Source organism: Coturnix japonica, chromosome 1 (genome assembly GCF_001577835.2).
Source record: "Coturnix japonica isolate 7356 chromosome 1, Coturnix japonica 2.1, whole genome shotgun sequence".
In the NCBI taxonomy this organism is placed as follows: Eukaryota; Metazoa; Chordata; class Aves; order Galliformes; family Phasianidae; genus Coturnix; species Coturnix japonica.
Window position 1 is genome coordinate 88,651,745 of NC_029516.1, and position 121,896 is coordinate 88,773,640.

At 38.4% G+C, this 121,896-nt stretch overlaps 1 protein-coding gene across 5 annotated transcripts; it reads left to right on the forward strand.

The window, feature by feature from the left end:
- The first annotated feature begins 34,128 nt into the window (after nt 1-34,128).
- USP25 (ubiquitin specific peptidase 25) lies at nt 34,129-121,493 on the forward strand. 5 transcript variants are annotated; one of them, XM_015880498.2, is made up of 26 exons: nt 34,129-34,390; nt 52,740-52,817; nt 53,775-53,919; nt 62,602-62,725; nt 68,207-68,369; nt 81,194-81,280; nt 85,553-85,690; nt 86,204-86,280; nt 87,002-87,075; nt 88,581-88,729; nt 92,397-92,524; nt 93,324-93,419; nt 93,865-94,026; nt 95,793-96,001; nt 96,710-96,780; nt 100,854-101,082; nt 102,144-102,341; nt 102,730-102,869; nt 105,755-105,868; nt 107,713-107,808; nt 110,994-111,172; nt 111,984-112,062; nt 113,982-114,061; nt 118,641-118,764; nt 119,410-119,605; nt 120,038-121,493. In XM_015880498.2, the coding sequence occupies exons 1-26, from the start codon at nt 34,346-34,348 to the stop codon at nt 120,208-120,210; spliced, it is 3,354 nt and encodes a 1,117-aa protein (XP_015735984.1). In that variant the 5' UTR covers nt 34,129-34,345; the 3' UTR covers nt 120,211-121,493. The 5 variants fall into 5 exon arrangements, with proteins under 5 accessions (XP_015735984.1, XP_015735961.1, XP_015735977.1 ...); XM_015880475.2 differs by lacking the exon at nt 34,129-34,390 and adding an exon at nt 34,897-35,045; XM_032448505.1 differs by lacking the exon at nt 34,129-34,390 and adding an exon at nt 42,879-42,898.
- Nucleotides 121,494-121,896: the final 403 nt, after the last annotated feature.

Here is a 121,896-nt window from a genome sequence, read left to right on the forward strand (position 1 = left end):
CTTTCAAAATTATACCAATAATTGGCAATCTTATTCATTTGAGTTTGCATTTGGCTAAATGACAGAGACTTCTATTAACTGATGCATTTAAAAAAAAAAAAAAAAAAGAAACAAAAAAAAAAAGTTCATTTGCAAATAGCAGGGTTTACTATTGGTGAAAAGCCTGATTTTTTTCTATTAAAAAGATATATACTAGGGCACTTCTAACTGCATGGTTCCCATTCCCAGCACACAGCATGCATCACTACATTTAGGATGCGTCTTAGTAGCCTGCCTTGCTGCATGAGCAGCACTGTGAATGTTGATACCTCACAGACCTTTTGTAACCACCTTCTTCTCACATAGTTCCTGCCCATTTATGTCTCATGCCACTGTATTCTGCCTTCTCCCTGTGTGCTGGCTGCATTGCGAAGCTGCCCAGCAAACAGGTCAGGTTTGAAAAGAAAACCAACAAATCCTACCTGCTAAAAAAGATTAAAGAGAACAGAGCCATCATGGCACAGCAGATCAAACCCGGAAGCCTATGAACCATCCTGAGCATCACCTCCTTGTAGACAGAGCCAGTCTCACTGTAGGCTTGGTGATTGATGTCTGTAAGGGGATAATGTGTGCCTCTCCAGTTTTGCATGCCAGATATTCACCCTTCTCCACACCTCAGTAACTGCATCGCTTCCCATCCGCCCTAGCTATCCCATGACAGTTTGCCACAAATAGATTCAGAAATTGACTGTCAAGTTGTTCTTTATTACGTAGTTTATTGCCATACATGAAAGCTGCATTGACTTTCCTCCAAAAGAGGAGCAAAGAGCTGCATTGCACTTGATGTTACCTGTGGTGAATACGAAAATAAAGCCCACAGCAAAGGGAAGGATTGGCTATTACCTCGCCAAGCTCAGCTCAATGTCTTATGCTGGTCTGGAAAGGCTCAGGATAATGGATTTGGTCTGGGTTGAACAACACCTCAGAGGAACACTTTTGGATGTCAGAAACTTGGCTTCTTTTCCCTCTACTAGAAGAAGCTGCCACATAATTACCTTTGCCAGGTACTTTCTGCTGAGAAAAAAAATAAAATAGTAAAGCCTATTTTAGTCCTTCCACTCGTTGACACCTCATTGTTTTATACTTGTAATGATAAATGTGATAATGAGTAATGACATCTATTCATGGAATGTGTGAAAGCAGGTCTGAAATGTCAGGATTTTGCATGAGGAAAATGTGTCTCCAACAAGGTCAACTGCACTGACTTACTTTAAGCCATCCCTCATTAAAACACATGCTGAATTTCTCATAAGTTTGGTCAGAGTCTCTGTCCCTCTTTGCCTGCAGTTGTTGGTGTTTTTTTCAGATGGTGCTCACAGGACAAATTATGAGAATTTTCACCCTCTGTTCCCCATTAAAATTCTAATTCTGGCTGTGATTCTTATCGTTTAATCCCTTGAGTGCTTTAGGAAATGGAAGACAAAGTACACATTCTCTGAAAGAGCTCTCACCCTGTATGTTTCTCTGTCCCATTGTCAGCAGCAGGACAGAAGAAACAGAGCGGCTTGGCCAGTAGACAGGGCTCCTTAGCAAGGTGTGGAAAGCAAGTTGTACACAGGTTTGTCTCTGACATTACATGCGTTGTGCTCATTCTGTTCTCTCACACACAGACTTTTACAATGCCCTCATCACCATGGTGTCTGAGTGCTTTCTAATAGTGCATCATCCAAAACAGCTAACATCTGTCACACGTTTCTCCTTTCATCTTGTCCCAAGGGAGAAGAGTCTGCGTAGAGAGAAACCTTTGGTAGTGGGATATTTTATGAGAAAAAGATAGGGAATGAAGATTGCTTTGTAAGTGTTTATTAGTGTACATGTTGCTGTAAATCTATACCAAGAAAAGGTCAAAGGAATGCACTTGGAGCAGGTGATGAAGGGTGGTTCATAAACTCTGGGGAATGTCCTCCATGGTGCTGATGTGCCTTTCAGGACAGCTCTGCTCTGCTCTGCTCTGCTCACCATTGTGCCAGAGACTGGAAGCTGCCAACCTCAGTCCTGGTAAGCTGGATTATTACAAGGATGAACCAAGGCTTAGGATGGCTATCAGAGAGAAAGACTGAGATTCTGAATTTGACAACAGAATTCTAAGGGGCTGGCCTGCTGGCCAGCAGCGCCATGCTGACTATCTGTAGATGGCTAATGGTGGGTGACGTAGTTGATCTTTTCATTCTTCCCACTTTAACTTTTTTTGACCTTAAAGAGTCTAGATGCTGATTTTTTTTATTATTTATTTATTTATTTATTTATTTATTTTTTCCAAAGCAAACTGAAGATTTGAAAACAAGGATCCTTCCACTTACCATAATAAGGAAATAACTTCTTCTGCCACTTATGTGTGTGCCCCACAGAAACAAATATTTCTTTACCATGGAAAATAACAAGGGAAAAAAAAAAAAAAAGATACAAATTTTATAAAAACAGTCTCGGTTCTCTAACAAAAGGTGCATTTTCTCCTAAAATTCTCCCATCTTTTCAGATCAACTTACGTTATTTGTGTCTGTGCATAGTTTTTGAGATTCCTCCTAGATAACTGATGGTTCTTCCTGCTTCTGTGACTTTACTCATACCTTTATACTAGCTGAATTATTGTTTTTTATTCCATAACAAGAATATCATGAAAACCTGGCAAGCGCCTCCTTAGAAAATTCTGCACTGATGACTGTGTGATATCAAGCTAGTTTTAAAAAGTATTTTGACAATACTGAATGGCTTGTTATGTCTTCATATTAATTCATTCTGGCTCTTGTTACCTTAATTTAACACTCAGGAACTTTGGTTATTTCTACCAGCAGTCCAGCTAAAATTACCATCTTTTTCTTTTCCATAATTTTTCAGCATGAATCAAACAGACATTACCCACAGTTTCCATGGCTAGGTACAAAGCTTCAATACTAAATGTAGGACACCAAATGAAGAAATATTAATTACAGTTTCCCTTCACATGGGAAGAATTGATTCAGACATATTCTGCTGTGGGCCTGTGATTCCTTCTCTCCTTGAACTAACTATGCTCACCAACAAATGGAATTTTACAGCCCATATTTCCCCCTCTACTTTTCTTCCTTATGCATCAGACAAACAAGCAAACAGTCCGGCTCAAAGATTATGAGAGCTGTCCTGAGTACAGCTACCTTGCATGGGAACACAGACCACATCATAGTTTAGGTCTTTGATGTCTGTCTTGAAATTAGACTGTGAATTTTAAATGTAGGTAGCACAACTAACTATTCACGTGAAAATACACAGATAACAAAATGGTGTTTACTCATCTGTCATTCTCAGCTTTCAGCCTCAGAATCTTGCAATTGGATTGTGTTATTCTGTGACAACGTGCATTCTTTTATTCTCTGACTTCATATCTATGCAGGCACCCCTTTCTAAGATGTGGGCTGTTGCATATTTAATCCATATGTGTAATCCAATATTGAGTAGCTAACCCTAAAGTAAACAGTCTAGCTGTCTAACAGTGGAAGACGTCTTGTTCCAAAGTCCATCAAGAAGAAAAGCAAGATGTTAACTAGCAGAGTATGGTCTAGGTGCCAGTTTGCTGTGTCTGGGTGTAGTTCTGACTAGCGCAAGTGTGTTTCCTTTTTATTGGTAGGTTTCTAAAACAAATAAAATAAAGTGAAAAAGTCACATTTAGCAATAAATATTTTATTATGCTATTAAGGGTACAGACACCTATAAAGTACACTAACATATCAAACTCACTCAAAAGACAGAAAATAATAACAAAATATACATAATGCTAAACCATCAATGTGTTTGCTTGGTGGCTTTTTTTTAGTTGTTTTTTAATAATTGTAATTCCTCTCTTATTCATTTTTTTATACCAAAACTGTTAGACCAGGAAAGAATCGTATCACCAGACACATGAATTCTCAGGGAGAGAAGATCTGGCTTTTAACATACGTGTACCACGTACTTAAGAATCTGCTACAACTTGAATACATACCGTAACTGTTGTCCAAGTAAGTCTATTCTATTCAACAGCCACTGCAGATCTGTAGAGGCCATTTTTTATAAACTCATGGATTCACAATGTATTGTCTTCATTATTTTCAATGACTGCTTCTCTTGAGTAGTACAGTTTATAGTGTAACAGAGAACAGCCATGTGAGTGTAGTGTTGGGAGGGGGGAATAACAATAAAATAAAAAATAAATAAACCCAAGTTTACTTACACTTCTTTTATTGGTCTAATTCTCTCAGGCCACCTGTTTTGTAGCAGCTGTGAACTCAGTGAACTCCAGGAGATTACATGATTCTAACATTACAGATCAGAAGCCAGGATGTGACCTAACTTCAGTTTCAGAAACAAAACAAATAAAAACCAAAGTGGTGTTTGCATGACATTTTTAGTGGTCTGAAAATGTGTGATATCACATTGCAGCCAGCCTGGGGCAAAGGCAAAGTGCTGCTGCAGGAAAGTTCTGCTCCTGCCTTTCTCTCCCAGCTGTGTGCTTCCAGCTCCCGTGCAGAAGACCTACCTAGTGCTTTGACTCAAAATAGCCCAGTTTTGTTCTCTGTTGAGCCATCCAACTAATCCAGCTCACCTTACAACTGCGCAATCATTTCATGTCTGAAAGAGAAAAGGTAAAGGAAAGACGAAGCCAGCCAAATGAGTGGAAAAAGCCCTTTCATTGGCTTTTCCCCATTAAACCGGGGCTGGTCTGATGTGAAATGGACCCTAAGAAAAGTAACACACTAATTCCCTGATGCTTCAATAGCTTATATTCAGCACTAACATTCTATAAATTTTTTACTGTAAATGACAAAATGATGCAAAGATATTTTTGACATTTTGATGTGTATAAAATATCATGTATCAAAGCAGAGTGAGATTTTCCACTCACTTTGGTTCAATCTTGCAGCTTAGCTAATTGAACTGGATGCTGCTTTAAAAGTCTTTTTCCATTCCAAGCTAGAGATTGAACATCTGAGATTTCACACAAGTCCTTCAGCACTGACCTCATTCGTACGTTTTTATAAACTCAGAGATGTAGGACTAAAGGAGGTAGGTGTCACAGCTGAGAACTCGTAGTTCGCTTAGCTGAGCACTATCAAGTCATTTAAGAGAAGAGAGTGTCCTCTAGCGGAGAAATCTGAGACTTACTCCTAATACAACATTTTAAGGGATGCGCTGGTTTTTGTAACGCCAGAAACACCCAAGCCAACCCAAAACAAGCAATACCAAAAAGCAGCTCATAACCATGTATAGAAAGTACAGTCAGCACTGAAAATCCTCCAAATTCATGCTCATTGTTAGCTTTAAAACACAGGCTTGTTTGACTTCCTTTTTTCTTTCACTCTTTTAACCCACAGCTTTTTAAAATGTAGAAATGCTTGGGTAATCCTGTTCTTCCTCTTATTCTTCTGCTGTGGTCATCTGATCAAAAAAAGAGAAGGAAACACGTGTTTTATGTGACTGCCCTAACAACAAGAACAGTCAAAGGGAGCATCTGCAAGACATTCATACACTCCTGCAAGTAAGAAATGTGCTTCCCGGAATGAGAATAATTTCACAAATAATGCACCAGTAACAGAAAGTTAAATTAACAATGAATATCAGTTACAATTCTGAAGCACTCAACCAGCTCTTGATGTGACACAACTTGAAGGGACACAATGTACTTTCAAAGGGCACTGATGTAATAGGATGAGACATAGTGACCTTTGTATGGTTGCCTTATTTGCTACACAGACAGCAATCAAGCAACTTTAAACAGCCCTGTGATTTTGTTCCTGACCTCTTCTGAACATTTTTCATTTAATAACGTGTCAGTGCCTTTTACATTCTCTCTTCCTGTTTGGGTTGCATGGAAAGAGAGATCAAGATAGATAGCAAAACCCTGATCTGGTGGAGGAATGATCTCCCTCTATGAACCTCTTGTGAGTTATAGGGTTCAGGAGGCAGAACCCATGCTCTTGTCAGTAAGAAGAGTGAAATCAGTCCAGTTCATTCTCTCTTCATTTTTCTCCAGCATATTTCATCGCAGTCTGACATTCCTGTTACCAGCCTTCTATCCTACACCTCATAGGGGTTTTCCTGTGCCAGATGCCACCTTTATTGTGCCAGACTTACAGCTAACTCCTGAAACTCTGTGCCAAGCCTTACAATTTCTACTAGCATGTATGGAGAACAGCTGCTGGACCATAATATTTCAAAAGAATATCAGCTCTCATTTAAGAAAATAAATACAGAAGAAAGCTTGAACAAGACAACGTCACCAAATCTGAAATGTAAATGCAAAACCACAAAAATATATTACTTCAGATATGTGTCATATTTTTAAAGCCCAGTGGCAGTCTTCTGAGGTCTGAGATGTCATTTCCAAATGCCTTTGCCAGCGAAAATTTCTCATGTGGAGAGCTTATTCTCCACCACACAGCTCTGGCCACCTCTGAGTTACAGGGCACCAAGTGAATTTGGCAGAGAGTAAGATCTGTCTGTGTGCGTCAATCACGCTTACTAAAATGTCTCTCCTTATTCATTACATTCAAATGCTTTGTGAGTAAACTAAGACTGAACTGCAGCATGGAGGGCGTTTTAGTGGCTGGAGGGTACACTTCAGGTAGAAAAGTAGAATTGGAAGATGTAATCTTCACCATTCTCTCTTTTTCTTCTCAAATGCTGAAGTACATAATCTTCAACAGCATTTGTAAGTGTTTGCTTTCTAGCATTATGCCTCTGTTATCTCCTTTTCATTTCCTTCCAAGCTAGCTATTTGTAATTTCTCATCTGGGATGAAACGTCTGAAAACCTACAGATACAGAAACAAAAGCAACACATATCTTTTCTACTGAAGATTACAATGATTAAGTAACTTCTAAGATAAATCCAATGAGTTATAAGCACAGTCTTCACACAATTTTCTTTTAGCTATATTGCTAATACTTTGCATTCTTTTTTTTTCCACATATTCTAGCAGATGATGTTTCTGGGTGAATGTGCAGAGACATAGGACTGAGGCAGTAGTGAGGTAATGCATGTTTAGCCTAATTTGTTGTCATGAAAATTTTCATGAGGATTAAATTCATCCCATGAGAAAACAGGAGTCTACCTTGAATTACATGAGTATTCTCCAATTAATTTTAGTTGACGACAAAATACAGTCCTATCTCCATGAGTTCTCACTGGGTTTTCAACCCATAAGTTTTCTGCCATTCAGTCATTTCTAAAAATACTATCTTTACTCTAGCAGGCCTCATCTCCTCTTTCAAAGTATGAATAACAAGAATTTTTCTTTGGCCCATATTTGTTTGATATGCTAAGCTTATGCCCATCTTACTACTTCATTATGAATGGAAGGAGTATCTAACACAGGGAGGCAGAGAAGGAAAAAAAAAAAGCACACAACTGAGAATCTTTGAATAAATTACAGAAAATGCATGTTGAATTTTTTAAGCCTAGTGAAGAAAAAACGTGCTATTTTTCTAAGAGACTTTAAGCTTTTAAAGCAGACTCTCTGAAGATCTGACCACTAAAAAGATCCTAAATTAGATTAGAGCCTAAAGTGAAGTCTGCATGTGGTGCTTTAGTACAGCTTATTATATTATGCTAGAGGTCTAGACAAGAAGGAGCCAGCCATGATTCTAGCCTGCATTGTGAGAGAGAGCATTGGAAACAGAGAAAAGCATTATCCAGAGACAGCAAAGCTGATTTTGGGTCTCTTTTTCAGTACTTTAGGTAGGTTATCCCCAGATGAAAGGATGACCCATATCCTAGCTTTGACTGCTGATGGCTTAAGCACATAGACAGTGAGTTCAGGAACCATTGCTCTGCACCCTCACCATTCATTTCTTAGAATTACAGTTTTTCTACATACACTCCAAGACTCCAAAAAGCCCAGAAAGGGAAAAGCAATTTTCAGTACCATGGAGAAGTGGTTCTATAACAGAGCCTCCCAGGGATGCCTGTGTATTTGTCCTCTCAGCACTGCTGTTGCAGCCCAATTCCTCCTCAGAAATAGACCTATTTTATTTCAGGATTCCCAGTATTACTGTAGAAATGAGCAAACATTAAACTAAGGGAAGAGCAGCCCATGGTGGAGATGTCAGACCATGCAATCTGGTTTTCAGAGGAATTTGGATAAGGTCTTTCAAGAGACATAGTGGGTTACAAATCACCCATGTGGTATGTAGGACTGGAACGTCCTTCAGCTTGTAATCAGGTCCTAAAAAGCAAAGACAGTGCCTGCACACATGTATGATTTCATGACCATTCCATGAAAAATATAAGACATTCAAGTGAAATTCTCAGTGCACTAATAGAAGTGAAAAGTCTTGTGATTAGAACTGAAAAAGGATGGATTCTCTCATTCTCTTTGGAGCTTCATTAGTTACAAAAAATGGATAGAGCAAATGCTCACCCACAAAGCACTGTTTTTCAACATAATTACCATCTTTAACCACATCTTTTAGCCAGCGATGAACAAGAGTCTGTATGTTGCACTCTTATAAATCAGCCCCAGCAAATGTGACCCACTGTCAGTGTCACCACTGCTGAAACACACTGCCCTCAGCCTCAGCGGTGCTCAGAGCTACTGTTTGGTCTCCATTACATTCAGCAAACATTGAAGAATATCAATAGGTGCTATTTTTCTGCATAGAGGAATTCAATGACACACCTTTTCCTCACACACACTTCCATGTCAGCCACTACATTGTCAGACTGCCCCCGTGCTGCCATTTGTCACACAGCAACAAAATGCAATGGAATACTATCAGTAGGGTTCAGCATCTACTGCCATACCACCAACATCTGCCTCTGACATTACAAGCCAGAATAATAAAATATGAGCACTACTTTAAGAGCAGAACTTGTTTTATAGTTGCAAACATTTCATCCAATTATGTTTTTCTCTAAATATTGGGCCCTCAGCCCACTAGTACTGAAAATACCAGAAAGCCTGAAGAGGTTCTTGGAAATGGAGCAAGTACTCAGTCTTTAGAATACCACTGTAGTACCTTTCTAAGAAAGAAATAATCTGCATGAAGTTAACCTGTTCAGAACAGCATAGACTTTTTTTCTCTAGTCTCTCCCATTTTTCCTTTGCAGATCCTTTAAATATTGGATCTAGTATCCAAGATTTAATAAAACATTATTTACCCAAACAGATTTATGAACTAACAAAAAATGCATAAAGAACATAAAACATCACACATATAAATATATTATAAAGGCTATGCAGTGTTCTACATCACAACTTTTGCAAAAATGATGTAGTGCTAAAGGACAGTTTATTAGTAATACAGAAATCCAAAGTAACAAGCATCACCTCTTTTTTTTCTTCTTTTTTTTTTTCCAGACTGCCTCTTTGACCACGCTAAACACTGCCTTTCCTTGCAGTCTATAGTTATAACTACAGATAACTTGTTTTCTGTCAGCCATATATGATGTGTTGAGGTTTTCTTTTTTTTTTTTTTTTTTTTTTTAATGATGATGTTGCTTTGTTTTCAAATGTTTTCTAACAAGGCAGTTGTAGTTCAGTTGCTCAGAGTAAGTGTAAATAAAATGAATGGGTTGAATACGTGCTTTCATGCATTGTGTTGGGTGTACCCCATCCTGTCATTTATGCCCTCTCTAAAGCAGAGTTGGATTGTTCCAAGTGAACATAGGTAGAACTGGGAGAAATACAGAAGATCCTTGTATGATGGGTCTTGTGCTCCTGACTTGTAACCTCAAACACCAGTACGATTCATAAAAAATGCAAATACGAAGTGTATAAAATAAGACAGAAATATGCATCAGAAGAATCCGAGAGACCATCAGCTCCTAACATATACCAGCCATTTGCAACAAGTAAACAAAATACAACAATTGTGACCAGGATTCTGAAAATACTTTGTTGATAGTTTGATTATTTAATTATTTTGTAAAGAAAACAAGATCAGAATGTTCCAAGATGATTTGCAAGCAAACGAAGAAAACCTAAGGTTCAGTGCCTGTCAGCAAGTAATGAAATCTGTCCTGTCCTATCTGTCCATTTGTTCTCCTCCCAGTGACCTCAGTTGACGAAAGTAAAAATTCTGTAGTAGGTAAGATGAATATAGTCATCCTCTTTCCCATCTAGACAGTCTTATTTAGCCATATTGACATGTTAGGTATGCATGATCTGGGCAAAATATAAATGCTTTGCCTAAAACAAACAAACAAACAACAACAAAAACCACTAAGCATAGGTAAGGATTCTAGGCTTGTAAAGTGTCACTGCAAAATGTCATTGGTCTTGAAGTTAGAAACTACAGAGATGAGGGTTCTACAAAGCAAATAATCTCAGATGATCCCTTAAGTAGTGGTACAGGGACACTTTCTCAGATCAAAGATGGCTCAGTATTTTTGTACAAACAACTCATGTCATTTTCCAGCTAGCCAAGTGTTCCTGCTGCTGGACACTGGAGGAATCTCAGCAAAGGCACTGATTTTCAGAGCTGTGATAAGGTAACTGCAAATGATTTAAAGTCCATACTGTAAGAGAAGTTAATTTATTATATGAGAATGAATTCAGAAAATAAGTCACTTCTGGTAATGTAATATCTTCTTGCTAGAAACTTAGTGTAGTTTATTATTTTTTTTTCCATGTAGGTAGCAGTCTTTATTAATCTCTACCATTTGACTGGCACACATTTCAATTTTTAGATGATTTTTCTCCAGTGCTTGAAGAGTATATTAGCTAAAAAAATACACTCTGTAACGTTAGCATAAAGTATGCATACATTATGCAGTAACATCAAGGCAGAATTAGGCTGTACTTTGAGAAAAGATACAATATCTGTCACTTCTGTGAATCAGACTTGATTAAATTCCCTACAGAGACAAAGGTTCAAAAGTTCCTAGTTTAATAAAACATGGCAGAAAATGTGGGAAATAGCTGAGGATGTGAAGCTTTTGCACCGTGAATGGATCTATTGCTGAAATATATGCATTTTTTCTGTACACATCTATTCTCCATAAAAATACATTTTTTTTACTTAAATAAGTGTTTGCTCTGTTCACATAATGTGTGTGAAATACCTTACCCTGCCCCAAGCAGCTCTTCATAGTCTTTGAAACAGGAACAGAAGTTTCAATAAAACATGTTGCTAAATAGAAATTCAGAGGTCTTCCACTAATTAAAATATATATATATTTTTTCTTAAAGTCTGACCTGTCCTCTCTTAAATTTTTCACAGATAATCTTTGGGAAAAGATCCGAACAAATTACTGACAATTATCAGATTTCGGCCTACTTCTTTTGTGTGAGCATTTGATAGCGCTCATAGCAAATAAAAAGCAGTTGGTTCCGGCATGTATGAAAACCATGGAGGATGACATACTGCTCAGAGGCACTACTGGCAATTATTATGCTACAATAACTGGATGCATGAGCTGAAGAAAATGACAAGAAATCTGGGTTTTCAACTATTGTAACGGGAACTGCGGCCAGTTGTGGTGCATATTCTTGCACATTGCCTGATTTTCCCATACTGTAGGCTCAAATTGATTGATAACAACCTCTGGGAATAAGAAAAGTAATCTCAATGTAATTGTTTTGATGAAAAAAAAAAAAAAAAAGGTAGCAACGCAAGGTATGAGTGTGTATGCAGTTCTCAAGGACTGCTTTTCAGATGTGCTCATATATCAGAATTGAGAGTAAACTGATTGGGGGAGAAAAAAGTATTACTTCTCACCCTTGCCAAGAGATAAAGAAGAACAGAAGAAGGAGAAGATGAAAAAAACAACAAACAACAACCAGAAACAAGATCCTTCCACAGCTCATATAGAGATAAAATAACACCATATTAGGTGATCCTTATATATATACAATTTTTACAATTCTCTTTATCCTTCCCAGGAAAGTATGAGTGCAATTGTAATTTGAAATTAAAGACAGAAACAGCAGATGCATCTCCCATGGAAAAGAAAAGAAAAGAAAGCAACTGATCACCATGTCCACTCCTTGCCCTGGGTTATAAGCCTTAGCCCAGATCCTGCCCCAGGACCTCTGGTTCTCCTGCAGAGCTTCCCTGATGGGCCTCAAGTTTGTTTTGTCCTTTTGCCTCCAGCCTTCTCCTGTACCATCTCCTGCTGACTCTGGAGGAACCTGTCTTTGATTCACCACCTTGTCTGCAGACCCTGTTGCCAGCCCCTGGCCCTACTTACTTGCTGTGAGGCTGTTCCCTGGTTGATGAAGGCATCACCTATGCTGCAGTCACTCTAGGCTCATCCTGCCTTGGAGAACAGCCCTGTTATTGCTGTTTCCTGACAAACACAGCAAGCTTATGGAAACTGCAATAAGATCAATTTCAGTGAGCAATGAGGAAAGCTTCCCAAGTGTAACCTGTTCTTAAACTCCCTTCCAGCCTTAGTTTCCATCTTCCACCTGGAAGATGCCTGCAATAGACAATACACAAAGTTAAATTCAGTGATGTTAAAGCTACATAGATGAAGTTAAATTCAGTGATGCTAAAACTACAGTACTCTGCGGCTTGAGGGTGTGTTTGCATGGCTCTTCACAATCACAGCTGACACTTCCTCTTCAAAAACTGGTTAACTGCAGCTCTGTGACAGGCCTGTAATGTGATTCTCTAATAAAATTGCAGTTAGGTGTCAACTTTGGCACCCTTCCTCTAACCCAGCAGTTTCCATTCAGCTTTTCTCCTGCAGAAGGACAACTGGACCTACAGACAATCTACTTTTTATCTTAAGTGCTTCTTAGGATTTTTCTATCTGCCACTAAGGTATATGCTGACTGTCTTCAGAAACAAGAGATGAGATATGCCCATATGGGATTCTTAAAATATCCGTACCATTCCAGAGTAACAGATTTTGCTATTTTCTTAAATACCACTGCAAGTTTTCCTGAACAATTCATTTTGTGTGAGGCATGAATAAATTCTCCCGATACTGAGATGCCCAGCTGGGGTGTCTCAGGCCACAGCTTGCGTGCGTGACACTGTGCCATGGCATCAACATGACGGCTGCCTCCGGACAAACATGACAAATTAAAATAATCACGAGCACAAACTGGAAAATAAATGAGGTAGCTTTGTATTTGCAATGGAAATCAACTAGGGTACACACAGAGCTTTTGCTTTGATGTTCTAACATATTTGTATAATAGCTGTCCTGATGTTTGCCTGAGACATGCCTCTAGATCCATCCAGTCAAGTATTAGGAAGCTGAATGCAAGGTTTTAACAGCTTAATCTTTCTCCTCCCTCACTTGACTGTTAGTTTTTCATCATATTTTACCACATGGAAATTTGCCCCAAAAATATCACATTTCAATTAATGAAGTCGTGTACAAACGATGAGATGGAGTAGGAGACAAGGACTATGCGGATGGTCAGAAGGTCTATACGGGTTACAGACAAGTTAAAGTGATATTTTACTGACACCTTATCCACAGCACAGGCTCATGGCTGCTTGTTCCCAACTTTATCTGCTGCCTCTGACAGAGAATCCTGTGATTGGGTTTGGGTTGTAGTTGTTTTAATTTTGAATAGGTTTAACTATGTAGGTTCTAAATCAGTTCTGAGCAATGATAAACATGGAAAAAATCTTTGTAAAAAAATAAATAAATAAATGATTGTTTCAAGCTGACTTGATCTGTAGGCTAGAGGTTAATGAAGGGAAAAATAAATGAATATTACCAAGAGAAGAGATATCTACTGGACTTGTGATGTGGGTGGAGGAAGTGGACAAGCTAGAACAGCTGCCCATAGAAGCTGTGGTGCCCCATCCCTGGGGGCACTTAAGGCCAGATTGGATGGGGCCTTGGCAGCCTGAGCTGGTGGGAGCAGCCCTGCACACAGCAAGTGCTGAGACTCAATGTTCTTCAAGGTCCCTTCCAACCCAATGAGTTCTATGATTCTATGATACTGTGGTTATATGACTCTATGACATCTTGCCCTGGATCTGCTGCAAGCAACACAACTCATGTCACCATTCCAAATGGTAAAAATCATTAGCTGAAACACAGACATGTGAAGGAACTACTGAGAATTTGAAAGATCTTAATTTAGCCTTTCTGCTGTGTAGTGAAGCACTTCTATACTTGTCAAGAAAAGTCTCATTTTTAAAAAAAAGAGTTTGAAGAACTAACCCATCTCTGTCAATTAGAGAGCTATGCCTGTGTTGAATGCCCTATTTGATCTGTTATGTGGCACTCATAAATAATTGAATCTGTTGATGATGTTTCTTTAAGTACGATAAGACCTTACAAGAAAGTAGTATAGGTTCTTTTCCAGAGGATTTATAAAATTGTTCCAGTTCCTGAAGATGAATGCACCCTACAATGGATTTTTCACTACAGTTACCCTTTATTTTATTTTTTTATTTATTTTATTTATTTATTTATTTTAACTTGTTTGTCTTCCTTTTGGTGTTTTGGTTATCATTAAACTCAGACCAGATCATTCCTGCATATAAGCAAGACAATGCTTGGATTCTCTGCCGCATTTTCATTTTGTATTTTGGCAGCTGTAGAAATATAAAGTGCTGGAAGATCTTCTTGCTAAATTTTGCCGCTAAACTGAAATGAAGAAAGAGGTGATCTGCCCATTTTCCTGCCAAAACAGAAAATACACCCCTTCAGTTCATGACTCTGGCCTTTGTAAAAGTTGCCATAATTCTATTAGAAGCTTATCAAAGAGAATACCTTCTTACCATCCGTCAGCTGCTGCATACTAACATGCATACATAGAGACTTACTTCCCTTTCCAACAGGTGAATACGCTGCAATTCCCCATTAGCTTTGCTATTTTTGTTGTTTGGATTGTGCGGCAAAGGGTTAAGCAGCTATTGAAGAAGGGCAGGCGCACCAGCAAGCAATCCATAATACGGTAAGTTAGGGACACACATCTGAACTCAGGTGAAGGGCGGTACAAACACGACCCCGTGAGGAAAAGGACGCCGGCTTTCCACAAATAAGGGTTGAGAAGAACGGTGCCCAGCAGGTGGCGACGCCGGGCCGCAGCCGCCTGCGGTGTATGGCTGCCCCAGGGGCGGTGGTGCTGCGCTGCCGGGCGGGTCCCGCAGCTCAAACCTTGCTGCTGGGGCTGTCTGCAGGCCGGGACCGCGGGCTGGGAAGTGACTGTGGGCAAAACTAGGTCCGAGTCACGGAGTTTCTGACGTGGTGGGGAAGCAGAGTAAAAGTTCAGCAAGTGCAGTGGGACGTAGGGAGGAATAAAGGGGAGGCAGACGGGTCCAAGAGCAAATTACGTGAGGAGCAGCTGTTTGCTTCCTTTTAGGAAGAAGTGGTGATGTTTCCTCAGTGATTTGCTTTTAGTCAGATAAACACAGCTGGGGGTAAGAGATTCATCAGGCTGGGCAGAGCTATACATCTGCCCCAAAGAGCTAAAGTTGCCAGATTTAGCTCAACCACTTCACTGCAGAAAGGTTGAGGTTAGGAGCACTTTCACACCCTGCGGAAAGAGAACCAGCTTTATTTTGAGCTGCTAGGAAAAGAACTGGAGTGAGAATCTGACCCTAAGAAAAAAAGAGAAATGGGCTTCCTGGCACCTGGATAGTCAGAGTACATAACAGAGCACTCTTCTGGCCAGATCATAGTTTGTTATCTTCTAGATATGTAAGTTTTAGAAATTATAATGAGCAATATTTAGGTGGAGACTTTTGTTTCAGGTTAAGCTTTATTCGGATGGTATTTAACCTGCTTTGAAAAAGTCAGAAGTTTTAATGTGTTTTGTGAGGCTGTGCTAGCACCATGTGGACTTTAATTGTAATGCCATTAGAATACCCTGTGAGAGGTGAATTTAGAGAGCTGGATTATGTAAGTACTTCTCTGTGCTTTATTTAGTTGGAATATGTTCTTTAAACAATCCTCCTCTGCTTTTAATTTTTCATTAAGGCACTGAGTAGTACTAGTGAAATTTGGGAAACTGAACATTTATCATAGAAACAACGTCTTTATTGAATCAGGGGCAGCTCAATCCAGCCTTTTCGGACCATTTGCTCTTCTGAATGTGGGTAGAGAATATCTTTACATATTTGACCTTGCTTAGGTATTCTCATTGTGGCTACAACTACTCAGCATGGTTGGTCAGCCTGTCAATACACATGAATAAAATCCAAAAGCTTCCACCAGGACAGGCAGTTCTCCTCCAGCTTAATCTTTGGCACCTGTTGGCTTCAGCCAAGTTCTGCTCAGTATAACTGGGGGTCTTAAAGGAATGGAAATATTATTAATTTATCATTATTCTGTTATTGTTAGGAAGGCAAGTGCTTTACAGATGAAAACAAGCCATAGTGCTCATCTCAAGGATTTTATAATCTCAAGCATCAGCATCAAAATACACTGAAGATAAATTATGGACCATATAACAAGAACAGATGAGCTGTGGTAATCATATAATCATTGTGAATGCTTTATTGATTTATGCTTTCTAAGGCATAAGTTTAAAAGATGAAGGGAGGAGCTACAGAACTTGGAATGGCATGAGTTGGCATGAAGACGAATGAAAGAAGAAGTTAGAAGTAAGTCCCGAGTCAGTGAAGTACCTACCATTCTGCTTGTCTAGCACAGGATGTTTCATCTTAGCATCTAATGGAACTCAGGCATCCAAATAGATTTACAAAATTTGAGTTAAACAACTAAACCAAAGCATTCATATCTTCCATTGCTAAAGAGGATACACACTGATTTTTAGCAACAATTAAAAATTGCCATATGATTTTGATGGCCTACATACAATCCAGGCCCCTTACTGCTCACCGTAGATGTGAACTTAGAAGATAATTTTAAAGTCAGTTTTCCTGTGACAAGGGAATGCTTGTCAGAAGTTAGATAGAGCCTGACTAGTTAATAAATTGCTTTCGGGCTCTGCTAGAAGATCAGAGATTGTTCTTGATTTGCATCTTAATAAGAAATCATTGAGATTGTAAAGAGTTTCTTTGATTATTAAAATATGACATGAATATTGAAACCTTTTCCAGGTAAAGACATGCTGATATGAAAATAACACAGTAAATTATAAATCATTTCGCTTTTCCTTTTTCAGTGTTTCTGTTGCATATCTTCTCAGCAAATCAAACTGCGTGACTCCAACATTCTTATTAAATGCAGTGGTAGGGAGTTGAGAAATATGACGATGGACCTGCTTTTGCTGCTTAAAGTAGAGATGTCTAGTGAACTAGTGAAGTTTCTGATCACTGTACATTCAAGTTCCCCTTTTCATATTTGTATTCTGCATACTATGTGTTCTTATTGCCACCTGAAGAAAGAGAAGGAGAAAGGTAGAGCACGGGCAAAGCAGAACAAATGGAACAATGCTCAGACGTACAAGAAAGAACAGTAATACTGAAATTTTATATGATGTTTTCTATCTTGAGTATATCATAAACTGAAATTAGTAATAACTGTAAACTAGCTGTTATTTCCTTCACTAGATTGGAAATCAATGAATGGTGGTACTATAAAATCATTATAGGTAAGTTGTGATCTGGAGTAGGGTGTAAAAAAGTAATCTGTCATTTAGGTCCTATGAGTGTGTTATGTACCACGGGTAACATTAGTAAGAAGCTAGTCATGTCATACTCTCACATGATGTAATTAATACACAGTAAATGACTCCGAAATTTAACACCAGTCTGAGTATAGTAATTGTGGAATTGTCCCAAATCTCTAAGAATGTGCGAGTGTATGGTGTTAATAGCCTGATTATGTAGCAGCAAGGGTTTAAATATAGATCTTGAGGCATCTGATTTCTCAAGAGGCAACTAATTTGACAGCAAGCACCTTGTATTGGAAGCTTAGTTTGTGGAAGAGCTGTGGAGCCAGACAGGTTTTATTTTGGGGAGCGTATGAGACCTGTTAGATGCTTCAAGTGCTTACGTCTCATCTGCAGTACTTCGAGACCATTTCCAGACATAATGATTTGCCAGAACCTGAACTGCATGCAGTTCTAGGTGCTACAATGTAAGAAAGATTTAAAATTACTAGAGAGCATCCCAAAAAGGGCAGCAAATGTGGTGAAGGATTTGAGGGCAGGACATATGAGAAGCAGCTGATGTTCCTGGATTCTTCAGCCCAGAGGAGAGGAGGCTGATCCCAAATGTTGTCCTGTGATAACAAAGCATTGTCGCCAGCTTCAGAGCATGATGAGACTACTGTCATTGGCTGACTGTCCATGAGAAAGCTGAAGAAATAATTTGCCTGTCCAGTCCCATTCTTCCCTGTTTTATTTATATATGTTTTCTCCACAGTATTCTTTTATAATCTTGAAATTTGCAGTGATCTTTCAGAAAGTCCTAACATATACTGCATGTTTTGTATGAAATTTGTCTAGCTTCTTCTAGTTACAACAGTTGCTTGTTCTGTTGCCAAGAAAATAGCATCATCAGCTACTTGGACTATAAAAAATATTACAGAATAAAATCAGCAACAGAAGTACACTGTTATTTTTTTCTTCCTTATATCCTGCCTTGTGACAGGAATCCTTCACTTTTCTAAGTTAACAATAAACAAAGCTGCTTTCAACACTTGTCTTATTATAGCCTCTTTGTAGCATAGTACAGTGATCATAACTGGGTATTATTTATTTGGCTTGCCATATCTCCTGAATAGACATGATACCCTTTTCTTGCCTCCATTCAGAATAAGGCTTCTGCAATTCCAGTGATATATAATAGCATCAATAATTTTCTGTGTTTTATTAATACAGTCAGAGAAAAATGTTCACTGCAAGAGATATGGGGTCATGGCAGGAATTTTGGAAGTGACTAGAGACTTTACTAGAGATTGTGGGTTGCTTCTATCTTTCAGTCCTATTAACAGAGATTTTTGTCATTCATCCTTCTGGGAAATTATATAAAGATATTTGGCTGACTCCCAAACACTGATTCATCAAAAACACCTTCTAAAACATGAAAAAAATTATTCATCTTACCCAAGGGAAATGCCTTGAGGCATTAGGATAAGAACTTTACAATCCTCACCTGCAGGAGACTAATTCTGGTCAACAAAATTATGATTTTAAGTTCTGAATAATCCCTTTGTAGTCGACAGAAAGAGGATCTCCTAGGAGATTCTTGACCAGAGTTAGTCTTTTGATCAGGAATCTAATTCTCTTGCACTCTTCTGAGGAGGCTTGTGGAGAAACAAGAAAACACCTTAGATACCCTTGGCTGTATAGGAGGGGTTTGCATTGGTGGTCTCAGTGTTCCTGTGCTAGGGGCTGGCTGCCAGGTCTGGGGCTCTCCTTACAGAGTGAGGAGGACATGAACACAGGGTGGGATATCTGTTTCTAGTCAATGTGCTTTTACTTTGTCTCCATTTAGCACTGCTTCAAAACAGGTAGTGAGGTAGAATCACCTCCCTTACCATGCTCCTGACTTGCAGGCTGCTCAGATGATCGCCTCTTGTTAGGGGTGTTGGTCTGTCTTTTACTTTGCAGGTTCTCTGTCATGTCTACCTTTTGTTTTTAGAGTATATTGTATGAGATTTTTCTGACGTTTGTGGGTAAGATCTTCCTGCTCAAGCAAATTTGCCAGGCAAATTGTATGATGCTAAGTTCTGACTAATTCTTTGTTCCGTTTGTGGTTTCAGCTGTGGATGATAACATCTACATTCAGAAAGCACTGACTGTGCCTTTATGCTTGTGGACCTGTCCCAGGTACCCCAGGCCCTCTGATCTCCCCACTGCTGTCTCACAGACTGACCACATGGAGCTCGTCTGCTCATGCCTGATGTTTCCATGACACTGCTGGTGATCTGGCGTTATTTCTCAATTACTGTGGCAGCCTAACATTTAGGTAGATGAGAAACTGACTTTACTTAGATGACCTTTTATTTATTTGAGGCTATTCAAAATGACCTGTTTAATGGATGTATCACAGCTTAACTGATGACCTCATCCTCCTTATGTGCAATTACATTTCTACATAACAAGGGGATGGCCATATGTATCCAGGGGAAATGGAATTACATAAGCAGAAAATTAAGCCTGTCAAAATAGCATATAAATGATGTATAGTATATAGTATATAGTATATAAATACTTGTGTCTGGTAAGTAGAGAGATTTCCAGAGTGTTCTGAAATTCTGGTCCTTGGACCAAGGTGAAAAATGATCACCTCAAGGTAGAATACAAGTCTCTAGTCCTTTTGAAAAATAGTAGATATATATAAATGGGTGATCATTTTAGAGCTCCTTGCATTGACTTATCTTATGAATTAAATTTATCAGATGCGAAATTTGCTTCATCAGGATTTTCACAATGATCCCCCCTCAAAGAGATGGCATCTAATGTGCTAAAGTGAAGGCTGATATCAAAAGGGTTTGAAGCTGAATTTAAAGTGCTAATCAGAGGTATGTCTGCAACCAACAACTGCTCTTAGAGTACGTTTGGCTTGGCTCCTGGTAATGCTGCAGAATGATTTATAGAGAGTGCTTTACAAAACTTCTCTCGTATGGAAATGACTTTGAGAGAGGGGGCGAGGCTTCTTCACTTAATTCCTTTCAGTGGTTCAGTACTCTGCAGAGGCCTTCTAAAATGCCATGGATTTTAACATTTACTCAAGCACAACTGGGATGTCATTTTATTGTTTTTCCTGGCATCTTTCGTTCAGCTATAAACAGGTACCAGGGCAATATTAACAAATATATTTTTGAAGAAATGAAGTCTTGAACTAAGGCCTTAAAGAATGACTGCCAGCATTTTCATTCTCCTCTTCGGAGCACACACGAGTCTGATTAGGAACTCTAAACATAGAAACGTATATACCAAATGCATTAGGTTTTTAATATAACTTGTTTAGATATTCTTCTTGATAAAGCAGCATTGTTTCTGTCCAAATTGAAATGCTTTGAAAAATATACAGTTGATCTGTTTGAAGAATAAAGCATTAAATAAACTAATAAAGTATTAAATAAACAAATAAATAAATAAACAAAACCCAACCACCACCGCACAACAAATTTTATTTCATGCATCCATGAAGAAATGTTTGGGACATTTGAAAATTAATAAAATGTGAACTGCTGTACTTAATACAAAGAAAACTGAACTCGGAATGAAAATTGCTTCAATTGCAGCAAATAGAACTTAAATCAGAATTTGAAAAAAATGACAACTTGAAATGTCTTTTGAAATAGAGAATCCAATTCCAGGACAGGCCCAATTAATTATGATTTCCTATGACTAAATTATTTTGATTATTTTAAAAAGAGAGAGAGAGAAAAGTCAACTCACAAATGCAAGAGAATTAGAATCAGACAGATGGTCCCAAGCCACCTGCTTTTTTTGTTGGCTTTGGTTGAACCATGTGTGGAAACTCTGTCCCACATGTTGCTCAGAAAAATTCTTTAATACTGAAGCTAGTTGTGTCTTTCCATAAAAGTAGATGGAAGATATCTCCTCAAGCTGTTGTATTAATCATCTTACACTAATCACTCCTTTTCAGAGCACAGAATTCTCCATTACCTGAAGTATAGGTTGCTCTTCTTTTGCTGACATCTGAGAACTTTTTAGTTCCAGTTGACCTCTGTATGTTTTAAATGCAGTATTACCTTTGGAACTAAGAAATCATGTCAGATGAGCTGTTAGGATGTCTCATGCATCACCACCACACGTTATGCCATAGGTCTCACTGGAAGTTGGACAGTGACAGAAAGTTGGGAAGTTTTATTATTTGAAAGAACACCTACATAAGTGAAAGAAGTGTTGGTGGAGGCATATGTCATTAATTTGAAGGAAGCCAAGCCCACTCATTAGCTCTTTCTTCTGTGTGGGAAACTACCACATAAAGAAGAATAGTTATGCACTGCAAGTAGTTGCTAAGTAATGAGCATTGACTGCACTGTTCTTTGAATATAATAACTGTCTAGTGGCTGGCTTTCTTCTTTTCTTTTTTTTTTTTTTTTTCACCAGGGTTTCTGATCTGTTTCCTGTAGAAGCAGATTCCTTGTGCCATGTTCATGCGTTTCCCATCACTCTGTAGGCTGAAGAAGAAATCCAGTCTGCCAAATTAATTAGCTAGAATTCTCCTATGTAAGCAACTTTGTAGGAGTGCGTAGACCTTCGAGGACTGTTTGTCACCAAATGAACATGTCTCTGCTAGTTCAGAATCCCCTTCAAGCTATGTCTGAAATATTTTTCTGTTCAAATGAATTACTTCTTCTCGTGGGTGTAATGAAGAATCTTGTCCTACATCTTCATTTGTATATAGTAGGTTCATGACAGAGCAACTTAGTCATACGAAAGAATGTAGATATCACCTCAGTCATACGAAAGAATGTAGATATCACCTCCCTTCTATACCGTGTAAACCTGCTGTGAGCACTGGAGCTGTGCAGCTAACAGACTAGTAGAACCAGGTCCGTGAGGTCTACCAAAACAACCAGGTTGCAAAGTCTGCATAATCAAGTTTAAAGTCTCATCTGTCTGTTTGTATGGATACTTAATCATGGACATACAAGTTCACATTCAAGTTATCCTTAATTATACTTCTCAGCTCTTCCATCTAAATGAACAATACTTTGATGAATATTGTTGTTGTTTTTTTTATACATAATTATCCTCCCATTATATAGCAAAGGAACATTCCTATTCTACCTATTGGGTTTTATGCATAGGAGAGGTACACTGAAAACTACATAGATACATATTTTAATTAATATTGGATATAAGAAGGACAGCAGGATAATTCTTCTTTACAGCTTTATGGTAAAACTGTCTTTGCATGAAAAAAACTCATCCAGTCAACATCTTTTACTTCAATTTCAATTTTATGTTTACATCTATGAGAATGAATAACAGCTGCCTCCTGCATTTTACAGGTTGGTATGTGCAAAACAAAAAGGAGCTTTGGTGAAACTGAGTTTTAAGAGTACTCTGAAAATGGGAAGAAATGATGCAAAGGGCAAAAGGAAAAGGAAGATAAAACAAGATAAAACAAGGACAAGATATTTAAAGGGAGAAATACTAACAAAATACAAATCTGGACACAGAAGTATTGATGAATCCTGAAAATGATGTACAGTAGATTACATTATAATTTTCTGTCTGTTATATCTCTCACACCATTAATCTCCTGCATATATGATATATGCCTATATGTCTGCATATATGTCTTATATGATTTGCGCTCTTTACGCTTTTCTTCCTTCTTAATGAGTGTTTCATCTCAATGAAGAAACTTACCATACTTCCCTTGGAGCCCACCAGGATGATGTATCTATGCTTCATCTTCACAGATCATTGCTGTCAGTCCAGCTACACTAATGTGGCTGACACTTTGGAAGTTTGTGCACTAGCTAGTGTGCTTATTGGCACCATGCTGTGCTGAGGCCATTGTGCTGCCTGCAGTTCCAGCACCTCTCTGTGCTGTGTAAACATCTACACTGCTTTTAATCATCTCGGCTGGTGGCTATGATGCGCAACCACAATACTCAGGAATCTTTTGCTCTCACCTGTCTGCAGTAGCTGTGGAAAGGCATCATCAGAGTTCTACACTGAGTTTAGCAGAAGTCCAGAGATGCTGCAAACTTGGTGCGTTGAATTCAGTGAATCAGAATTATCCTGAATTCTTCTGGTTGGACATGGAGCTATCACAGGTTTACTTCATCTGTAGTGCAAGTATGCTGTTATACATAAAGCTCCTGTTTATTCCTGGACCAAAGCAGCTTACCCACTCTTTCCATCCAGGGCCACAGACAGAGACAGTCTGGCAAAGCAAGCTGTAGTTGTTTGAGACACAGCCCCTCCAGCTGTCTGTTCTATCCCTTTTTTATCAGCTTCCTCTCCCACAGCTGGCTTGGCAGGATGGAACACCTGCACATGTCTCAGCACAAAGTCTGCTGCCTTTGCACAAACAGTCTTTTATTAGCACTTTAAAGAAAACTGCTGGACTTTGCATCTGAGGTGTGCACACAGCCCCAGCCTGCTGCTTTTCTGTGGGGATGCTTTCCCCTGGCAAACAAATGGTGGCAAATTACAAGTTTAAGAAAGGCATAGTGCCTTTCTTAATCATCACTCATTTCTGTCACAGGTGTATTTCTGTAGCACGAATCTCCAAAGATCTTTACACGTTTTTATTTTTTATTTTTTACTTTTTTTTTTTTTTTTTCCTCATGGTGTGGAAGAAATCAATATTTAGCCCCATTTAAATAGCTATAACAAGAGGCTGTTACAAACATTCTCAAATGAAAAACTATGTGGTAGATGGGCACCAAAGAATGCAAATAAATATTTTGCAAAACTGTCTGTAATTATGCAAAGTGAGTTTTATGCAAGGAGTGGCACCACTTAAATGGCATCATAGCATATGCACACATTCAGAAAATACCATTTTTTCTAACAGGCTGTTGCCACCATCCTGGAGTAGCTGGAAAGTTGTCTTCAATCACAAGTTTATCTACTGTAAGACTTTAATGCTGGGAGTGGGCCATTTTTCTGTAGTAACCACATTCTTGTTATTTGTTGAAACAGTCAAGTGGAATTGCAGGAAAAAGTACAATTTCTGCATATATGATTGCTGTAGACAGCAACATGACAGCAGTTCTGCTGCAATTCTCCTCATGAAAAGATAAGAGTTAGGTGAAGTTAGGTGGGTTGGATGTTACCTAAGCTGCTTTATAGCTGGAGTTTGTTAATTTCTCGCTTTAAACTTAGACCTAGGCAGTAAGTTTTGTACTGGCAACAGTTCTGGTATTTATGTTTTCTCCCAGCTCACCTCGTTTCTGTTTCTTGATGAGTAGAACTGGTCTAGTGGCACTGGGCACTAGCAATTTGCTGCAGACACAGAGGGAATGAAGCTGCTCCAGCCATGGCAGCAAGTATCCGCTGTCTGCTGGTCTGCCACGACGTCTTCTTCACACAGATTCTTTGGGGTATCAGGCTAAAATTACAGCACTGTATTTGAGAATGCAACTGGCTTTTTAGAAAGGGGAAGTCAGCTCTATAGGTTGCAAACACAAAGCTCCTTCTACCATTGGTGTGATGAGCCCAATTCTAACTGCCTGCATTTTTAAAGTTCCAGAAAGCCCATGAGAGTAGTATGTGTTGTGATGAGGCTGCTGCAGTAATAGCTGTGTCAGAACCAGTTGTTGCAACTTCCTAAGAAGTAATAATAGATGAGTTGATAAAGTCTACTTCCTTAACTTGCCTTTTCCTGCTTTGTCATAAGGATGTCTGCCTGGCAGGACTAGAAAAGGGAAGACACATTTTGAAAGATTTGCAATTGTAAGCAGCCGGAGTACTAATTTTCTTCAGTCAGATCATTACCCTTGCAGCCTGCGTTGTGCAGTGAAGCAGACTCAATGACAAGCTGTGTGTCCAGGCTTCTCTAGAGAGCAGGAGAGTGGTGATTTGGAAAGGTAAGATTCTCAGCTGACTCCTAGTAATTCTCATGGTTACCTGTGAAAGTCTTAGGGATGTGCCTATCAGTACAGCCACATCATCCATTAATTTATGTGTAGGTCTCCCCAAAAAGAATGAGTGGCTTTAAGAAAAAAGTTCAAATAGATGAAAAAAGTGGCACTGATCATTATAAAAGAGATGCCTTCACCCAACGCCTTTCCAGATGAATCTTCAAATCCATGACTGCTTACACCGAAATCAGCTTTATAGTCTATACAAACTGGTCTTCAAATATCCAAAGTTTTCCTTCCACCATATTCCTCTAATGAAGACCCAACCATTTGTCATTACTTAAATCAGTAGGTACACCATTTGAACTTCCTAGAAGTTTATGCTGAGACATTTCAGTTAGGTATTACGCCAACTCAGTGTCTTTTCTGTGGAAAACAGAATACCCTAGAATAGTAAAAAGGGCTTACATTCTCTTTTACCATGTAAAACAAGCAAAATAACAATGTGGACAACAAATTTCCATACCATAAAAGATATGTTTACCTGAACTCATCACCTTATTGCATATGTAGATTTGGTGGGAATGGGAATTTTGCATCTCTTGTCCTGTTTGTCTTGCTCTGTCATTGCATGCATGGAATTCATGTTCTTAGTCAGCACCACATCTTCTCCAGCAGCACATGAAAGTGTCCCACATTTGGGAATGCTCACAGAGCAGGAGAAGAGCTGTGGTGTCGTGGTTAAGGCCATCCAGCCTGGGGCACACGGAGTGCCTGCCCATTGTCCTCTACTGCAGGGATTTTTTCCACATTCCCTCCCTGACACTGTATGAGTCTTATAGTTTACATACTGCCACCCCTTTGTACTGGTATTTAGCCATGCCATCTCTCAGCTTCAGCTAATAAAAATAAACAGAACCCTCGGAACTGATTGCTCTACCTCTATTTTCTAGATGCAGCACTATGATAGATGTATGAGGCTCCACCTACCTGTAATGCTGACCTGCTACAGTTAGAAAGTTTTTACATTTTCTCCTGCCTTTGTGCTTAAATAATTAACCCATATCCTGTTCATGTGATGGGTGACTTCATTGTCTTTGTTTTGTCTATTCTTACATTAGATACATAGGTGTTGGGTTGTTTTTTTCTGCCTTTGGAGGTTTGTTGTTGCTGTGTTTTTTTTCTTTGCTTTGTTGATTCTCTGGAATATAATATTGAGCATACACATGTATAGCATGCTTGAGCAGTGCTACACAGTCCTGGGTGCTCTAAGATCTTCCCCACACCCCCTCTCTACAAACTCTGAGATTCATGCCAACAAGGCCAGCCCCCAGAATGGTTTCCCTTGGAAACATGTAACAAATGTGTAATAGTATAACAAGTTGAATACGTTTTTAGCAGGTTTTGTATTAAATATTATTCCAAATGCTGTGCAAAAGATTGTCAATGAAAGCCCCCTTTGAGAAGCAAGTGCCACTGGAGATCATATGTCACGCAGTATGACTAACACAATTTATGACCCCATCTCATCTCATCAGGCTCCAGTTTTTCAAATGTGTCACCCTTTCAGTCTTATGTTTCACCCCAGCTGTTCGTGTTTTAACATTTAAAGCCTTTGCGTCTGCTGTCTGATGCAGTAGTATCAGTGAAGGTCACTAAGCTGAGTGTACTATTAGATGGGTTTCATTTCTGTTACCAGACGTGATGAGGAAGAGTCCTAGAACAGTCCACTGTTCACAGGATAAGATTAAAGTGTTTCATGTACTGAATGATTGATTTTAGTTGGCCTGTTCACTACAAGTGGGACTAAAAATCTCATTAGAATATATATTCTCTGGGCAGCCTAGTCTGGTGGTTGGCGACCCTGCAAACAGCAGGGGGGTTGGAACTAGGTGATCATGATGGTCTTTTTCAACCCTGGCCATTCTATGATTCTGTGATATAAAGCAACAGATTTTGTGGTGCCAGCTTACTCACAGTGACCAATATTGTCCTTCATGTGAATACAAAGAGAAAATAATTCAATATTTGTTTAAAGGCTTTCATCTTGTCATACAGCTACATATGGAGTGCCCAATGGCACCAGCAACAGTTCTGCCTCTAAAGAGGACTTGAAAGGGCAGTTTTATATTAACTAAAACCTTTATTTTTATTTTTTTTTCCTTTTGGTAACCTTCCCAGTATAGAATATGAAAACCTTCACTAATTAATCAGCAAAATGGACACCGTACCCAGATGTTTAAAACAAGTCAGATCACAGAATCACTGAACTGTAGGTATTGGAAGGGACTTCTAGAGATCATCTTTGTCCAACCCACTGCTAAAGTATTTCTCTACAGTATGTTGCACAGGAAAGTGTCCAGGCAGGTTTCAAATAGCTCCAGAGAAGGAGACTCCACAACCTCTATGGGCAGGGTGTTCCACTGCTCTGTCACCTTCACAATGTTTTCCCTTATGTTCAGACGGAACTTTCAGTGTTCCAGGTTGTGCTCATTGTCCCTTGTTCTGTCACTGGGCACTACCATTGATTGAGCCTGGCCCAATTCACTCAACACACGCCCACCTGCACTTCAGATATTTATAAATGTTGATGAGACACACATACAACAGAGATGCGAAAATGATCTATAACTGTCAGCACCGTCCTGTAAAAGTGAACTGAACCAAGCTTGTTGGTTAAAACCATGAGAAGAAAAGGAAACAGATACTTTGTCATTTTCTCAGATGCCCACTGCCTTACAAAGCTGCTGCTGGGGCAGCCGGTAAACATGTTTAGATACCACGTGCTATTGAAATAACATAAAGAATATATTATTTCCTGCCAAAACAAAACAATTTGAAAAAATATAATGACTGCATCTAGACTAGTGAGAAGTTCTGAGAAGTTCTGTGTGATGCAGAGTGAGAACTATTAATCCCACCTACATTTTAATGATAAGATCTTCAAGTGCTGGTGAAGATCTGTTTCTCTGATGTTGTGCTTCCATCCTGCCAGGGAAAAGTGCAGCTATCCTAAATGGGAAGACATGTTCCCTCGTTCACCTTTCCTGTGGACGCTAGTAGGTGCACTTTCAGCACACTGGCAGCAATGAATCAACATGACACACAGCAGCTTTGGGTGCTTACATGAAAGACTAGGAACTGGTAGCGATGTTTGTTGTTTTTTAATTTCATAGTGTTTCAAGTCTTCTCCCAAGAGTTGGAAAGATGTGGGTGTTGCGTCCTCCTACATCACCAATGGTTTGGAGCCTTGCTTGCAGAAGAGCAGCCAGATATGGGGGCTGTAGACTGTGCAGCAGTCAGGAAGTGGTGTGGTTGGAGGTGGCTATGAATCATTAAGTATGAGTTGTGAAACATGAATTTGGACATAGAACAGCTTCCCACCTGTCCAAAAGTAGACTCACAGTCTGTTGTAGGGTAGGATATTAGGCTTGCGCCTCTTTCAGCATTTTACCAAGTCAGAGTTTGTGGTATGCTGTAGATCCCATCTCACAGTATCTAAATTCCTTCAGTATCTAAGAGGGCAGGGAGCTTAGGCAACTACCTGAAGAGTTTTGGTTACCTTAAGAACAGAATACCTGAACAAAGGTTTTCATCTATGCCCATCAATAAAATAACGTGCTTCCATGCTCTGGATCCTTTCATCTCTCTACCCTTAAGTAGGAGCTTATGGGGGGTAGGACAAACTGGCATGAAAAAAATGGCAGTAGTAAAAAATGTAAATTTTATACTGGTCCCACCAGCCCTGCCTTCTGGTTTTGGCTGTCAGTTAAAGGATCCTGATGGAGAGCAACCTTGTCTGTCCACACAGACGATCAAACATAAGGTCATTGGCTAATGAAGCTATTATCTTTCATTATTTAATTAAGGAACAGTGCATGTATGTACATGACTGTGTGCAGGGGAAACCTGTCCAGGAGGTACAAGAGGGTGTCATTATGTTCAATAAGTATTTGCCTGAATATAAAGCAAGGAAATAACCGCGAAGGTGAAAATGTGACGTTTTATTTGGTTGAAAGTTCTGCTATTTCAAACCAACCAAGAAACAAACAAACAAACCACCACCACCAACAAAAAAAAAACAAACCAAAGAAACGAAGTACAAATAAATAATAACAAATGATAATTTTCTGCATAACTGGTTTAATTATTTTATAATCCAATATAATTTGTTTAGACCTTGAATGTTTGAATGTCATGCTCTCATGATGCTAAAAAATATAAGAACTGATATGCTTTCAGCCTAAACACTGGAAAGAATCATTAGCTGAAGTTTCAGAAAGGTTGTTTTTTTTTAAACAATTATCAATATTTTAGTACTATTTACATATTATTTATTATTTATTGCTATTGAATTTAAGATTCAATTGAGATAATAATCTGCTGTGAAATGTCTTCCAGTAAATTAGTTACCTTTCCAACGAAAGAAGCATTTTAGGGAGAGGTTCTGAAACTTGCTATTGCTTGATAAATAATGGGCAATGCGTTGTGGAACGACTAGTTTTCAGTGTTGAGCTCTAAATTACCTTTAGCCACATTGAAAAACACCTTATTGCCTCTCAGGAAGGCTGTGTGAAATATATCATCAGTGCACAGGAGTGGTCAAGAAAGTAAATCAAATGTGAAGCTGGCTAAGGTAAGGCATTCGAAGCAGGTTTTCAGGCTCTCTGAGAATCCAGAGGTGGGTTCTATGGAATTCAGCTGCAGTTCTCTTTTGTTGTTTGCTTATTTTAAATATAGTATTTGACTTTTAGGAGACATATGAATAGACAACTGCTGTCTAGAACCAACTGGAAGGTGAGGGACCTTCACATTTAAAATACATACATCATGGAATATGAGGCTCTGTTTTGTACAGTAACAAAGCTTACATTCATATCTTTTAGCTTTATGTTTTGTTTTTAAAGGGCTTTTGTGTGTTGATTTCCCTCTTCCCTGAGTTACAGCTTTACTAATCTTTTGGTTTGATTCCCGCAGGGAGTAACCAACAGGAGATTTTGCAGTCACAGAAGCAACATCTGAACACTCACCAGTGATACAGAGAGTAATTGTTAACATTTTGGTTTAAAAGGTGTTGTGCTTAAAAAGCTTCTGGAGCTGTGTTGCTTTTGTTTCATGTGTCAGAACTATTTACTGCAAAGATAAAAGTGGAAGTGTTCCAAAATGGGCTTTATAAATGCACATCCACAGAAGCTTTTCTCTAGGGTTAATGCTGTGTGTTCATAGCATTTAACGTTTCATACCATTGCTTTCTCATGGCTGATATAACAGGTCACACATTTGGGAAAAGAAAACCAAGAGGTTGTACTTCCTGAGGAAGTAATCAGTGTAGCTACAGTATAATTAAAGTCCTAAATAAATGATGAGCTTAAAGACAAAAACAAACCTATTGGGGAAAAAAAAAAAAAAAAAAAAAAAAAAAAAAGGGGAAATAATGAGCTATTTTTTGTTTTATATGATATTTTTATATGACAAAATGTGCTAAAGAGGTTTGTGGTTGGCTGAGGTCTTCTTTTCTTTTCATACAAATGGGAAGACCATGAGAACCATGAACAGGAGCACAGTGTGTGTGCAGTGGGCAGTCTGCAGACAGGCGCAGTCACTGCCTGGTTTAAGAAGTGGGTGAAGCAAAGCTCAGCATGTGCTATTGCTGAGCCTGTGTCACCCTCTCTTTCGGGCTGGCACAGCTGTTCAGCTGCCAGCCAGTGAACCATTTTGGGGAAGTGATCTAGCAGAAAAACAAGCAGTGTGGCGTGGTAGAGCTGCAGCTGTCCTTCAGGTGGATCTGCTCTCTAGGGGGCTGGCAGCCAGGGTGAGCACACAGGACAGCTTTCCTGAGGGCACTGAGCAGCTGGAGGTGAGGGCTGCACCCAGACACTGCAATGTGGTTTCCAAATGATATCCTACCCTGCTTCACCATTAAAAGGTGAGGAGAAACTAAGGCTGAACTTCCAGGACGGTAATATTTAGCCTGTACTATTTGAGATATTAAAGGTACAGTAAGGTATGTTACCCAACTTGTAGCCAACTCTACCAGGAACAAGGAAGGGATTAAAAAAAAAAAAAGGAAATAAATTTCAGCTTTTGAGACTCATAAGCAAACATAATCACACGGTCTTCATTTTCCTGTGGACCAAAAAGCTCCCTTTATGATCAGTTTTCTATGCACTGTCACCTATACAACTAGCAGTAAAACGCTCCCAACTCTGGATATGAGACAGCTAAATGATTGCTGCAGACTAGCAGGAGGAGAGCAGGATGTTAAGGTTCCTTGTTAAGGTGGCATGTCTCAGAAACAGTACTTCTTGAGTACTGTTGTGCAGAAGGTTAGATGAAATTACACAATTTAAGAAAGCAATCTCCTGTATGGCTGTTTTCATGCAGTACCTGCAGGAGTGACAGCTCGAGGGCCTAGTTATTGTGCTGAATTCTCTGTCGCACACACAAAATGAATGTGGGTTCCAGCCAACGGGATCTGGAAGCAGAAAAGGAATGAAGGATCCCTAGAAATCAAGCAGCCTTCTTGTTCAGTTTCTTCTGAAACAACCGTTCCTTACATATACTAAGGAACACTATCAGTGAGTCAACAGCTCTTTCTAAACATGGCCTGACAAAATACAGATTCTAGTGCTAAATGTACCTCACATAGGACTTATGCCATGAAAGGAACATGAAACTCAGTTCCAGCAGTACGGTGGCCCAGATGTGTTTCAGTTGTAGATCAGTGTCTCAGGGGTGTGTTCATCAGGCTTCTTCTTTTTTCTTTCTTTTTTTCTTTGCTTAAACGATCACTCGAAAGTGATATTTTCTTTTTCTTTTTTATTTTATTTATATATATACTTTTTTGCATTTTATTTTTTTCTTTTTTTGGGAAGAGGTGAAGGGAAAGAGGTAGAAAAGGGAAGGAATTTAATGGAAGATGATACCTTGTCATCCTATCCTGATTTGAGGTAAACTGAGTAAAAATCACTAATTCTTTTCAACACCTTTTTGGATCCATTCTGTCTACCTGGGAAACAGACTTGAACAAATTATTGCAAAACAATTTCTAGTACTGCTTTTAGTGGGACACTGAAGCAAATACTTCCAAAGAGTATAAGCGATTAATGCCTTTAATTGAAGTTATCTGACTATGAACAGTGCAGCATACATAAAAACAATAACAAAAAACCCACCACCAACAAAACAACAAATACACAGTGTAGAATAAGCTGTAAAATAATACAGTAAATCTATATTTTGGAAGGGAACAGGAACTGGTCCAGCACTCCAGCTTAGCAGTGCAACAGGAAACTCTTCTCAAAACAAACCAAAGTCCTACTGTTCACAATCTTACACAAAGACACTGGTCTAAGAAGAGATAATTTCTGCTTACTCCCAGAAAAGCAATTTGTAAGCTGTTTTTGATCTCATTATATCATCTTTGTTGTTTCTCGCCCTTTGCGCAATAAACTCTTAGGGAGCATTGATTTTAAAAACTGCTTTGTATTTTGCAGCATAAAAAGCAGAAACATTAAAACTGATACAATTTACGAGCACCAAGCCTTAGAAAAGGTACTATCGATCAAATTGCAACACCTCCTGCTCAGAAACTGCAGTGAATTAAGGCAATATTTAAAGGTTGTCACTAGCTGTGCAAAAACTGGCACTTTTCTTAAGGACCAAGAGCTTGCAGAGATGTCATTGCCTGATAACCTCATCTTATGTGGGGAAAGAAATTGAATTACTGAGTCATAAATGCTCTGTATGGCAGACAAGCAGCACACAACTCATTTCAATGCACTGGGCTTGCAGCTGCAGAGCTTTTGGAACATAGGCGAGCCATTCTCCCAAGCTTTTCCTACAAATCAGACTTCACCAATGCGAGAAACTCAGGTGGGACACATTCACCATCCCCTGGACAGTGCCAAGCCCACAGGCCTATCCATGCAGTGCCAGAGGATGGCAGGGGGAAGCAGCTCTGGCTGTCACCAGTTGGGCCTGCAAACTGCAGTGAGGAGAGTAGTGCATACAGATACCCAACCCGCCCCTCACCCCCTGCACTTCCTATGACTTACTTTCTCCCGGCTGCAAGGATGCTCCAAACCCAGCTTCTTGCCATTTTCTTGACTCCATAAACTGGTCTTAAATAAATTATTTACGTATTTATTTTTCCATAATGCCGTTCATCTGAGGTGCCATAATTTGCAGATCTCAACACACAGACACACACACATCGTCCTAAGCAGCTCCCATTTGTTCCCATTTACCCCTCGAACCGACTATGGCCACCTCGCAGCCATCCCGGTCAAGAGTTATGGGGGAGGCGTGGTGCATCCTCAGGCCCCGTGTCAGAACAGAAGTCGCTGCCCGGGTAGCCGCAGAGAGCAGGTGAGTGCCGCTGCCGCCAGGTCCCGCACGGAGCCCGTTCTCCCGCGGGCATTCGACGGGCTGCAGCAGCTCCCGCCTCCCTGAGCACCGGGCCGGGGAAAGAGCAAACTCCGGGCGGAGACACCGCCGAGCCCGGCCGGGCAACGAGGCCGCTCGGGCCGGGCCGTCCCGCGGGGCCGTGTGCGGGCTCCGCCACCAAGATGGAGCCAGGCGCTGCCAGCAGTGCGTCCCGCTAGGCAACCGCAGGGCAGCCAGCCCGAGCAGGGCAGCGGGGCTCCGCTGAGGCAGGTGCGCGGGGCGGCGCTGCCGCTGGGAACCGCGGCGGAAGAGCTGAGGGCGGGGCCGGCGGCGTAGGCCGCGCTCCGGGCACGCTGGGCGGTGGCGGCCGCGCTGGGAGTGACGGCGGAGCCTGTGCCGATCGGCGCTGCCCCATGGCGGCCGCCCGGCTCGGCGGCCCGCCCGCCTGGCGGTAACTCGGGCTCCCCCTCCCGCCCCTCCTCCTCCTCCGCCTCCGTCGCCGCCGCCTCCTCCTCCTCCCGCTCCGCTCGCCCAGCCCGGGCCCGGCCCAGCCGCCACCGCCGCCCGCCCGCCGAGCCCGGGGCGCAGCCGGGAGCCGCGCGGGGCCATGACGGTGGAGCAGAACGTGTTGCAGCCCGGCGGCGCCGCCAAGGTGAGAGCGTTGTCCGGCCCCGAGCGCGCCGCGAGCCCCTGCCCCCGGCCGAGCCCGGGCCTAAGCGGGGCCGCTCCGCTCCCTGCAGGGCCACGGCCAACCGCGCCGCCGCCTTCCCCACCCGGGGAAGCGTGGTCCCGCCTGCAGCCGGGCCTGCGTCCGGCCCGCGCCGTGGGTCTGTCCGCAGCGCCGGCTGCGGGGTGAGCCCTGAGCCGACCGACCGCTGCCCCGGGGTGGGTGTGCGGGCCTGTTGCGCTCGTGGCTGCGGGAGGAGGGAGAAAAGCGCGGTGCCGAGGTTGCGGGAGGGCCTGGCCGCCGCTCCGTGCGGGTGGAGGATGCTCGTGTGCTTGGCATGCCGAGGCCGAGCAGTGTGTGCGAAAGGTGACAGCTATTTTGGGGCTGTGACACATACATGGCCGTGACGCTCTCTTACTGAAGTAGAAAAGCGGTGTGTTTAGGGGCTGTGTTAATGCACGTTATGAAATAGGGCTGAGCGAGTGGCGGTGTTATACATCTTTTAATGTAGATCGGGAGTTGCTGAAAAAGCTCTTCAGAAATGGATACCCTCTGTAGTTCTTTGCTTGCAGCAAATGGGACTGGCAAGGGGAAGAGGATCCCGGAATCTAAGCACGGGGCTCTCTATTCCCCCCTGAAGGTAACTGTTGCTTGCTCGTGTGCCCGCCCTGCTTACAGGACAGACCTGCCTCCTCTCCCCTGCTGTGTTTCTTTTTTTTCCAAGGCATGTCCTGGTTTTGTGGGATCATGGAGGTAGATCTGCATGGGCATAGTCAGGATGGAAGTTTAATGGCAATGGTTACACTTCATAAGCAGTGATGAAGATGTAATTGGTCCAGGTGGTGCAACTTGCATTCACAAAGCTCTCCTGGAGGGCGAGGCAGGTATCTCTTGGCTGCTGTCAGCTAGGAGCATGTATTTTGGCAGCTTCTGTAGGAAGAAGAGGGCTGAATGGACATTTTTGTCCCTTCTTTCCTTTGTTGATGTGGATTTCAGTTGAGGAGGGCTAGCAGACTGCATGCCAGGCTTCTGCTGATCGGGCTTCTGCTGTGCTTTCTGTATTTGAATATTTCTTCATTGGTGGTATTTATCTGACAGCTTTTCTGAGAAGCTGGTCTTCCACAAAACGTATAGTTGATGCTTTACTTAAATATCCCTTAATTACTGTATTGGACATTCTGTTACATAATCCTCGCTGCACCCTTCTAGGACTCCATAGTCTATCAGCTGCGCTACAGGGAAAACGTTATGGATGAACTATTGCTTACAGGTCAGGAGTTCAGGAGGATCACAGTTTCAGGGATTTCTTTACTGTGAGGGGGACAGAGCACTGGAAGTGGCTGCCCAGAGAGGAGGCAGAGTTTCCCTCTCCGGAGATATTCAGAACCCGCCTGGACATTTCCCTGTGCAACCTACTCTGGGGAACTGCTTTAGCAGTGGCTTGGACAAAGGTGGGTCTCCAGAGGTCCCTTCCAATCCACCTTTACAGTTGTGTGTAATAAGCTTAAAAAGTGGCTGGGGGTTGAATCGTACGGGTCATCGGGCGCTGTATACACAGAATTAAAGTCAGAAAGAATTCTGAGGCTGACATTTCTCTATGAAAGTAAATTACTACAGTATCTTCAGAAGCTGTATAAAACTACAAACTTTATTTCATAGTACAGTTGTTTTTTTTTTTTTATTTCTGTTGAACCATGTGATTATTTTACTGGGATTCCTTATTACCTGCTTCATCCTTAGTTGCATTCTGGGGGAGGCAGAGACAAACTTAAGAATATCTTGGAAAAAATCGTGTTAGACTCCAATCATTATTTAGTGAGGCAATCAAGCAGCTAACTGGGTGAAAGACTTTGACACTGTACTGTTTATTCTCCTTTAAAAAGAAAATTTATGGAAGTACAGTGGCTTGAGGCATGGTTGGAGGGATTACCACTAGCTCATCATCATCCCTCAGAAGAAGGTCCCATGCTCTGTAAATAGAGTTTGTTCTGCAGACCTCAAAGTTTGTTGTGATTGTTTTCTGTTAGTACAAGGAGACCACATCTAAACAGAATTATATTGGATTTCCAAGAGATGGCTGAGTCACCGGCATACCTTATTCACAACTCTGGTTCCCAACATTGTTCATCAGATGTTTTCTTACTGTCGTACAGGAAGTATGTGTCAAACTTAAGCGGTACTGGGAGATGCACATTTTTATTAATAAATTCCCCAAGTACAAACAGCCCACTTCCCACTGAAGCTGTCTTTAGTTTGTTGTACAGTCAAAGAATTTGGATCAGTTCAAAGGAAATTCTTACATGTTGAGTGATCATCTTGACTCCTTATTGAAAGCGGTAATTTATCTTCTGGAGCAAATAATCAGTCTTTTTACTCTTGTCACTCTCAGCTCCTGTGTGATCCTGTGGTGTGGTGGGGTGTTTGTAGGCTGTCTGTTTTTACCACATGAAGCCCAGAGAATTTGAATGTGGCTGCAGAGTCTCTTGTGCTGTGGAGGCCCTTCTCTGGTCCCTGTTCCTGAGGCAGTGGGTACAAGAGCAGGGGTGGGGCAAAAGGTAATTTTCTAGTAATTGGGGGGAAAAAAAATGATGTGGAGAAGTCAGACATGCTTCAGCAGTGTGTCAGCCTAACCGTAATTACTGTGATGGTCATCTTGTGACAACAGATTGGAGAAACTGGATTTCAGAGGGCGATAGCTGGCGTCTCAGCTATGTGTGTCATCGAGTTCTACTGCTTTTGGGGAAGGGCTGAGTGTTAGTGTGTACATGGACTTAAAGCATACTTCATCAATCCTCTCCTTTCCCTGAAACAAAAGGATATTTGTTTCCACTCCCCTGTTATTTCAGACCTGTGATTCAGCACTATATTGGTAGTCTAATCACAGGAATAAAGTTAGAGATATCAGCTCTTAAATTAATTAATTAATTTAATTTTTTTTTAAATTTTGGAGAAGCACATGTCTTTGAGGATATTTAGCACTAGAAACAATGCATGGCATTAAGCAAGGTCTAATACAATTCACTTCTTTTCCTCTTTTTCAGGATATTGAGAAACCTCTGTTAGCTAGTGTACGTATTTCTGCTGTGCTTGACCTATTTGATGTCCTTATTGGAAGAGTGTAGTGCTGTAGTAGTGACAGCTTTTCTTTGCTGAAAACAATAGTTGCTAACTTTTTAATGTTGTGCAGTTGTCTGTACATAAGGTGATGCAGTCATGTGTCTCCAGCAACAGAAACAGTGATGTTTCTTCGGTTCTGAATGTCAGGAGGTGATCTCAGAGAATATCCCCTCGGCATGTGGTACATGCAGAAAGTATGTGAGAGTTGTACTGTTTTTCACCTTGATAGATGGTGACCTTCCCAGCAACCATACAGCCTTCATAATCTCAGTGTTACAATCCGCTGAGCTCTGGGCTGCCTCACCTGCCATTTGCCCCGTGGACCCACGTTTCCTCATGTGACCAGAGCCTCTCTTGCAGGTGTTCTCCTTCATCTGATAAGTGTTCCATGGGCCATGTAATGGGGCCAAATGATGTATCTCCCCATGTGCAGGCTGCCTCTGTGTGGGCTATGTGGCACACCAGCTAATCATGATGGGCTTCGATATGGGGAGTTAGACCTGCTTTGGCTGACACTGAAAGTTTTATGACCTCTTTTGGCCAGAGAAAGGAGAATAACCAGACTGGTGTACTACCCGTGTTGTCACCAGCTACTCAGTAGTTTGCATTAATTATTTGTAATATGCAGTTGAGTCACCAATGTAGATATACACATCTTAGTAGGTAATTTAAAAGATGTTTATTAAAAACCTTCAGACCATATGCAGCTATACCGTCTGTCCAGACTCAGGCCTGTGTTTTCTGAAAGCTAGAGCTAGGCACAAAGACCAGTGACGGAGTATTTTTAGAAAGTCTCCTCAGGCTGGCATGTTGAATGCTTCCCATGTTATGAATGTTCTGCTGAGTTTTTCTGGCATTTTGTGAGCTGTTAGAATTATCGTTGTTGCTGTTGTATTAGCATAGGATGCTATGAATCTGCACCTTTTTGAATCCTTTAGTGGTAGCTTAAAACCTGCTGCATTCTGGAAAATCTTTCACATATATTCAGTGATAATTCTGGTGACGGTAGCAGGAGTTTACAACTATAATACTGTCATTATCATCTGGCTGGTTGACGAGGTCATAAAGCAAATTACTCTTATCTTAAAATAGCAAAATATTTCGCATTTCTAAAAGTGCTTTGTAGAGGTAAGTGGGAGGATAATAGAACTGTTACTTTTTTTGTTCTCCTTCTTCTTGAAAAGATTTGTGAAGGGAGGAAGTAGCATCTCTAATCCTGTGAAATTGTCAGTTTGTGGGTCTCTCTGGGTGAAGATAGAATGTGTTGAGCAGGTCAGACTTGAGCTGATCACAAGCAAGGAAGGGAGTATCGTTTTTAAAACTTCGGTTCTTGTCTAAATCTTCTTTTGTTTCTGGCTGAAGATTGTACCTAAGCTTTGCCGGTCCATCTATTTGATTAATTGATGGGAATCTCACCCCATAACTTCAGTTATTTAGAGTGTCATAGAATCATAGAATGGCCTGGGTTGAAAAGGACCACAATGATCATCCAGTTCCAACCCCCCTGCTATGCACAGGGTCGCCAACCACCACACCAGGCTGCACAGAGCCACATCCAGCCTGGCCTTGAATGCCTGCAGGGATGGGGCATCCACAATATCCTTGAGCAATCTGTTCCAGCGTGTCACCACCCTCTGTGTGAAAAACTTCCTTCTAATCTCTAACATGAACCTCCCTTGTCTCAGTTTAAAACTGTTCCTCCTTGTCCTATCACTATCCGCTGTTGTAAACAGTCATTCCCTCTCCTGTTCATATGCTCCCTTTGGACTGGGACTAATTGAGCCTCATGATCCTGGGATTTGGTTCAGGTGTGGAACCTCCTCGGCACCCTGACCCAGCTCAGGGCTGCCCTCTTAGAACAGATCCAAGTCTTGGTTGAACCAACAGCGATGCCTGGGATGAGCACGGTCAGCCCATTAGTGTCAGTTTTGGGATTTTGCAGGTGCCCCGTATGTGCTTGTGGGTTCCTGTGTTTTGCTGTTCTTTGCTTTCTGTGGTGAGAAACTGATTTGCAGCTTCCAGAGCCTGGCAAAAGCCAGGAGTCACACGTGACATTCCTGGTGTTCCTTTGCAGAAAAAGTAAACCAGAATCTTAAGGGCAACGTGTTCACTTGCATGTTTTCACATAGGAAGATATTCCTTTAAAAGGTAACTTATTTTTGAAATACTTTTTTTCTTGTTGACATGTTGTGGTTCACTTACTACAGCTCAGAGATCTAAAAATTCAGAGTGGTGGGACAGTGTGTCTTGTCTGTGTTGCCTGTTCTTTCATGCTGAGTTGGAAAGACCTTCGTGACGGCAGCTTTGCTTTTCTGAGAAACGAAGGTGTTCTAACAGTTTCACTTTCTTGTTCTCCTGCTCAGTGTGATTGTGCAGTGTGGCAAAGTTTGCATCAAGTCAGAACGAAGTCAGTGGTGTTTTTTTTCATTCCTTTCCTTTCAGGTTTTTTGTTTTTGCTTGTTTTTCTTTTCTTTAAATGGATGTGCTAAACTTCCCTGTCAGAACCCAGTGTCTGAACTGCCGGTGTAATATTCTGGAGTCAGCAGTCAGACATTCACAGTTTGGGAGCGTTCAGCATCTCCCCAGGGGGCTGCTCTCTGTCCCTGGGGTGAGCAGAGCAGCAGCATGCTGCAGTAACAGGCTGGAGCACCAGGAAAGGCTGCTGTCACAACAGATGGCTTTATGAATTTGGGATAGACTTCAGTTTTCTTCCTGCTAGGGAATAAAGGCTTTTTCCATTAGGTGGTGGTTGCACTTTGTCAGCTACCCACCCAGGAGTGGAAGCTGTTTGATTGGAGTGCGTGTTAATTTCACTGAACATGATTAAATTAATGCAACTTGCTCACAACGTCTGCCTGAGAACTGTGTGCACAGTATGTAGATAGGGCGGTAGCTGAGGCTGTACTTGCAACACATGTAAACTTCTGGTTATTAAGGCAAGGGTAATTGATAGTGGAAAGCCGGTAACCTGAATTACAGTACTTAGCTGTGTGTAAACAAAGAACAAAGTTGGAACTTGTCTGATGTACTCTATCTTTTCTATTAGGAAAAAAAAAAAGGATTATTTAAAAACACAAGAAGATACAGTGACAAACTAACTTGAAGCTGAGACTGAACTACAACAGCTTATTGCTGAATAGAATAGTGGGAGCATGTCTTGCAAAATGGGGCAAACTCAGGCTTTGTGGCAAGCAAAAGGGAATAGTTTTACTAGTGACCAGTTGACAAATGACATTTCTTAATTTTTTTTTTTTTTTTTCTTTTTCTTTGGTGAATATTTGAAACTCTTAAGTTGGCAACAAGGTGTTTTGAATGGTACAAATCTTATGAGGAGAGTGGCTGAGGGAGCTGGGATTTTTCAGTCTAAAGGAAGAGAAGGCTCAGGAGAGACCTTAGCACTCTTCACAGCTACCTGAATGGAGGTTGTGGCAAGGTGGAAGTTGGTCTTTTATCTCACTAGAGATATAGGTGAGAGGGGGTGGCCTTCAGTTGTGCCAGGGGAGCTTTAGGTTGGGTGTTATTCTCTCTAAGTGTGGTCAGTTGGTAGAATGGGCTGCTGGGGAAGTGGTGGAGTCAGCCCTTGAAGGTGTACAAGGAACATTTAGATGTTGTGTTGAGGGCCATGGTTTAGCGAGGAAATATTGTTGGTAGGTAGGTGGTTGAACTGCTTGATCTTGGAAATCTTTTCCAACGTTGGTGATTCCAAGATATCTCAGATTTTTAATGTCTTTAGCATAACATTAATATAGGTAACAAATGTTGTCAAAAGCTGTGTTCTGCTAATGCACCTTAAGGTTAAGTTAAGGTTGTAGAAAGCAGCATTTGTTTGGGCCATGGTTGAGTGCAACCACCACCTAAAATGTTGCGTTTTTACAGCATTAAGATTTCCACATTCTCATGGTACCGTGGGCCTTAGTTCAGAACATGTAGTAGATGGACAAAGGTCTTTGCCGGCCATCAACAAACAAGCTTTATGCAGCCTTTTAAGAATAAACGCGTCTGTTTCACCTTTCTGCTTTTGCTATCCCAGTTTTTAGAAATGAATAAAAGGAATATAACTCCATTTACATGCATTGGGGTGACTGAGGTACTCACACTGCCTTCTGGTGAGAGCTGTGTATGTATCTTCCCATAGATGACAACGTGGTTATTGTCATGGTGAACATGGTGTGATGTCTGCGGTTTTAGATTTCAAAGGTCTAACACATTTTAAGTCAATAGTAAAATTTCTATGAAGTGCTTTAAAGGTAGAATTTGATCCTAGTAGTGTGAAAGACAGATTGGTGCAAAATGTCATTGAGGTAATTTCAGTTGTCTAGCAATCCTAGTGAGTTCCTGTCTCTGATGGTGGGTTTGATTTCAGTGTATTTAGGGACATCACTAATTTCAAGCTTTGTAACATTTTAATCAATGTAGGCCAGGAATCTTGCAGTTCAAGACAGCTTTATTTTGTTACCAATGAGTTTTCATAGCTGTAATGTTTTTGAGACTATCAAAATTAGTGCTGCTCTGAAAGCAGTGCCTCCTATTTTATTATGTTGGCCCACGATGTCAGAGGCAGATATTGGTAGTGTGGCAGTAGAGGTTGAACCTTCCCACCAATATTCTGTTACATTTTGTTGCTGTGTGACAGATGGCAGCAGAGGAGCAGCCTGACAGAATGGTGTCTGATACGGAATTATGTATGAAACAAAGGCGTGTCATTGCATTCCTCCATGCAGAAAAAATGGCACCCACTGACACTCATCAATGCTTGCTGAATGTTGATGGAAGCCAACCTGTGGATGTGAGCACAGTGAGGCAGTTGATGGCGTGTTTCAACAGTAGCGGCAGTAACGTGAAAGTCAGGCCGCATTCTGGACAGCCATACACAGTGGTCACACACCACAAAATGAAGAGCGTCTCAGTCAGCTCTATGTTCTTATGTGGCTGAGATTTTGCTTTGTCAGATAGTGTTACTGTGCTCTTTGTATCCCATGTTGTAGTTCCCATGAAAATAAGCGGGAAGCATTACTTTCAGAGTAACATACATGACTAGTTGAAATTCAGGAGCATGCTGAAAGCCATCAGCATGAGTGTTTTCTTGAAACCAGGTGTTGTCTTGTGACGGGGCCATTGTGAGAGACTGCAACACTGAGTTTTTACAGTTGTAACAGAGCCCTCTGTATGGGAAATCACAGCCTGAACCTCTGATTAATCATCTGAGGCAAGTGTTGGGTCATCTGTGGGAGCACAGGTGAGAGTAATTTAGCTGTGCTCCCGAAAGGGGTGGAGCTTGACTCTGCCTCCTCTAGACCTCATTTAAGGGCTGACCACCACTGAGGCACTGTCTCGTGGAGATTACCTCAGTATTTCCCAGCAAAGGCATCCATATCTGTGAGTTTTTCCTTATAAATTTGAATATCTGTTTCCATCTTTGTATCATTCCACCTTACACGTGTGCATATAAGCTCATGTAGACAGAAAAATGCATTTGATGTATTTATTAGAAGATTGTCAGAGAGCGGTGGTGTTTTAAAGGCTTGTTACATCACTGTTCAGTTGTCCTGTATCACTTGACTCCATCTAGGTGGAATCTGTGGGAATCGATGCATGCCATATAGTAGCATTGGATGTCTCTGTGGATCCTTCCTACTAATAAAGCTGTCATTATTTCACTTGTGTTGTACCCCATAATCCACATGTTTCCATTTGATTTAAGCAGGATTTTTACTTGTCTTAAGGGTCTGACGCCTGGAAGTTTTGAACACTGAATTGTGCATCTACGCTTAATGCCATTTATTGCTTTTGATGACTAGTGAATACTAGGCTTGAGGTTTGTGTGTGGTTTCTGTGATAGGTGTTCTTATCACATCTGTATGACCTCAAGAGAAGTGAGGTACCTGCCTGAAATTCAGACACAGTCATAGAATAGAATGAAACTGCTTTTAGGAGTTCATTTTGATAAGTTGTGTTTATCTGCTTGGAGGCTGTGGATGCCCTGTCCCTGGAGATGTTCAAGGCTAGGTTGGATGGGGCTCTGAGCAACCTGATCTAGTAAATGAGGAGGTTGGTGGCTCTGCCTGGCAGGTGGGGTTGGAGATTTGTGATCCTTGAGGTCTCTTCCAACCTGGGCCGTTCTGTGAACTGTGATGGAAGTGTTATGTGGAAGCTGAGAAACCATTTGTAAGTACGATAACACTAATAGCTTTTAGAGCACTTGCAAAGTGGCATTTCCCCACTTGGTGTCCTTTCTCATTTGGACAGGTGCTTTCATATTATTCAGCTTCTTTTCTCCAAATTCCAATTTTGTCTCTTACACGATTTGTCATTTGTTAGAGGAGTGTGCTTTCTTTCATTTAGAGTCTTGCCAAATGTATTTACTCTTCGTACTTGAGAGTCGTCTCATTATTTGATAGTAGTCATCTGCAGGCTTGTTAGATTCAGGCACCTATGTTTTACAGCTGTTTCTTTTTTATTTTATGTGGGATACTGGAGTTAAGCCTTTTCTTTACCACAGTGTTCCTTTATATGTTTGGAAATTGAAAAATATCACCCATCGTACTGAGAGGCTTTAGAAGTTCACTCTAGTTTTGCATGTGTCTTATGGGAGTCATATTGGAAGGCACAGAATGTGTATTGTGACAACCCCGGTTGAGCCATAATCACCCCTCATCTGAAGCTGACTGGGCTGCTGCATTAGGTACCAGTCTGTTGGCATGCTGGATAACCTCTGGGTTTTGTGATGTTAAAAATGGACAGGGGTCCCTGTTTGTCACCAGTTCCAGATCCTGTTGCCTTTGCGTGTTGCCTTGGAGCTTTTTCTAGAGGTATTGTAAAGAAGATGACTGGTAACTGTGCCACCTACTTTCTAATGCTGGGTGGGAGCGTGTATGCACCGTACAAACACTTCTGTGTTACTTGTAGACCGGGGAAGGATTTTGCAGCCACCTTCTACTCCCAGCAAACATGCTGAAGGCTTGTCACGGTTTAAACAAAAATCTACCTGTGTCCGTGATGGGGGCTGTGGGCCCCACAGGGGCCCTAGGCCGAAAGGAAGAAAAGTTAATTAGGAAAAGAAAACAGAGGCAACGATCTAAGGAGGCACACTTATTTACTAAATACTATATCGAAACACAGGATAACACAATATAATATAATTGAAATCAAGCTAACGAATCAAGCAAAATAGGAGAGAGAATGAGTCCCAAAACTGAGAGGCCTACTGTGAATCTAGGCGAAACGGCGAAGGCTCCCACACACTCCCCTGAATGCCAGAACTCGAAAGACGTCAGTCCAGCCTGCCAGAGAGATAATATAGTGTCCAGGTCCCGTGACCCTTCTCTGACCGTGTTGTTCTCTGGGAGATGTAGTCTTCTTCTGTAAGTTGCACATTCAGTAAAATTATTCATGCTTTAGATGATGTTATGATGTGGAATACTGATAGCAAAATTACAAAATTATTAAACCATGACAAGGCTCTTTTGCTTCTGAGTGGAAAATGATTGGAAATTTTGCTGTTGGAGTTCAGTATTTCTGTTGTTTGATGGAAAATGTGTTGGCATCATGTTGTTGGTAGGAAGGCAATGCAACTTTAATTTGCGAAGGATCATAGAACGGTTTGGGTTGGAAGGGACTTTAAAGGCCATCCAACCCCAACCCTTACTGTGGTCAGGTCCACCCTCAGCAGCTTAGGCTGCCCAGGGCCCCATTCAACCTGCCGCTAGGGATGGGGCACCACAGCTTCTCTGGGCAGCAGTGCCAGTGGTAGCTTTGGTGCTGCCACAGATTGTGGGTGATTGCAATTAGATACCATGGACTATTTGTTATAAGGACTGGCCTTAGAAAGTGTGATTTAACTTTTATTTAGGATTCTCATGTTGAATCTGTGACATCCTTTCTGATCTCGTAGAGCTTATGAGCAGCATGTTCTTTGATATCGGTCATTAACAGCTGCAGTCAAAGTGACCATTCTGGTCTGGAATACTGGACAGCATGCAGCTGCAGTATGTCCTGTCATGGGCTTAGTATTTGCCTGGTGTGCAGTGCACTGTATGGCTATATCAGGAGCATTAGATCACTACAAGTGCTGTGCTGCTGTATTAATTTTACATTTATCTTCTGCTGGAATAAGGTTTCTGCAGTAGTGCTGAAGTAGGGCAAAGATTGTGAGAGACTTTTTTTCCCCTCAGTTTCTCTCACTCCATTAAAAATGGGATTTAAAAGAAAAAAAGCAGAGAAGTTTCGTCTTCTCCCTTGCACCAGCTCTGGCTCTCACAAAGTCAGTGGGAAATGAATTAAAACCAAAGAACAGTTTTCTGGTAGTGTAGCAAGAGCCTGTGGCAAGTGGCTGGAGTATAAGGCAGTGGGCAGTGCTGTCTGACAGGAAGGAGAGGGTGGCACCTGGCCACGCACGCATGGTCTGGTGCTGGCTGGGGCCACAGCCTGGAAAGCACAGCTGCCTCTTCAGAAACAGTTTGTGGTCTGACAGTACCCTTAGACCTTGTTATTTGCAGGAATTGCAGACTGGGATCCTGCTGGCTTGAGCAAACTCGAGGCTTCTAAAGTTTGTTTATTGCTAGAGCATTTGATGTTGTCGTTACTGTAGAACAAAGGACTCACCTGGAGTTTTTTAGTGGGATCTCTTTCATACCATGCAGAGCAAGGTGTGAAATTGTGATGGTTGTCTGGGAATAAAAGTCATTTAAAAATCATTTAAACAAAACCCTGACCTGCTGCTTGTGGGATGAGAGGTAGGTCTTTGCCTTTTGGTGACAGATGGATAATAAATGGGTGATGTTAGGGCTGTAAAGTCCCTCAAACGTGAACTAAATTAACTGGTGTTTGGCTGGGATGCGAGGAAAATCATCTTGGAGCGAGAAGCTAAAAATATGCAGCATTGTCTTAGATCTCGGAATGACTAATTTTCATTATTATTATTTTACACATTCAGAAGTACATTTGTAATGATAGATGCAGTGAAATTGATATCCTAGACTGTAATTTTTCCTGTGAGGAGTGAGCTTCTATCTCAGTGATGTTGCATGGGCTGATACTATGAAAGTTAACATTTGGCTGTGATGGTGTATGTATATGTGAATGGAAGAGGGGAAAGGAATAGAAAAAAATACTTTTACAACAGAAAATGACCAGGAGTCATTGTAATAATAATAATTGGAATTTATAATGATGTATACCTGAAGAGCTGGCTGTATACCTATAATCTTCTAGCCTCTTTTTTTCCCATGTATATAATGTAGCTGGTTACTGAGCCCATTGGTTTTAATTTGCTGCAGCTTGTGTATACTGTTGGCAGCTCCCTTGATGCTGGGTCCAAGCACGTGGATTTGTGATGAGGACATGAGCTAAAACTTGAGCATTCTGTCAGGGTGGGCACTTGCACAGCTGCTGTCTGTGCAAATATTACCTAGTTTGCTGATTATGTGAGTTTGTGCTTTGAAAGATCCACCACCAATAGCTCTAATAACCCAACAGATTTGGGGGGGAATTAGAGGGACTTATAATGTTGATATTAGTATGATAACAGCAGAAGGACAAGCCTCACTTGACACTGTTTTGCTGGGAAGTTCTGTTGTACTGTGCTGAAATCATGATTATAGGATCACAGAAATCATGATTATAGGATCACAGAATGGGTTGGAAAGAACCCAAGTAATAATACTGTGGGGCAGTGGAATTGGAATATAGAGCTGATTTTTCTGTGCTTCTGTAATGTGATAGAAAATCCTCTGACCATGTTTAAAGCAGCGTGTTTCCATTGTTTTCTATGTGCTGTGTTACAGTATGCATATACTTAGTAGTTCTTCATTATTACTCCAATTCTTAGCCACCTAAATGTTTTCCTCAGAAAACCATATAAAGAGATACTTCCCCTTCTTTTCTCTCCTGGCAGCCCCAAAACCAAGTTTTGGGGTTTCCTTCCTTTTCTGTTGTGTCTATATGAATGTGAGGATGTGAAACTACTTGGCCTGCTCAAGGATGGAATAGCCTGAGAGCTCATAGAATCATAGCATTGCTTAGGATGGAAAACGCCTTAAAGATCATTGAGTTCAACCACAACTTAACCGAACAGTTGTGAGCTGACAGGGTTGTCTGCTTGTTGCGAGAATGGTTGCCATCTAGGTGATGATTTGACTCAGGTTTAGCTTTGCTGTTCTGTAAATATGTATCTGGGCTGCGTTTGCCATACATTTAATGTCAGTAAATATGTCAAACCAAACTCCTCAAGTGTCCTTTTAAAATCTTATTTAAAAGGTTTAAAGAAATAAAGGTGAATGTTATATTTAGAAGAGAGTAAATGGAATCCTTTGAGTTGTAAAGGATGTCTGGAGGCCATTTAGTCTGACTTCCCCTGCCATAAGCGGGGTCACTGGGGCCCAGATATAGTGAATGAGGCTGAGAATAGTGAATATTTATGTGGATACATGCTCCCTGTTGTGTAGAGCCCTTCAAGTCAAATCCTGAAATTCATTGTGAAGTCACTCAGCATTTTCAATTGAAGTAGTGCAGCTTTGTGATTGATTGTGGAAATTATAGAAATGCAGTGAGTATTCTTGAATTTAGTCTTATGACGAATATAGGCTATATAACGCTGTGACTAAATGCGATCCTGCCTTGAACTTTTCACGGAGGACTGAATGTACAGAAGTAATGCACTCAAGCATTTTCCCCTGTTAAACTTCTATTTGATCCAGGCAGCAGTTAGTTGAAAGTTACAGTCGTGGCCTTCTGCTTCCTTGAAGTACGTTTGCTTTCAGCCCAGACCCAGGCAGTTCCCTGCCCGCTTTGCAGCAATTGCTGTAATTGGCAGCCTTGGCAGAGCAGTTACAGGCTGAAAACTTCCATCCGGCCTCTGTGCGCGTCCTTTTCTCTCTGCAGGTGATTTTTTTCTTCCAAGCAAAAGCTGGGCTGCATTTTGATATAAATGATATTTTTTTTGATAAAAATGATGTTTTTACCCATTTTCTTGATGAACATGATGTCATGTCAGAGGTTTCTCTTTTCATGACTGAACAGAAGGAAACTCAGTAGAAAGCAGGCAGGGGAACCTAACTAGTCTGTTCTTTATGAAGGTGCTGTAAGGATGAAAAGGTCAGCACCAATGCAGAGATAAAGCTTGGTCTTTGCAATAGGAAAATATTACATTCTTTTGTGTGTGTTTGTGTATATGTTCATATGTACATACATGCTTCAGAATTTATGTATTTCTGTACATTTGTTCTGTGTTGGCAGAGCAGGAGATGGTAGGTGTGGGGCACATGCAACAGTGCCTTCCCGAGTTGGCTGTGTGTTATGCCAGTGTTCAAATGGGGTACCTTTATGGGATGGATTTCATTTGCCTGTGTAGAACTTGGCCAGTAGCCTATTTGGAGGATGGTTAATGTGCAGCGTCTCTTGGGCTTTCTTCCTTCAAATAGCTCTTTCAGATCGGTGTTGCTTCAGAAAGAAAAGCGAGCATGTTTTGTGTGGAGGAAATGAGTCAAGATGCTGTTCTCAGCATTTGTCTGTGAATTTTATTTCATTTTATTTTTTTGTGTGTCTGTCCCTCATATAAATGTACATCCCTTGGGAAGGAAAGGGTGCATGTAGTTCATTTTCATTGTATTCCGTTCTTCAAATGACCTGTGCAGTGAGGCAATAGGCCCCATTTTCTTCTAGTCATGGTTGGACCATCTCATTTACTTCAAAACATTTCACTTCTCTGTTGGAAACTGGCATGATGTGCTTATTCTTTTAAGTTTTAAAGTGCATGTGTTGCAAATATTCATATTTCAGCATTGCCGTGAATAAAGCCAAAGCTTATATGTTGTTCTTCAGAAGTTGAGGAGCTGAGAAAATAAATAGCTCACAGAGTGGCTATTTTTAAAATTCATTTGCAAAGCAGTTCAGAATTAGTTGGTTTTTGAGTTTAAACTTATCCAAATGAGCGCTGAGAAATGGACAGAGTTTACAGTAGTGCTGTGGGACTAATGTCAGCATAGTATCTTCCTAAGCAGATAACAGTGTAGATCCTTTTCTGCTTCACTAGCACTGGCACAGCTACTGAATGTGCTATTGTGTGAGGTTATGAACCAGATAATCTTAATTGGGCTTTTCCTGAGAAGAAGAGAGGGATGGCTGAAAAAGGAAAGAACTGGAAATGAGGACATGCATTCCTAATGTACAAATTTGGCATTTGTCCAGGAAAATGGAAGAATTTCCTGTTAGTTTAAATCTTCCAAGAGCTGAGAGCCCTGAGATACATTGCACGTACCTCAGGGAGGCAGAGGAAGGGAGAAGGCTGGGAAAAGCTTGTGCATGAAAACCCTGGGGAGCTGGTGTGCTGTGTGATGTGATGGGGCAGAGGGCTGCAAGGCTGCGAGCAGCTGGGGATTGGGGCATCAGTGGGCCTTTGTTGGCCATCATCTCCTTCATCCAAGCCAGGGTTTGGGTTACCCTGTAGCACTTAATGCCAGTGGAATCTGTTGGCACAGAGCAAGTTCTGGAGCCTTCTTGGAACTTAGTCAAATGCTGTTGGTGTGTGTGTATGTATATGTATTATGTAGTACAGTGGTACGTGTACACTGTGGACATATGTAAGATTCTCATTAAGTAAGCTGCAGCATCTGAGCTATAGGTCAGCTGTGAAACCTGTCATGTACGTTTGAAACTCCAGGGGTGAAGATGGCAAACAGGAGTGGATGTAGGCATCTGGGAGCTTAAAGGCTTGAAGTGGATCTCAGCACCAGTAGCTGTGTCTGGCTTCATTGACTTTGATGCAGATACTACTATGGATGCACTAAGTTAGAGTGTAATAGTGAATCTTGGAATTATGGGTATGATTACATTTCTTAATCTTCTTATGTGAATAGGGAAGTAAAAAGTAAATGTAAACTTGTTCTCTGATGATTGAGGAAAGGGTGTGATAGTTATTCCTAGGTATTAACTGTCTGCTCTGTCAGTTGTAATGAAAAAGAGCGGAATGACCTGTATGAATACTATTGTGTGGGTGGTCCAGGGTAGTTTAGCTCCCTGTACGGCAGGATAATTGTTAATTTTCCTCTTAATTTCCATCATTTGGAGTTCACTGAACTACCAGCCAGAAATTGTGGAACGGAGTGCATAATCTTTTGGTCTTTCTATATATCTATATTAATTTATATATTTAAGTAATATCTTGATGTCGAAGAAGCATCCCTGGGCCTGGTTCTGATTTTTGAATTACCGATGTCATTGTATGGGGAGCCTCGAAATGCAGCTTTGCACCAGAGTCCTGGAATCTGGATATAAACTGCAGATGTCTAGGTTTAAATGGCACAGCTGTGCTCATAAATTAACAGCCAATATTTTGAGCTGCTAAGAGATTGTTTGTTGGTAAACTGTCTCTTCTGCCTTTTCCCACTCTCTGTGAGCAACTGAATTATCCTTCAGTCTTCTTTCTCAGCTTTTCCAAGTGTTGTATGTGTTGTGGAAGACTCAGGAATTTGTTGTAACTTTGTGTTGTATTTTATATTACAACTATTAACCGTCTTGTTGGTAGCTACTACAGAAGCAGATCTGCTGCTGTTAGGCTGCCCTTGAATTGCTCCTGCTAGTTTTAATACTTTTCCCAAATATTCTTTTTTATATTTCTCCTGCTTTTTGTTGTTTTTTTGTTTTTTTTTTTCCCCTTGCTTTTTACCAGACTTTATAAGGGAAACAAGTCTTGCCTTTGTACAGTGCTGTGAAATGCATGGAGTAAACAAATGAGGGGGCGGGGGACAGGGAGAGAGTGGGAGTTTGTTTGCCTCATCGCTTCTCTTCCCTTGTGCCAATAGCAGGGCTTTTAAAAGGAAAAGAAGAAAAGCAAATTGGATTGTTAGCCGCGTCCCTTAGGATCATAAATGAAGGGAGGATTGTGTATGTAATTCATAAACATCCTGAACTATATGCCTTCTATTTCAACTTATTAGGGCATGAAGTGGTGCCTGCCAGGTTAATTTCACACTGGGGAGTTCAGCATTCATGCAGTATTTAATTTTCCTCCTCAATACAAAGCTGTGATAAGGAGAGAATGAGGCTATTTGAATATTTGATTCTAAAGAGCTTAGAGTAAAGAGAAGTGTCTTAGAAGTGGTTGCAAGACAATTATAGTTTTTTTTTTTACATGGAATCTGGAGAGCAACGTGAGACCATTCATTTGTCACTAATAGGAAATAAACCTTTTGTCGGGCAAACCAAACCTCATATTTTACAAAACCTTTTTTATACATGAAATTGTTTTCAATTGAGTGTGTGGTGGGCAAACAACAAAAAAGGGAAGCCACTTGCCAGTACCACCAATCTCTGTTCTCATCTTCTCTTTCCCTCATCTTTCAAAGGAAGAATGGAATCGTTTTGTTTGGAACAGCGATCAATCTTCTGTGTTTTCATGGTTTTAATGGTTAAGATGGTTTCAGAATTTAAGGGAAGTGCAAGGACTATCCCAGCCGAGTACCTATTTTTTGCTTCTGTGATGTGATATCTGAACATGAGCGGACAGTGTCAGCTGTTGGCTGTAAACAGGGCTGGGAACAAATTTTTATTTATATCAAAATTCATTTGCAGTGAACGTGTAAGTTACAACCTCTTTTCCCTCTGTTCTAACTACAAGAATGATTTGAAGTTCTACCACGGATGCTGACTGATTTTCAGTTTGTGAGAGTTGGATTCAGCTAGTCTGGGAAGGTGGTTTAGACCGATTCCTAGTGTTTTGCTTTAGTCTTTCTCTAAAAAGTAAATACTTTCTTTAGCGTTTCTTCTAAAACATTCAGATGTTCAGCAGAGATTACTTTCCGAGTCTTGAGGTGTGAATGGCTGGAAATTGCAAATGTTAAGGAATTCAGAGTTGAGAGTAATTTGGAGTCAAAGAAATCAGTTTTGATGGGAGTAAAATAAACTATTTCCCCTGCTGCCCTTGAAGACCAAGGTAAAGTTTAATTTGTAGGTGAGCCTACAGCTTTGTGTAGGCTCCTTTTACCCATGTTGTGTAAGCTCACTTTTTTTTGTGTGTGTGTGTGAAAACTAAGAAAAAAGACCATTTAATGTGAGAATTAATTGCCCAAGTTGCATAAGCTAAAACAAAGTGAAGGTTCTCCCCCTTCATGGTGCATAGAGCTCATACAGAGTTGTTTCTGATGTTTGTAGAAAGCACACCCATCAGTAACTCTGCTTTGCTGTTATTTGACTCTTACCTAATGTTATCTGTTTTTGTTTTTAGCATCAGCAGACATTTTTGAATCAGCTGAGGGAGATCACTGGTATCAATGACATCCAGGTACTACAACAGGCACTGAAGGTGAGATGGTTGTTGGGAAGCTGTAGCTAAATGCTTGCATCTTGTAAGCTGATGGTGAAAGCAAAACAAATGCCATGCTTGCTTCCTTCCTGCCTTCCTTCCTTTGGGATGGGGGGAGTGGAGTGGAATTAGCGATGGATAATTCACTTCAGAAGCAGGCCTGATCTGTTTTGGTACTGAATAAAAAAAATCAATCTTGTGATCAAACATGAAAAGACAGGAATGGTGTGACTTGCCCAGAAGCTTACCTTTGGCTTAAGTGTTTTGAGTACTTTGATGCTAGTACAATTGTTTGACACCTGATGAGTTAAACTCTTGTTTTCTTATCAAGGTGTAGATAATTTTTACTAGCACAGACAGATCCTGCTTAGCGTGCAGAACAACGAACTCTTCCTGAACTTGTCACCTTTTACTAATTTGGCATTGTTTCCCTGCTATTGCAACAGTCACGCATTCCTTCACAATGCAAGGTAATGCAGGAATGGCAGATTTGTGTTCTTTCCTCAGATAGATACAAAGAAACTTCCACTGTCTCTTTGAAGCAGAGCTTTTTAGCCATTTATAAATGGTTAACAATCATTTAGTCTATTTAAAACGTGGATATAGTTGTTGCTTCTGTTTCAGTTTAAATAACATACACAATTGCCTTTCAAAAGCTAGTACTTGTGGACTTAAAAATGAGATAGCCATATTCTTCCAGAAACATACTAATTGCTGTTGAAGTTGATGAGTTGTGGTCATTGTGCAAGCTGTTGGGTTGACCTATGATACAATATCCTAGTTTTCATTCAATGTTTTTTATTTATTTTGGTTAGAAATAGTGAAATATGAAGAGGATACAAGTTTGGAAGCTTTGTTTTTTAACCAATATTTCACCTAAATATGATATTTCATTGATCTTGAAGCAAAAAAAAAAAAAAAATTCTCACTTTTTTTTTTCTTAATATGTGGCTAAAGGACAGCAATGGTAATTTGGAGTTGGCTGTGGCTTTCCTCACTGCGAAGAATGCCAAGGTACCCCAGCAAGAGGAGGCAACTTACTATCAGACAGCACTTCCTGGAAATGACAGATACATCAGTGTGGGCAGCCAGGCAGATACAAGTAAGTATCTTTTCTTTTCACAAGCTTAGTTTAAAGGCAAGGAAACAACAAACTTGCCTGTGAGTTGACTGATAAGTCTTAACAACTCTGAGACTATTACTTATTCTTTCATTCTTTATTTCAACATCGTGGTTATTTGTTTTTCTTCAACTGATGGTCAGAGGGTGCATATCTGGGTTTTTAATCTTTTTTTTATTATTTTTTTCTCCTTATTACAGGGTCTATTTGTGGGATGTACAGTACGTAATTAACAGCAAAACCTAGGTAGTCTGACAGTTTAGAAAGGAAAAAAAAAAAAAAGTTGTGTAGAAGAGTCTGTGAATGGGTTTCCTAATATGCATAAGGGTAGCCTTGCCCAGGCAGGGGTGACCTTGCCAAAGAGATTGGTATGAGTTTAGATTTGTATTTAGATCTGTGTTTTGTAGTGAGAGTGTTTTGTAGTGAGAGTAGGTATTCAGTATGTGAAATAAATACTAAAAATTGCTTTTTAAGCAATGTAATGTCATTGATATGTGAGGTCTCACTGAACTTTGTTTTTCTAATCTTTGTAGATTCAATTACTTTGCTTAGGTAGGTGCACAGCTAATTTTTTGGGAGAAAAATTAAGGAAGAAACATTAAAGTAACTATTTTACTTTTTGCGAAGGACTGTAAAGGCTAAATTTATTGATGCTGTATTTCCTTCCCAAAATTCTAAACCTTGCCATACAATGTTTTTAGTTAAAATACGTATTAGTTCTTTGATTTTGTGGGTAGTACATCTTTGTAGCTTTTATGGAATCAGTAGAATGTTTAGCTTCAGGCACAGCAGGACTTTTTTTTCCTTCCTGTTAATGGGTTAGCTGTGATGGTACTATTGTTTGATCATTGTTGTTTTTCTTTTAATTATTTTAATAAAGTTTATTGGGAACTCATTACAATTATCTTTTTGTCCTTGACACCTTGGAAGAAACTTCTTTATAAAACGTTATTCTTGTAGACTGGGGTTGAGTTTATTCTCAACGTCTCAGTTGTGAAAACTGTGTTTCAGTTGTTGATATTACTAGCATAAAATGCCTTAGAATGTTGTATTATCCCCTCATATTAAAAAAGAAAACACGTTAAATCCCATATCTTCTTGATTTGTAGTGCCAGAAAATCAGTTGAGTTAGCAGAGACTATTTTCAGTGGACTTTCAACTGTTGATGTGGTCTCCAGTAACAAAAAGCTACTGTGGTGGTGGAATAGAAAACTGGAATCTCTTGCAGTCTGTATTTGATTAGATTTAATCCTGCTAATAAAAATATTTAGCTTTGGCATCACTTAAAGTGTTATTCAACCTTATTGAAGGTATGAATGACAGGGTATATAAGACAAGGAAGAGCTGAACTTGCGGAGTCAAAATTAATTGTGATTGATGGTCATATTGCGAAGAATAAGTCTTTAGTTGAAGATTCCCAACTGGATTTCAGGATATTCTATGTTCTAAAAGGGCTGCAAGCAGACCTGAATTCTGGCTTCAGCTATCAACGCTCCCTTCTAAAAGGAATGTTATTACCACATCTCAGAAACGATGTGGACTTGCTGACAGTATCTTGCCTTTTAAATTTGACTCCTTTTTACTATCACGCATAAGTATAATTGCATGAAGATAATTATAACTCTTATCGTTCTTTACTGCTTAACTATGTGTATGTATTTGGCACTTATGAAGTTATGAGTCACCTAGGTTTGCAGTCTCAGGAAGTTAGATCATTCAAACTGAGGATGAGACAGTAACAGATAAATATCAGAGCTTTTTTTTTTTTTTCTTTTCTTTTTTTAACCACAAAAAAACCTCCAGTCACTTACGGAATTTTTTGAACATATGCACTGCATAAAAAGCATATCTGAATTATTCAGTGGGCTTGACTGATGTTTCTTTGTAATAGTTAATTAGTTTGTGGGTAAAATAGGAGTATATGTAACAGGAAACTGTATCTTAGCCTGGATTGTTGCATTGGTTCTTTTAAAACCTGATGGTAGTCACTCAGCTGAGCACTTTAGTCACGTTCAAAATGGTAGGAGGTATAAAGAAAACCATTTTTTGATATTAGCTTATGTAGCATTTCAGTAGTTGTGAAAATTGTGGAAAGTGGTTTGCAGACATACTTAGTCTCTTTAAAATCCAGGGGTGACTTGCACAGTCATTGTTATTCATGATACTTGCCTTTTTGCCTTTTCAAAGCAGTATGTGCAAGCACCTGCAAGTGCAGCTTTTTCATGTCAAATGACGCATGCTTCATCTGATCACCTTGCAAAGCTGGTATTACTCTGCAGTCTGTTAGAGAGCAGAAAGTGCTTAAATACTAGCACTGCAACATAGATATGAATGACTTTAAATCTACGATCACTTTAATTATGTACATCCTAGGCACCTTAAATAATAATAAAAGGAAAGAAGCAGTGAGGTAGTACTTTCTAATGCTTTCATTGATATCTCTAGAAATTTTTATTTGCATTAATTCAGTGACTTTTCGTCTGTGGCTGCATATCAGAACTATTGCATTGCCAAGCAAATATCAATTTTCCTTCTCATTGTTTGAGAAACTTGCAGAACCCAGCATTCAAGGAAGCAGCAGAATAAAAAGAAGACATTAAGTATTGTCTTTGAATGAAGCGACTGTCAGCACAAATTCTCTTCCTCTCTTTTTTTTGAAAACTCAGGAATTCCTTGTTTAAAAAGATGAATTGCATGTTCTATAGCCAAGACAAAAAACTTGAAGCCTTTTTATAAGGACACTGTACAATTGTAAAATGCCACACACACCAATTCTAGAGAGTTGTAGAATTCATTGATTTTAGGGACCTGTTTTTTTTTTTAATATATCTTCATATTCCTTCACAGTGATTTCAGAATGTCATTCAATCAGCTGATGTTTATATAAACTGTTTCATAGCTCTTGTGTTCTAGAGGCTTCAAAAAGTTCAGAGCAGCATATTTTGGTGTTCCATAGACCTTTTTGATTCCTAGTATCTTACTTAAATTCCTCTTTTTCTTCAGATTTATCAGTTCTGCTCATTGTGATATCCCCTGTGGAGATCAGAGTACAGTTCGTCCCTTTTGTCTTAGCTGAAAGGTTGCATGGCTCAAGATGATCGATCTTGGTGTCCTCTTGGAGTTTTCTTAAATTAAGATGAAGAGCCCAAATTTTCCAAACCATTGCCCACATTCTTTACCTAGTGCCATTTCTATATTTTTTCTGCTTTTCTTATAGATCCTCTCTAATTGTTCTTAAACATCAGCAGTCAGAACAAGAACCAAGTTCTTATAAGAGAATGAAATAATTTTCTAAATGTCTATATAGTATTCTGTTATATCGCAGTGCAGCACTTTGTATTTTCAATGCTGTGATGATGTGAACTGTAAGGTGAAAGTCAATCAACTGTAGCTCTTAAGTCCATCTTGGCATGAGTCCTAGTCAATCCTCGTTCTGTAGCTGTGTGTTTTACTGTTTCTGTGAGCAGAATTTTACACTATTTTATTCTGTCACCGTAGCCAACTTGGATATCACTGTGTCTTCATGATACTTCCATCTATTTCAGGCGTTGTGTCATCTCCTGTTCAGGTTCCCGGTAATGTCTCCAGCATGGTGTGGCAGAATACCCTGCTTCAAAATGTCAGGAGCCTCGTACCTTGAGGCTCTCTTTTCATCTTACTGATTCACTTGTTCCTTTGCTCTGTATCTATGTCTCTCCCTCCCAGTTTGGCTGGTATGAGAATCATCAGTTCACTGTGCTGTCATCACGATAGTAAGGATGGAAGGAACGACTAAGATGGAGAAACTGATGTAAGACAGTGGTGGTTCATATTTGCTAGTTATTTCAAGCAGTCTTTGTCAGAGCTGTTTGGGTTGGCTGAGCATTTGTGAGGGTGCTGTGTGTTCTTGCCCCATCCAGTTTTAACAGAAATTGGAATGTACGAACAATTAAATTCCTCTAATCTTCTCTTAGGAACCCACATCCATCCTGATGTTTAATGCTGCATAATACACTGTAGAATATATCTTGCTTAGCTCTGTAAATGAAAATAAAGCAATCTGAATTTCTTATTCTTCTTACAATGTTAGTGACTTGAATTTGCAGTCTTGCAGGATTTTTGTACTTGGCACCTGCCTGTGGAACCCATCGGGCTTGCTCTTTCATTTTCCTTTCCCTGTGCTTGCAGTTGCATCACTGGTTGTTTATCACTTGTCCTCATGTTTAATTGCTACTCCGAACCTGTCCCTCATGTTGAGTTTCCCAGCCTACTTCAACTTAAAGTTTTTTTACTCTCAGCCTCCTCCCGGTACAAGTAATAAGCCCACAAGACAGTAATTATTTTAATAACCTAGGCAATTACCAAGTAAGAAACATTTATTTAAATTATGAAGGACACTTCCTAAATGAGCAGAATGATAAGGTTTTATCAAAAAGATTGATGCATGGGTGTGTGTGTGTGTTTATTACATATGCTAATATTTTTGTCACAAATCTCAACATACAGCTCAGGATGGCAATTACAAGCTGGCTTTATGGACCAGAAGTATACATCATTATGTGATGTTTTTGTGGAACAAAAATACCTCGCTTAATAGAACAGCTTATTAAATCTACATGCTAATTTTGTTTGAATAAACAACATAAATATGCTAAGCTGAACTGTTTTGATGTGCACTTTTTCCTTTCATAAAGGTGTTGTGGTTTTTTTTTGAGAAGCAAACTTCCTTTGTTTGCTTTGTAGTCATGGCTTAATTAAGAACATGTTTGCATTTTCAAATTTCATATTTACAGTAAGAAATACCATTGTGAGTGTAAGCTGCTGCTGAGGACTGAGGTGTTCTTTGGCTGAATGGACAGGGGTAAACAAAATCAAGTTAAAAGCCTGGTGATTTATTTTGGAGAAGAAGTGTTGTTTTTCTTTATACCTTTATAAATTCCATCCTTAAGACCAAATGATTATATAGGTTTAACTGCTGGAAATTGGACATCTGAAAAAACTGACTAAAACAAAAATCTCTCTGTAAGAGTTCACAGGACATAAAGTTACTAAAACAAATCAACAACGACAGCAAGACTGCATGAATTTTGAGTATTATAAGTGTATGTGTATAATCTATGACTTGCTGATAAGGATACATTTTGTACTATTTTGTAAACTGATCTAAAAAATATAAAATATAAATATATATATCTAATATATATATATATTTTAAAGAGGAGTTTAGTCTCAGTTTGTTCCCCTTTTATTACTGCTTCTGTTGAAATCTCTTATTTACACTTTAGGATTCAAGTCATACCTGAGCTGTTGTAACTTAATGAGTTACTGTGTCAGGTGAGATGTTGAAAAAGATCTTGGACGTGCCCCAAGAACAGCACACAGGCTAAAATACATTAGCCCTAAATCTCCATTTATTTTATATTTGCTACACGCTAAGAGCTTACATGCAGCAGTTTATAATGGATCATCTGACACCGAGCTTATTTTTCTGGCAAAAGTCAACAGTAGGGAAATTCTGTGTGATGTATAAGAATTGCACTGATCACGGGTAGTAGTAGTATCTGGCTGCAGATTTTTGCCATGTTGTCTTTTTTTTTTTAATGCAAATCATGAACACTCTTCGCACAAGTCTAACATTTCTGGAGGGAATCCTCCTCCAATCCCTGCATGCCAAAGAAAACTGTTCTGTTGATTGACTTTCTGGAAGAAAGTAGAAGTCAGGGATTTGGTGTCTTAATATTTAAGAAGTATAATTACTGTAATATGAATGCAAAAACATTTTTAACACATACAGTTGTGGTATAAAATAATGAAGAGTGAGGAGCTGGGGAGCTGCAAAGAAATTGGAAAAGTAATGGAAACTGGAGTTTGTTTTGACTTCGTTAAATTTTCTTGTGTCAGTCTTTATAACAGTGGGAGCTTTTGGTAACAGCAAAACATCCAGCTGTATCATGAGTTCTTTTCTGGAAAATGCTGTTTATCTTTCTTCTTTACTGTTGTATAAAGTCATGGAGTCATAGAATTGCTCTGGTTGGAAAAGACCTCAAGGATCATCAAGTCCAGCTGCAGCCTAACAGTAGTACCTTAACTCAACAACCTTCTGCTTAATCATATCTCTGAGCACCACATCCAAAAAGCTCTTAAACACATCCGGGGATGGTGACTCAACCATCTCCCTGGGGAGCCTATTCCAGTGTTTAACAACCGTTTCTGTAAAAGAATGTTTCTTAACGTCCAACCTAAACTTACCTTGGTGCAACTTGAGGGCATTTTCCCTCGTCCTGTCACCAGTGAGAAGAGACATGCCCCACTCTCACTGTAAGCACCTTTCAGATGCTGGAAGAGGGCGATAAGGTCTCCCCTCAGCCTCCTTTTCCCCAGACTAAACAGCCCTAGCTCCCTCATCCTCTCCTCATAGGGCTGATTTTCCGAGCTCTTCACAAGCCTTGTTGCCCTTCTCTGGACCTGCTCTAGTTACCTGCATGTCCTGTTTGTACTGAGGTGCCCAATACTGAACACAGTACTTGAGGTGAAGCCTCACCAATGCCGTGTACAGGGGCAGGATGACTTCTCTAGTCCTGCTCACCACACCATTTCTGATACGAGCCAGGATGCCATTGGCCTTCTTGCCCACCTGGGCACACTGCTGGTTGGTATTCAGCCAACTGTTTATCAGAACACCAAGATCAAAAAAGTTCCATCACTCTTACTTTAGAAGAGATTAGCTAATGGGTTCTTCTTCTCCATAACCAAGTGATTATTGTAATCCCCTGCTTCGCCACCCGCACATATGGCTAATAGCTTGTTTCATGTTCAGTTGAGACCTCTACTGTAATTCTCAGAAAAAAACAGATATTCTCCAGTGGAGATGAGTTGTTTTTGTGGAACTACCTATGAGTGAATGGAAACTAGAACATAAGCAATGTGTTTTAGAGTGTAATAGGTAGCATGCATAATCACAGGACACTGTCATTGCTCTTGACCTTTCTATCCTTGCTTCTGCTCACAGGTTGTAGAACAAAGTTATGCTTGTACATGACCCAGGCTGAGGAACTGTTTTAGTCTGGATTACTTTGTTCTCTCCATGGCAGCTCACATATCAAAAGTCCTGTGGGTCTGACCTCTGCTGATGATTCCTGTTGTACTTAAGAAGGAGAAATTCAGGCATCTGAGTTAAAGTATCCTTTTAACATACCAGAATGTTTGAGTTGACTGTATAAACCATAAGAACAAAATTATGAAGTGTGGTCTTAGTGTTTTTTCATACTTTCAGATTATGACAGATTTCATAGTTTAGTTTGCAGGTAAGAGGGCTTCCTTTGAAACTTTTCTAAGTGAAATTGATGCTCAGTCATCATTGTTTTGGAGGAAGAAGGACCTTAGTTGAAACTAATTTTTAAAGATGCTGCTGTTAACAGAAATGTTCATTTTTCCATCTTCTCATCAGTTTCAGTTCTTCATGACTAGCCTTCGACTTAGAATATGTTTCTCTTCTTCCTGCAGTCTTTTAACTTCTGACACTCAGACCTGAGGCCAGAGAGCAATGTCTTTTGTGGCTCTTTAGATAAACTTGGCCTTTGAGTAGGGAAGGAAAACAGCATGGTGCCAGCTCTCCGTGTACCTCTGTCTGCCACCACATCTGAAAGTCACTTTTGCACTTTCCCCTCTCTCTCCATCTGGCTGACTTGCACAAAGCAGTTTTTGTCCCTTGAAATCAGGGTAACCAATGATGTTCTATTTTTCTGAAGGTCTCCTACAGCTGACAGGCAATTCTCTTGTCCATGACGTGCTGAAAGGTGTCTGTGTCCAGTTAGGGAATGCCTGGTTCAGAGCTATAGTCTGGGCAGTAACACTCATTTTTATTCCACAGAGGAAAACAAGCTTTTACCACATCCAGGAAATGGGGTTGTGCAGAAGCTGTAAGGATCTGATTCTTAAGTTAATTTGAGCAGGACAGGTGGTAAGAATAGGGCTGTTTTTCAGTTTATTACTTGGTTAGTAACCCATCCAGTGTTCTGCTCTTGTCCAAGTTAAATCCTTACTCTGATTTTTCTGTTTACTCTCTTATTTTTCCCCTTTGAGAAGGATACTTCTAGCAGAAAGAAATTAGGTTTAAATACATTTAGAAAATGGATACGTGGACAGGAATTATGTTAAGAATTATGTTAAGTCCCACATGCAGTGAAACTGTGGAAGTGCCCATGTGTGGAAACACTTGTAGAATTTAGGGCTTCTTCCTGTATTCTGGTGAAGCTAGGCACACATTCCTATGGAAGGAAAAAGTTCAGGTATCGTTTTTAAAGAGAAAGTTGTTTTCACCATATGTGCCCAGGAGGAAACTGATTATGGTAGCTGAAGTACATTTCTTAGGTACACTTAAGTACATTTCTTTGAAAGGGCTTCCAGAAACAACAGGTATTTAAGTTTCGTAAAACAGTGAGATAAATCGAAAGTCATTAGGAGGAAAAATGACTGTTGATTGTCATGTCCTAGTAAGAGCAAACTGATGAGGTTTTCTTTGGTTTTGAGGTGGTTGGCATGGTTAGTTGTTGGAAGAGAGCAGACCACAGGAGGGGTGGACTCAAATATAGATCAGCAGTCCTCGGGGTTTCTATCTCCTACAGTAAGACTTGCCTTTCATTCTGTTTCACATTTAATTTTGAGAAAGATAGTTTTGCTTTTCAGATGTGATTGATCTCACTGGAGATGATAAAGATGATCTTCAGAGGGCAATTGCCTTGAGTTTGGAGGAATCAAACAGGGCATTCAGGGAGACTGGAATAACAGATGAGGAACAAGCCATTAGCAGGTAAACAAAAAACTTATGTAAAGCAGAAATTAAATTAAAGAGTTGGAGATTGGCCTGTATTGCTTTTTTTACTACTTTCTAATTTAACAAAGAATAACTTGTTTGTTTTCACTTGTGCTACTTATATGCCTGGCTTCAGGATATTGCTTTAATATATTATATGTTCTAAACTGGAAAATAGTCTATTATGTGTGGGCTAGGAGTTAATAGTATGTTTCATGTTGATGAATTTGTTTAAATATTGAGGAAGTGAATGGAGATCGAGGGTATGTGGTCATATTTAAGTAGGACTTAAAAAGTTTCTCTTTTATATCAGGTAACAAGCAATGAAAAACAGACAAATTAAAAACATTTTTAAAAAGCTAATAAATACTCTATCCTGTTTGTTACACTGCTCATTTTATAGTAACATTTTCTTACCTGTTGTATGGCTGCATCTGGGGGAGTGGGGGTTGTAATGTGATGGATTGGGTATGCTAAGAACAGCTGCTATATTTTTAGCCGATAAAGTATGTTACTAACTTCTTAACAAGTAGGATTTATTAGATTTACATGAAGTTAACTTGTTTTAAAATTTTATGAACTTCTGCATCTTTGGAATGATGAAAGTCTGCAAGTTAACCTTGAATAAATTTTACAGTATCTTTGTATAGTGTATATTTACATATAAATATAGATACGATTATGAAATATTTGATATTTGGACTAAGACTGAGCGTAGGGTTGTGTGTGAAGGGTTTTGCTTTTTTCATCTGTGTTTTCTTCTGAGGAAAAACAGCAATGATTTGATCGTAGGGTTGGAAGGCTAAGTACGGCTTGCTTGTACCAAAAAAAAAATAAAATAAAAATTACATGGGGCGAATTTACCGCAATTATTCTTTTCCTCAGTGCACTGTATTAGGCAGACTAAATGGCTTAGCCACTTAAGTCCAATTCTGAGAATATAGCTAGTGTTACTCAGTCATTTTCATTTTCCTCTTGAAAACAAAATGCACATATTTTGAGAATAAGTATTCCAACAATGTGTGCCTTGATATTTGTGACAAAAACCATCTAGTTATTTGAGTATTAGATATTTTTGGAAAGAAAAATGGGACGAGAGAGATTTATATTCTTATTAATAATTGCAATAAGTTTTAAAGGGTAGTTGTTTGTTTTGTTTTTTTTTTTCCTATGACCTCAGGATATGCATGTGTTCACAAGAATGGAAAAAGTTTTGAGCCAGAAATGCAGCTCTTACACATTCCTTTTTGAAGAGCAGAATTGTCATAATTAGAGGGTAGTGATTTAGGCAGTCACTCAGAAATACGGACCTATTTCTGTATATGGAAGTCTGCTTATCTCTCTCTCTTTTTGTAATCTCTTCCCAAGCTTTTGACTGCTTCTAGTGTGTTTGCTTCTTGTAAGCGTAAAAGATCTAGTGTTTTCTCTCCTGTAGCCATTATTATTCATTTCTCAGACTAAAAAGTCCTTTCTAGGCTTAACTTCTTACCCTACAACTAGTTATTCAACGTGTTTTATGGCATGCTTTTTCTGGTTCTAGAAGACAGCGAATAGTATGAGTTCTTTTTCCACACATAATGTACAAAAGCATGTAGACACATTTCAGTTATATAGAGAGAAAAATATTGGTCTTCTGTTTTGTCAAAATTCTTAGGTATTTTTGGTGGCAAAATTACACACATCAGTGTGTGCCGATTTAAGAGCTTGCTTCTACCAAGGGGGCTATGGAATACTTCTTGTAATGCATCTTCTCTGCTTGCTGTGGTATTCTTTGGAGCATTTGTTGCACCAGTCCAGCTCCAAAGTGATACAAGAATATTCAAGAACAGATGAGAAGCGTGTCATGTCATGATAAAAAGGATGAGACTTCATTTTTGAATGGAGGCGTGGAGGAGTGGGAATGTGAGATTTTGGCAATGTTGAGGTATTAGATTAATTCAGTTACATGCCAGGGTACACCCTGAATTGATGGCAAATTATTTTGAAATGGTAAAAAGACAAGAAACAAATTCTTGCTCTGAGCCATTCAATCACTTTCATTAAGGGCAGGAGTTCAGACTTTTTTTTTTTTTTTTTTAAAAAAAAAGAAAGAAATTAGACTTTATAGTTAAGACCCCATAGAAGAATGTTGGCATTCCAATAGAAAACAGTATCTGTGCAGGACTTGTAAAAACAAAAAGTAGAACAGCATGGTTGTAAACAGGTCAAACTTGCAACCATTTGGTTTTGTTTTTCCATTTAGTTAAATAAGAAACAGAAATCAAATAGGAGCTCAGTAATATTTTTAATAATGGAGGATGTGCTCATATATAAATAATTTAGGCATGGAGGGATTTCTTTCAAAAGTATTTACCTTGGTTCGGAATCTGACTTACACTGATTTTGTTAAACTTTCAGAAGGAACCCTAATGGAATTTCTTGAATTGTGTAATTAATGTTGTAATGCATGTAGAATTTATCTTTCTCAATGTAATTGCCTTGTGTTGCTTAATGAGGGACAGATCTGATTGCTATGTAGGTGTTAAGAGGAGTGTAGCTGAAAACATCCAAATGTCCAGAAGCTGAATGTCTTGTACATAATGTGTTTAGAGCTACTTACTGTTCTCCTTTTAATCTCCAAGGGACCTTTGAATTTTTGATGTATTTGCACATATGAAAAAGCCTTTCCCATTTGTATGATTTTTCATGGATCAAAGGAGTATGAGACTGGACAGATAGGGCTTTACTGGGAAAGTCAGAAAGGTGATTGAAAGGAGAAACTAGCTGACATGTATATTGTGCCTAGAATAGTGACCTTGTTAAAATGAAAGCCTGTACTATGAGGGCATAAGGATGTGTGCAATCCCTGAGCATTTAATTATTATTACTATTTTTTTTTTTTTTAACATGGTTGTGAAAACTGGTGGGAACTCTGCACTGTCCGTATGGATAGAACATTAAATTGGTGAGGTTGAGGATAGTCCTGACTGTCCAGCTCTAAGAGAGTTACAATCTTTTTGCGGAGTAGCCTGCTACTGATCTTCCCTGCAAATGAGTTTCCTCAGAGTAGCTTGGGTGAACTGTTAACCTCTGGACATATTTTACCCTAGCTTTTCTGCATTATCTAGCTAGCCCCTTGAAAATGACTATGGAAAGCAGCTTAGCTATACCTAGTTTGTTACTGAGAGAAATGAAACACTGCTTTCAAGTCTCATGCAAAGCCTGGCATTAACTAACCCCCATTTGAAAATTACCCTCTGAACAAAATTCCAAAACTTGGAGGTAGGGAAGCCTTTGGCCCAGTGAGGTTAGAGACATGCCATTCGTTGCACATAGTTGGTGCTTCTGCTGCTGCTAACAGCTGCTGTGATCCTGTATGGTTGTAGAAAGGGTATTTCAGCTGTTTGATCAGAATTGCTAAATCCTTGTGCTAACTTTCTGTAAAGTTACTCATCTTGTTGAAGAGCAAAGCATGAATGAGATATTTTGTCAAGGTAGTATCTCAAATCGGGACTTCATTGTTTCAGTTCTAGTGAACATTATAGTAAAACAGAAGAGGCGTACTTGCTGTACTGGTTTGAGCTGATCACCAGGCTCAATTTGAATATGCTCACTTTTAATCTAGTTTCTATCATAGCTATCCTTGTGGCCCCAAACGAATTTGACATTATGGAATGTACAGCAATTGCATATTTTCTTTGAAGACAAATAATGTTTTATGTAAAAATGAGGGAAAATAGGAAGTTCTGAGAATCAGCTGCATTATTAAGATGTGTAGTCAGATTTGAGGTGGATCTAGAACTGAGGAAATCCCTTAATTGCTATAAATAATTATAAAAAAAGAAAAAATACAAGAAAGAAGTTACTGTTAGGATAATTTATTGATTTAATGGCCTATTTTTGTGCTCTGTAAACAGTTTGAGAATATGCATGTTCAGAACTTTAATCTAGAAATATTATTGAAGTTGGAGGGAATAAAGTTTGAGTGTTTGCATGCAGTGAAGGTGGTATGGAAGGTGTTTTGGTCCTATTGCAAAGTTCTGATTTTGTTTCAGTCTGTCAGCCTTGTAGGCAGTTTTAAAGATCCCTTTCAGTTTAGTTTAAGGAAGAATTTAGATATTCTTCCTGAAAGAGAAAGTATTTTAAATACGTAAGACTTTTAATTTGATTTTAATGTCCTCATCAAAGAACTTTTGCTCTTGAAGCAGAGATATGCTGCCTGTCTGACACTTTTTGAATGAAGGATGTGGTGGGGTGTTTTTTTGTTTTTTGTTTTAAATCCGAAGGAATCAGGTTTTGTCCCTTTATGCTTCATTCTAGCATATCTTCTTCATTCTAGTATATCTTGTAACATATCTTTTGCTAATTTCACAAGAACATTGCCAACAAAAAATGCAACACGTAGGAAACCAATAGCTGTGTAGTGTGAGCTTTTTCCTGCTCTTCTGTGTTTTCTATTATTGTTTTTTTTTTTTTTTTAATATCTATTTTTCAAGAAGATGCTTAAGTTGTTGTCCTTTGGGAACTTGGTTTGGAACCTACCCTAAGTGTGTTCTTTCTTTGAGGTTTAGTGAACCCAGAACCAAAGACGACAACCCTTCAGGCTGCACAGACTATGTAGGTGTTTGACATACAGCTCCTGAAGCGCTGTGCTTGCCAGACTTAATAGTTCCTTAGTCTTTTGTGTAATAGTTGGGACTTGATGACTGGGGATAGTAGCAGTGTTAGTGTCTCCCACCAGGGAAGGTTGATTATGATTTTGAAACATTGTTTTATGACCTGAGTGTATCTGTTTCTTTCTATTTAGAATACTTAACTACCACAAATTACATTTGAGGTGTGCTTTGTCATCAGTCTAAGGATATGTGCTGATATGAAACTGCTTTAATAAGTGAAGCCTGAGTTTGGGAGCATAATGCCTGTCAGATTTGTCATGTCCAATAAGGGCGTTCTGCAAATACAAAGTAACTATTCGCTATGGAAAGCAATTAGTACTATGGCATAAGATGCAAAATGGAAATAAAGATTGTCCATTTTTGAAATTTATCTAGGTAGCTTTTGTCAGTAAAATAAGTACTGATGACTTCGGGCCCTACATACCAATGAAAGCATTTATAGATGAAAGTGCTACAGCTTTCAGTGCTGCCTGAAAGTGCTTTTTGACCATCGTATTTGAATCTGATTCTTAAATAATTAATGACTTAGAGATATGGCTATTGATATTTATATGGTATTGAAAGTTCTTGTAATAGGGACACTCTTTCTCTGCTATCACTTTTTGGAAAGGTAACAGAATTAATGTAATATATCTAACTGTAAAATAGTCTTGGTTTTGAAGTCATAAGATTGTGTGTAAATCCATTTTAAAGCCAAGTTCAGTGCAGTCATTTATCAAATGATGCAATTAAGATGTCTGCTTTAGTAAACAAAAGTGTTTTACTATGTCTCTTTTTAGCTTTGGCTCACTTTTTTTTTTCCCACTTCCTTCTGTTCCCAAAGAGTTCTAGAAGCCAGTATTGCAGAAAACAAAGCAAGTTTAAAGAGGACGCATCCAGAGGTATGGAGTGACTCTCCAAACCCTTATGATCGGAAGCGACAAGACAACTGTCCGGTGGGATTGAAGAATGTGGGAAATACATGCTGGTTTAGTGCTGTTATTCAGGTAAGCACCATTTCTGGTCAGCTCCTCATTGTATTTAACATGATGTGAGATATTTTGAGGGGATAACTTAAGAAATCTATTTTTCTAGGAACTTTAGGGCATTGAATGAGACATATTTGAGTACTTCTTTATTTATGGTGCATCTTAACATGCTCACATATACGCCTGAAGTTTATAAAGTACTACAGCATAACCAAGTAAAGCTTCAAATTGTGAGTTTTTAATGATTATTTTATTAAAAAGTTGTTGAAGACAAGGAGTTGAGTCTTTGAAGATCTCGAGTGCCTGTAGCTCATGCTGATATCAAAGATAGCTGTGAATGCCAAAAAGCATGCAAATTGGATTAGGGATGAGGAACAGACTTTTATATAAAAAGTAACATATGCAAATGACTGGAAGGTGGTGGCTGACTAGGTCTGGTAAATAAGGTGCCCTCAGTCATGGAGTGCTTACTAGCATAGCTACGTGGAGACACGTAGCACAGTAGGGGAAAAGAAGAAATAAATTGTAGACAATGAAACTTGAGGAACAGGAATTGGGAAGGTGTGATATGGATGCCTCTGCATGTGTTTGGAGATTTGTTACTTAATATGGTCAGTATATGAGCTCTTCAGTCTGTTTTTTTTGTGTATGTATGGCTGGTTGCTGACTTGGAACAATTGTTTAGCTCAACTACCTACATGGAGGATTCTTGTTATAACTTAATTAGAAAACACTTTATGTTTTAAAAAGATAGAAATAGGTGAGTACAGGTACTGCTACTTGTCTTGTGGAATATAATATTCTAGTATCAGATTATGGACTTTTAAATCCAGGTATGCATTTGTAGATACCTTCAAAATCATCCAGTACCACAAACATCTGTGGCTGAATCTGGAATGCAGTATGTTTTTTATTTATTTACAATAAGCAACGGGTTTTTTTTTCATTGCTGTGATTTTCAGGGGAATCAAATGAAAGGCTTAATACCCATTTTTAACAGGTTACTAACATGGTGAAGCGCTTCTAGTGAGTGCATTGTTTCTTTAACAGCGGGTGTACTTCTGGCCAAATCCATTTAGATCACTGTTCTGCCTGACAGTTTACACAAATGCGTGTTCACAGAGAAATACAAACAGAATGAGTTACTATTCTTTTAAAAAATCGAATCAGAACCTTCAGCTGCTTTAATCTTGAGACATTGCTTCTTGATTCTCTGCAGTTTTAGTTGATAATACCCCCTGGATTTCTCTGTTATGCACTTGTTTCCCTTCAGCATTGCAGTCTTCTTTCTTTTCACAAGGTCCTTTGTGTAGGAATTCTGAAGTTGAGCTCTGTACTACCTGCAGAACTGCCTCTTTTATTTATGAACCTGGCTCACACTAGCCTTTTCTGGTGACTTTCCTGTCAGTTGGTAGACAAGACAGAAGTTGACTGCTGTTACATTTCTGTAGACTTCTCTCATGTTTCTCTTTGAACAAGTTGTGTCTTTTTTTTTTTTTTTTTTTTCCTCCAAAAAAAAAGGAGAGGATCATAACAGACTACACAGGGTGCCATCTTTACAGAGCACCTGATCTGGTTGAGAATGTGGACAAAGCCTTACTTATAGGCAGTGAAGATCTGGAAATAAAGATGAGCTACTGAGGAGTTTGGAAACATTGCCCAAGCATGGGAAGGTGGTGTTGGGAAAGTGAAAACTCACTTAAATATCCTTTGACAGCATTAACTATGATAAAAAGAACTTTTTTCTTGTACTAGTTGTAAAAATCTGAGCCAGGAAAAGTTGGGACTATTCCTGAATGAATCAGTAGACTTAGTGATAGCAGGCTCATATAAAGTTGAGTTATTCTGCGTCTGCTCTGCCTCACTTCACTAATAAGGTCTCTCAGCTCCCTGTGAGTGATGAACTATAAGCAGTGGATTAGAACTGAGTCAGAGGTTATGTGAAGCTAGCTGGGCCCATATAAGTCCATTGGACCCACTGAGCTCTGTCCAGTGGAGCTAAGGGAAGAGGGCGAAGTCTTAGCAAGGCTACTGTCATTGAGGGTCTGAGAAATTTCCAGTAACTGGAGAAAGGCAAAATTGTCACCCTTGGGAGTGTTGGGATGGTTGACTTTTGCTTACCAGTGAAAAGTTAGAGATGGGGTTTACACAGCAGTGCATGTTGGGAGGACCTGATGAAGTTCAAGAAGGCAGAGTGCAAATTCCTGCACCTGAGTGGAGACAATCCCTAACATTACTACAGTTTTAGTGATGACTGGATGGAGAATGGTCCTCTAGAGAAGGAGCTGGGGCTACTGGTGAATGAAATATTTGACATAAGCCTGCAGCCAGAAAGCCAATTGCATCCTGGATTGCATCAAAGGAATCATGGCCAACAGATCAGAGGAGGTGATTCTTGATCCCAGGATAGTTCCCCTGTGCCTCTCTTTATCTAAGCTAAACAACCCTAGTTCCCTCACCCACTCCTCATCAGACTTTTTCTCTAGACTCTTCACCAACTTCATTGCCTTTCTTTGGATGTATTCCAGCGCTTCACTGTTTCTCTTATAGTGGGGGGACCCACTCCTGAAGAGATTTGAGAGGAAGCCTCATCAGTGCTAAGTATAGGGAGACTGTCACTTCCCTAGTCCTGCTGATGCTATTTCTGTCTTTGCTTTTCCTTCTACTTCCCTTACCACCTAAGAGAGTTTTTTCCTGTTCTTAGACTTCTAAGCGTCTAACGAATTATCACATTCGAGTTTTCTGTTTTCCTGGGATCATTTGAAACTTTACTCCTCCCTGTTCCTTTCCCTATTCCCTCTCATTCGTAGGTCTTTTTTTTCCATAGCAGAATTGTCCTGGTCCTGCTACAGAGGAGCATTTTATTTCAGTAAAGGTCTTTGCAGAGCTAATACGATTTAGCATTTTACCTTCTCTGTTCTGTAATCAGATTTTACATTCCATAACAGTTCAGAGTCTCAGGACTACTGATTTTGTGTGTATTTCTATTTTCATAAAATATTCTCTCTATTAATAAGAGACAGCAGATTTTTAAAGAAATATTTTAAAGGGAGTTTGAATTTTAATTCATCAGCCATTGAGATAAAGATAAGGGGATATGGAATGTAAAAAATCTAGACCTATGATCTCATCTTATTTATACCTGACATGAAACTTTGAAAATTGGTTATAAGGAGGACTAGCTAGTTCCTATGGTCATATTATATGAATTATATGAATATTTTCATATTATATGAAAATCTGTGGCATTGGGAATTACAGTGGTTTGGCCTTAATTAGGTCTGTAGAATGTAATTCAAGTAAACCACTGAAAGGTTTATAACTTCAATTGGTTGAAAATTTAGGTTATTAATATCGTCTGTCAGCAAGAAGGACTTGTGTTTCAGACAGCCACCCCAGGAAATTTAATGCATGTTAATTTAGTGCATTAGCTAATACCATATTTATTTATCCACAGGGACAAATTGAATCCTTGGGTTGCCCTGACTGTGTGGAAATATTTTTAAGCTTTCTTTAGGAGTCTTTTGAAACTTGACACATGGCATGGGTCAACAATGTCTAAATGTTAACTACTGTCAGTCACAATGATATATTGTGTAATACAATCTAAAAGTAAATTGCAGACAAAAAAGATCCTTCTCTTTCAGATCTGCTTGTTTAAAAAGGAATATGCTTTTGACATGTTGACAGTTTCCGTATGCAATGTATGTTGTTTTTAGAGCCACCAATTAGATAACTTAGTCAAATGCAGTTATCAGTGGCTTGTTGTATTTGCATTAGTAGCATGAAATACCTTAAAATACATTGGCAGTGAGTGACAGCAAACACTAGCAAGTTTTAAACATTTCTAGAAATACTGACTTTTATTTATGCATTAAAGAAACATGTATACTTGAAACTCATTTTATTTCATAGGGAAAAGGGAAGTGTCTCAAAAAACAAAACTTTTATTTTCAACAGCTACATTCAGTATCACTAGAATCAACATTAATATTTTTATTGAGTGTAAAAGTCTGTCCTGCTGTTGAAAACTTAATAATAACTTGAGTTTAGAAAACAGCATTCAGGAATATGTGTAAAAGCAAAGCTGGATTAAAGCATGTTTGATTCTTATCTGCCAGTAAACTAATCAAGTCCCTGAGCAATTTCCTCCATCCTTTTGGCTTTCAATAAGCCTAAATTTCTGATGAATTTACCCGTGCATACTTGATACTGTTCAGGTAGATTAATGTTTGTTGAGCCTTTCCAATTGTCTCTTGTTGTCATTCTAAGCATGAATGAAGTGCTTGCAGGACTTAAGATGTAGAAGTAGTAGAATTCATAGGGCGCGTGCTCCACTGAGACTGTTGTCTTTAGGCTTGTTTCTTGTGCACGTTGTTGCCAAGATTTCGTATTTTAAGACATTGAATAAGAGTAACTTAATATTTCTGAGTTTGAAGCAGGAAATGTGCTAGATGTGTTTACCCCTTGGAAAATGTGTCAGAGGAGATGTATCGAGTAGCTGAGCATTGAGTGAATGCCATGGAGTCAGTGCCCTAGTACGAAGTTCGGATGGAGGGAAGAAAGGGTGTGTATGAATCACATGAGAATTGTACTGTAGATGCTGTTCTATTTCTGCCACCCCTTGTCCCATATTTAAAGTACTAGGTGCAGTGTTTATTTGGGACTCCCAACTTCCTAAGTGCTTATTTGGATTGGAGCTCCCTACGTTAGCAAATGAGTTATCTCAGTAAGACAAGTGGGATTTGGTGTCTCCATTCCCTTTTCTATGGGAGTCGTTCAGAGTCAAGTTAGTCTTTCAAAAATACGATGTTAATATATATTTTACCTCCCTTAAGTTGCATAGCTTGCAGAACCAAGGATTAAGCTTCAGTCTTCAGAAGCATAATTCTCCCTGGCTGCCCTTCAACTATTACTTTCAGACTTCATAACAGTGTTCATAGCAGGTCTTCCACTCATGTTTTCTGTTTAGGAGAAACCTCTCTTCTTTCTTGATGTCAGTGTATTTGGGGCTTGGCACTCTTTTGCATCCTAAGTATTTAATTCTGGGAAGAAGGAAATCTTCTCAGTCTCGATTGTGAATGCAGTAAGTGTTTTCCTCATGGTTGATGGCTCAGCTACTGTTCTTACTATGTTTGAAGCAGTTTCCAGTGGGAATCTAATTTTTGAATTGTTTTCCCTTTTGGGCATGTTGAATGAAGGATATTGTGACGAATGATACCAAAAAGCATATTATTATGTGTAAGAGTTGCTTGTATGCTCACTGTAGATAAATGTTGCTTCCCTTGACATGTAATGGCAGCCTGAATACTGAAGAGCTTTTGCAATCTCTGAGTTCCAGTTGTTGTTGACATAATATTTTCTTTCCTCTCACAGCTGAGGTGGAAGTGTGTGGAGAATATGGTTTAAACTGTTCTGTAGAGTTTCATAGACAGAGGAGTAAGGATGTTGGGAGTCCAGTTTCTCTCTTTCCTTCCACTTTTATTCCTGTTACACTGCTGAGTAAAAATCTGTTTCCTCTATGCTCAGACATCCTGTAATCCTTTCATATGGGATATTCCTTCCCTTTTTTGTTTTACTCTGTGGCATCAGTTTTCTCTTGTTACTGCTATGGTTTTTCAGACTTCCTTTGTATTTAGTATATAATGTCAAATTTGCTTGGTGAAGTACTGGAAAACCTTAATGGATGATGGCCTTAACTTTGACTATTAACAGGATTTATTAATGAGAATAAAGCGTATGGGATAGAAGTGCTGACTTGTGAGCCTTCATGCAGTTTTTAGGTTCAGGAGGATATAAAGCAATAAAATTCCTTATGTGTGTTGTTTACTTGTGCATTTGAGAAAGAACTTCAAAACTGTTACTGTGTTAGGAAAACTTGGCTGTTACTTTATGTCCTAAGAGAATATTTTTTCGTGCATTGAACATGTAACAGAGGAGTGGTTGAATGGCATTTCTTATTATGTGCCAAGACGCAAGTATAAGATGAGTTATTCTGAAAGCATCTCAGGTCATGCTTATCTGTATTTTGAATTACGGTCATGTTCTGAATGTGTTGCTTTAAATGAGTAAACATTCTCTAACTGCAGGCCAGTAATACTATGGTGAGCTGTTGATTTAAAATGTTGACTTAACCCAAGTGTGCGAAAGTTGTTAGGTTAGTCTGACTTTTTAGATCAAACAGTGCAAAAACTGTTTTCCATCTTCTTCCATGTTACAGCAAAGCCTTCTAGAAAACAAAACATGACAGCTTAAAGCTGGTTTTCAGCAGTTTGGAATGCTGAACTGTTGAACATTTATGATTAAATACACTTTTTGTGGTACTTTCCAAAGCTTTTAAGATCTATGATTGAGTGTCTCTGTGACTTGAATATTCTGAGTTTTCTCCTGACTCCACTGTGCAAGTGGAATTGTTCTGCACAAATTCAACTGCAAGACTTTCCCTCTTCTTCCTTAAATGCAATTTTCTGAAGAACATGTGGATTTCCAGGAAAGCTTTTGACTGTGCCAAATTATCAATGCACAGAAAAATAATCGGCATCAAGATTATGCTCTGGGCAATTTCCTCATTTTGTAAGGTCTTTTTCTTTAAATGGTAGAAGACAGTACATGGGGCTACAAAGTGTGTAGGAGGAAACACACTTAAAATTCTCTTTGATTTTTAACATTAATTATTTTCTACATTAAAAGTAAAGTAGATATAATTTTATATGCAAATAAATTATAGTAGTCAATTTCATTTTAATTTAAGCATTATTATTTACATATACTCTGCTTCATGTTGTATTGTGTTTGCTGGTTGTTTTACTGATATGTGACACCTGTATCAGCTTAAATACAGGTCAGATGACCACATTTAATAGCTGCCATTAGTCACTATTCCAATAAACAGGATTTATCACTTACCATGAATAAAACATGAACAAATGGATTAACAAGCAGCTCCAGTGTAAGTTCTAGGGGTGTGCTGGGTGGGAAGGAGCAGAACAGCGCAGTGGCAACAAACAATCCTGTTCATGGAATTCTGTTTTGAAAAGAGTAGGTTTAAGAATATGAACTACAAAGTAAAGTATATCATTGAATTGAAAAGGCGAGGAAGGCCTTAAAGATGAGAGAAACAATGCTGCTAAATTAGTGGTGTAGAGCCCAAAAGACTTGAGGTTTGGAAATAAGCAACTTCACTGGCTATAAATTCCACTTGTGTTTTTGCAAAATGGCACTAATGCTCACTGTTCAGTCTGTAGGAGTGCTCAATCACTAATAAGCATAAGTGCAACAGCGTTTTATTTCTGAACACTTCAAATATCAGTAACTAGTAAGTTTAAGTATATGCTAACATGTGCAGGTGTTAGCATATGCTCCATATTGTTCTGCATTTTCTTTGATGTTGGTTATCAGCATGGATGAGATTGGTGATTTTCTATGAAAGGAAGATGTTTTTGGCATCCTGCAGATGGGTTTAGAATTAGTCTGAATCTCTTCAGTATGAGCTTCACAGAATCATCTGTAGGTTCTTCCTTCTGACCTTAATTACTCTAATGAATAAGAAGATAGTTATGCTCATCGTATTAGTAAGTTGTATGTTTTCATATGAACTTTAGGTGATTTAGAAATCATCATTTCTTGCTCAGAAATTTTAACTTCTTTGCCCTTTGTGGTAGAAACAAATAAAAGCTTTCTAATCAAGGAAAACAATGTGTACATGTCCCAAAAGTAGCTGGTTTTAGTGCCCCATGCTAACAGGTCTTAGAAGAATCTGTTAGAAAGTGCCTGCCCTATGCCACATGCAACAACTTCGTATGTTTTCTTTTATCGGGATGCAGAATTACTGTTTTTCTGCTCTCCAAGCATGTTTGATGGCAGTACCTTTACTATTCTGGGACTGTCTTGGCAGCTGTTAATGATCTCTGTTGCATACTAAGCTTTTATGGATGTAATATGCTAATTCGTATTCTTGAAGTATTAATATAGCATCACGGTTCTTGAATGTTAAGAATTAATCCATTATTCTGCCAACCTAAATTCTGCCAAGGTCCTTCTGATAACCCTAGACATTAAGAGGGGAGAAGGGGATGGGGAGGATGTTTTAAGTGAAATCAAGGAGGCTTATGTCCTGAAATCATTGGACTCCATGTAACTAGGTTATATGTTACTCAGAAAAGTGAATGTTTCTAATATATTCTTGAAGCTGCAACTACCGAATTCACATTGACATGACAGAAAATACGTATGTTGCTCCGAAAGCAATGCCTCCTATATATTTTCATGAGATCTACAATACGGGATACAAATAACACAGTAGCACTAGTTGATAGAGCAAATTCTCAGCTACAGAACACTCAACATAATCACTGCCTATAGGTGATTTGTGTGGATGAGCTGATCAGTTTGCTCATCATTTTGTGGCATGGCAGCTGCACATGGCTGTCTGGAACGTGGCTTATCTTTCATAGTGCTGTTGCCACTGCTGGAATACACCAACCACTGCCTCAGTGCACTCATATTTGCTGTTTGGTCTCCAATAAACATCTGGCAAGTGTCAATGAATGTCAGTGGGAGCAGTTTTGTGTGAATGGAGAAATTCACTGACAAACCTTTGTTTCATCCAGACTTCCACATGAGACACCGTTCTGTTAGACTGCCCCTCTGCTGCCATCTGTTGCATTCAACAAAATGTGATTGAATACTGGTGGGAAGGTTCAGCCTCTACTGCCATACCACCAACATCTGCCTCTGACGTCATGGGCCAACATAATAAAACAGGAGATGTTACTTTTGGAGCAGCCCTCATATGTCCACATCTCTACCTATACCAAAACAGCCACAGATATTCTGTTGCCATTCAGTACTGTTAGTTTGAACTCCTTGAACTGGCATGGAGTTGTTTTTCCTTGTTTGTTTGCACTTTCTGTTATTCTTTTGTTCTGTCCCAGAACTGACACAATAAGAGGCAGTAGTCTAAAAATCTCAGTTTTCATTGGAATTCTAATGGGTACTACTGTCTTCCGTATCTGTGTGCCTAGCTGTGGGAGAACAACTTCTGAACAGTAGATAACGATTCAGTCAGAGGTTACTTGGCCCATATGAGTCACTGGGACGGTCAGCTTTAGCTCGGTGAAGTTGCCAGAAGGAGATGAACTGGGAGGCCCAGTTTATGTTCTTGAGGGCAGAGCTGCTGTTCAGAAGGACTTATGCAGTCTGCAGGAATAGTCTGAAAGGAATATTATGAGTTATAAAGGGCAAATGCAAATACATTTTCCCATGACCATTTCCTCCCCCAAAGTGAGATGGGGGAGAGAAGTGGAAACAGGACAGAACTCGTGAGATAAAAACTTATTTACTAAGACTGAAGAGGAAAGCAGAAACAAAAAAAGCAATAACAATATATGTGGCTCAGTGCAATTGCGACCTGCTGACTGACAGCCAGTGCCAACACAATGCCCTGCAGCACCACAAGGTCGCACCCTCCCAACCGATACTCTCAAGCCCCAAGCAGTGTTACTCCTTGCCAGCTTCCCTCATTGCTATGGCTTTCAAGTGTGGTGCTATATCACATGTAGTGACCCCTGTCCTCCTTCAGGCAGTGTCCCGTCCCCACCCTTTGCCTCATGCTATTATAGTGGTGGCCCTGCCCCACCGCATGTCCTGGTCCAACCCCAGGCATGCACCCATCACTCAGCGACAACCAAATGGTGTATGATTGGCTCAGTTCTGGATGAAACCATGACATGCTGCTTTGAGTAAGAGGTTGCACAGGATGACTTCCATGGGTGCCTTTCAATTCTAATATCTCTATAATCCTACTGTACAATTAGGGATATTTAAATGCAACAAAGAATTTAATTTTCAGTGTATGAGATAACTTTATTGTAACTTAATTACAATATTGTAAAACTTATTATTTTTTAACTCGTGTGAGTGTTAAAAATCAGTCTTGATAGAGTCCTTGAACTCCGTTGTCCTGATAAAATCCTTCAGGAGAGTAAAATAATTGAGAGAACCTAAAAGTTTAAATAGAATGGAGGGAAAAAAAAAAATAGCATCAACATTTAGCAGAATTTTTATTGCATGTGTTAACTTTTACATACTTCAGTAAATGGTCTTATTTTCCATCAAGGCCAATAGATATGAAATATCCACCTTTTAGATTAGGCTTGTTTTCTTGTACCGAGATTCCTTCAGGCGTGAAGCTTCCAGCACAAGAAAGATGAGGAGCTTTTAGAGTAGATCCAGAAGAGGACCACAAAGATGGATCAGAGAGCTGGAGTATCTCACTTAACAAGGAGGAGAGAACGCTCTGGGGAGACTTCATTGTGGCTTTCCACTACTTGAAGGGAGGTTATAAGTGAAAGAGGAACTGACTTTTTTCACAATCTGATAGTGATAGGATCAGGGAAATGACTTTATTCTAAAAGAGGGGAGATTTAGATTAGATATTGGGGAACTTTTTCATTGAGAGGGTGCTGATGTGCTGGAACAGGCTCCTTAGAGAAGCTATGAATGTGTCATTCCTGGAGGTGTTCGAGGCCAGGTTGGGTGGAGTTCTGGGCAACCTAATGTGGTGGGGGGCAGCCCTGAAACAGCAGGAGGATTGGGGCTGACTGAGCTTTAAGATTCCCTCCAACCTAAGCTATTCTACGACTCTATAACACTGCTGCAAGGAGGATTTAGGTGGGCTCTTTTATGTCCCCTAAAGTTCTTCTTTGAAGTTCTTACTGTGCAAAAACTGGTTGGTCTTGGGCATGTCGAGATTGTATGCTTGGAAGTTCTCTTTTATTGAATACAGAGAAATTTCCTGAAGTTGATATAGTGTGAAGAACTAAGACACGAGACTGTGCTGTTAGCGTGAGTATTGTGAGCAGTGAAATACTGTGCGAGTGTTCTGTTGCATCTCAGAACAGACATTGTTTCTTAAGTTTAGTAGCTCAATACCTTTAAGAAACCCCCAAAATAATTTTGGATGGAATAAGGCTAAAGAAAAGGATGTATTGGTCCTTAATTATCCTCAGCCGTTTGTAGAAAAAGGTTAGTTCAGTTTACTACAGCTACGTGTTCAGAGTTGAGAATTCTGGGTTAAAGATATACATATGAAAGAAATGTGGATGAAATGCCAGGCAAAAATGATAAACTTTGGTACGACTTTCTGTACTTAGCACTTTGATAGCACTTGGGTTAGTCATGGAGAGAGGTCAGTGTTTGGACATTACATTTCAACAGCTGTTTTGTTTTGTACATAAGACATTGCTATGTTTTACTTGATGAAGAGCCCACAAGTGGAATGCTGTTACATCATAAGACATAACTTTAATTAATATGAGCCACTGGAATGTCACTTGAATTAAATATTAACATTTTCTGTGCTTTGAGTAAGTAAATAAAGAACTCTGTTTTAATCTTCCCTCTCTATGAGGAAGAATAAAAGGGGAACCTGTATTCTGAATGTCAAAGCAGAAAGGAAAAAAGTAAAAACATGTCTTCTTGATTGTGTTGGTTTAGCAAGACGAGAAAGGTATTTTCTTGCTGATGTTTTAGCAGGAGTGTTTGTTTGTTTTTAACTGTAAAAACATCAGGAAGGATAACATTGATAGACTTCTGACTTTGGAGATGCTTTGTACTCTGGTGTATGGGAAAATATCAAGTTCAGAGAAGGGTCTTTTTATGAGGAGAATCGGGAATGCTGCAACTTCTCATAAATTCATATTTTCATTGTTCCAAATTTTTTAAAATTCTTAGGATAGACTCAGTGGATCTTCATAGCATCAGTTTCACTTTTGATGCATTATGGAGTTGAAATCCTGTGAAAACCATTGTGGTCTGTGACGTATCTTTTGTAGGGTAGGCAAGCTCTGCCTTTCCAAAATAAATAGCCAATATGTGAACAGAGGAAAAAAAAACAATGTTATGGATTGTACAAACAAAAGTGATGAATAAAGCTGAATGAATAAGAGGGTCTTTCCTCCATTTCTCTGAGCATACATAGATAAATTAGATCTTTTTTGGTGACCCTTTCTTCATCAAAATGCTGTTCTGTTGTAATAAAGTGATATTATTAAGCCTAAATTACTTTTAAGAAACTCTAGAACTTCAGCTTTAACTGAAGAATTTTCTTTCTGTACTGAACAGCAAAGGATGCAGTTACTTAAGTGCTGAGGATGTTAATTTTCAGCCACTGCTTTGAACTTCTATTCTTGCAATCAAAAGTCTTGTTCTTGTACTGTCTTGGTTCAGGCTCTGTACTGCAGTATTATGTTCTTTGTAGGTGTGCCAGTAGAAACCTGTTTTCATGTCCTGTTGTTCATAAAATAACAGCAGTTCTTTGCCAAGTTGCATAGCCCAGTTTCCTTACTCTAATGTGCATTATTCATATCCTTCAGTAATGGGAAGAATTGACAGAATGCAAAAATTGTAAATAATTTCAGGTGTATTTAGGTTACAAAGATATAGCCACTCTCAACTGAGGTAGTAGGTTATAGAGAAGCTACAAAACAAATTTCCCATGGCCAAACAAGCGTTCATTTTGATTTGAAAATTAATGGCTATGTGATTAATTAAATACTTGTTTTAGAAAAGTAATTTCTTCTACCTGTCATACTACCTACTATCAACTCTTGTTCCATTCTCATGGTTGATAAGATGTTTTTAAATTATTCTGTGGAGTTTTTAGTTTTGTTTTAATAATTGTGTAATGTTGAAAATATGTTTCACCAGGTTAAGTGAAATAATAGAGCTTCTGAAATGAAACTTTAGAGTTGTATATGCTTAGCATTTATTTTATTGTCACATTTGAAGAATTTTTTAGAGTTTTCAGTAGTGCTTGAACACTTTTTTCTTTTCCTTTTCAGTCATTATTTAACCTACTGGAGTTTCGAAGGCTAGTTTTGAATTTCAATCCTCCTGCGAATGCTCAAGACTTGCCCCGAAACCAAAAGGTAAATTAGAAGCTGACTTCCCCTAGTGGTTGATGTGGATATTTCTCTATTGTAATTGCTCTATAGCTCAAATTAGCATGTTTTATAGTTGTCAGTTAACATTGCTCTGAGCTTTCTACTGCAGATCTTACCAAAAACATGTTGTCTATGCAATAAAGTAGTACTTTCCTGGCCTATAGAATTTAATTAGGGTATTATGCTTAGTATGCATAGACTAGATTGGTTGAATGGGCTTCTCTGGTACAGCTGTGGTAGCACTGATGCTAGTGAGTGTGCAGTTTTAATGTGAAAGTAATTTGTATGAACTATCATGTTGTATTCTGATCCTCACACTGCAGGTATGGGCAGCCAAAACCCAAAGGTGTTACTCTGCTTAGTTTTGATCAGTGTAGTTTTACCTGTAATGTTGTTACTGTTGGTAAGGAGTGTGTGTTAATTATTTGCAACTCAAAATCAGAGAACAAGCTGTTGATTATTAGCTGGCCTCTTCTAGCCCTTTAGCAAGGTGACAGTAAACATAAGTTCTCCGGTGTTCATTGTGGTATTCATATGGGACTGGGGAGTAGAGGAGTTGGTTCAGATTTCTTGTAATCTTTGACTAATGTAGAGGAATGGGCATGAACTGAGGGACAAAATAGACCAAGTTATTTTCCTTTAGAGGATATCCTCTGAGGAAAGATACATGGGAACACAATGAATTCTGTGTTACCCATTCTTTTATGAGGAAGAAATGGGAAGAGGAAGTTGCTGTATGTTATATAAAAACATCTAGTATTGTAATTTCAGCAATGCAGAACAGTGAATTTTTTGCATACTCAGAAATAAGACTATTGTCTTTGTCCATTTCTTTAAAATTTTACAAAGAGAGCGTGTTGACAGCCTGCCTTAAAAGTTGTTTGGCATTGGAAGATTGACTGGAATGTTCGCTAAGAGCTGCAATTTGAAAAGCAAAAGAAAACAAATAGAGATAGTGTCCATTTTCTAAACCCTTAGGTATGCACCATAAAAGGGAAGCTGCATGTTCAGTCAGAGCTGTATAATCCTCCCTTCCCACCCCTTCCCCCCTCTGCTTAAAGAGCAAGTTGTCACTTGTTATCTTTAGGAAAAATTGTTTGCATTAAATTACGAGGTTTTGTAAAAATACAGCATCAATAGATTTAGGAGCATATCACAAGAGGATGGCAGACTGGTATATTCTAGTAAGAAGGACGGGATAAAATCATGCTTTGCTCCTGTAAGGCAGTTCGCATGAAAGAGCTGATAACGACAAGCTGTTGTCTTTGAGAAATATCTTACTCAAGCATTGCCACTAGCAGCCGTATGCATTTAGCAATTCTGAAGTGCTTTTTCTTAGAAATTCTTATCATGACATAAAATATTAAGGCTGTATGAAACGAAGAGACAGCAAATCATAGGATTCATGTAGGAACCTTGCTTGCTTGCAAGCCTGCTAGTAAGAATCTCTGGCAGTAGTTCATATCCTCTCCTATGTTTAAACTTAACTTAGATTCCAGAGTGGAATTGTAATTAATCCATATACTTGTATCTCATACCTGAAGCTGAAAAAGGATTGCATTAACATTAAAATATTTTGAGAGGAGAAATAACAAGAATAAAAATGCCCTTGGGTTTACATCTGTCTACTTACTTGTTTTAACAAATATTTTAATCCACTCTGATGTTTTTCTTTTTGTTTTATTTTGTTTTGTTTTTGTAGGTGGTGGTGATATGTTCTTGTTTTGTGTGTGTATGTGTGGTGTATTGTTTATTATTTCCTCCCCCCCTCCATCTAGTGTTAAATCCTGGTTGTGACTGATATTCTTTGACCCCAGAACAAGTTTTAATAACCTCAGTAAACCAAGTCCTTGGTTTACAGCTTGTTTTAATTCTTGTCAGAAAGTGGAGTTTAATGCTAGGATTGGGACAGTGTTGTGGTACAGAATTAAAGCACGTGGCTGCTCTTCAGTGCACAGTGAAGTGTTTCTGTCATCTCTTGTCAGTATGTTGAATTCAAATACTATGAATAATTTGGCATGCAAAATTTTCTATTTGGAAATCATTGGTAAAAATTGTGACATAACAAATAAAGCTACCACCACCATCACAGAAACAACAAAACCCACACACACTTCAGCTGATTGAACTTTGCTTGTCTTGACTTTTAAACTTCAATATGCACTTAAAATCTCAAATCAACTTTTCTTCCTTTTTGAAATTCATTATTCTTCATTAGTGTGTTACTCAGCTTCTTCCTGTAGAATAATATATGACTCTCTGTAGTTACTGCATCCTATGTGCTCTCCCAGTTATCTGTCCATACGAAAATATGAGGTATTTTTTGGTGTAATCAGGAAGGCCATGTACATATTTGGTGTAGAGCAAATCTTTAAGAAACGTTCAGTTATTGCAGGAAAAGGGTTAATGTGCTACAGGTTAGGACATCATCCCCTGTTTCAACATTACTGGTATGCCAGCGTGCTGGCATAGTGCTTGACAGTAATGAATACTTGCTATGTATTAAATATGTAGATTGTTTTAGTAGTATTTCTTAATCATAAATTGTCCCTACATCAGTGCATTAGGAGTTGCTTACGTAGGCAAGATAGGTGATAAATTAGAGAACATCTTAGATAATAATTTTCCATATAACTTTTATTTTAAAATTGAATTCAACTTTTTTCTTGTTGCAAGCAGAGTGTACTTTAAGATTGAGACCTTTGTGCTGTGCTCTGTTTACTCAGTCGGTTCTTTTTGCTCTAATACACAACTCCTTATGTAACATACAACTTTTGTGACCCAGCTAAATCCACTTGAAGATTTTAGGCTTTGCTCTACCAAGAACTACAGCTATGCCTGAAAGTCAACCAAATCATTAGTCTAAACTTGGTTTATGTGGTTGTGTTCCCTGTCTATGTATTTGCAATTTAATATAACAGAGGTGATACATAGAGTATTGTGGTAAACTGTCTATGTTACGCATATGAATAGATAATTGGTAATACAGAAGACTCTTGGTAAATGTAAGTAAAACTGGAAATTCTGTTCATGTTCAATAGATCACTTTATGAAAATTGCAGTTAGTTTCCCTGTTTTATAGTTGTGAAGTGTTTCAAAAATATAAATGGAAGAGTAAATTTTATTCTTAAATTATGAAAATTCATTGTGGAATTAGGGTGGCATTTGAAGTCTTTGATCTTTCCTGTGAACATTGGTTATAATTGGTCTTTTGCAGAGTGGGCTAAAAGAGCAAAGAAAATTGGTTGAGGATTTACATGACTAGATTTTAGGTATTATGTATATTATAATTATGTTCTAATTCCTCACTGCCATGGTATTTCAAGCTGAAATAAAGCCTTTATGTACTAGAAGCTTTGTGCATACTGGATTGACGTGGGGATAACTAAACAAGTCTGGCCTTTGATAAGCATGTTTGTCATCAAGTAATTCCAGTTTGACGGGCATCTGACAACTGTGCTCTTTGAATGATACTTAGTTCTAAGTACAAGTGGATATTACATGGGTTTTAGTTTCACAAGTGTGTCTACTACCCACTGAGAACTAAGAGTGATAGTCAGTCTCCACTTTAAACCGGTGGATTAATCTGTGTTGTGATTGATTGTGTTTCAGTTTACTTATTCTTCATTATACAGACCTAATAAAAATAAGCATAGAGAATTTGGGCTTGTTCCCCTGAGTGTATAAGATTTAGTAGTAAGTAGGCTTTGGGATTAACAGATCTGTCCAGTTGTTCATTCAGCTTTATTTTAAGCTAAACAGTTACATCTCAATGTGATTTCAAAAAGCTTTCTGAAGCGTAGCTTTCTTTCCAGATAACTACATTATTTTGTAAATAGGACATTATTTTTTAATAACAAGAGGTCTTGTGCACAAACCGGATGGGATGTTACTGAAACACTGGGAAGCATATCTTCACTGTGTAGGTGTCAGAGCTCTGGCACAGGTTTCCCAAAGTGCTGTGAAGTTTTCTCCTTGGTGATTTTCAAAAGCTACCTGGGCACCATGCTCCGGGTGACCCTGCTTGAGTTAGGGGTTGGAGCAGGTGGACAGAGAGATCCCTGCCAGCCTCAGCTATGCCTTTGTTCTGTGATAAATCTGATAAGTAAAAGGCAACACAGCCTTGATAATACTGCAAGTAAACTTAGATATTAGTTTGAAAATTAGCAAAATATATGCTTAGTTCATTTACTAATGCTTTTATTAACTGTATCTTTGTTACTGCTTTATTAAATATTTTTAATTCTTCAAATACAGGAGCATAGGAATTTGCCTTTCATGCGTGAATTGAGGTACCTGTTTGCACTTCTGGTTGGTTCAAAAAGAAAATATGTCGACCCATCTAGGGCGGTTGAAATTCTTAAAGATGCTTTTAAATCAAATGATTCTCAACAGGTAATTTATATGTTTCTTTAATTGAAAATTATGTATGCTCTCATACAATCATATAACAGTAGGGTTTTGCCTTTTTCAGAAATACTTCATTTCTTCAGAAGTATTGTTCTTCCTGTATGAGGTTAAGGTATTTAATTACAACAATGTGCTGAATTTAGTGCCTGGTGAAAGTAATATTAGTCACCGTTAGTTGGATGCCAAAGGGTTTGAACAATAAGATTCATGGGATGCTTTTGAACTGCTGTGGTGTGAAAGCTGAGTCCAAGTAATAACTATCGCAAGACTTTGTAGAGGCTGAGGAAAATGAGAATATTAATTTTCTCTAATAGCTGCACATAACAAACCCAACAAACGCAAAAACAAACCATGGCATAGTCTTAGGCATTGTGTGACTTTGGAATTCTTGTGGGGGCGGGTGGGGGGGAATACTGCTATGCTGATATTGCAAAGTGACACTTCACTGTATTCTGTACTATATGTGAATGTTTACTGATCACTTAATATTTTCAACAGCAAGATGTTAGCGAATTTACACACAAATTGTTAGATTGGTTAGAAGATGCCTTCCAAATCAAAGCTGAGGAGGAGAGGTAAGATTTTTTTCTAGCTCTGTGTATTGAACATTTAGTTGAGGAAAAGACAAGCCTAACAGAAATCTGCTTTTAACTGTATGGCTGTAAAAGATCCAAGCCTGTAGCTGTATTAGTTAAAATATAATTTTCCTTGTATGCTGATACCTGCAATTTTCTGAATTTTCTATTTTACCTTCTTTTTCCATGTTAAAAATCTGAGTGAAGTCCAGAATATGTAAACAGTAGAGATATGCATTGTCAGTAATGTTAAGTTCTATTTTTTCTATTTGAATCATGTTTAATTTTTCAATACCATAGTTCATATTCTTCAAAACCTCGCTCCTATTTTTCTTCTCAGAAGATGAATAGTTATAGTTTGTGTAAGTGGACATCTACCTGTAAACTGCTTTTTGAGCATATATTTGTTTTTGTAGTGTCTGAAAAAGTAGTTGTTTAGAAGTCTATATGCAATTTAACCACACTCAAATTTAATTTGATTTGAATTCATTTTGTATAAGCTTTCCTGGAATTAAGTGCTTCTGAAACTTAATTTTCAGACTATACTTACCATTGCAAATATGTGAATGGTTCTTATCACCATTAGAGGAAAGTGCATAACAACAAACTGTAACTAAGTAAAATAGACATCATTTCTATAATAAATTTAAAATATCTTACACATTTTTGTAAGAATTTATGGCTTTTTGTGATCTTGTACTTATGTGTTTTCTGTTTTCAGGGATGGAGAGAAACCAAAGAACCCAATGGTGGAGTTATTTTATGGACGATTTCTAGCAGTTGGTGTACTTGAAGGTATGTGCTGAAGTTTGCTTGTACTTGTGTCTTTTCAGTGGTAGTCTAACTGCACAGTTGAATTATGCAGTTGTAACATTTGTAGCTGTCTGCAAAAATGCGCTTGGAGAATATGCCTCCAGTCTGTGTCAAACAGTTTGTTCTGAGAAGAAGAGACTAACAGTGAATGTAGTGAACTTCAGCCATTGTGAATGACTGTTGTGTTACCTTTCAAAAGCTGAGTGCGTCATGAAGTGTAGTAGTTCAGGTGAGTTGCAGACCAAAAATGGTTGCAAGAGCTGATCATCAGAGTATTTTTGTCATTTGCTAATGGTATACAGGAGGTATACAGAAGACAAGTGAGTACATTTGATTGAGCTAGTCTCTTGCAATCTTCTTCATTTAAATCAATTTTCAGTTCTGTTTGTCTGCACAATTTCTGGTCTGGATAATACATCTTCTTTTAAGTACTGTTCAAGGAACCACTGGAAACTTGCTCAAGGGCAGTGTCAGAGAGTGTGCTGAGGAGTCAGAGAACTGTACAACAAGCTTTCCTTTATCTGACCGGCATATAATATGTGGAATTGCAGCATTTTATATTTACCAGTGGCCAGAAACTGTGAAAGCATTTTTAATGTTACCGATTGTGTCCCTGTCCAGAGAGCGAATAATTGTTGAGATGCATTTGAGTGAAGGACCTATAATCTTCAAAGTTCCTTCCACATTATCCCTTGGCCTGGAACACTTTCATGCTTTGTTGTCAGACTCAAAAACCATTCTCTGAATTCCATGCTGTTAGCAAGCATTCTCACTCCTTTGCTTTTAGATTCTTTTGTTTTTCCCAATCATGTCTCTATAGAGGAGATATTAACAAACAGAAAAACAAAAAAAACAAACCAAAACAACACCAAGGAAACTGTCCTATGTGAGAAGACTTGTTACTGACTTCAGGATAAAATAAATTGAAATTATAAATTGAAATTACTTGCCAGTTGTATTTCTCTTCATATTTGAGCTTGTATACTGTTACCAGATTATGATCTACTTTTCTGGACAGAAATAATGAATATTCTCTTTTTTTGGTTTGTTTTTGCAAAAAAATACATATATGAAGAGCTGCATCTTACCAGTAGTTCTACTGGCTTCGTTGATGCTGTGCAGGTTCTATTATTCAGCCACTATTTGCAAGAGGGCTTTGACTGAGCGCTATAGTTTTACACACATTAAGTGTTTTGAGTTATTCTTATTGCGGTTACATATAGAAACAAAATGAATTATCTAAGGAGGAAAGTATTACCTTGTTTTCATACATATGAGTCAATTACTCAGAAAGAGAATAAGAATATTGTTCAGTAGATTAGTCCGGATCACCTAGAATTGTTTGTTTAGTAGTTGTTATTTGTTTTTGTTTTGCTTTGTGTTAGTTTTCTTAGATGTTTTGGTGTGTGTTTTTGTTGGTTGTTGTTACTGTTTTAAAAGTAAATATTAATTCTTAGCACATTAACTGTTTAATTTCTTCTATTAAGGTAAAAAATTTGAAAACACAGAAATGTTTGGCCAGTATCCACTACAGGTTAATGGCTTTAAAGATCTGCACGAGTGCCTAGAAGCTGCAATGATTGAAGGGGAAATTGAATCCCTCCATTCAGAAAACTCTGCAAAGTCTGGTCAGGAGGTGAGTTGAATGCTCCTGAGCACCTGTCTCAGAATGTTGTTGTAGTGCCCTATGTTTTTCACTGGGATTCTTTTTTTCTTGTTCCTTTCTGTTTTGTGACAATTAATTGTTCTGCGCATTCTTGTGTTTGGCATAATTGGACTGTTAATTCTGGGGGCTTGTGCTTAATTTTGAGTATTGAGAGTCTTATTTTTTTGTATGATAGCGCTGCTTTAAGTGAATGGCAGAGACTGATTCCCACTTGTTGCTGATATTTGATCTCCAAAGATGTCATGTTTATAACGCCCTGTGGTAGCTGATCACTGTTTTTACTGACTTACTGCCCTGTGCCATGCTGTAAACAACATGTGCATGTTGCCTGTTTGACCAATGCTTCAAAGAGTTGTTATTCCTCTGTTCTCTTTCTTGTAATTTCTTAGCAATCTGTACTTCATCCTCTCCCCCATTTTACTGGCTTTTCCTAGCACCTTCCTCTGCCTATTGCAGTGGACAATTCTCCTCTCTTTTGTTAACTACAGTGGACAGGCAGCACTGCTGTTCTTTCCAATATGTCCTTCCAGATGTCCCAGTGCTGTTCCTCCCAAATGTCAGAGTATGCTGTAAGGGTGGGTAGAGGGAATAAGATGGCACCCCTTTAGGAAGTGGGATAGGCAGTTTGTGATGTTGGGTCAAGGTGATGAATGAAATTTCTTGAGCAGAAGTAACAAGTTAGGGAAAAGAGGTAGTTGGATTGATAGTAGCTGTGGGACAAAGAGGTGTATTCTGATTTGTCCCTTCTTCTTCTTGGCATGCTTGTCTATGTCCAGCAGTTTTCTCTGGCAGGACTCCTTTCAATAACCTGTGGTTTATTGGTGTGGAAATAAAATCATTCCCATTTCCTGCAAAGGCTGAACTACTTGTACTTCACACAGTCACTCACGTTTCATCACAATTACTTCAGAGGTGTAAAATCTTGTGAGGTTTCTTCTGCTTAAATAAAAAATTCAGATACATTTTCTTCCTTGATGCCAGTCGTTTGCAATAATTAAATATGGCAGCCTTTAGTAATCTCAGTATGCATGCAGGATTTAATTACTAACCCCAGGGATGCGCTTTGATATCATCTTCCAAGTTGAAGTTTTACTTAAAATTTGTGTTAACAACAGAAGTTTTGCAGCACCTCTTTTGCAGTCACTTTGGCTGATCAGCTAATGCTTATCAAATACTGATCAACCAAATTAGATGTTAACAAATGTGTACATTTTCAATCATTACATTTTCAAATGTATTTAACGGATCTTACTGTGTTCTTAACTCTCAAGGCGCTTCAATTTTTATTTTTATTTTTCTTTAATTCCAGCACTTATATAAATGACTTCTTAAAAAATGAGTATGTTTTCTGAAATAAAAACAAAAAGGAAAAAACAATTATATAAATATCTTGGCATAATTCAGATTTCTTTAAGGGAGGTAAAATCTTGTATGTAGGTACAATAAGTACAATATTGTCCATCTTATAGATGGTAGGCTGTCTTGAACTTAAAATCTGTGTGCAATCATGCATAAAATGTCAGTTCAGTTGTTAACGCTTGACTAGAAATGTCAGACTTTGTTTTGTTTTGGGTTGGTTTTTTTCAACCTTTAATGGTAAAAAATATTTCTACAGGGGATGGATGGATAATCACATACTGTTCTAGAGTGTTAATCTTTGAGCTCTGTGAAGCTGTGATTTAATTGGTTAATGAAATAATGATATTGACAACAGTGGCAAAATGAGAAAGGAAATATTAAGACCTAATCTAGAAAACACTGTTATTACTATAGAGTCACCTAAATAGGTTATAATTCCCTGGACTTAAGTAATGTATTTGGAGTGGCTGCAGCTGTTAATTTGCTTAAACATCAATGCCTCAAATTTAGAAGATTTGGCATTACTGAAGGAAGCTGAGTTCGTTGTAGTTTTATCAGTCAGTCTCTGTTGAGGAAGACTCAAGCGGCATTCCTAAGAGCTGGTAGATATCAAGCTTAAAGGTAATTATATTGATGTGGATGTCGTGTGTTAAGATCCAGTCATCCCTTCTCCCACTACTGATTTAAACTGGATATTTAGCTAGTTCACTATTATTATAAAAGTAGTGTGTAAAAGGCTCAGCCATGCAGCAGGGGATATCCACATGTGAGTTAATATTCAGACATGGAAAAGAGAGCATTTCCTGTCTCGAGGAACTTAAATCCAAATTCTGTAGAAGATGGGTGTCAGTGTGTGTACATGGGGTTCAAAGTGTGGAGGAAACTAGATCAAATTTATCCACAGCATTGCTGATGCTGATGAGCTTCAACATATTAGCAGTTTAGTCATTAAATAGTTTGGGGACCTTTTAGTAGAAGGGCTTTAGGCATTGTGATTTGGTTTTGCTAATTTTAGCACTGAAATACACTGCTGTGTGAAGCAGTTGAAAGACATAAATTGTCTCCTTTAAAACTAAGGAATGGTTAGTAAAGGCTGACATAGGCAAGAAAACACAAGGCAGTTCCTTTTGCAGGCAGGAAGAGAAATGATGCCGATGGTAACGAACTACAAAAATTCAGCAACTTCCTTGATAGCTGTTTGTGTGATTGCTAAGGCAGGGCAAAGAGGAAACATTGCTCTGAGATATGGAACGCTGAGAATTTAGTCTAGAGTTTTAACCATGAGCAAAGAAAGAAAAGCCTGTTGTGGAGGTGTTACGGAAATAAGATTTGAGACATTTCACTGAATAGAAGGCTTGAAATGAGCCCCAAGTCAAATTCATTGAGCACTCACATCAAAATTGTGACAGTCGTGCCCACAGCAATCAAAGCTTGCCTTGATGGTTAGACATGCAAAATGTATTACACATCCTTAAGTGGATAGACCAGGCTTTTTATATTTAAGAACGGAGGGGGAAATAAAGAAACTCTAATGCTGGAGATGGAGCTGTGTTTTTCTTGTAGTTGTGTTTATTTAAAAAAAAAAAAAAAAAAAAAAAGGTATAAAAAGAGGCTAAGGATGGACCCGTGTTGAATAGCTAGAGGAAGCTGGGATGAGGTGATAATACCATGGGTTGTTAATGGACGGGTTAGCAGTGATTAGGGAAATGAAAAGAAACTGTAAAAGATGTACAAAGGAGATTTCAAGAAAAAGTATCAGCTTTACAACAGTGAAAGCACTTATCTAACTTAGCACAGAACACTTACTTACTGATCTTGGTTATGAGGAGGTCATTAGAAACTTTTGAGTATTATCAGTTGAATGAAAGGGTCAGAAACTCAAATCTGGAAGAACTTGAGGGAAGCACACTTCATGAACAAGCCTTTCAATGGCCTTTGAGAGTTAAAGGAGAATAGGATACTTGAAAAGGCAGGGACATTCAAGTGCAGATTGCTTTTAGTACAAGTGGGATAAATGTGAAAAAGTAAGAAGCCTTCCAGTCTAATTTAATGCAATAAGCAGTAGGTGAGTTGAAATGCTCTGATGTGCATGGGTAACGTGTTGTCTCTATTTTCAGTGAAGTTGAAAAGATGGGAACTTTGAAAACCTTATGCTGATACACTCTCTAGAAGTAATTTCTTCCATAGCTGTGTCAGTATGCAAGTGTTGTACCATTGTTATTGAAGTTCTGTTACTGAAAGCATTCACTGTGGGGTTTGATCTTTTTGTTTTGTTCAGCACTGGTTCACTGAGCTTCCTCCTGTCTTAACTTTCGAGCTGTCAAGATTTGAGTTTAATCAGGCTTTGGGGAGACCAGAGAAGATACACAACAAATTAGAATTTCCTCCAATTTTGTATCTGGACAGGTACAGTATATTATTACCAACAAATTCTTAGTATGAGTATAAATTGAATTTCATAAATTTGGTAAAGTTGCTGGTGTATCTAGTAAGTTTCTGTACTATCTGGAAAGATTGTAATTTCATAGGTTTTAGTGATTGTTTCAGAAAATACACGTAGATGAGAATTTAAGACATAATTCTACATCATTGCCATAACCTTCTTGTGATTCAGTCTTTTAACTTATTGCTAGATAGTTGTATATATGGGCAAAATACTCTGAAAAATGTCACTGTCTTGCAGTGTTTATTGGGCAGTTCGGGAAAGAGGGTGAGAAGTCAGCTATTTCATGGTGTTCCAGATAGACTGCATGGTATGAAGATACTCAGAATGTAAGGATCTGCAGCATCAGTGCATGGTGTCTGTATGTAGAGGTGAACTATCGTCATGGCTTTCAGTTAGCTACTAAATGTTATTTGTGAGCCTAAACAGTGAAACAAGAGTATTGCTATATGGCTGCTACTAAAACCAGTCAATCTAGAACTTTTCTGATATGTTTGTAATACATTTATAAGACACATCCATGATACGAACAGAGCTTTTGACACTGGGAATAAATCTCTACTGAAAGGTATGGTGGGAGGCTTAATTGGCTTACTATTTACTTCTCAGCTCTGCTTTACTATTTAATGTGTTGTAGGTAAAACAAGTTCTGGAGAATGAGAGTAATTTTTTAGCACCAAGTGGCAAGGCTGGCTGCAGACTTCTGTTTCAGTGCTGGAATGATATGAGCTGATGCATCTTTGTAACCTTCATGTTTTACAGATACATGCACAAAAACAGAGAATTAACAAGAATTAAACGGGATGAAATCAAGAGACTCAAAGAGTATCTCACGGTTTTACAGCAGAGATTAGAACGGTACTATAGATAACTGTTCACAATGTAAATGTAAATAATGTTATAGGCTCTATAGAACAGAATAACTCCTTTCAGCTCTACACTTTTGACTGTAGTTAGTTGCTCTAAATTTCACTGCTTTATCTCTTTTCTTTTAGTTTTTCCTTTGGAACCTGTTTAATTGTGGTAGCTGTGATGCATGAAACTTGCTAGGAAAGGTGTGCTTTATTTAATTGTGGTCAACCAGAAAAAAAATCCTTTTTCTTTGTTTTTTATTCTTTTGTATGTATGTGTGTGTTTTGATTTTGGTTGTGGCTTTTTTTAAATTTTTTTCTTTCTTTCTTTTGTTCTTTTTTTTCTTTTGTTCTTTTTTTTTTTCTTTTTTTCTTTTTCTTTTTTCTTTTTTCTTTTTTTTTTTTTTTTTGTATATGTGAGTGATGGCATTAATACATTTTATGGTTAACAGATATTTAAGCTATGGTTCTGGTCCTAAACGATTCCCCTTGGTAGATGTCCTGCAGTACGCCTTGGAGTTTGCCTCCAGCAAGCCGGTGTGTACATCTCCAGTGGATGACCTGGGTGCTAGTGCCCCCTCCAGTGGGACGCTGCCTGCCCAGACCTCACCCAGGTAAGGTCACCCTCCTTCCAGTGTGAGATGCCATCAATGTGCTCAGTGAAAACCCAGCAGCTGAGAGAGAGGGGAAGAAATCTATTTAGGCATCTCCTGGGGTTAACCAATTGTTAAAAATCCAGGGCTGTCTAATTCACTTATAAGTACTTCAGTGGAGAACTACCACCTTGAAACAAAACACAGGAACTATAGTGCTTTGGTGGTCCTAAACATCAGTATTTGTGTAGTTTCCTAACAGCAGGTCATTGTCCATTGCTTACTTGAAAGGACATCTACAGTTCCAAACAATCACAATATCTGATGAGGTTACTGTTTCCCAGGTGGAATGTATTAATAACCTGAATTTGGGCAGTATGTATGTGCTGCAGAGCTTCCAGGTTTCTGGTGTAAAACTTCTTCTTAGTTCTGCCTGAGACTTAAACTTTTCTGCTTGGCTCCTTACATTTCTGACTGAGATTCTGAAGTACATTAATGGTATGAGTATTTAAATTCATAATAGCCAAAATACTAGGGAGATAAATGTCCAATATTCTTCTCACTGTCGAAGCTGGAAACTGTTAGTAATACTTAATTAAGCAGAGTATCAGTTAGGATAGGTGGACACTAACAATTTCTAACAGAGCTCTTTATTGTGCATTCTGGAATTAGGGTTCTAGGTTCTAGCTCAGTCAAGATGTTTATCTTAGCACTACAGAGAAGTGAAGAAAATTAGTCTAAAATGCTTTTAAAATATTTTTAAATCTTATTGACATAATGCTGATGTAACTACTGTTAATTGATGAGACAAGAAAAGCGAGAGATACTGATGATTGCATGACATACCATGTCGAAAGTGCTATTCTTTGTTTGAATTCCTATGTAGAAAATTCATTATGTAAAAATGCAAATACTAGGACTGTTTTTGTCAGCCTGTAGAAACGTGAACACGTTACATGGAGTGACATTGTGAGCTCTTAATGTTCTGTCACCTTTCTCAGCTACTGAAGATTCCAGATTCCTCAGGCTTTATCATGATGCCGTACCCAATGTAAATAAGTAGTGGATTGCTAGGAAGATCTTCAGGTTCACGTTATGCCTAGGATTACGTAAACACCATCTTTTTTAATGGGAGAAGAAAAATCTGTAACATATTTTTAATGTTCTACTGCTTTTGTATAGTTTTCATGAGTTAGGCACTTTGAATTACAGGACTTGTATGAAACAATTTCAGATGGTTTGATACTAAATTTGCAGTGTGCCATAAATATTAGAGGTTCTTTGTTGTTGCTCTTCAGTTAACATATCCTCTTGCCAGGTGATCAGGAAAAGAAAGCCTGCTATGTATAAGGCATGAAAAAATTGTTAAACAGAGAACTATATGTAATGGATTTTATGGTCAATAGACCAAGAACCAAGTTGCTATAACTTTTCTATCTGCAGTGCAGCAGTAAGTGTTTCAAATTACATTGATAACTTTTGTGACATAATTTGAAAGTGTTGAATAGTATTTCAAGTAAAGCAAATTGTGGCTTGATTGATCCAATTCCTTTATCTTTGATAATAGCAACCATAGTTGTCATTGTGCTAACATGTACACCGCAGAGTTTCCAGCCATTATGAAGTGATTTTTGGATTGATATTTTCAGTGCCTTTTTTGGATTGCTCTGTTAATAATTACCCTTAAATTGTTTCTGTTCAAGTGAAAAACTTATTTTTATAGTACGGCCTTTGGTTTGTGTACTTGTTAATTTGGTTTTGGTATCTTATGTTCTGACTGAATGCAGCACAATAGAGCAGCAGGGGCCTTCTTCTTCAGATGTTCCAAGCACATCTCCTGTACAAAGATCTGTAATACATAAACCATTCACACAATCGCGAATTCCTCCTGATCTGCCAATGCATCCAGCACCAAGGCACATCACTGAAGAAGAGCTTTCTGTCTTAGAAGGCTGTTTGCATCGCTGGAGGACAGAAGTAGAAAACGACACTAGAGGTATTGCTACAACTTGGAGAATGTAGTTGGGATTGGAAAGGGTTTATGGAATTCGGATGGGAGAGAACTAGTCTTAATGTCTGTGTTTGTGCTGAGTTGTTTGTTTCATACTTCTGAAATTGCTTCTAGGACATAGGAGGGGAAGTTAGTTATGCATCTTAGACTGGTGGTGTATAAACTGAAGATGCTGGGCACTGAGTGTAATATGCATTGATGTTCTATGAAAGTTTTCTGTGTGTGTGGTAGTGGAGAGAGAAGAATGGAAATGGGATCTATGCTGAAGGACTGTCTGCAAATGCATTCTAGCTGCCAGTGTGATTGTGGGCTAGGCCTGTGTCTTGATATTCTGCGTAGGTGTGTGGGACACAGTGGCCCCTTCAGTGAGGAAGAATTTAGCTCATTTCTGAGCAAAACCTTTTCAGAATGGGTGGACCTTATGGTCCATTTTGATGCCTTGGGGAAAACTAATAAAGTAGTCTTTTCCCATAGGGGTGGAATTAGTTGAGCTCTAGAAAATGAGCAACAGTGAATCACAATCATTCTGTCTACTTTCTCATTTGAGATTTGGCGTTTGGCCTATAGGTAGTTCAGCAGGTGCAGAAAATGTGAGATGTACCTTTGAGCCTTTAATGAGAAAAAATAAAGATGTAGCTTGGCACAATTATGCAGCCTAATAGAAAAGGAATTCTATTCTTATTTCTCTTTTAGATTTACAAGAAAGTATATCTAGGATACATCGGACAATTGAATTGATGTACTTTGACAAAACAATGATTCAAGTAAGTACATTTCTGCATCAGATAAGTAGATGTTTTTGTCACTTCTACTAAAATTCTTAGATGCTTGAGAAGTGAGTGAGTATACAACTGTTATATACAGTGGCTTGAGAAATTACATTGAAAATCATAATGGGTCTTGCAAGTTTTCTAATTGCACAGTCAGAAAAAAGACAGCGTTATGGTATTGTACACGACATGAGATGCACATAACATGATGTATGTTAGTTTTAGCAACTTTGTGGTGTAAAACCAAAATAGTTTCTGTCAGGTCTTTTGACTTGAATGCAGAACTTTAGTTTTCATGTAACAGTAGAATTTTCTCACCCTAAATCAGCCTGATTGCTAGGTAGTGTAATTTCCTTTTGGTGGCAAAACTATTATTTTCTTATGCTGTATACTCAGTGTTTACTGCCATTGCAAATTGCAACTTCCATACTGAAAACCAGGAATTTACAGCTCCTAGTTTTAGTTAATAATGTGGTTATAATAATAATTAAGTTAGTGACAAAGTGACTGTTTTTGTTTTTCAGTGTTTTGGTTTCCCTTTGTGTGTTTTGTTAATCTAAGGAAAATTTTATGGCAATTCTTCTGCTCTGTAATCAAAATAGCAATTTTAAAATTCTTTACTCTGGAATGGTGGCTCCTGTAGTATTTATTTCTCATGTTCATATGTTCATGTTCACTCACTTAAATAAGTTTAAGGGTAAAGCTTACTTCCTCTGTTACTTTCTGTTAGTAGAAGGAACTGCTTTCCTTCCAAATTAGATCTATTTAGCTTAGTTTTCCTTCAGGTACATTTTCATTTGATACACAGCTTGCTCATGGCAGCTGAGTTCTGCTGCTAAGAGTTTCAGGTAGACTCTGCAAGATGGCTTTCTTTAATCTTGTTACTGGCAGGCTTTTTATTTTTTAATAATGCTTGTGACAGGAAGACAACAGTCTGTGTTATCTAACGCTAAAATGAAGAAATTTATTGCTTTCATGCCCAAATAGATAGCCTTTGTTGGCTCATGTTTTTCTAGGTTATGCATTTGGATGTGTTACACTGGAAAAATTAGATTTCTTAGTAAAGCACTTTTTCCTAGTACATGGTTGTGTGGTGTAGATTTTATTTTAGTTTGAAAGAAAATTCTAGAAATAGAGGAAGGTGTAGTTCTGCTGAGGGTGGTTTTGTGCCACACCTGAAAGCAGCGAGGTATGTTGCCAAGTGATTGTTAGGGGACATTTTTTCACAAGGGACTCTGGACATCTGTAGTTTCCTTAGAATAAAGGGTAAAAATGATGGGAAAGTCTAATTTTGTGTTTCCAGACCTTATTGCCTCACAAAATAAAAGCTCTTACTTCCTGTAATTGTATCTTTTAGTGGAAAAGATCAATACTGCAAGTCTTCTCTTAGAGAATGGAAGAATATTAAGCTATCCTGTTGCTCAGATATATAGAGAGGCAAGGGAAAGGAGACAGCTATATGCACTCACTTCTTTGCTGTTGTGCCAAAGTACGCGTGCAAATGGAAAAGTTGAGCCGCAGAAGAGTGATCTTCACTTCCAGTGTGTGATTTCAGACAGGTTCAATAATAGCTAAATATTCTTTTTGTGACATAAATTCCTTATTTTGCTTCCTCCTCCTGAATGAGGAGGTCATCATTGTAATTTCATTCCTCTTTTGTTTTCTTCCTTCCATGAAATGCTGTGGTGGAAAATGAGGTGCCAGCTGGTGCTGGAGGAGCAACATCAAGTCTCAATTTGTACTAAAGAGAGCATCAGGGCTTGTTTTCCATCTTATGGTTCAAAGAACTCTGTTGTATTTAAAGAGCAGAGTTGACATTAGTGATTGTTGTCTGATACCACAGATGACTTTAGCAATAAACTGTATGATAGGTTACTGTGCATATTTTAAAGAAGGAACATTACCCGCTGTTTTCTAAGTTGGTAATGTAGAAACCTAAAAGGGAAGAATACACCCAAATTGACCTGTGATGGTGAAGAAGATTGCTATAGTGACCATTCACTGAAGATGCTTAGACTGGTAGCTTTATCCCCTTATACTGGTTTTGCCATTCAGACATGCAGCGTACAAATTCACTGTCATCTGGATTGGGTAAAGCCATATAATCATGTAAAACGGCATACAAAGATGTCACAAGTGCCATTTGGAAATGTTGTTCATCTCAGGATTTATTGTTTGTAATCCTCCTACTCTTCTTAAAATAATAAGCTGGACAGTGATGCGCACTGTGAAGCATTCTTCATGTCAGTTGTATTGTTACCATTGCAAGGATGCCATTCTGATTTTCATAATTTTTTCCACCAGGCTGCTATTTTGGTTTGGGGTATGTTCGTTTTGTTTTGTTTTGTTGCTCTGATGTATCTGTTCTGTAACTGCATGTGAAGAGGGTATTGAAGTTCCATTTCTGTTTCGTAAGTAGTAAGTGTAAGCTATGAAGCTTAATGCAGACTGTTTACTTGGTCTGTTGCCCTCGGCCTTTAATTGTCATTAGTATATGGCATATTGTAAGAGATGCCTGTGTATGTCAAACTTGCTTGTCCCTTAGTCACGGACTCTTGAGGGGCATATGCTTGGAAATTGAGCATGGATGACTTCCAGCCAGCCCTCCAGAGCCTGGAGGAAAGTATAAGGATTTAAATTCACCAGTACTGTTCTGTTTTATAATTAGGAAATTTTATCATTGAAGTCTCAAGAGACTCGGTTTACCATTTTTATTCAAGATCTGTGTATATTTTTATGCATGTGCTTGGACTTGCAGTCGTTTTAAGAAAACTTTCATGCAGTTTTGATGAGATGTTAAGCACCTCCTCCCCTCCCCTCCCCTCCCAAGCACATTCAGATTTAAGGACTTGCTTGAATCTCTTCCTGGGTTTTAAAGATTTACAGTGAGGTTTGGTCTCTAGGATGACAGTCTGTTTGACTTCAGCTGCACTGCAGTCAGCCAGCTTTACAGTTCAAGGGAGGTTGCAAGATCTTCAGCATTTCCATATAGTCTGAAAGAGAGTAATGAGGTTAAAAATAACTTCAGGGAATTTAAGTCATAGTTGGGCATGTATTTATGTTTACTAATTACTGTGGTGCTTAAATGATATTTATAACAAATATTTTCTGCAGCTTTTTGAGTAGCAAAATCCACAGTACCGACTTTTACTGCAGTGAAAGTTGTCAGGTTTTTCATCCTAGCTAAGCTGCTATCATTCAGGCATGCTGTGCATAGCAGGGAAGATTAGTTTTTTTCTATTATGTTGCATGTACTGTTTCAGGAGGTTAAAACAGGCCAACCACTAAGATACTTTTAAAACGTTTCTAAGTAAGGAAGCACTCATTCTACTCTCTGTTCTTCAAATTTCTAGTGACTTAAGTAGGAGCTGAGTATTTCATTCCTCTTCCTTGTCAATGAGTACATGTAACCTGTGATACTTTTTACACTGGTCCAAAAAATTATCTTCTTCTCTGCAGGAGGATAAAGAGAGGACCTCTTTATGTGTTCCAGCCTTCTCTTTGCAGTACTTTAATGATACATTTGACACACTAGAAGAATTTTACTCTTGGGAAATGGAAGTACTAAAATTCCCAGTTATGCCTTCAAATAAAATCGCTTTATAGCACATAGAAAGCATGAGGTTCATTACCTCAAATTCACATATGCTTTACAAAATTGAGTATAAATTTATTGGATCAGAACTGGAGCAAACCTTAGGTGCTCAAGACTGACATATATAAGGTTTTTTTTTTGTTTTGTTTTGTTTTTTTTCTGGAGATAGAAGAACAGGAAAAATATGTAAGAAATTAACAGAAGAGGTTACCTTACAGTAAAGATAACAGAGCAGACATTTCTTTTGCAGTCTTCTTACTAACATACTTAAGATCTCTTTTAGCTCATAATGGTAACTTAAATAATTCAAAGTTATTTTGCATAATGGTTTGCTGATTTTAGCTTTTTGGTTTTCCTATGTCATATTTTGATCCTGTTTATTTTTGTTTCTTTTAATGTAGCAGTTATTATTGGTGGATAATCAGAACAAAACACTGACAAGGAGTCTGATGACTTTTGTTCATTTGCTTAGGTTCCTTATAGATTGCATGCTGTGCTGGTTCATGAAGGTCAAGCCAATGCAGGACATTACTGGGCATATATTTATGACCACCATCAGAACAGATGGATGAAGTACAATGACATTTCTGTGACAAAGTCAACATGGGAAGAGTTGGAACGGGACTCTTTTGGTGGTTACAGGAATGCCAGTGCATATTGTTTGATGTATATCAATGATAAGGAACAGTACTTGATAGAAGGTAACATGGTTATATTTTCAGCATGATATAGAATTACTGAATGCATTTATAGGGAGAGCATTTTCCTGGTGGATTTCCAGATTTTCATAATGGCTTTAAAAATTATTGAAAATTCAACTTATTGTCATAAGTGTCAGTGAAATTGTTTCTAATCTGCAGATTAAATAATTTATTTTCAACTGTCAGATTAATAGAGATAATCACAGTGTTTCTGTATTATTAAGAGAGCTAAGTTTGCTAATTTCTAAAGATTTTGGATCATAATGTGCTCAGTGTTCTGGAGGTGTTATGTCCTGAAGAATAGAACAGAAATAAGGAAATGCAGAAGTGACTCCTGACATATAAATCTTTTCTTCATAAGCTTTGGGACTCACGTGAACATTATTGGAGAGTGGAAACATGACAGTTTTTGCAGGATATCCCTGCATAGCCCTACCAACCATATGTTTAATTTAAGGAATTAATGGATTTGGATTTTTTTTTTCAGGTCATGTAGTTATATGTGATTGTAAGGCTCTTGTGAAAACATTGGGAGGGGGTGGAAAGGCCCTTAGTATGAGTTTTATAGGTTGTGTTAACGTTTGTCAGGGGGCTGACTGAGAATGGCCAGATTCATAGAACTGTAGAATGAATCATAGAATGACTTGGGTTGCAAGGGTCTTCAAGGATCATCATGTTCCAGCCCCTCTGCTACAGACAGGGCTGCCAGCTGCTAGATCAAGTACTGGATCAGATTGCCCAGGGCCCCATCCAACCTGGCCTTAAACACCTTCAGGGATGGGCCATTCAAAATTTCTCTGTGCAGCCTGTTACAGTACTCTCAATAGCAAAGTGGCAATGATCTTATGATACCCAGGAATTTGTCCAGAGTTTGAAAGAGCTGTAGCAATAAGTTCTTTTAGCAGAAGAGTGCCCAGTAGATGTTAGGAAAACTTAAAAGTAAGAAACTTTGGGGGATTTGATGTAGTATTACATGCTTTAAGTAATTCACTTGAGAAAATTTAACATTTTTTTTCTTCTCACTATTTTTTGTCTGAAATACGATTTGTATTTTTCTACAGAGGAGTTTAACAAGGAAACGGGGCAGATACTTGTAGGAATGGACACATTGCCTTCTGATCTAAGGGATTATGTCAAGGAAGACAATAAACGTTTTGAAAAAGAACTTGAAGAATGGGATGCAGAACTTGCTCAGAAAGCACAGCAGGAAAAATTGCTATCGCAGATTCCCAGAGCTCCAGCACCCTCACCTGCTCCAGGTTAGCTGTTTCTACTTGTTTGCAAAAGGAATAGAATGAGAAATCATTGGTTTGCATATAAATTGTTTAGCTGCTTAAAAAGGGAAGAAATACTGATTTGTAGTTGTCCCTAATGTGATTGAACACTCCTTACTCAGGCCTTAACGGATCTCTAGTCAGTACAGGTGTATTTGTTCCTAATGTAAAATTATGAGTCAATTTGTATGAAAGTGTTCAAAATGTCATGAGATGCTGACTGATAAAAAGTTGGATTTGTGAATGCTGTGACCTACCCTGCATCTTTTGTGTGGGTTACCTTATCTATGAAATGATGATCCAGAAAAAACCAATAAATTTAGAATTCATGCTTCTGTTAACATATGGAATTTATCTTATTTCTGTCACTAAGTTCAAGCAGGAGAACCAGAATATTTAGAGCAGCCATCAAGAACTGATCTTTCAAAGCACTTAAAAGAAGATTCTGTACAAGCGATCAATAAAGCTTTAGCTGAACAAGAAGATAGAGGTCCAGAAGCTATAATGGATACGGTGAGGATGTTTTCAAGCTTGAAATAATTCTTTCTTTGATTTTGCAAGTGCAAGCAATAATAGCTGCTCAAAGGTGAGGGGGAGGGGAGGAGAATCAAAAATGAGCAAAAGTGTATTTGTTCTTCAGGGCCTGTTGAACACTACAGATCCATCCAGAAACTGTGTACTATGTTAATGAGCATAGTAAAAGTAGAATACTGTAAATAGATGTACTCTCTGTGATTGAAGTACTTGCTGAGAGTACAGAATATTGCTCAGATGTCAATCATATTTGCGCCCACCATCAGACAACTTTTCAAGACGTTAGGTGGTTCAATTTATTTTGAGGAGTTAATACTGACATTCCATATAAAAGAGTTGAGAAATGCTGCTTTAAACATTGATTTTTACCAGAGTAATTTTGAGAATGAGTTATCTTGAAAGGGCTATGGAATTTAAAATAGCTTTCAGAAAGAGGTTTTTTTTCCTGAATATTCTGTTTATGGAAGAAAGCTCAAAAATGGCCAAGAAAATCTGAAATGTGATAAAGCTCTTAGTTCAGCGGTATTCTGTAGTTTTAGTGCAAATTCACAAGTTCACGAAAATTAAGTTTGTGATTAAGCAGATGTATGTGTTACAATGATAATAACAATTACTACTGGGTGATACTGTTTTCACTTCGTGTCTGAATAAATACTGATTGGAAATTGGAAACTAACTGCTTCATGAGCTGCTAGAGAAACAAACATTTTAGTCCTTTCTTTCAGCAAGCATATCTTGCTTCTCTATATGAATAGCCAATATATTTGTCAGAAAAAAAAAATATATCTTTTAAAGTAATATATTTGTCTGACTTGGAACCATATGCCAGAGAATGAGACAAGCAAAATGTACAATATGGCTTCTTTGGATACAGCTAGTAACAAATAGTGATATGTAGTGATACAAACAAATTAGTGACACAAACTATGTGCTCAAAATTTCAGATACATTTCCTAAATTCTGGTAAAAGTTTCTTTAAACAAGAGCAGTCTGGGCCCAGATAGCTTTGGGGCATCAGGAAAGTCTTTTTAAAGCTGAAATGATTTTCTACCTGAAATGTGTTCTATCCCTTTTTCCTGTGGTGTGAGGAGAGCAAAGGAGCATGCTTTCTTTGCTAAATCAGAACCAGGAGGGAAATTAATCATATATTAAGATGTACTCTACCTCTAATGATTAAGGCTACTGCATACTTGGTTTGTTGAGTTCTCAGAGCAGAGACCAGCTAAGGAGGAGCCTGCTTTTAATATGAATTAGCTCTTATATTAATACCTCTCATACTTACCTCTGTGGTAGTATGAATGATCTCTGAGGAGGTAGCCATGCTGATATTCAGTCACGATAAAATGTCTTGCTTGATGCTATCCTCTTTCTGGGGTCTCTGGGTATCCCTCTGGTGGGAGGTGGAGGAATCTTAGAAACCGAATTCCATGGATCAAGTTTTTCTGTTTAGGCTAGATGTTGTACACAATCATCACCCTTAGATCTTTGCAAGATAGTGGCTGGGAAACCACCAAGTGAGACAGATACGGGCCTACTTATCCCAGTTGTTCTGCTTTCTACTGCTTTGTTCTGCAACAAAGAGAATGGTTCTTTAAAAGGAAAAAGAAAAAAAAAAACAAAACACAAAAATACCCATACCTACAATAAAACAACCAACAAACTAAACCCAACAACACAAAAAAAAACCCAAAATCCTACAAACTCTCATATTTACAGAGTCCTTAAACTGTTAAAATATAAAGCTTCTTGCTAGCTAATTTGAGGCTCCTGTATTAACGAATAAGAGCTACTTTGGAGTGTATCATCATATCCTTTAATTATTCTACTTTCATCTTCATTCTGGTGTGCAGTCACATATTCCTTTCCTTCACTTTTTGTTTGTCCATTTTAGAAAGAGGAAAAACAGTATCAGAACATATAATGCACAGAATTATTGCTTACTCACCACGTGATCATTTGTGTCCATTTTCTGCCCTTGGTTCTTTTTATTTATTTATTTCCCTGCAGTCTTCCTTTGTATTTCTACAGTGCTGGGTGTAAATGGATACAGTGTATGTTTCTGGAATTTTTACTAGAAAATAAAGCCATTGTGATTGCAGGAGAACAGCAGCACAGAATTCGTTCTGCACTCTGATTGCTCAGATTAGAGTCGAGCTTGAAGTGCTGCGAGTGTTGTAAACTGGCGATCATAAAATGATAGAATGCAGTAGTTGAGATCATCACCGTTGTTTACAAGCTCGTGTTAACATAAGAATTTCAGTGACTAAAATGATCTTCCTTTGGATCTCTGTGCAGTTATTTCTCTAAACAACAGGCCTGTTGAGTGTAACTCACCTTTAAATATTCTTTCTAATACCTTAATTTCTAGAGGCTATTTGTGTTTTTTTTCCAGTGCATCAGAAAATGTTAGCCTTTGACTTTGTGCCATTTCTTAGCCTGAATTCTTTAGATACCTTGGTTATATTTAGTAACTTTTTGGTGGAGGATATGACAATATGAGAAGAAGTGGTGGTTCACAGACTCATCCTTTTAAAAAAATGGCTTGAATCTGTTACTGCAGAGCTGTAATTGTGGCATAATAGCTATGAAGATGTAATTAGTGAATAAAGGGAAAACATGTTTTTTTGTTGTTTTGGTTTTGGTTTTTTTTTAATAATTCTATCTTAATTGTAAAATGTGCTACTTAAAGTTAACTGTAAGTAATGAGAGAGTGTAAGTGATATTTATCATTTTTGTCAGAAATGCACTTCAAAAGCACGTTCTGTTTTATTTGATCAGCCTGTTAGTTTGCGTCTCTTTGTGATTTTCTCTGCTGTGTGATTCCCCCTCCCAGCACACATACTGATCATGATTTTCTTCTGCAGAGCTCTCATAATGCCTCAGCTCAACCAGCTCCTAACCAGCGAGTTGTAGAGGTGGCGATTCCTGATGTAGGGACTTTTGTGATTGAGTCAGAGGAGGGGGGTTATGACGATGAGGTACATTTGATTGCCATTGTGTGCACCGCTCCTACTTGGTGCTTTCTTGTGCTGCCTGATGAGAATTTTTGGCATGTTTGCACATCATGACACCTAACAAATTTGTGCATAACTATATGCTTAATGATTTGTAATCGTAGTGATGTCTTAATTGGTAATGAAGTATGAAAGGAAAGCACTAGCTACTCTAATTGGGCACGCTTTGCATGGTACTGTATACACGGGAGGTATATTTGTCTTTTTAGCTGTGGAAGTTGAATGTTTGTGCCAGGCTAGATAGTCTTTGAAATGCTAGTGGTAGCCTGTGGACTTCTGCATTAGTTTAACAATATCAGGATAGAGAGCGTTGGTGTTAATGTTTGTGTTTTCTTGTCAGTCTAACAAAGGTAATGTTCAAGTCTTATTTGCCATTGTTAAGCTTTTTAGACTGTGAGGATTTGATTACCCACAGAAATAACCTGAAATTTATATGGCTGCTGGAAGTGACTTTTTTCCCCAAGCTTGAAAAAGTAAATTGCTGTTGTTGGTATTTTTACAGTTCAGACCCAGAGTGGTAAGTGTCCCTGATACTGTTTGAGGAACAGATGATAGAGTTGCATTATGCAGGAGACAATAATTTCTGCTGGCCTACTTTAACAACTGAAAGCAGCACTGCCAGGGTGTCAAGCAGCTCCTGCCTTAGCATTGCTTATTCCCGTGTTTGTTTTGGTTTGGGGTTAGAGCTTATGCGGCCCATATTCTTTGCTACCTGGGTATGTGTTATTGGTAGGCTATGAGAAGCTTTTGCTTTGCTGTAGAAAAGGATATTTCAGGAAGTTCTGTCTCTTAATTACGAGCAATTGCAACTGAGAGTGGGGGATTGGGGATAAAGTTACTTAAATGCCATCATTGCACTGATTTAGTCTTCTCACAAATGTGCAGTCTCCACCTTTAAAGACGTGCCTTTTGTAATTTTTAGGCACTCTTGCCCACTCGCCATTGTTTTTCTACAGAGTGGTAACTTTCTTCATCATATTATTGTTTCTTTTGTATTTGCTTTTTAAGTTATGTTCTTATGTTTGGGGAAGCTTTTCTGGAGGGTTTAGGACTCTGCATCTTCACTTCTTGACGGCCAGCTTGTGTTGCTGTGCCAGCTGTGTTAGCTAGACTGTGGGCAGGGAAGGAGGGAGTGTTTTTCCTTGCTCACAGATAATCAAAGGGGAAAGGCCTCTCAGAGTATCCTACAGGTATCATATTGTTTATGTACAACTGATGTGAGTAGCTGCGAGATGTGTGTGTTATGTTTGGTTTTGTGTCTGTTAAATGTTCTGGTTTTTATTTTAAAAACTTGTCTGGAAATGCTTGTGGGACCAATTGTGATTGTAGCAATAAGTCCATTTTCGTTGATGTTGAAATACGTTCGAAATACACAAAGTGTGGTTCATTATGTTTGTGTCTAGTACATATGAAGTGTGAATGGGTGATTATCTGAAACAGTTTATTTTATCCCTTGGTAGCCATGTGTTAGCACTCATTCAGTATGAAATTTCTGGTGGATACTAATGCTGAACCAATGCATGCTCCTTTCCTTAGAGGTTTTGACCATGTACTTTTCAAACTGTATTTGACACATTTGTTCAGTTTTTGTTAAGCTTCAAGTCATATGTTTTGCAGTAAAAGTATATACACGTGCCGTGATTGATTTGCAGAACACGCACAACGGTTCTTGTGTTGAAATGTGCCATTTCAGTGTATGCATGGATTAAGTTGCTTTTTTTTTATCTTGCATGAGACTAAAAGCACATTGAATTTAAAACTTAAAATATTAATCATTCCAAACTTTTACCTTAAATCCCTTATGGCAGGTCATGCTGACCCCGAACATGCAAGGTATTATCATGGCTATAGGTAAAGCCAGGAATGTTTATGACAGGTGTGGGCCAGAAGCAGGGTTCTTTAAGGTACAACTAACATTTTCAATTTTTTCTCTGACTTTTTATGTTAGATATACCTTCTCCCTCCACCCTTTGATGCATATTAGGACTGTTCCAGCACATCTAAGTATTCTTCTGTGGCATCAGTCTTCCATTTAAATAGTAAATAAATTATAAACTGTGCTAGGGAGAAATATCTGTAGCTATTTTCATCTTGATTTAGCAATGCGCTGCTTTGAATTCAATAACTTATATACCTTCTTTATTTTACATCTTAAATAAGCCACAAGTAGCATGAATCATGGATGGGTAATCAATAAGAATAGGTTTGGTGTTTTTTTTTCCCCCCTGTTCATAACAAAAAGTATGTCTTTGTTAGACTATTTGGGACATCAGTGTTTTCACCAGGGCACACCCCTGTTTAGTCACTTGTTTATTTCAGAGAAATGTTCTTGTTTAGTCCTTAAAAGATTTTTAGTAAATCAAAATCATTTTCTTTTGTTTAATGGCATTGATGGCAATACAGTTTATTTATGCAGTGTTTTGTTACAGGGAATTGGATGTTACGCTTATTGTGTTTGTTAGTCCACACACTAACTAGATCAAAAGATGCATTAGTTTTATTAAATAAGCAAACTTCTGAAGATTTTAGCTTGCAATTTTTTGAGTTTTCAGAGTATGACAAGGGAATTACTTTCACATGTTGTAGAATCCTCTCAAATATGAAGATTTATTTTTATGTGCTGGAGGAGAGGAAAAAGTTTCTTGCTTCTCCTTGAGTAACATTCTATTTTCCATTTAATTTTTATGGTGCAGTTACGCTGAAAGAAAACATTTAAAACATTTGAACCCCCCGCCCAAAAAAAGGCCAAAACAAAACAAAAATCCCAAGCCACCTCTATAATCCTTTGCTATGGAAAAATTTAAATCTCGTGTTTTTTGTTTATTTTTAATTCTTTTTTGTTTGGTTGGTTTTTTTTGGGTTTTTTTTTTTTTGTGTGTGTGTGTGTGTGTGTGTTTTCTTTTTTAAATGGATATTTTTTGAAGTGTTATGACTATTTGCATTTGTCTCTGTTAAGCATGCCCACTATCAGGCATCAAAGAGACAACTGCCATGGCCTTTCTATAATGAAGTAGGTTTTGTTTGGGATTCAGTGCTGTATTTTCAAATATGTCACCTAATGAGAAGCTATTTTAATTAAAAACAAAACAACTCAAAAAGCCCAGACTTCTTTTTCGGAAAGGTCAATTACACTGATTTATTTACTTATTTTTAATGTGAATTGTGTTTTGATGAAATCAGTTTGATGAAAAGCTCAGTTGAAATGTGGAGGTTGGGGGTAAAATTTATCTTTGAGAAAGTGTTTTTAAAACTGAAATGTTGGAGAGAGTAGAAGTCTCCTCATGTTCTCCTGAGTCCTGTTCAAAGCGGCTTAGCACTGCTGAAACATACTTCATTTTTTAGTAACATATTAGTCTGGATGTTTGCAGATGAAGTGATTCTACTTACTACCAGGTTTCGTATTTTGAAATATGTGAGGTGAAAACGTCTCCTATTCCTTGGAGTTGCTATCAGGAAGGTTCTGTGATATTTTTATACTGCTCTGCTCTGGTTTTGTTCGTGTGTTTGTTTTTTATAACAAGCGTCTACAAAAGACTGGATGTTATTTCTGTGATGTTCTTATTGAAGTGTAATGCAGGTAAAGCCCATTTGATGAGAGTCATTGTTACTGCCAAAGTTTGAGTCCTACTTTACATTTCAGACTTCAGACTTAACCTAGTGCAAAGCAGCTAAGCTGTTTATCGATCAGTCATTCGTCTGTAAACTTTATACACAGTTTGCTGCAGTATGTTTGCCTTAAGATTTTTATATAACATTCTTAGTGAGTAACTTAAAGCTTTTAATACTTATTTCTTATATTTTGTTTGAAGGAATAATGCTAGTTGTTTTTTGTTGTTGTTGTTTTTTTAATTGTGTGTAGAATTTATGAATCTGGAGCATAACATTTGCCTTCTTTCTAAATATGTATTTGAAAATCTAGATTTCCTTGCATTTTTCTTGTTTGAGTAATTCTCTGAAGAACTAAATGCAGAACAGCAATAGCTTTTTGTTTCGTGCCAACCTCAGAAAAGAGGCTTTAATAACTTTGTTATCTGTGTTTTCTTATGGTAGAATATCTTATGATGTAAGATAATAGAAACACTGCGAGTGACTTCTGATAATTATCACTGGTTCTCCAAAGCTCTTTTTAAATAATAATGTGTATCATTAGTATTTTAAAATATGATTGCAGAATGTTCTCCTCCCTTTTATGGTTCTCCATGCCCTCTCTGATTAAACTGATATGAATAGTGACCTACTCATGTCTTCAGTCTCAAAACTGAATGTTTCTTGGTAGAAGCTAGTAGCCCAGATTTCCAGTATTTAAATGTTAAGAAATATTCTACTGCCAGGTAGAGGCATAAAGGGAATTGGAATACTGAATAGGGCATTTTCTGCCTGGTTCATAGCTCATTGTTGTTCCTGTTTGTGCTCTATAGTTTCAATCAATAATTTCTAATGAACATAGCAGATAAAGCTTACTAAAATCTAGTGTGTGGCAAAGAGAGCTCTTCCTGTAAGCTCAAAAGTGGACCTAAAATACTCAGTGAGGAATCTGTCTTTGCCTTATGGGAGGCTAATACTAACCATATTGAAGTATTTTGTTTAGAAAATTTTTGATGTGCAATGATTTCTGTTCTGACTTACTGTTTTCAATATCACACATGTTCATTAAACTTTACATAGAATTTCTTTTATTTGTATATTTGCATTTCAGCTATGTATTAGGGGTACTTTTTGGTCTGAAGAGATTTTAGAAAAATCCATAAAGTAAAATGCCTGTTATACAGGTTTAGGACAGTACATGCTTAAAGAAGCCTCTTTAGGATCTAGATAAACCTTCTCTCAGGGTGATATAGTGAAGGACTGGGATTGCTTTTGAAGTACAGGTCCACTTGGGGTTTTGGCAGCCCTCATCAAGGAGAGGCAGGAGCAGCTTTACCATTTGTCTGGGTTTTTTTAGTGTAGTTCAGACTTGCTAAAAGGGTAGGGTGTGGAATTGTTAACATTCTTTTGTAGTCAGTGGGCCATGGATATAAATTACTCCTAGTGTCTGAAAAGTCTGAGTTAAAATCCAGAAATAATAATGTATGCTTTTAAAATTATTTAGGCAATTAAGTTGGAATATACGCGACTGCTAAAATTAGCCCAGGAAGATCCACCACCTGAATGTGATTACCGTTTGCGTCATGCAATAGTTTACTTCATCCAGAACCAGGCACCAAAGAAGATAATAGAGAGAACGTTACTGGAACAGTTTGGAGATCACAATCTTAGCTTTGATGAAAGGTAATAAGATCGGCATGTCTCTTTTCCTGTGCTCGTGTGAGTTCTGTGATGTGGAAAGATGCACTTTTATATTCAGATATGCATGTAGTGAAAAGAAGAAGAGTTTGTACTTTTGGCTTTATCTTCTAGTTAATAGCTTGAAAGTATAAAATGCGTAGAAGAAAAATTTTAGACAAGTTTTAATCTTTATAAAAATCCCTATAAAAAGACTAAACAAGAAGTTGGGTTTTTATTGGTAAGAAGTAAAGAAAAATCCTCACTGTTACTCCTAATTGTTTACAGTTCTCTGTGTCTGTTCTTTGGAACACTTAAGGCCATGATTCTTCACTGGCCTAAAAGTCAGCAGTAGAAAACAAATCCTGGCATCTCTTAAAATGGGACGTCAGTCTAGATGAGTAACTTATTTGAGTGCAGGACAGTGTTTCCTATAGCTGGAATGTCATATACTTACTAAAATAGAATAAAGAAATGAAAGGTAGAGAGTGCTAGTCTGATTTCTTATTGACAGCTGACAACTGTTCAGTCTGTGAAAAAAAAAACAAAAAAAAAACAAAAAACAAACCCCGAAAGACCAATGCAACATTTTAGTTAATAAACCAGGAAGTAACTCCTAAATGGTATGGATGTCCATCACGTACTTAAAAAGCACGCTTTCCACTAATTATTGTGCAGTGGTTGTAGCAAGCAGATTTTTCACAGTGTTTCCATGCTGTTTTGTATGAGGCTGTATTCTAAACTGAGTTTGCTGTCTTCGTATAGATAATATTCTTTGAAAATTTCTCTTTCATGATTTCTTGTGGCTTTTTATAAGGTGCCGTAACATAATGAAGGTTGCTCAAGCTAAGCTTGAAATGATAAAGCCAGATGAAGTAAACATGGAGGAATATGAGGTCAGTATTTCTTATGCTGTAAATTAAACTGTAGCTTTAAATAACTATCAATAAGCTGAATTTATCTTTTTGCTTTACACTGAAAAGATGAAACTAGTTCCTGAAAAATTATTTATTTCTAGGAAAGCTGCTCTGACCAGTTGATCTAAAGCCGTATTTTCCACATCTGTAATTCCTAGGTCAGATTTGATGTGAACCACAGATAAATGTCAAGGTTGATTCTGTCCATACTCCTTAATGTGCTTTGACATCACTAACAGTATTTCGTAATTTAACATCATGTGAACCAATTGGCTTTCTCTAGTCAGAAACTGCTGTGAGTTGAGGGAGTAACAAGGATCTAAGGCCAGCCTTAAACATCTAGAGAAATGGGTCACAGGGTTCAGGGTCACATTTGTGTTTTTCATCCAGCTTTTTTTGCAACCATTTCCCTTTTCTTACTAACACCTTTCTCTAGATCTTTTCATTTGCTAAGACCGGACATTTTCAGTTTATGCATTTATTTTTTCTTCCTGTGCTACCTTTAAAATAAATAAATAAATAAACAAACAAATAAATAAATAAATAAAGAACTTTGAAAAAAGAAAGGAGTAAATTGAAGATGTTATGTAAGTGTGACTTATATTTACCAAAACACTTCATTTTACATTTAAGGCTAACTCTGTAGCTGTCATTACAACACAAGTTCCAGTTCTCTGTGATATTGTTCATTAAGGCCTCTGAAAAGGCCTTATTTATAACCTGGGCAGATTCCAATACACCACTTAAACCTCATTGTTATGCTTATAGGTCCAAAACAACTTGTTCAGGAGGACTATGGGAGTAATCTTGCCTTCAAAAACAACAGCAAAAAATGCCTACTTGTCATTTCTGTTTACCAGGTTTAGAAACTACAGTACATATTACTACATTAAAATGTGCCCTCAAAGACTAGGGTGAAAGAACTCTCATAGTGCTGTGTTTTTAGGCTGTGTGAGGCTACACACACTTCAGAAAAGTGTGTTTTCTGAAAGGCATTGCACAAGTAGAATTAACAATCCTGGGCTTAGCTTTAAAGGAGGGAGGTGGGAGGAATCTTCTTCCCTTAAAGGAACATGCCACCTTCCTGAGGCAGATAGCTGGTGATTACTATGAAGACTGTATCACTGATTGTCCAGTATAAGATTGACATTTCATAGAACCTTTCTTCTCATGCTTTTTGTGTTGAATCTGTAGGTGGCTATAGATTATGGTATGTTGTCCCTTATTTAACTATTAATGAATGATTAAAAGCTGGTTAATCAACTGCAAAATAGACAAACTTTTCTTATAGAGCAGTCATCTGTAAAGTGTATTAGTAGTCACTTTGTATAAGTGGTGATGCAGCGAGTTAAATGTTTTGCACCAACATAAACATCGCCACAGTCTGAAGTACTCAACAAGCTGTACAAGCCATTTGGGTTTTTTGTCACTTGCTATTGCATGTGTTCAGGCATTTTTATGTCTTCCTTAAATGAAACTTAATATTAAGTTTATATATAAGCTTTCTTTCACTTTCTGAGTAAAGAACTGTGTGTAATGAAAAGAATAAAAACAGACTGTTAGCTGCTGCATTTTTGAGGGGGGAAAGCAGTAATTCTCATCATTCTGACTGTGGTTCTCCAAAAAAACCCTTGTGTTCCTTTCAGTTCAAATGTTAATGCATTCCTGTGTTTTGTTTATGTTTTTAATAAAAATCCCACTGGAAACTCATCTAGAAACATTGTAGAAACTTAAGAATCTTATTTTCATTGAGTGAGGGGGGATTCTGACTGACGTTTCCAACACACAAACTTAATAGGAGTCTTTATCACTTACTGTGAGTATTCAGCACTAAGTGTGTAAAATACTTGTATTTCATGTTTGTGGATGAAATTCTATATACCCTTTCTTATATGCAGAGATGGCATCAAGACTATAGAAATTTCAGGGAAACAACCATGTTTCTCATGGTAGGATTGGAGTTTTTCCAAAAAAAGAGGTAAGTGGTAGTATAGAACTCAAATGTGATAGAGTGATTTGAAGGCAATATGTAACATTGATTAAGTTAAAAATATTATTATAATTAAGAACTGTTTAATGTGTTCTTCACTGTATTTAATTAATTTCTTCAGTCTTACATCTAGATCAGTTTCCTACATCTTCCTGCTTTTAATTTCCACTTATTCGTCCCTTACCAAGTCATGAACTTTTCTCAGTGCCCCACAAGCGCTTCTATTTCTTCTTCCCTCCTGCTCTGAACAGTCTCTGTATTCCTCAGACATAAGAATCTTTCTTCCCTCATACCATATATACACATATATGTGGACCTGAATCAGCTTGAGAAGGGAACCCACACAAGCTTAACGAGGCCAAACAAGTGCAAGTGAAAGGTGCTGCACCTCAGTTGATGCAGTCCCAGATACGTGTACAGATTGAAACACACAGAAAATATCCATGCAGAGGAGTCTTGGGGGAGTTCTGGTGGATGAAAAGCTTGCCATAAGCAAGTAGCATGTGCTTGCAGTTCAGAAGGCCACTTGTATCTCAGGGCTGCATCAAAGGATGGCTGGCCAGCAGGGAAGGGGAGTTGATTATCCCCATATATTCTGCCCTTATAAGGCCTCGTCTGGGGTACTGAATTCAGGCCAAGGGCCTTCATCTCAAGAAAGACACGGAGCTCTTGGTGTGGATCCAGAGGAGGGCTTTAAAGATGAGAAAAGGGCTGGAGAACCTTTATGTTGAAAGGATGATAAAGCTGGGCTTGTTTGGCCTGGAGGACGCAATGCTCTGTGGGGACCTCCTTGCAGTCTCTCAGTAATTAAATGGGGCTTTTGAGTAGGAGGGAGGCTGACTTTTTATGTGAGAGGATAGGGACAGTGATAGGACAAGGAGGAGCAGTTTTAATGTAGAAGAGGGGAGATTTGGATTAGATGTTAGGAAAAAAATCTACTCAGAGGGTGGTGAGGAACTGGCACAGGCTGCCTGGAAAGGCTTTGGATTCCCCATTGCTAGAAGAGCTCAAGGCTGGGTTGGATGGGGTCCTGGGCAGCCTGAACTGGTGGGAATCAGCCCTGCCCTTAGTGTAGGGGTTGGAACTAGGTGGTCTTTAAGGTCCTTTCTAATCCAAGCCATTCTGTGGTATCTATATGCCAAATTTAGTTGCTTGTCTGTATGTCGTGTAGCAAATTGCTTCATGTTTCTCTTTATTGTCTTGTATGTTTCCAAAGAAAAAAGTCTCTAACAAAACAAAATGATAATAACATACTTACTTCTGTAATAAGTTATGTGTTTATGTAGTGGTTAACACAATCAGCCCATAATTCTGGTTTGCTACGCTGTATTAGTAAATGTTAGTATGTTTACTAATAATCTAAATTGGCAAGTCCCAATTTGTTAGTATTAAACAGCTTGTATACAGAAGTTGGTCAGAAGATTGCCTGGCTTAATTGAAAAAAATAAAACAACAAAACAGTCTGGTATTGCTGGATCCCTTATAGAGGGAAAAATGACAGCAATGTGGTGTGTAGGAATGTAGGAATTTTTCCTGGACATAATGCTCCAAGCATGAAGCACTTTTGGTTCCTTAACATTAGGACTCCATGACAGCTTTGGCTGCAAAATTGCAGTGTTTCCACTATTCCACTTCTTAGAATAATACATTCTCCTTGGGCCAGTGGGAGGGAAATTAACAGAAACCATAAACTGTTTTCTGTATGTGCTGAACAGTATTTTTGTTATGGCTATCTAGTTTTTATGTTGATTTGAAAAGTTAGAGTAACCCAGGTAGAAAACAAGCCTATATTGACCAGTAAAAGAATACAACACTGTCAGTCTCATCTAACATCCAGGAAGGTGTAGTGTTCATTTCCTTTGGCAGTAAATGCAATTTCATAAATACTTCAAGTGGTAATTAATAGGAAGATTAGAGGTAAACGCGCTTTAAAGGATGAGTGAGGATGGGATATCCATTGACTTACTTTAAAAGAGTCTGTTGAAATGACAGTCCTGTGTTTCAGCTACTGGTTCCCAAACACCTGAGGTAATTACTGACGTTTACAACTTGTTATATTCTTACAGGACAGTGCTACTGTCCATATTGTCCAAAGTGAGACTAAACTGATCAACTATTCTGATGTTCCTTCAGTGTTCAGTCTCTAGATGGAGCAAAAAACCAGCCTTTACTCAGGGAATCTGATTTTCTTAATAGTGCTGTGCCAAGCAAAGACAAAACAAACATTAAAAATGTTTTTACTTTTTCCTTCTACCATGCTAATAGATTACTTTTAGGGGTGTTGGTACTGGAGTGCTAGGCATGGAAGACTGCACTTCGAAGGCAAAGGAAACAATAGTTTCTCAGTATTTCTGAAAATAACCTGGAATATATATTTTTGCTGAAGTTTTTTCCTGAAAGTAGGCATGATTTAAGAGTCATACCTACCTTCAGAGTTCACTGTGATCCTTTATGGTGATTCACAAGGCCTTTTCACTGCAGGTGAAGAATTGAAGGGTCTTTAAGGCATACCTTCTCTGACTGTACTGTTGAGTAGGAGTCTGCTGTGGGTGAGGTGAATGTAGTCAACTAAGTAACCTTAGCAGGGCATTTGCTTGTAGCTTGTTCTGATGGTAGTGACTGAAAAGCAAACGAACTCTAGACCTTAGCAATTGGATTCTAATTTTATTTTATTTTTTTTAATAGTTTGATTTTTCAGCTTTGGCAGAATTTATTTATTTATTTACTTACTTACTTACTTGTAGGACATGTTAAAGTTTTATTTATCCATACCTGTGCTTTCCAAAGTCTAGACCCAGTGAGCTCCGTAATTCTGCATGTCATTTTAAGTTCAGAATTAACAAACTGGAAGTTAAATGCACTTCATGTGTGAAAAGCTAGCATCTGTTTTCTTAATTTAAGCTAAAGTTACGTTCCTTGGATTCTCAAGATACATAAGATATTTGAGCCTGGCTTTACAACGGTGGTTGTGTAAAATGGCTTCCCTTCCTGTGAGGTAGAGCTGTTGCTGGTTCAGGCAGGGATTACACAACTCTCAGAGCAGAAGAGGATCTGGGAATAAAGCAACTGCCAGGTACAAGTTTTTAATTTGAATCAATTGAGTTGTTGACACCGTTAGTTCAGCTTGCAGTTTCACAAATAACTGATCCAAGAATGGAAAGGAATAGAAAGTCCGGCTCCTCTGGCTTTTTATCCATCAGTCCCAGTTTCTTGCAGTCATGTTTTCCACTGTCTTCTTACATTAACATTTCTGCTGTTGAGTCAGTTGTGTTAGTTTGTGGCTTGGAGAGATTTTATGAGCAGACATGGACTTAAGAAGAGGGCCATATGATTTCTTGCTTTAATAGAAACGGTTCTGTATTTTGAGGACAAAAAGGCAGAGAGTAGCAATTGTACATAAGTCATATATTAAGTAGGAAATATTTAGGATTACGAAAAAAATAGTGATGTTTGAAAGTAAAGCTTTAAGCAACCATTGCTATTTAAAGTAACCTTTTCCCTTCTTTTTATGTTGTCTTGTTGGGAGGCCTTACTGTAAGTCTCGAGTTTGCCTACTTTGGAAATTCTGACATGTATTCTTCATGTACCCTGTGCTCTGTGTGCTCACACATAATTTTTAGCCACTTTCAGTAGTTTGATGTTTTGGTAGTTTAAGCTCTAACTTTGACTTTCTGTTCTCACTAGGAGTGTATAATACACTGTTCTTCTAACGCTCCATTAGAACATTTCTCTCCCTAGATTCTTCTAGTTGTTTGAATAAAAATGAGACATCTAACTGCTTGTTTATAGGATAGTTGCCTGAACTGCTTTCAGTGGCTGTCTGTCTTAACTCGGTTTCTGCAAGTCAGTGGGCTAACAATTTAAAATGTCAGCTAGAAATAGTATGCATTAGCGTGAGGGGAGATGATGAACTGTGTGATGAGATCTCTATTGATTATTAACAGTTAGGTTTTTAGGTCCTCTTTTACTTATCCTTCACCAGTTAGGTGTGTTTTTTATTATCTGTGTTTAGATTACAGATAGAAGTGCCAATAGAGAGATACTTCTGATTTTGAAATGCTCTTGTGGCGTCATACATTGCTTTAGACTAGTGTGAAGACACTTGTCCAGAAAAAAAGTTAGTGAGGCTGAAAGTTCACAATTTATTTTTTAGATTAATTTTATTGCTCAGGCATAGAATGCAGTCAGGGTAATGGCAATAAAAGATCAATTCTAATGTGACATAAATGCATGCAGGAAAAAAAATAAACTTTCATGTATATTCAAGGTTAATCCAAAGCCATTTTTGAAGTGGGTGAAATGATATAGGTTTATGTCAGTGAGCTTTGGATCACACTTCATGTGCAAGTTATCTAGTCTGATAATAAAATACATTGTTCTAATGTATACAAAAGAAGAAAATATGTGGTAGAAAATGCAACATTATGAAGAGATGGATGAGGAGGGTTGGATTTGCAGTCAAGCAAGTAAGTGAAGTTGCATATCCTATGAAGAACATAGTAGTTAACTTGAAATAGGTGTCATCTGGATTTGCATCTAACAACTTTGTTTCTTTACTTTGCTTTAGCTATATGGAAGCCTTGCTCTACCTTATCTATGCTTACCAGAATAACAAAGAACTCTTGTCCAAAGGCCCATACAGAGGGCATGATGAAGAGCTGATATCTCACTACAGACGAGAATGTTTGCTAGTAAGTGAAGGATGCAATATACTACAAAAGTTGAATTTTCCACATAGCTTTAACAAATTAGGCAATGCTGCCATACTTTCAAAAAAACTAAAACCAAAGCATTTTCATTAAAAATTACAAAGATTTCAATAAGAAAAAGGTGAGAGGAAGAAATGTGTGTAGTGAGAATAAAGCATGTGTTTGTTTTAAGTAATCAGTTTCTTTATCATTATAAGTAGTGTGCTCACTGCCATTGTGTCTGGGCTTAGGTAGAAGCAACAGTGGGCAGTATTGGTGGGTGAACTTGCAATGTTATTGCAGTTGGACAGGGATGCAAATGTTTAGAAAAAGGTATCAGCAGATATGATTTTTTTTCCTTGATTATGTCACCTTTTTCTTTGCAATCATAAGAATAGGCAAGAGCAGATGGTAGGACCTCAGTTTTGAAAAGGAGTAGCTAAAAAAGTTGACTTGGCAGGTATCAACTGAAGTGGCCTTAGGAGAGTAGTACAAGATCAAATGGTTTAATAGAGTTTATGTACCATTGCTGTGAACGTTAAAGCTCAGTTGTTATTGCAGATTTGCCATAAGGCAAACAAAAACAGAATGGTCAATTGTGAAATGCTGTATACTTAAAGAATTTCTTTTTTGTGGTGGTACGTGAAGAAACTAAATGAACATGCTGCAGCACTGTTTGAATCAGGAGATGATCAGGAAGTAAACAATGGCCTGATCATTATGAATGAGCTTATTGTCCCGTGTTTGCCATTACTTCTGGTGGATGAAATGGAAGAAAAAGATATTGTCGCTGTGGAAGATATGAGAAATCGTTGGTGTTCCTATCTTGGACAAGAAATGGAACGTAAGTATTTATTAAAGTATAAGACGCTCACACACTCCTGATTTTTATTCATTACTTTTTAAAATGTTTTGGTTTGTGTCTTGAACAGAGCCTGAATCTTTTGTGTTTTGGTAACATATTTTGAATTACCATGACTTTAGAGTAATACTGTACACATTTAAATGAACAGCAGTTTTTCCCATGCATACATAATAATGAAGTTCTGCAATATTTTCTATATATAACAAAGTCCTTAAACGAAACTTTTATTCACTGAAGAAAGTGCATTATTCCAAGTGAAACTCTTAATACTCCCATCCCTGTTAAAAAAAAAAAAAAAAAAAAAAAAAAAAAAAAAAAAAAAAAAAAAAAGAATCAGTTTGGAGCAGGAAGAGGAAAATTGCACCTGTGGACATAAAAGCTTATGGTTATTTTCTTTTCTTTCATTTGCAGCTAACTTGCAAGAAAAGCTGACAGATTTCCTGCCAAAACTACTAGATTGTTCTACAGAGATTAAAGGTTTCAATGACCCGCCAAAGTTACCCTCGTACTCCACACATGAACTGTGTGAAAGATACGCCCGAATCATGTTGTCACTCAGTCGAACTCCAGCTGATGGAAGATAAATTCTGCAACCTTCCTGAGCACACTGTATAAACTTTTTTAGTTCTTAAACCTTGCCTTCCTGTCACAGGGTTTGCTTGTTGCTGCTATAGTTTTTAACTTTTTTTTTTTTTTTTTTTAATAACTGCAGAAGAGAAATGACTGTACAAAGTTTAGCCAGACTGCAAACAGTTAAAGCTGAGAATCGCATGGCACTCAGTCGTTTCAACCAGAATTGATGCAACTTGCAAGTCTGATAATTATGGCAAAACTGCTTTTTTGCCACTTCTCTGTTACAGTATTACTTTGCTTTTATCTTAAGATCCTTTACTTTATCAACAGCTGTCTGGATCATTTTGTGACTGCAACTACTTTAAGTGTCCAGTGCTGTGTAAATACATGGTACTTGGTAGCTTGTAAATGAAATGAAAGAATAAAGTTTTATTTATGGCTACTTCTGTGTTTGCAAGCAGATAACTTGTATATTAGTGTAAAATATAGGCATTTTTAGGAGAGATACAGTATATTGATGGGTAACTCCATTTTATAGATAAGATTCTTCAGGATTTATGGACAGTTAGATGAAGGTAGTCAGAGATTACTGTATGTGAATATTCTGAAAAACTGTCGCAGTATTATACGCTGTTGGTTGGGTTTATTTTGTATATACTTTTTTGATCTTTATGATACTGCACCTGAACACTTCTGTGTGTGTGTGGCTATGCCACGTGTATTCTGATGACAAGGACTGGCTTATGAAGCAAAACAACAATGATGCTTCCCTTCTATTCTTTGGAAAAAGCTTGAAAGAAAAAAAAAACAACAAAAAAACCTATTTTCATTTGAAATATATTAATATCTCTAAGCAAAAATTTTAGGAGTTGATTTGAATAGAGAAAATAAAGATTTTGAAAAAGTGGACTTGGCAAATCTTAAAGGTTAATTAATGTTGTTGTTTTAAAAACAAACAAACAGAAAAAACCCCAAACTAGTATTTTAGCTATGTGAATGACCAGAAGTAAAAACATAACTAATCCCTTACTTGAAATGTGTTGCTATTGATGCTACAAGAATCTCAGCAATCTTATGTGTGTCCTAATCACATTTCTGTTGGAAGTGAAAGAAAAGTTCTACAGGGTTTGTTTTGTAGAACTGAAACTCTGTCTAGTTTAAACAAAGAGTGTTACTTATTTTGTGGAGAAAGAAATTTAACGTGTCCTTAATTAATCTTGTTACCTGATACTATTTTCATTCTTACTCATTATAGAGAACATTTTGTGTTAGAACAGTAAAATATGTGAATGTTTGCTTGTTGGCTTTATTGGAGCGACACTGAACTTCTCATTGCAAGCTTTCTAGTGGAGAGTATTCTGATTTCTGCTAACAAAATAACTGAGGAAAGAAGGAAGGAGGAAGGATTAATTGATTTCAGATCACCTAGAACTGTAGTGGGATATGTGTGGGCAGCTTACATTCAAGAAGAGGCTAAGTTCAGTCTTGAAAATTATTCACTCTTGAGAAAACACTGGGTTGAAATATATAGTAAATAGAATGTGGGCTTGACTTTAAAGGTTTTTTTTCTTTTCTTTTTTTTTTTTTTTTTTTCCCCCGCATGAGTATTTTCCTCTTCTTTTTTTCAGTATTGAAGTGCTTCATAATTGTCAGTCTACCCATCTGTTATATTAAACTGAGCTATTAGTATCACAGTA

Coding starts and splice junctions, on each gene's coding strand:
- USP25 (XM_015880475.2), top strand. CDS start 34,947: ATGGATACCCTCTGTAGTTCTTTGCTTGCAGCAAATGGGACTGGCAAG. Junction 114,062..118,640: donor GAGTTTTTCCAAAAAAAGAG/GTAAGTGGTAGT, acceptor ACTTTGCTTTAG/CTATATGGAAGCCTTGCTCT. Junction 118,765..119,409: donor ACAGACGAGAATGTTTGCTA/GTAAGTGAAGGA, acceptor TGGTACGTGAAG/AAACTAAATGAACATGCTGC.